The sequence below is a fragment of the Diadema antillarum genome, unplaced genomic scaffold, assembly GCF_040938485.1.
Source record: "Diadema antillarum isolate AM-2024a unplaced genomic scaffold, OU_Dant_1.0 seq00000445_RagTag, whole genome shotgun sequence".
In the NCBI taxonomy this organism is placed as follows: domain Eukaryota; kingdom Metazoa; phylum Echinodermata; class Echinoidea; order Diadematoida; family Diadematidae; genus Diadema; species Diadema antillarum.
In genome coordinates, this window is record NW_027271419.1 from 811,597 (window position 1) to 955,775 (window position 144,179).

At 38.8% G+C, this 144,179-nt stretch overlaps 4 protein-coding genes across 4 annotated transcripts; 3 read left to right on the forward strand and 1 right to left on the reverse strand.

Moving 5' to 3' along the window:
• Positions 1-53,922: 53,922 nt before the first annotated feature.
• LOC139732735 (uncharacterized) lies at positions 53,923-54,867 on the forward strand. Its single transcript, XM_071643585.1, has one exon. The coding sequence runs from the start codon at positions 53,923-53,925 to the stop codon at positions 54,865-54,867; it is 945 nt and encodes a 314-aa protein (XP_071499686.1).
• Positions 54,868-60,463: 5,596 nt separating this feature from the next.
• Positions 60,464-95,056, reverse strand: LOC139732710 (syndetin-like). Its single transcript, XM_071643564.1, has 30 exons — positions 94,973-95,056; positions 92,979-93,071; positions 92,273-92,314; positions 91,413-91,481; positions 90,832-90,909; positions 89,275-89,328; positions 88,371-88,441; positions 85,252-85,369; positions 84,949-84,984; positions 83,055-83,137; positions 81,828-81,870; positions 81,050-81,148; positions 80,500-80,640; positions 78,202-78,340; positions 76,760-76,851; positions 75,570-75,664; positions 73,372-73,470; positions 72,479-72,746; positions 71,662-71,768; positions 70,891-70,979; positions 70,082-70,200; positions 69,492-69,620; positions 68,605-68,702; positions 67,302-67,398; positions 65,383-65,541; positions 63,757-63,797; positions 62,853-62,933; positions 62,241-62,339; positions 61,206-61,296; positions 60,464-60,597 (listed from the first exon to the last, which is right to left on the reverse strand). The coding sequence occupies exons 1-30, from the start codon at positions 95,003-95,005 to the stop codon at positions 60,484-60,486; spliced, it is 2,877 nt and encodes a 958-aa protein (XP_071499665.1). The 5' UTR covers positions 95,006-95,056; the 3' UTR covers positions 60,464-60,483.
• Positions 95,057-101,084: 6,028 nt separating this feature from the next.
• On the forward strand, positions 101,085-110,914 carry LOC139732712 (vesicle-trafficking protein SEC22a-like). Its single transcript, XM_071643565.1, has 5 exons — positions 101,085-101,333; positions 102,687-102,850; positions 104,142-104,396; positions 109,409-109,530; positions 110,630-110,914. Exons 1-5 carry the CDS (start codon positions 101,149-101,151, stop codon positions 110,912-110,914), a joined length of 1,011 nt encoding a protein of 336 aa, XP_071499666.1. The 5' UTR covers positions 101,085-101,148.
• An 8,987-nt stretch (positions 110,915-119,901) lies between these two features.
• Positions 119,902-126,237, forward strand: LOC139732713 (actin, cytoplasmic 1). The gene is made up of 4 exons (XM_071643566.1): positions 119,902-120,030; positions 120,635-120,874; positions 122,836-123,082; positions 125,720-126,237. The coding sequence occupies exons 1-4, from the start codon at positions 119,905-119,907 to the stop codon at positions 126,235-126,237; spliced, it is 1,131 nt and encodes a 376-aa protein (XP_071499667.1). The 5' UTR covers positions 119,902-119,904.
• Positions 126,238-144,179: the final 17,942 nt, after the last annotated feature.

Consider the following 144,179-nt stretch of genomic DNA (forward strand, 5'->3'; position numbering starts at 1 on the left):
ACTCGCACACAATGCACATCTGAGTTGATTGGGGCCTTGTGCAGAATTAAGACAAACTAATGGGGATTGTCTTATCAGGACGTAGGAGTGTTCCACCTCCCTTGTCTTACTGAGCAAGTGTCTGCAACCCAACCATCTATATCAAACTCTAATAACTACTAAAATCTATCGGTGTAAGTTTGATTTTCTATTGATATTCTTTTTGCCTTCTTGAAATAAGACATTTTTGAAGATGTGTGCAGGTCAGGGAGAGTTGAGGGGATGGTGATATGGTCACCTGTTCTAATTTGGAAATTAGGCTGTGCATATTATCTTTTTTAGATTTTTTTGAAGGCAGGTGATATGTGCGAGGCTTTATTTTCTTTCTCATATCTGATCTCAATGAACAGATGAAGCTTAAACTCTTCTGTTTGCATAACTTTATTTTTTTCGATGAAAAAAAAAGGCGAAGTAATTTTTCGTTGTTTTCATTTCTGTCTGTTGAAAGAGGTGTATGAGAAGGCTGGTTAACGAGTGTTTACTTACAGGCGATACACAATGACTCTCATTTGCTAAGCGTTCATCGACTGATTCAGTCGACTCCTGTTTTAACGAAGTCGTCGGGACTGGGAGTTTCCTTTCGATACATCGAAATTTTGTTTTAACCGAAGGAGAAGAAATATGTATTATAATGTTTGAATCTGAATTTTTATTTGGCTGTAACCGGAATTTCATTATAACCGTGTTTGTTAAACGGAGTGCACTCTACTTATCTATTCGTATGATATTATCTGGCTGCGATAAAGGGTGATTTCAAATAGCATGTTTCTGCTAGTATGATTGGTTGGTCATCACTAGCAGCTGACTTGCACCAATTACAAAACAAAGCGAAAATAATAGTTCCGAACAGTCGGTGTTAACAGGTTGACCTCAATAGAATGACGTAGTTCCGGTAGCTAGTGTTGAGCCCAGTATAGAATGTCGTCAACTGAACAGAACTCCGCTATTCTTGAAAGCAAGAGATTATTTAGCAGACAGTTGGCAAAGGGATGAAGATTTAGGTATGAGTTTTCTTTATATGTACAGAGGACAAAATTGATATATACATATATATATAGATGGAGAGAGAGAGATGTATATGTACATATAAACATATATATATATATATATATATATATATATATATATATATATATATACCTCCACTGGCCCTGTTCTCTAGTTACATGCTTTTTACCCCGTTGGTTAACATAAGCTGTAGCCCATATAGGTATTATCAAGTTTTACCGTAATCATTTGTGTAATGTATGAGAGTTTAGATTATTGCAGGACTTTTTTAAGGCTTTCTTTGCATGTATGTATATTCTATGCGATTATGCAGCAGTAATAAGTGTGATCAAGCTGATCAAGGTGAAACTTTATCTTTGGAGTTTTATGTTACACAGTTGCAGAAGTTTGTAGAATCATTTTTTTATGAATCTGAATTCTTTTTCTTTTTCTGGCATGTACGAACTTTGGTGATCAAGCGGTATAAAAGTGAGGGGAATAGTAACCATTTTGTGTGTATTTGTTTCTTTGTGAATATGATTGATATACTCGAACGAAAGTTCGAATAAAAAATGCAAAAGAGTGTGTGTATGTGTGTGTGAGTGTGTGTGTGTGTGTGTGTGTGTGTGTGTGTGTGTGTGATGCTCTTTGACATGGTCATGCTCATGGTCAGCTGTTTGCGACTTTTCCAAAACTCTTTTCTTTTTCCTTTTTGGTCTCTATCATTTCATTTCATTTCATTTCATTTTATTTCATTCTCCTTTTTCCAACAAAACACAACACAGTATGAATTAGGTTATTATCACAATCGTATACACACAACTTACAAATGATATCAAATGATACAATAATAAAGTAACATTTTATGTATACGCAAAATAATACAAGTCTTTGTTTCAATACAAGTCTTTGTTTCAATACAAGTCTTTGTTTCAATAATACAAGTCTTTGTTTCAATATCAGCAAAAAAAAAAAGGATAAGGATGACAAAAATTAATGACGAGCATTGTAACTGTTGACCAGTCGAGAGTTACTGGTTGAAGTGATGCAATCATGTGTTCAAAGTGGGACGTTACAACTTATTGTTCCAAAATCTTTGGTTGCGACATCGGGCTATTTCTGATTTTTCCCCCTGAAATTCGAAATGAGTACTTTCGAATCTTTCCTTTCTTTTCTACCCTGTAATACATTTTTAGCAATTTGCCATATCGAGAGTTCATTTGCTAAAACCTCTTTGGTTTCAGTGTCACTTTGATATCGTCTCAGTGCCAGTTCGATGTTTAGCAACGATGTGGAAACGCGGCCAGAAATTTGTAACAAGTCAAACTTTTCTTGGGACTCTATACGTTATTGGAAATAGGTCAGATTTACACATGATTTAAGAGTCCGGACTAAGAATGTCCAATCTCTCCGAGTAATAATCCCAATGACATACCATATTACTACTACTACTACTACAGTGCGTATCAAAAAAAAAGGTAATCCAACTTTGGAGGGCTACTATCTTATAATTATCTGCTATGGAGAGTGCAATGTTAGTTGAGAGGAAAGGGGAACTCTTCCTCTTTCCATTGATACCTATTTATGTTGACAAATGTCATGCATGACTGAGCACATGAACTTTAAAGACAACAATGACAAATTGCACGTTTTCCAAGTTTGCATGTTATTGTGAAGGAACAATGCATATCTCACTGCATGGATGAGATCTGTCAATGGAGGTGGTCGAATCATCAGGCCAGCCTGCATGACTGCAGGTTCGTGTTAAGGGTTTCTTCTAACCATTTTTGGTTCATAGCCTTCAACATGGCCACGTTGTTGTAAACTTGGTCCTTCCCATAAAGGCTAAACCATCATCCATTTTTCTCTCTTCACATTTAACAAGACATGGTTTGTCGCTGCGAGATATGTGTTGAATATGAACAGAGAAAATGGATTGTGTGGGTTGAACTCTGTGGGAGTGACTTTAGTTATCCAACAGGTGGCCATCTTAAAGGTTATGAACCATAAAAGGTTAGGAAAAACCCTAAACACAAATCTGCATACGTACAGGCTGGCCTCTTTGGCCACTTTCATTGACAGATCTCATCCATGCAGTGAGCCATGCATTGTTCCTTCACAATAACACGCAAACTTGGAAAAAGTGCAATTTGTCATTGTTGTCTTTAAAGTTCATGTGCTCAGTCATGCATAACATTTATCAACATAAATAGGTATCAATGGAAAGAGGAAGAGTTCCCCTTTCCTCCCAACTAACAGTGTGCTCTCAATAGCTGATAATTATGAAATAGTAGCCCTCCAAAGTTGGATTACCTTAAAAGAAATCTAGTAATAAGGCTAACTTTCTTTGAAGATTTCAGTTGCTAAAAAAGAAAAATCGAAGGAAATGTGAGAAATACAAATTTGGCTAGCATCTTTCTCTACAATTCGGTTTACAGAGAGATTACTGACCAAGGACATAAAAAGGGCGATACGTGAGGACGTATAAATGACTCGTTTCTTTACACAGAGCACGGTACTGGCACTGGGCCGGGTTTTTGCTATGGTACTCCAACAGGAACCAGGTCTGGCTCTGTTAGAAAACGAATCAGTAATTCATTACAAAATCACCCAAAATGTTATTTTTATGTCAAAATTAAGAGCAACAAAATCAACAGTAGAAGATTAATTTTGTAACAAAATTGTTAGCGGGGAAGGGATATTGTAACAGCACCAGACATGGTTCCTTTTGGCGCGCCATAACAAAAACCCCGTTCCGTGACCCGTGCCGGATTTGGTTTAAACGCTGCTTTAACACTGTAAAAAATGCGACATGCGACATGTTTATGAACTAAACACAGTGTTAAAAATATAAACACTTTGTTTAACATCTAAACACCCGGTGTGTATAGCACGTTTAAAGTATTGAGAGTTAAAGTGTTTAGCTTGGAGTGTTTAGTTGGAGTGTTTATTCTGGTCACGCTATGTTAATCTCAATATGTCCATATATATATGTAAAAGTGTTGGAAATGGTGTGTAAATTGCAATTTCTAGTTTCCTTTTATCACGAGAAAGTGGAAACTGTTACGACATCAAGATGCACTATGAAATAATTCATGTTTTAGGCCTTTCATGGAAATGCCTAATCAATAAGGAAAAAGGATAACCTAAAAATATGTAACACAACTGTAATAAATTTATATTTTGGTTTCGCATGTACAGTCCTATATTTTAACTGCTAAAAAAAAAAATGGGAATTGCCTTTGATTTCGTTCATGGTTTAGGGCATTACCCAAATGTTTGTTGGTTAGGCCTAAACACTTCTACTGTCAGGGTACACAGACGCGTTTACATTTAGAACGCCTCGTAAACACGTTCTAAACACCGCACATGTTTAGCATAAACACTGTGATACTCGTACTCTACAAGTCAGCAGCGCATGGGACATGACGGCCGCGGCCACAACGCACGCAGTGGTGCTCTGTGCGTGCGCTTCTAGCACACACTCGTGCTATGCATATTATGACCATAATCAATGCACAATTGGCCGGAAAGAAGATGTGCGCGTACGTACCTGTACGGATGGATCTGTCTGATTGGCTGGCTGGTGCTGCCCTAGCACAGCGTAGTGCGTAGGCTTACAGTACGTGCGCATTCGTTGCTTGGCACACTCAAAGAGATTTTTCTCCTCCCCACCACTAGAGGGCGGACTCTACAATGGAGTCAGTGATTTCATGGGGGCCGCCATTGTTCCACTTAAAAATGGCGGACTTTGCGTACTAAGTATACATTTCTACAGCGCGTATTACGCGAACTTCTGAACTTTTACGCGAGTACGCACTTGATTTTCGCTGCTCCTCGGTTGCTCGTTTGCTAGCGTGTTAGCACGAGGGGTGAGCCTACCGCTTCGTTGCCATCCAGTGCTCCTTACGCTCACACAACAATAGTACAGCGCGTATGAAGACTCCGCACTCTAGCAGTCACTACGGAAAATCTCTTTGGGCACACTACACTTGTCCACTGTAGCTGTACTTACGACTCGATCGACTGCACTGACTGTTACTGCATAAAGCTAAAGGCCAAGGAGCGGATCTAGCTAAGATGGCGTCGAAGCAATAAAGTTCTAGCCTGGCCGGCCTGCATGAAAGCGGTAAGTCTGCTAAGTCTGCTAAGTCGGTGAATAACAAGATTTATTGCAAAATTGCCCTCGTTTAATGTAAAACTGTAGTAGGCGTAGAAATAGGCTACGCCCTTAAAGATTTTGCTCGTTTGTTTTAGTTTTCTATTTCTAAATCTAACGGTTAACGTTTATAGAACGGGGAACGCTCTAACTGTAACGTGTTAGTGTTGTTAACGTTACAATAGGCCTACACTCTACAGATTACCAGTACCGTAGTTATGGGTAAACTAGGCCTAGCGGGTAAACTCACTGTATCTTTTACGAAGTTATGAAGTATCTATCATGTGAATGACGATGGTTTAGTGACTATATTATGAGTGAAATTCAGTTGTATTCCCTGTAAATTCTTCATAACTCAACAGGTGGTGAAAATTGAATGTAAAGCCCGTAAGAATAGGATGTCTTGGAAAGGGATGCCGATGACACCAAAGTGGGTGACGATGATGTCCTGACGACTGTATAAATTCTGCAAGACATTACCTCTGCTGGCAGAGAACGAGGCATGCTGCAGTCAGCAGAGTAAATCAACTGGGGAGGTCTAGTACATCACTGTATACTACCCATGTGGAAAGTGGAAATCAAGTAAGTGGATTTCTACTCAGAATTGCAGAGCCAAATCAATGAATATTATGTACTTGAAGGGCATGTGAATGATTTTCTATATTTTTTTTTTTTTTGGGGGGGGGGGGGGGGGACCTACTCCCGACTCCATTCCATTACCTAAAATAAATATGGAAAATTGATTTATTGCAAATATTGTTGAAAGTGTAAATTACAGGTGTGAAAATCTTCACCCAAGAGACAAAGGATACAGTAATGGTCGTAACTCTGCTTGATAATGATGATGAATAAGAAAGAAGCAACAACAACAAAAAAGACTTGAACTATGTCCAGAAAATTCAGCAAAGTAAGTAAAAACTGACGCAAGACACTAAGTGCTAATGTGACGAAGGGATTCTGTCATTCCTTTAAATTTGAACTTGCTTATGGATTCAGTCAACTTCTTTGCTACCCATTCATTTTCAGAATCTATGGGAGCAGTTAAGTCCATTGTATTGCAAAGCCAACTGATTTGTTTTCCTTGTGTAATCATTTCTTTTTACCAGCACCAGTACGTCATGGAAGAATTGATCAGGGATCACGCCAAACCTGTCTGGATTAGAATGAAAGATGCATGCGCTTTACTATACACCCCGTCTAAAAGTGCAAACATCTGAGGATTACAAGGACATCGCAAGATATACTGATACATGTATACAGTATATCTATAGGCCTACATGCCATATGAAGGAAATGAACCATGGATAACAATTTTGAATATTAATAATCTTTTTCCCGCTAGCCATGTGATGTCTCACATCGTCATGATGGACTACAGACCTATTAGGAGGCATCCCACCTGTTAGAGCAACCTTTCTATTGTTTTTTTTTTCTTCACTGACAGTGTGCATGTAAACCTGTATACTAGCATAAAGTAAATCATATGGGGGATGATAGGGTTTTGTATGCGATAGGGCTTCAGTTCTCCGTGTGTGTGTATGCGTGTGTGTATTACATAATGACGAACCTCTAAAGAAATGTGAAGGTAGGGGGCCTATATAATTCGAAGAGGAATTCAATGCTTATTTGATGAAAATTGGTTTTGAAATGGCAGGGATATCCAAAACAAAGCATTTCTATTGTCCTCTGTGCTTACGATAATGGTCACCTGCATTCTCATTGCTCATAGATATGTGTAATTGTCTTTTTTTAACAGCTGGTACGTAAAATTGTAATTTTATCTAATATGTAAAGACACTTGCTCGAAATCGTTTTGCACTATATTAAGAAAAACAGTTTTATTCACTTCATTTTATTCATCAACCAATGTCCTTGTAATTCACTGTTAAGATATTACTCAAGAACTTTGTTCGATTGGCTTTCTGTTATATTCTTGTGCAAAAAGGAATATAGAAATCAAAACAAATCAAATCAAAATATCTGCCATTTCATTTTTTTTCCCCTCAGGTGCTTCCTAATACAATCAGCAGATATTGGACGCAAATAAGAGGCCAGTAGTTGTATTTGTTCGGAATTCTTTGCAATTTTCTTGTAGACCTGATAGGAAATGCAGTATTCGGTAGTTAATATTTTCTTTCTAAGATATTCTTGAAATCGGTCACATGGAGAGAGGTATTAGAAATGTAGTACAACATGTATGGAGAATAGGGAGGAGTCTTGCAACTGACTGACAAATTGACAAGGGAGGAGTCTTGCTGATCACATTGCGTGTTCATGACAGCCTTGCATACCCTCCCGCCTCCAGTTGCAATGCATTATTTTTTCTTTGTTCATATCCTCCTGTATTCTGCTGTGTCGAGATTGAAAGTAGCCCTCCATACCATGATTATGTGGAGTATGATGAGACTGATTAGACTCTAATAGACTATTCATGTATACCCATTGAGTTTGACTTCTTTCTCCAAGGTTCTAGCAAGGTACAGTTGTAGAATTTTTTTTCTCACTCACCCTTTGAAATCCACTATAAACATTCTAATATTTCTCTCAAAATAGCAAAAGTGAAAAATCCATACAGTACTGTTAGCCTACATGTACTTTCAGTGATCGTCGCAGTGAAAAGAACAATATCATGTATGTATTTAAGTTCCATTATTGGTACTGATCAGGGAGTGCAGATGTTCACCACAGGCTAAATACAGTGAAAACATTTTTTTTTTTTTTTTTTTTTTTTTTTTGGGGGGGGGGGGGGGGTCTCTTTATGATGGAGTGCATCATCTATACTCCCTGATCAGTACCAATACGACCATAGTGTTGTGCATGGTATAATTTGCCGTGAGCCTAATCTGGTTCGGGTACCCAAAGTACTTTGCCAATAATTGATGCAATCTTGAATTGTTCACAGACTGCAGTTATGTTCCTAGAGGTGTTACATATATGTCAAGCTTCCGAAGCGTTGAGTTGCAATTCACAATCAACAAGTTTATTAGTTTGTTTTACAATACTAAGAATTAGTGCTGAATACAGTAGAAAGACGGCAATTCTTGAAAGTAGGCCAAGAATTACATGTAACTGAAAAGTAATTGTTAAATGCAATATTGTTTTTTCTCCAAAATGAGTTGTGTGCCATTTCCTGCATATACAAACTTTACTGTCTGTATAGGAGAGAATTTCATTTACGTCTTCCTGTACAGGCCAGTGACTCCCAGGTATCTTGCATTTAACTCAGTATGGTGTCGTATAGCAAAACATGGCAATATCTAAAGGGGATATCCAGTGAAAATACAAGTTAGTCTGATAAGAAAGAGTAAAATATTAAGAGTTCATTGGTAAACTTTTGATCGAAATCGGATGTAAAATAAGGAAGTTATGACATTTTGAAGTTTCGCTAATTTTTGAGGAAACAGTTCTTGAATGGTGAATTATGAATATGCAAATGACAACGGGGGCATGTCATTCCCCACTTACTTAATTTAAAGTTTTTCATCCAAACGCAATTATTCCCGAGGCTCAAGTCCTGATATATCTAACTGATCACTTTCTGAAGTTATTCAACCAGCAATACCATAATCTTTCACATTTCATTAACATAAACATTGAATTTCATCATTTTTTTTTGTGCACGATCAATGGAAAATTGTGAGGTTATGACATGGTCAACTCACTCATTTGCATATTCATATCCACTTTTAACTGCTTTGCAGAAATTAGCAAAACTTCAAAATTTTATAACTTCCTTATTTTTCATCCGATTTCATTCAAATTTTTACTGTTAAACTTGTAAGATTTTACTCTTTTTTATCAGACTATCTTATTTATTGGACTCGATTTCCCCTTTAAAGGATTTTAACTTATTATTTATCAGATATTGCCCAAGCTTTGACTGATGTTTTGATAACTTACATTCAGAGAAGTGCCTTTGACTCTTGTAGCCAAAATGTTTGTGAAAGCTAACCCAGGTCTTCCCTGGTATTATGCGTTGTAAGTGTGCTGATGATTTGGTACATCACTGGGTAAATTCTATATAATGTTATGCGTTTATCTCATTCCATGCAAAAGTGGAAACAATCCACTTTACATTAATAATTACATGGGAATTAACATGCATGATGAGTAATGTCTCATTTAAACACGTAGAAATTAGCATGTATGAAAGTATGATGTGTAATCATGTCTCATATAAACACGTGGAAATTACCATGTATGATGTGTAAACATGTCTCATATAAACACTCAGCATGTATAAGGTGTAAACATGTCTCATATAAACACTGAGAAATTGCGATGTTTAATATGTAAACATGTCACATGTTTAGTGTATGCAATTTTGTGATCGATCTAAAAATCAGACATGTGTTCTGAGAATAAACACTCAAATGGCAAATAAACATGTCGCAGTGTTTTTAATCTGTCACAGCGAATAAACATGTCGCAGTGTTTACATCGTAAACAGTGCGTCATGTTTATTTTTTGGTTCAGTGTTTAGATCTTAAACATTGTGGGTGATTATGTGACTGTGCGGTGTTTAGTATTTAAACACTGTGAGTGATTATGGTGTAAACGTTTGGTGTTTAGGCTATAAACAGAGCAGGTGTTTAGTTTTTAAACATCAGAACCGTTTAAAACATAAACATGTGTGTGTGATAAACACTTAGGGTGTGCAGAAAATAAACACAGCATGTGTTTAGTTCCTAAACATGTTTAATATATAAACGCGTCGCAGTGTTTTTAAACTGTCACAGAAAAGTGTTTAGTTAGGTGTTTAGAAACTAAACAAATTTTTTACAGTGTACTATTCTGTTTGTGTGTCATGTAATTCAATAGTCTTTCTTTCAATGTCTTCTCTAACAAGGAGCGACATTCTGCTTTAATCAAAACTCAAAGTGTTTCATATCAGGTGTTCATGAATGTTTAATCTTGATGATGCGAATCATGATTTCTGTATCGACGTCTCCTTTTTTAGACAGATCGCAATATCACGAAAGAGATTCGCTAAAGACGCGATCCAGGCTATACATGCATGAACGAGTATACACTGAACCTACATGCACTGAGTATATAGACAAATGTAACCAAAGTATGTGAGGATTTTCTGGTTGTTTGCCTCATAGGGGACCTTGCTTCTGCATCGTTCGTACTCCAAGCAGATTCGATGGAACCTGTTATGTTCTTTCCCCATCGTTGAATCTTTTATGCATTTTACAATAGCTCTCCTCGAAGTTAACAGAAATAGATATTCAACAGGGCGCTACGTCTCCACCCCCTCTCCCGATCTCTCTCTCTCTCTCTCTCTCTGACTGCCTTGATTTTTTTAGATATATATTAATGTGTCTCAGTCCCTGAGTTAATTCGTAAACGAGCAAAGGTCCACGTAAAATGTCAATGACGGTAGCGGAGCATTAATAGGAGAGATTAGGGGCATAAAAGAGGAGATTCAAGAGGATGGTTCCTGTCAGACTGGCTTCACTTTGCCTGGTTGTTGGCGTAGTGGTCATTCGTGAATCTACAGCCACGGACCCTCAAGCAGGTGAGGTTAGAATTATGAACCAATCAAAAAACCAAAGAATGAAGGCGGCATAGTTAAAGCTGTAGATTCATGTTTCAACAGGAAAGAATGGTAGTAAAATTTCCTTCAGCAATACCGCTAAATTAAAAAAAGAATGAAACCCAAATCAAAATGTTAACTGATCAAGGCATAACATGTTGTTCGTTATCATTGAAAAAGTATATTCAAGCTTGACATATTGTTCTAATTCTTTCCGTAAGTACCGCAAACGCTTTAACGCCGACATTAACCTCAATGATATTAACTTGAAGATTACTTGACACCACAAGGGAATTTTCTTTTTCCTAGTGGAAATTTTTGACGTGGATTAACCTCTGTGTGACATTTACTGTTGTGATATAATATGTTTGTTACTTTTACCCTTTGGACATATTTTGACTTTTTAACATTTGAGCCCTAGCTGTCATGATGGTTCCTCCAAACATTTTCACTTTTCACTAGGAAAATGAGCTGAATTCTCTCCCAATCGATGTAGCAACATCTCCTATCTATTGCCTGAATTATTAATCCTTTGTTAACAAATTTGTGTTTCTTATTTTTGTTATGGTGATAAGATGTACACATATTTACAAATACACACATACATGAGGTAGAAGTGTTGTACTCATCATATTCCACACATTATCTAGTGTATCCGAACAGTTATAGTACCCAATGGACAACTACCGGTCTGGGGATAATTACCACACGGATGGTTACCCCCCCCCCCCCCGCAATTGCCCCGTTAGTTCAACTACCCCTCCCCCCCCCCCCATAACTACCCCACCTCCTCCAATAACTACCCCCAGATAACTATCCACTTTTACCTAATTACCCTGCAGGGTACCCACCCCCGTCGGAAAACTACTACCCAGAAAACTAGGCCCCGGATGTAGATTATCTAGGTTTGAAATAATAAATGAGAAGACAAAGTTCATGGACGTTTTAAGGCACCTTTCTCTTGCACTGTAATTGTTCACTATGTTTGCCCCGGGGGAATTCACTAATTGCTCTGCGGGAAAATTGTCCTGGGAGTAATTTCCCTCGTAGTAGCTATCCGGGAAGTGGTTGTCCGGGGATATTTGCGCTTGGGGTAAGTTATTCGGGGAGGGGGAGGGTACTTACCCTAAGGAGATTGTCCTGGAGGGTATTTGCCCAGATTGTAGAATCTAGGGGTAGATATGCGGGGTAATTATCAAAGATAGAGTTATCCGGATGGACGTTATCCGGGGGTAGTTGCCCTAGAAGGGTCGCTGTTGATGATTGCCGTAAGAGGGTAGTTATCCGGGGTTTGAATTAATATCCGGAGGTAGCTATGGGGAAGGGTAGTTATCCGTATCCGAGGGTAGATATCATACGGGTAGTTATCCGGGTGGAATTTATCCGGGTGGTAGTTGAAATGAATTGAATTTAATTGAAATTGAATAGGTTTCCGTGGTAGTTACCCGAATGGTGCCCTAGCAGTGTTTGCCTATCATAGGAGGGTATAATTCCTGGAGAAATTGGCCTGAAGGGTGATTGTCCTAGGAGGACAGTTGTCCGGGGGTTAATTGTTGCTCGGGAGGGGGGGGGGGGGGGTGTCCTGAGGGGTAATTATTCGGTTGTTAGTTATCCGGAGAGTGTTTTTCCAGGGGGTAGTTGTCCTAGAACCCATTTCATTACCCTAAATAGCTCCAAATCGAGGTGTGTTCTGCTTTTCTTCAATCTGTTAAGAACTTATTGTACCAATAATTAGGATTACTTTCAAATGTACAGCCTGTATGCCAGTGTTCGAAAAAAATGGAGATTGTATTGTATTTATATGCAGAAAATTCTGCATATCTTGAATTGAATTGGAAAAAAAAGGAAGAAATTAATCTTTTCACCACCTTTTCCACTCCCTGGCAACTGATGACGAGGGCAGATCAAACTAACTTGTTTCAAATAAACACATTTTGGCTAGCTTCTGCCGGAGTGCTTGCCATTTTTAGCCAGTTCAATGGTATTTGTAAACATATATCACCAACGCGTTAACAAGGATGCGCGTTTTAATTTGGTTGTTGGTAGCCCAGTATCATCCACGCACACTGTCCTCAGATTTTTGGGGACACTGCCTGGTGGGAGCGTCAAACTTTTACGTAATAATACAAAAATAATGAATATGCATGCCATATAATACATCTTCTTCGCCTTTCGTAGGAGGTCTGCTGCTACTTTAGAGTATAATACTAGACGGCTGTTACACTGCGAAGGCCACATTTCAAACAGGTCATGTTGCCTATTCGAAGTTGGGCGTAGCCATCCCCCGTCTGTTATCATGGTATACATCGTTGAGGGTAGTATTCAGCGGGTGCTCCTGCTCCATGCTGGAGCAGTATATTCTGCTGCACTATTAACGAGGGTTAACCTCAAGGGCCGCGCCTGTTCGAATGGCTCTGGTATGAGCTTCCCACTAAGAACCAGCAAGATGGAGTTGAAGCTAGATTGCTCCTTGATGTCACTTTGTCTCGCAGTGCTTCAACGTGCTGTTTGGAGGCGAGTCGTCTGTCCAATTTCACTCTAAGATAAGTTGGGGTGGTGATGCAAGGCAGCACTGAGCGGTCATGATTAGCTGTAAGTTGCCAATGAGTCTCCTTCCTTTTCAGTATGGAAGGCGTTGTTGTGGATTTTGTAGTACTCAGCTTAAGTCTCAATGCCCTAAGATACACAGCGGCAACATTCATGTCTGATATAGACCTTTCCTCTACCGTTGTCCAACTTCTGTCGGAATACGGGAGCGCGAGGTAGTCTGATATGCGTAGGTTAATTGGATGAGGAGTTAGTTGGGACATCGGTGAGATAGATGTTGAAAAGCGTTGTGGCCAATACTGAAGCTTGGGAAACTCCACGAGGTGATGGTCACAGATGGTTTTAAGTAGCTTTAGACTAAGGCCCTGGTGCCACACTGTTCATAGGCTGCGGTGAGTTTCACCGAGATCTTGAGACGCTTTTCAAAAGCCTCCTGTAAGTCATCAGTAAGGTAGACGATCTGATGGACGGTAATACTCCTTCCACGAAGGTAGCCAGCTGGTTCGTCAGGCAACTGAGGATCGATGACAGGTTTCAAACGGGCTGAGTGAGTCTTTCAAGAACGTTGAACGGTGCACAAGGGAGCGGGATGGGACGATACTTCTTATTTTGGGTCATCAGTTGGCTCGTTGGGTTTTGATATGGCGCCGACTGTTGGCTTGAGCCAGATTTTGGGTATAGTTAGGTTTGAAACAATTGGAGAAGAAACACCTGAGCCACTCTAGACATCGTTGGTCACTGTGGCAAGAAACTCCGAGGAATGTCATCTCATCCCTGGGCCTTTCCGCTCTTGAGTCGACGGATGGCTGGCATGATGGTTGCATTGGCTGACACGATGGGGGACATGGTCAGGAGAGAAAGCCATCAACACCAAGAGCCTGTCACATGCATGATACGAATTTATCATGTAATACATGCAATAAGTTATGGGTTGCATTCGACTGCAGTACGTAAAATCTATTCAGGGAGGTCTACTTATGCAAAGTATAATTTGTGAACCACGACATTTTCTTTGCTTTATATAGTGCTTGGCCCTGGGAGCTCTCTGCGTTGAAGGTTTTCAGTTCTTCCATGTGTCTGTCGTCGATGGCATCATGGTCAGTTATCTTGTAGTTTGTTGTATTGCAATATGAGACTGGATGCTGGATTTGATTTGGATTTGTGATAATGGTTCTTTTCCGCTTGTTGAATTATTGTCTAAAATTCTTTGCATCCCCGATGTAGAGAGCTTGGGGCATTATTGCTTGCATGTTATACTGTATATTTCATTCTTGTTATTGCAGTCCGCTGGCGTAGGACGTAAGATGTGACCCGATCCCAGTTTGACTTCCTGTGTCTGTTACTAGATGGTCGCATATTTGGCATGACATTTTGAGTCGCCAGTTGATCTGATTGATTTGAGGACTTGTGGTCGCGTTAGCAGGTGTTTAAGAGGGGGCGGTTGTCTTTAGGCATGAGGTGAATGTACAGCTTCTTCGGGAGCTGGTGAGAGTTCCTGTTCAGGACCATAGTGTTGACCATTCTTTCCCGATCTCTTCATATATCGCTGTGATGTTGAATGGTTAGAGACTCTAGGTTTGTGGCTTTTTTTATTCAATAATGATGAGCGTCTCTTTCCTAGCTCTCGGTTCCTTCCTGCCTGCACTGTGTCCAAGAGGTACCCCACTGCATAAAATTTATGTCCCAGCTTAACAGATGAAGCTATAGAAAATCCCTGTGTTTAGAAATAATGCGTCTGTTGCGGAACATTCGGCTATACACAATATACCTGTTTATGTGTTCTGGATGGTACTTCAAAGCACATACGAAATCTCTCTCTCTCTCTCTCTCTCTCTCTATATATATATATATATATATGTGTGTGTGTGTGTGTGTGTGTGTGTATTGTTTATATTCATACATGTAGAAATATGTTTATAGACATATGGTGTCTCTGTGTGTATAATATGATTGTCATTTTTCACAATTCTGTTCCGAAGTTAATATTACATTTAATTATTTTATCATTTTTTGTCACATGCTGCTGCATATACTATCACCTAGCATTTGTCACTATAGGCAAGAGAAGAGTAGTACACTTGTATAACCATGTCACGAATCAAACTTTTCGTACGTAACGTTTATCAAGTAACACCCTTTTTGTCACTGAACCTTAATCTTAAATCTCTTTCTTTGTTGTGCTTCAATTGTCAGTTGATGTGAGGATTGTGTCAGACAGTCGATACCCATACGCCGGGAGACCAGAAGTTATGATCGATAACGAGTGGATAACAATTTGCGCGAACGACTGGGATATGCAGGATGCAGCAGTAGTGTGCAAACAGCTAGGACTTGGCTTGCCGGACCAGGCATCCAGGAGCTCCAATTACGACTATTTTTCCGCACCTTGTGTCGCCCAGCTGTATTGCTCTGGAAACGAGGACAACCTTGGGAAATGCCAGGGGTTTGCAGTGGAGACAGATTACCGCGGCTACAATAGAACGATCACATTGCCTGCCTCCAATAGGTAAGGACTTTTCAATGTCCAAGTAATATGTGGAAAAACGACGTTAACTTTGAACAAAACTGAAAAAATAACCTAAATAACGTATGAATAGTACTGTCTTCTCGGGATGAATTAAGAGTCCCAACTCTGTTATTATATTGGTGGTGAAACAACCCTTTTAGTAGCTTCCTGTAGTTTCCTGTGATCTCCCAATTGTTAATGCGTCATCAAGATATCCCGTAACTATATACATGCCCTTCTGTCCGAAGTTGGGAAAATGCTGGCTTCAGTGATTTGGTATTAAAAACACTCTAGGAGCAGAGCTGAGATCATTAGATAGGGCCTTGTGTTGGTATAATTGCCTTGCCAGCGGAAACTAAAATATTATCTAGAGATGATGGGTTAATGGGAACTGAAAAGTATGCATCTTTCAAATCAATAGATGCGATGTATTAGTTTGGAGTGAGCAGTGACAAAACGGTATGTATACCATCCATTTTGAAATGCTGAAGGATACCTGCCCAGATAACATTCCTCCTTTGGGTCGAGGTCTGCAATGGTCGGCACTGTCGCGGTCGGCGAGATGACGTTAACTCAACATTGGACCATCGTCTTCATGGTCACCTCTCCTTGACGGTGGATATTTGTTTGTTTCTTTTTATTGTTCCATATTCCACATTTCAACAAATAAACCATAAACTTGACCAAAAAAAAAATGCATGGTGAATTGTCAAATACAGCATTAAAAACAATCAAACTGATTGTTTGGCTTATCCCACGTTTCATGGGCCAACGTTGGCGACGGTCGGCGGTCGCAGTTGCTTAAGTTCAAGGTCAAGTTGAAATTGGTTGCTTTACCACCAAATAAACAGGAAGAATTTTATACAATGAATAAACAGAACATGTTTGTAATAATTGCAAAAACGTAAATTAACAAAATACATGTGGTAATGAGCAACAAAATGAAGGAAACATAAATGCATTTTTTTAAATATGTACATGCATGTGCATAGTACGATTTACATTCCGACAGGAATGGAAATGGAGGGTAAAATTAAAGAGCAAAGCTTGTACGATATGGGACCCTCGGAAAATTCACTAGAGAACGAATGATACAAATTAATGGAACTACAAAACAGTTGTAAAACAAAAACAAGGGTAAGAAGATTATTGTGCGAAAAAATAATTTGAGTCATCCACAAAGAGAATAAAAGAAAGAAACTCTGATGATCTACAAAAATAATCAATAAAGCAATAAACAAAACCAGACCTAATAAACTTCCCTGTGAACCTCCACATTTGATATTTAGCATCTGAATCACAACCATTGTAAAGAGACATATTGCTTCATGTAGCTCCTGAACCAATTCAAGGCCTTCCCAGGCATTCCGAAATGATATAAGTTATTGAGTTAAAAGTCATGATTAAAGGTGTCGTCGGACTTGGAGAAGTCCAGGAACAAACCTATCAGGTGGGAAGATTTGTCAATAGCATCTGTTCTTTTCTTTAAAACGTCAATAATGCATGTGTAGAGCTATATTTTTCCCTAAATCTAATCTGAGAATTCGAAAACATATTATTGAATTTCAAAAAGTTAATAGTACTTTTATTTAAAAAAAAATGGACCATGACTGTAACAAAGAAATTGGTCTGTGATTATTGGCATCTAATTTGTCACCTTTTTAAAACAAAGGGATAACTTATCCTATTTTCATACTTTCGGGGATGATGCCGTTAAAAAAAGGGGGATTGATGAAGAAATATGTGAGCTAAAGGATTCGCAAATTGACGATATTACCCCGTTCAGAAAAAAAATACTGATGTCATCGTGACCAGCATTTTTCAAAAAAATAAAATAAAAAACATTGTTGATTATCTGTTTATTATACTCTATGTTGGACTAAGAAACATTGAGCTGGAATTTGGTGAACCTAGAAATTCGGAGAAATTGGTAAGATAGCTTTGGCACAACGGTTGGCCACTGTCTTACTTTTGTCAGAGATGCAAAATGGATATTGGTTCGCTATCCTTCATGGGGCCAGCGTTAGCGATGGTCGGCACGGTCACAGTCGGTAAGCTAACGTTGGCACGACGTTACTAATCCAACGTCATTTTGACCGTTGGGCCAGCATTGGCCCAACAGTGAAAGCTGATGTTGGACCGACATTGGTAAAATGTCAGACCAACGTTATGTCGACCTCTTCTCTAATTTGAATGTTACATTGGCCCAACATTGCTTCAACACCAAACATGTACTTTGGCAAAATGACAGAAACTTGAGATTGGCCCCACGTCATTATGGCAATCGGGCCAAATTGGCCCAACAGTGAATACCTTATGGACGACGTTGGTACAATGTCACCCAACGTTATATCAACCATTCTTAAGCTTTTAATGCTGCGTTGGTAAAACGTTGGTCAAACGTCATGCGTGTGTGTTGGCACAACGTCAGAAACACAACGTAATTTTGGCCGTCGAGCCAACATTGGCCAAGCAGACATAACCTGACGTTGGACCGACATTGGTACAATGTCAGACCAACATTTTACTAACCACTTTCCACTTTGAATGCTATTTTAGCCCAACGTTCGTCCAAAAGCATGCTTGTACGTCGGAACAACGTCATAAACATGACGTTTGCACAACGTCATTTAGGCTGTAGGGCAAACAGTGAAAGCCTGACGTTGACCGACGTTGGGACAATGTCAGGCCAACGTTATATCAACCATTTTTCCACAATGATGCTGCGTTCGTTCGACATTGGTCAAACATCATGCACAATGTCAGAAACATGAGGTTGGCCTGCCTTACTGTTGGGCCAACGTTAGTGAAAGCCTCACGATGGACCGACGTTGGTACAATTTCAGACCATCGTTATATCAACCATTTTTACCACTATGAATGTTGCGTTGACACACCGTTGGTCGAACATCAGACATGTACATTAGCACAACGTCAAAAACACGGCGTTGACCCAACTCTGGAAAGTCGGGCCAATTACTGGCCCGACAGTGAAAGCTTGACGTTAGACCAACTTTAAATCAACCATTTTTAGCCCTTGTTATGGAGGGAATGGAGGGAGAATTAAAGGCCCTAAAACATAGGATGGGGATCTATTCAGAAACTCACCCAGGACCGTCAGAAGTGGAGGATGTTAGTTGCTGTCCTACATGCCGATAGAGGCAAACCGGGCAGTAAGTAAGTAATGGAGTCATCCCAATGTTATACTAACTACTTTTTCACTGTTATATGACATGATCACAAAGAATCTTCCACTTTTCGACTTGTTAGTACGTTGTCACAACATTAGATCAATCACTTGTCAACTTGGTTATGACTGTACTATCTATATATGAACGTTGGACCAACCTTTTACCAACCACTTTTCCACCATACTATGACAATGTCCCAGCGTTAAACCTACCCCTTTTCAAGCGTATTATTGTGTTATCCCAAACCTTAGATCAAACTTTCTCCCACCTAGAATAATCCGTTGGCCCAATGTCAGAGACATGACGTATGCTGAACATCATATAACTTCTTATAACTGTATCCCAACGTTATACCTGCCACTTTCCAACTGTGACATGACTTTACCACAAAGTTAAACCAACCTCCTTTCGACTTTAGACCAACCATGTTTCAATGCATTCATTAGATACAATGAATATGACACTGGCCCAACGTCATTTTGGCTGGCGGGCCATCACTTGTCAACGGTGAAACTTGATGTTCTGCCAACCTTGATACTATTCCCTACCAATGTTATATAAACTATTTTCAACCTCTATGATCTGTTGGCCCAACGTTGGTCCAATGTCATGCATGTACTTTAGCCCAACATCATTTTGCCCGTCATTTCCGCTCTATGGAAAACGTGGCCATAGGGTGGCAATGGAGAGGGAAGATCTCGCTCTGTATCACAAAAGATGTCAAAGGTGGAGGTGGGTGGAAGGTACAAAGTCTCGAGCTTCAAGGGGGAGACAAAAGCATATTTTCTATTCTCCTCTTCGTGCCATCCAGATTTCTGACAAACATTTTGTAAAATAAATGGTTTTCATCAGTCGACCGTGCATTCGGTATTTGGCAGTCTGGTACATTGTGTCTAGTTTAACCTACATTGTCACTACCACATATTCTCGATATGGATGTCATAACATGTAAAGGGGTAGAATGTACTCGATCACCATCATGATCAATAATTATATCGCTTCATTCTTTGGTGCTACTTGGGCTTTGCTCAGTACAAGAAGATAGCAGAGGTCATTTTACGAATGTGATAAGGCCGAACTATACTTTCTATTTTTTTCACTTTTTATCTCAGAACGAAAAAATTCCAAATCCGTAACGTCAGGATAATTCTTAGCAACCCATAAAGTATGCTACACAAAAACGCAAAATGTAACACACAAATACACACACATAATGATACTCGTATGTGTGTGTAGAGTTATATATATAAATATATACCTCTACGACAATTGCTCCCATGAAATATAAATTCTACCCTCAAATATAAACCTTACTCTTATCCTTATCCTCATATCAAACTAAACTTAAAACTCTATAACAACTTCAACTCTAACCCAAAGTCCTTGTATACCAGAAAATAAGACAGGAGCAGCTGTCGCAGGACTTAATGTCGTGTCACCATAAGCATGGCTCGACACTAACTTTTTTGTTTGGTGGCCCGATGGGGCCACCAAAATCCTAAATTTCAAATTTTTGGTGGCCCGAGAGAAAAATGTGGTGTCCCGAAAAAAAAAAACCCAATAAAAAACATTAAAAGTCCTTTTTTTAATGAGTCAAATATTTAAGATTTATAATAGTAAGAATTAGAAGTTGGACATATCTACTCATAAATAAACTTCAACAAACTTGCAACACTCACTCTCAGGCATTCATTCAGTCCTTTTCATCCATCCTTTGAACCAATTTAACTGCTAATTTCCGGCGCAAAAAGTTACAAATTTATTGACATACTTTTCAAAAAATTTTGGTGGCCCGAGGTGGGCCACCAAATTTGCCCTTTTTTTTGAAATTTGGTGGCCCGACTTTCATTTTTGGTGGCCCCGGGCCACCGTTAGTGTCGAGCCCTGCCATAAGTATGCATTCATTTGATCGCGTATCATACTCATGGTGACACAACATTTGCTCCTGGGGGCATTTCATGAAGGAACTTGTCGGATAAAATGTCCGACAAGTCAATTATATCCGACAAGTTCAGAGAAATCAACCAATCAGACTAAAGAATTTCTCAAAACTTGTCGGATATAATTGACTTGTCAGATATTTTATCCGACAAGTTCCTTCATGAAACACCCCCCCCCCCCCGTGCACTTCACCAGACCGACACGCGAGTTATACTCCTCAATTGTCATACAGCCCATGATTTCCTCACTAAGCAAACAAGGCCAACGAAACCGGCACATTACGCCCCGTGTTGTCATGTCAAACTCGTGGGTTGTTTTTACCTGGTGTCGAACTCATGGGATGTATGTTTCGTAGGCTGTATGACTCATGGGTGTCGGTCACGTGGGATAACCCCGAACGGCTCACTTATTTCGGCACAGCAATATGAAGGAATGAGCCTTCTAGTGATCTCAATGTATATATAACATACATACATACATACACACACACACATGGTTAATGTCTACGCACAATTGCAATAAAGACATGCATTTCATACAGCGCAGCACTGATGATACAATGTGAATATACATTGTGCGCGTACTTGGTATACTCGTACTAGCGCTGTAGCTTTAATGCGATGTGATGGGAAATGCAAGCACAGCCCACCCAGGCCACCCAGGCCAGGCTACAGCCGCAAACTGCTGCTGCTATACGCTAGCTAGTCAGCTTTTGCTTTACTTGACTCTATCAAAAGTCCAACGATGATATCAGACAATGCCTGTTCATTGATAAAAGCTTCAATCTCAATTTCTACATTTTCTGAGGACTTATCAAGTTGAGTGTGTTGGAAAGAAGAAAGTATCTGAGAAGATCTATACTGGTTTATAAAAGAAATCGTGGTTTTTAGAGCAGCATGTGTCTAATTCAGTAATTGGTTTACAGAGGTTGCTGAGATGGCATATTCAGCGAGACTATTCCACAAATCGACAACTCCCTCGCTGAAAAAAAAAATCCTCACGTTAAGTCGGGAATACTGTTTGTCCAGTTTTCTTACTGTGGCCTCTATAGACTTCTTGTGAGTTATGTAATATGAAAAACAAAATTGTATTTAGTATTATACATTCCAGTAAAATGTTTAAAATCCGTAATTATACCACCCCACCTGCGCCTGTGAGCACGTGTTGGTGATTGTATTTGATCTAGGCGTTTGCGATGTCCAATTCCTAAATCCTGGAATCATTTTCAATGGCACGTCTCTTCACTCTCCAACTTCCTCTACTCACCACGCTGCCTGACGGTATTCTAAATCGGTCTAAAACCTTTAAATAGAAACAATACTCGTATCAAGATTCACAAAAGTCCTAACAAAAGTCCTAACAATTCCGGAAAATTCTACTAGCTTTCAAGGTTGCGTGGGAAACTTGATTGTAAAAACACAATTCTAAATCTATCAAAGTTCCAAATTCTTTCTCAGCATGAATCTCTTTGAAAGCTAAAATGCATAGTTCTCTCTTCGTATGATATTCAGTATGCATTCTGTGCTTTGTTTCCCAATCTTTACCATAGTGCAATTCTCAGGATGAAAACTACGCTGCCACTTTCAGCCCATTCCTCCAGTTTCAATAAATCTCCCTGAAGTCACACAACAAAATCTATCGTAATTGAACAAATTATTGTTTTGTGTCATCAACAAACAAAACGACAGTTGACTTACCTACATCTGTGAGCTCGTTGATAAAAATTTAAATACTCAGTTCACGGGATTATTGACACGTGACACGGGCAGTGTAATGACTGGTACTTTCATCTAAATGTAATGAATCATTGATTAGGTGGCAAACTAGCAAAAAAAACAACGTTAGATTTCTTGAAAAGAAATTGATAGGCGACTGAAATCTCGCAAAAGGGGCAGTCTACCGCCAAAAGCAGTAAAGTTGGTAAAACTACGGCGAGCCAACATTAACCCAATAGTATAAAGCTTGACGTTAAATCAACGTCATTGCAATATTAGCCCGACGTCAGAAACATGAAATTATCCCAACGTAATTTTGCCCGTTGGTCTAACATTGTCCCCACAATGAAAGCTTGACGTTGGATCTACAAGGGTACAATGTTAGACCAACTTCATATCAATCATTTTCCTCTTGAATGCTACGTTAGCCCAGCTTTCGTCAAACGTCAGAAACAAAAAGTTAGTCCAACGTCATTTTGGTCAGTACTGTCGTAATTGAAATATTTGGTGACCTAATGTTGGCTCAATGTTGGGCCAAATTCGTACTTTTGTCACTGAGGCACAGTGGATATAGTGGCTGGCTTAACTGCGTTGGGCCAACGGTAGCAAGTAGGAGTCGGTACGGTTGCAGTTTCTTACCAGATTGTATAATATGAAGGAAAAATTTTTATTCGTGTATGTATTGCTAATGTTTGAACAATATCCTTATGCTTAAATACATTTGAATGATTGAGACATATGCAATAAAACACTGTTGCTAAGATGCTAGCGCATCGGCAAAGAGTTGCTTTAGTGTTTGCCAATGTTGGGGAATGACAGCATGTGCAATGGACGACCGTGTTTATGTTGTCAAACTGCTGATGCAATGTGGCATAGAGTTGGGTTGGGTTGGTCCAACGGGGCCAACGTTCGCATGAACTTGAGTCTTGTTGGTGTATAATCTTTGGATGATACTATGACATGTTGGGTATATGAACGCTGGCCTATAGTTTGGATAATCATAGCATCATACATCGATCACGAGCCTTCATAAAAACGAGTGCGAGTACGAACGCTGAAGTGAGTTTCCAGGTTTTTGAAGTCGTAGAATTGGCCGAAATCGGTTCCATGGCTCACCAGAAACAAACCGAAATGATCGGGGAGGTAAAGAAACCTATGAAAACCCCAAATCTGTAAATGCGGCTTATCGATAAATGATGGCTAAAGAGCGAAATATCTCATTCAAAATGGACTGACTGCCAGATGTCCGGTATGCTGTAATTGCTCCGGTCTCATTTTCTCCAAGGTCTTAGGGTTAGGATTAGGGTTGTAATAGGCATTTAGGTTTACTTTGATGCGTGGATTAGGATTAAGGTTAGGATGTTTGGCTTAGCGTGTACACATATCATAGGAGCAATTTTTGTAGGAGCAAATGTCATGGAATCACGTGATGTAGTCATCTCAAGCACGCCCCCACTAGTCCTTTTTCCGCCAAATGGATCCTCACTTGCAGGTTCCAATGAGTTCTGGCATTTCTGGTCTTGCCTAAACAGTCTTCATATCTGAGCCTAGACGATACAGGCCCCTAATAGATAAGGACAGATATGAAGATTGCCAAACTGCCTGCGATTTCGGAGAGTAGCAGACGATTAGACACTTTTTGGCCTGATTAACCAAAAATGACCTGGATGCTCTAAACAACCAGGCCAGAACTTGCATGGAGTACTAGATGGGTGCAGTTAAGTGACCCGAGAAGGAAAAGACACCAGGTTCTTTGCCTGTTGCCCCCCCCCCCCCTCCATCGCTCATGCTGTTTGTATATCACTCCGTTCATATTTTTGCCCTTGCATTGTTCTTGTTTTGATATCGCTTCCTTGTTCGCCTTTATCTTTCACAGGTTGCCCTTTATGATCCGTTGGATCATCAATGAACCGACCTTTCACTTTTATGATTCCATGACATTTGCTCCTGCGACAATTGCTTCCATGAAATATCTGCATGCTACTTAAAGACTAAAGATACATTCTACCCATAAACACAACCCTAGCCACATTGCTAATCCTCACATCAAACTAAACCTAAAACCCTATCACAACCTCAACCCTAACCAGATGTCGTTGGAGAAAAAACAGACCGGAGCGACTGTCGCAGGAGCACTTGTAGTATTACCCTTTTTATGCTGAAGGTATTGTTAAATAAAAATCGTAATGGAGGGGGGGGGGGAGGCTACGGTCACAACTCAGAGCGGCGACCGACCGATTTGTAGCCTGCTCGGTCGCTGCTGAAAGTTTGGCACCGCTCAGCGGTTTTTGGAGATGTTGGGCAGGCTGTAAAACTCTAGCGATGACCGAGCAGTGCCCTGTAAATTTGGCAAAATATGGGGATCTACAACGAGTCCGAGCGGTCACTGAGCGATGCCCCATCGGCAACTGGACGATCTCCCACCGGCCACCGGCCGATTTTTACGAAATCGCTCAGCGACCGACGGGTGATCGATAGGTCATCTACCGGTGACCCGTAGGCGTACCAACGGCCACCCGCCGGTCTCTGCCGGAAATTTCTCACGAGCTTCCTGTGTTTATTAATTTACCTATGTGATTTGTGATGTGTTAATTAATTGATTAATCAATTAATTAAGATAAAACTCGAGGCAAAAGATCTAAGAGTTAAATTATCAACTAACAAACTTCGGCTAGGTGATACCACAGATAACTAGAAATTAGGAAATGAAACAAAAGGGAGGAACACCCAGGATGGAACAAAGATTAGAATAGATTAGAATTTTCCAAAATATCTTGTTTGCTTCTAATTTCATTTCATATTTTAATTTTCCCCATCTCTTGTCATTCATTTCTTCTTCAATCAATAGGCCTTTAATGAATGATAAGGTAACCAAACCATATTTTACTACGTCACCATATCGACACTAACTTTTAGCTTTCATCTCTTTTGCCCCAAAGTGGTTGCCTCTGACTTCCATGTCCCTCATGTTGGTTGCCGAGATGTTAAGATGCTGAGATGCTGGTGGGATTTCCTTCCCTCTTATCCTTCCCCCTTCTTCTTCTACATTGCGCTAGATTATCTTCTCCATCTATTCCCTGGTTTCCTTCAGTGCTTCTGTCATTTTTATCATAACATTTTAAGTTCCTAAATCGCTCGAAGGCGACCGCTCGATCTATTTTCTTTGTTTTTTCTGTGCTGTTGTCATTTTTGTCTCTATTATTAATGTTCACTAAATCGCTCGGCAGCGACCGCTCGATCAGGTCAGTGCCTGGGTGGTTCCCACTCGGACACCGAGCGTATTTTGGGCAGCGAGTGAAAACTGGTCGGTCGCCGCTGAAATTTTAACTCCGAGTTAAATCTTCAGCGGCGACCGACCGATGCCCTAAAAATCAGTGGCGCCTGGTCGGTCACTGGTCGGTCACCGGTCGTTGTGCGACCGGTTTTGGCTAAAAACTCGCCGACCGGTCGCCGAGCGGGCTGATTTTGGGGGTTGTGACCGTACTTTCCTGATTGCTCTACCAAGTTGTAGGTCTAGTTGTAATGGTGTTTGAGGTTTGGTTTGTTTGTTTGTTTGTTTGTTTTTTGGTTTTTATCGTATTTGGGTATCTGAGGTTGATTTGCAGAATACGTTAATTCGTAGTTCGTATTCGTGTGTGTGTGTGTGTGTGTGTGTGTGTGAGTTAATGATATTTTTTACCTATACATAATGTGAGCGAGGCCCTTAGTAGAACAGTATACCAGGGCTACCCTGCAGAATTGCTTTCTTTGTTATGTGTCCATAGCCCTCTTCAGACTGTGTTAATCGTGTGTATTCCGCATCGTGTTCACTTGCCCTGATTGTTTGTTATTTTGCCGGTGAAGAAGTTACAACTAAGATCGGAAGTTCAGGCACCTTTTGACTATATGAATAGAAAAAAAAATGAAAAGGAATGAAATGACTGAATTGAATTTAAAGAAACAGATTTTTGAATTAGATAAATGCTAATACTAGTTTAGTACCAAATCCCGAAGACGTAGGACAGCAATAGGGTCCACAGAGGCAGCTGTTGATAATTATGTATTACATATAATTCTCTTGTTCACGTGATTGTCAGGATACGGTATCCGACTTACCGATGGAACAGCCGAATAAACGTGGAGATGGAAGTTGAACCTGGGAACTGGGTCAGAATAAGTAATTACACCGATGAAGGGCTGGACAGCTTGTGTCGTCAACTTGGATTTGAGTCTGGAGAAGAAAGAGAGAGGGAAGGTGACGTCTTTCCACTTGTTGCTAATGTGCACCATTGCGACTTCGGAATCCACTACGTTCCATCGTGCGATATAGGCGAACCGCAACCGCAGAGTAGCTACTTAGAGGTTTTTTGCACAAAATCAGGTGAAATTATACTACAGTGCACTCCCGTTATAACGAAATGCTCGGGACCGGCAGTTTTCTTTCGTTATAACGAAATTTCGTTATAACCGAACAAATACAATATATAACGAAAACAAGGAAGCCAAGCATATATGACATTCTGTTTGTTGAATACTCGTCATACACTGGAAAGCTACGTGAACAATAAAACAAACAGTTAATCAATTTCAGATTATTGTATTACAATAACGCAAGTTCCCCTCGGAAACTGTGGGTGACACACCAAGCGAAGACACAGCGATGTGACGCGTTCGCCCATGCAGAGACGCTGTAAATGCCTTTTTCCGCTACGTATTTTCGAAAGCAATCCGCATTTCGTTATAACGGAGCACATTTCTTTTGTTTTTCTTTGTCAGTGGTGCTCGGAAAAAACTTCGTTATATCGAAAATTTCGCTATAACCGTGTTCGTTATAAGCGAATTTTGAACCATAGACTTTATTGACGATAATTTTGGGACCAGAAGTTTTACTTCGTTATAACGAAATTTCGTTATAACCGTGTTCTTTGTAACGGAAGTGCACTGTAGTATATCTTGGCTTGAGTTGCAAAGCGCCACATGTACAAGTGGTCATATTTTAACAATTTTTGCAGCTTTCATGCTACCTGGAGACAAGAGAATTTCTTCTGCAGCTAGAAAGTTTACCCAATGTCAACAGTAGGCCACTTTATCTCCTTTACCGCCTTGGACTACTTTACTTAGCATAACAATGTCGGAATTTCGGAGCTTGGGTATTTGTTCCATGTTCATCGTGTCACTGCCGGCAACCAGGGACAGCCTGGTGGTAGTGTTGCTGCCCGGAAAGCAGTAGATGACAGGTTCGAGTTTAATCGGTTCCTTTTTTCCGACATGTTTGTTGAATTACAGATCAGCAGTTGCGATCTTTAAAAAAATGATTTTTAGAGGGAGACAAACGAAGAAACTCACACCTGAACATTCGAAAATCATTAGTAAATTACTTTGATTAGTTGAGAGAAGCGACCATAAATGAATGAAAATCAATTCTTAATCTATCCACTAAGCATGTTTTAATCGAAGAGCCCCTGAAACAATAATAAAATGTGAATAGCAACACGGATTAATAAAAGTAGAATGACAATGCGATAAAAGTGATCATAATGATGACGTCAAATGTTCTTTTAAAGGAGACCTCCGGATGATTTTCAGATTTTTACATTTGAACAACTATAAATTAGTTGTTATACTGTGGACAGAGTTTCAAAATTCATGATAATTGGGGTGAAGAATAAGGATATTTTCAAAATTTATAACAAATTGCAATGAACAAGGATGATGACACGGCAGGGTCACCATAAGAATGCATGAGTTGGGGCTCAAGGAAGCAGCTGCTGCAGAACAAAAGAAGAAGGCATGCATAGATTATACACAGGTGAACTCGCAAGCAAACGGTATTGTAATGGAATTACACTGCTACATTTCTGAAATATGTGAGCCTGCTATGTCATCATCCTTGTTCAGTGTAATTTGCTTAAGGTTTTTCAAAGTACTGTTTTTTTTTGCTCAAGAATCACAATAAATTCCACAAATCTATACATGGAGCAGCTGTTGATTTATGTACTACAAGATGTGAACTTATGAAAATCGTCTGGAATTGCCCTTTAAGCTAGCTAATGTCAATACAGTCGCAATATTTTATCTGAAGATACTGGCATACGGCTAAGAGGAGGACCGGATAATGACCCTTTTGTTGGCAGAGTAGAAGTGAATCTCTACGGTACATGGGGTGTTATCAACGGCTACTATGGATGGAGCATACGGGAAGGCACTGTGGTGTGCCGCCAACTCGGCTTTGGTAGTGCGGTCACGGTCTACGACAGACCCGTCCCTTACAGTACGTATAGCACTCGCTCATCCCCCTATATTATGAGAAGTGTGCGCTGTTCCGGGCATGAGATGTCTCTCCAAGACTGTGAGCGCGATGTGACATTGTTGGTCAGAACTAGGAGTTTGGGATCCATCACGTCCGGATCTTCTAACGCTGGTGTCAGGTGCCTTCCAGGGGGTATGAAAACACATACTTGTCTAAGTGAATTTTGATGAACAAAAACAATGAAACAAAGTAAATACATTTATACAAGAGATTTAAAAAGATAAAGAAGTTGTACGATTTAGAGTTAAAACAGTATTTCGCTCACCTGAGCCAAGGGCCCAAGATTAAATTATTGCATTCGCTTTTCCAATCTTGTCCGTCGTGCGTCGGTTTTCGCGCGCCCTGTGTCGTTCGTCGTCGGTCCTCTTTCTATAATCTTGCCGCCTCTTTAAACACACACACACACACACACACACACACACCATGATCCGAATGTAAACTAACTTGCCAAGAATAATATGTCTTGTGGCTTGGGGATGTGAAGTCGTTAAAATGATTCAGGTGGCTCAAAGAGGGCTAAAGAGACAAGTCCCAGTAAGCCCACAAGTGAGCAAATTTAAAAACTATTTTTATCAAATCCAGGGACAGTACAATCAGTCATATTGCAATAATAAAATCTAAACGGCAAATAAAAGTATACGTTGCTCGACATTAGCAGTGGCCCGGGGCCACCGGAAATAGATATAGGACCAACTCTTTTTCAGAAATTGTGTATTGTAGAGACTCGATTGGGCCATCAAAATTTGTGCGTGTGTACATTGTGTTAACGGTTGTTTCTTTTTTTAGCAAGGATAGGGGAGACTAACTTACTACTCAGTGCTTTATAAACATTTGCATACATTTATGTTAGCTGCCGGCACCAGGCTTGACAGATCGCTGCTAGTCTTCATGGCAAAGCTCAGGTCTGAATCAGTTTGCTTCCAAATTCAGCTAAGCTATATGCGCTTTCTAACATGCAGCCAAATTTTGCCTAACCAATAAAAGAATTCGGTATACTGCTATGTTATTAAAGGGGAACTCTAAACAAGGTCAAATTTATGAAAGAAATAGTAACACAGCGAAAATTTGATGAAAATCTGATATAGGCTTAAAGGAAACTTATGAAATTGTGAAGTTTCGCTTTTTGTTTTTGTTCTTTGCAAAGCAGTTGTCGAACAGTTGCTAAGGATGTGCAAATAAATTAGCAAATGATGTCATCACCTTACAATGTTCCATTACTTATGTACGGAAAACTGACAAAAATTACAATTTTCGGCTATATAAAGTGTAAAATGTCATGTCATTCCTGGCTTAATAACTTAAATATAATCATCAGTCAGAAGAATCGTTATAAGGAGTGAGAACGTGGCATAATTGCGCTTGAACAAAAGACTGAAAATTGTAATATTTTGTGTACAAACCAAAGTGTATGATTAATTATGGCATATATTTTGAGGTGATAACAGCATCAGAGACTCAGTCACTTGCATATTCTTATTGACTGCTCAAAGTTCTTTAGAGTCTTTCAAGCCTCTATTGGCCAGCTAGATGCTAGGGATATGATGGGTGGGGCCAATATTAAGATATATACAGATTTTATACTGCAAATTTGATTTTGATGTTGGTATTGTATGATTATCATGTGTTTATTTGTATGTATGTGTTCATGCAGGGCCTCCAAGAACAACAGTGTTTAACCCACTGATGGAGCCACCCTGTGAAAATAAAAGATATAAATAAATAAAATAAATAAATAAATGTGATATCGTGTAGTTTTGCTACTTTCCTCGGTCTTGTCCAATGACACATCACAATTCCCGAGAGATAAATTTGACATTCATATCTTCTATGTCAAGATGCAGGATCAGATTTTCACTAAACTTGGCGTGAATTATTTTGGGATATAGGCATGTCATGTCTTTCAAATGGTTCAGGTGGCATGGAATGGTGTTTCCGTGTGGGATATGAGAGGGTAGAGGGTGGTAAAAGAATTGTGGCCCAAGTTTTGAATACTTAACAGGTAACAGTTAACTTTTGTCGGGAATTCTGTGTTATTGTATAAAAGTACTTGTTGTGGAAAAAAAAATCATTCTAGTTCCAGAGGAGGGCCCATATTAATTAGTTTAAAGGGGAAGGCTAGTAACTGATCAGTGGGAATCAGTGGAAATGCTGGGAGATGATTGTTCCAATCCTTATGGGATTCACTCCACTCAAGAGTTCATTGTATATCTATTGATGTGTGAAAATGATTTGCTTCAGAACGGTCTCATATTCAAGTAATGTGCAGATTAATGCTCCGTCACTGACCAGGGACGCTAACCTGGAAGCATTAAACTGCACATTACTTGAATATGAGACCATTTTGAAGCAAATCATTTTTACACAACAATAGATATACAATGAACTCTTGAATGAATCCCATAAGGATTGGAACAATCATCTCCCAGCATTTCCACTGATTCCCACTGATCAGTTACTAGCCTTCCCCTTTAATAAATTCCACGCTTTTTATCCTTCAAAGTGTACACGTACATACTGAACATATTTGGCAGTAATCATCTTTAGTGGCAGGGGATACAGAATTTTTAAAGAGGTACAAGTAGTCTAAACGCGCCATAGTTTGGCGGAGCTACCAGGCTAGTGAAGGCCAGAACACTGACTTTTAATCATCACCTCTCTATCCCGCTAGTAGAACAGGAAAATTTTATTTTGTGGAACAATATATGAAATAATACCTTGTAAATGCTTGCCCGAGTAGAAAGTAATAGTTCGGATGACAAACCATCACGGATCAGCCAAAGGAAAATTACAGCAAAGTTAACATTTATTTTTAGATCACAAGATGAAATTAGGCAAGTATCGAGCCCGCTGGGCTCTCTTTCTATTGATTTCCTTCAATGTGAGTATAGTGGTCACGGTTTTGGTAAAGATGAATAACATTCTAGAACTATAGATGTACATAGGTAATGTTATTTTCTTTTTTGCGTCATCTTTTTAATGATTTATTGTCAATGGATGCCGTTTTGGCTTGCTCAGCTTTGATAAGATACCCTTGAAGTCTTCATTATGAACACTAAAACTAATCCACGTAGATTATCTTTTCATAAAAAATACATTTTACGCCTTTATTTCTTTTTCTCAAAAACCATGATGTTGAATTTTTCGATTGATCTATACTTTATCGTGTATTTGCAGACAATGTTATTGGACAAGATGACGGGGTCTCGTGTAATCATAATTGTCTTCATTAAGTGATTTTGTTGAGATTCTGAAATACCGTGTTGTGTATTTCCATTGAAAAAAAGAAGGAAAAATAACATGGTATTGCTGGATGGATCCATGTGAAATGGATACACATTGTTCTTATCGTTCTTATACACATTGAGTGGATTTCAAATTCGCCTTGAAGAAGTAACGATGTGAGTCGCAATTATATTTGATGTAATATGAAAAAGAATAATCTACTATACTGCCGTTATCATAATAGAATCTACGTAGTGTAACGCCCTCGTTGTTCCACCGGAAGCATACGTTCCTAATTTGCGTCTGAAGTACTCATATGGCGACAGTGTGGCAGTGGTGTGTAAGAACGACTTGTCGTCTTTGACATGGTACTGCGGACCCCACGGTCTGTGCAGCGGACCGAATGTTAATTGTCCTACACTGGATCCGGTTTACAGAGGTGAGCAAATGGCAAACGACACAATCATACACCTATCAGAAGTGTCCTACTTGCACTGCCGGCGCCACGGTTTTAATAGTGGGGGCGGTTTATAGGTGCCACTTCCGGGTTTCATGAGCTAAAAAGCAAAAAACAAAACACAAGAAACAACTACAACACAACAAAACCCCTCTGGTACAACTTAAGTCGGTAAAAGCTTCTCACAGTGCATATAGACAATTATTTCACTTTCGTTACCTCAGCAATTATTGCAATGTATCGATACTGTTAGTTTTTTGCTATTATTGTTATTTTCTATGTACAAATTCACAGGCATTGTTTCTGTCACTCAAAGTGAAATTTATGTTTATATATGTTATTTTATTGTGGAAAAAACGAATAAAATTTGAACTTGAACTTTGAACTTGAAGCTTAATTACAATCATCAAACAAATAACCACACCTTTATCTTACATTTTCAATCTTTCACTGTCTTCTGGAATATGCCCAAACTCATTAAAAATTGCGAAAGTAGTTCCAATTTTCAAAAGAAAAGACGACCCTTCTCTTTTAACAAATTATAGACCAATATCGTTATTACCTAGTATTTCTAAAATTCTGGAAAAAAATATTCATAAACGCCTGTACATTTTTCTTCATGTAAATGACCTACTTATACCTAATCAGTTTGGATTTAGAAAGGGCCATTCCACAGATTTAGCTGTAATTCAATTGTTAGATAAGATTACTGAATCTTTTGCAAATAAAAAACATTTTATAGGAATTTTCATGGATTTATCAAAGGCTTTTGATACCATAGATCATGATATATTAATTTACAAATTAAAAAGATATGGTATTCGTGGTTTAGCACTTTCTTGGATTATTGATTATTTATCCAACAGAAAGCAATATGTACTATTTAAGTCATCTAAATCTCCGAATTCTAATATTGTATGTGGTGTTCCCCAGGGATCAATTCTTGGCCCCCTACTGTTCCTTGTATATATTAATGATATAATAAATACATCAAAAATTCTTAAATTCATACTTTTTGCGGATGATACTAATATTGTTTACTCCCATGAGAACCTCGAAACACTGTTTAATACTCTGAACACGGAAATAGACAAAGTCTCCCAATGGTTTATATGTAATAAATTATCCCTTAATGTCTCTAAAACAAATTTTATACGTTTAAAACCTACTGCTTCACAGAACATTAACAGCAGTTATAATATTAATATTGATGGATTATCCTTAACTGAAGTAAGATCTATTAATTTTTTAGGAATCACAATTGACTCGAGTTTAACTTGGAACGATCACATTCATAATATCCACACGTCTGTCTCAAGAACTGTAGGAATTTTATATCGACTGAAAAACTTCATTTCTCAAAATTCCCTGACTATTCTATACAATGCATTGATCTTACCACATATCACATACTGCAATATCGTTTGGGGAAACTGTGGCTCAACTAAAATTAATCAAATTTTTACTCTCCAAAAACGTGCTGTACGTTTGATTACCAATTCCCGTTACTTATCCCCATCCAATCCCCTATTTCGTCAACTAAAAACATTGAAAATTGAGGATCTTCACACCTTTCAAACTGCTGTTTTTATGTATAAATATACATTTAATTGTCTTCCAAAAATTTTTGGTGGCTTTTCACTCCAAATTCCACCGTTCATTCATATCCAACACGTCAGTCATCCGATTACCATCTCGAAAACCCCAGAATCATTTTAGCTCAAAAATCATTAAAACACAATGGACCAGATATTTGGAATTCTTTACCCCCTAATTTAAAACAATGTACGTCGTTGAACATTTTCAAACGAGAACTAAAAAACACCCTCATAATCCAGTATACTTCTGACACATAAATATTCATACCACCTGGTCAACAAACACCCTAAACAATGAGTTCACGGCCATAACTGAAGTAACATTCACCTCATCACACTGATACACAAAATAACACTCAACGTACAAACCAAGATTCATCCCAACACAATGCACACCGCACTGCACCGCACTTCCTTCGCACAAATACTTCCCTCTCAGTGAGTGGCAAGATTTTCTTTATGTATCTCTTCGTTGTGCCCTTTGCACAATTACCCCCCACTCAGTGAGTGGCAAGATTTTCTTTATGTATCTCTTTACCTGGGGCCATCTTCCTCGTCAAGCTTAGCTTATGATGATGGTCCCCTGCATTTCATTTTTATCATTTCCTATTGCTTCCTTTCATATATCATATTCGTTCTTGAAAAAAAGAAAATGTATGTAAGATCCAAACGTTACGAATATTAGCTGTGTAAATGACTATGTAAGTATTTTGTTGATTTGTTGATTTGTATTGATTTTGAAATGCAGAAATAAAAACTGAACTGAACTGAACTGAACAATCTAATTTTGTCTGGTGCCACTTCTTGGGTTAAAAACAAAGTAAACTATGGGGGGGGGGGGCTAAGCGGTTACACAATATGTATTCCTATGTATTGTGCAAAAAATAAAGTGTGGGTTGCGCCGACCCTGATGTGTATGTGCAGGCTGTGCATCACATACTGTGAAACTTTTATCTGAATAGCATGATGTCGTGTCAATAATACAACAATGATAAGTCTGTGTGCATATTTTCGCATGAATTCCACGACCAGAACGAGCGAAATAGAGACCATTGTTGTTTTCTTGAGCTGCATTAGGCCCTCCTGCATTGACAGACATAGATTACATGGCTTTATCCTCTCCATCAAATCTAGCCACGGTGATGAAAAGTTTTTGTTCGTATAGGTTACTGCAACATTGTGAAACTAGGTAACTCGACACGATTTCATGACAAACGTGATATAGATAAGCGTGTGCATTTTTGCATTAATGTTCTTATAGATTGCAACGCTCCCAGTACCGCACCTCAAGCATCCATTCAGAATCTCCGACTTAGATATGAATACGGTGATGAGGTGAACGTATCTTGTAACGCCGGCTCTGACTGGTTCATTTGGCGTTGCGACACTGACGGGCTGTGGAGCGGAACCCAAGTTGATTGCCCACCAGCTAACGAAGCGGAAGGTGTGTTTTGTATGTTTGACTGGATTACCTGCAATATTTAACGACACTGCTCTTTTCCATGAGCGGCTGCCTGCAGGTGCCCGAAGAAACTGTTCGGATATTAAACAGACAGTGGCTTCCACAGTGTACCGATGTATAACATCATAACCATTCATTGCCATAGAAACTGGTTGAAAAAAAAAATTAAGTAGCCCGAATATGATCAACGCTGACACTGTTCGTACCCGGTTCCAAGCCACTGCCGGAAGCCCTGTGCAAGAATATTTCGTTTGGAATCATAACAAGCTCTAAGGAAAAGTTGTGATGTCATCACTTTGATAATTTATGCATGCTTCATTTAAACCACCATACATCTTTCCCTTTCAACCGTGAAATGCCCCCCCCCCAAAAAAAGAGAAATATATATATATATATATATATTATATATATATATATATATATATAAAATATTAAAAAAAATAAAAATAAATAAATAAATAAATGAATGGATGTCAGGAGCATCATGTCATTTCCGAGGTAGTCTGTATTTATCACTTCATGTAACTTTCATACACTCAGCATAAAACAGGAAGATAAACAGTTTTCGAGTTCATAATTTTATAAAAGATTTTGATGAAAATCAATGTATAGAGCTCATACCATATTAAAGGTAATTTAATGGCTATCAACCTAGTAGGTCAATTTATCAGGAAACTTTACGCATGAGTGAACGCATTTGTTTTTTGTCCTCCAAGGCACAAAAGTAGATATTACAAAAATTGACATATTGTCTTTCATTTGCGAATGCCGTTTAAGATAACAATGATAACAAAAGACCAATTTACACAATGAGAGACATGCATGAAATAGCAGAGATAACTTTTCGTTCTCTTTATCTCTTTATAACCTGAAACAAAATCAAAATGGGAACTAAAGTGGGAAAATAAGAGCTGTCTGTCAACTCAAATTTCAAGTGACATAGGGAGTAAGGGCAAAAAAAAAAATAAATGAACGGAATATTTTTTTTTATTTCATTCATTCATTAAATAATTTCAGAATTCATGAGACAAATTTAAAAACCAAATGTTATTTATAATTTTCCTAATTTGAGAAATCAATTAAAACTCAATTATTTTTGTTAATATTGCTTCTTCTCTCATTTCATTTCGGTTTGGATTTGACAGAAAATTCTTCATTTTCCTCCGTTATTTTTAGTCTTTATTGATCTTTTGAGCTTCAGAGATATTGTGGAGATCAAGTTTATCTTTTTTTTTGCAACTGAGGTCATGTTTTTATTATGTTAAATTTGTCTTTTGTTCTTATTGTTACATGGAAGAGCATTTACGCATGAATGATAACTTGTTCATTTTTGCAATTTTGACTTCTGTGCCTTTGGGAGAAAAAAAAAGTGTTCACTCATGCGTAAAATTTCCCTTTTTTGTTGACTTACCAAGTTGATAACCAATTAAATTACCTTCCATGTGGTATATAATACATTAACCTTTTGCCAAAAAGTCTTTGAGAAATATAAACTTGAAAAAGTGTACACTTTCTTTTTTCTTTTTTTTTTCTTTTTTGCTGAGTGTACTTTGATTTGATACATCGATTACATCATCAACCTGGCGTCACTGGTCATGCAAAAGACTCTGAAAGTCTTTTTCGTATTCATAATCAGATAACACGCTGGAGATTTTTGAAGTACATGTGTTGCGATCAGAAATACAACGTATGATAAAAGAACGTGTATTTGGATTTGATGCACGTGGCCCTGATAAAGCACTGTATACGGGACAGGCGGCTGTTGGAAGGAAAAAACAACGAGGATACGACCGCTGCTATCAGCGCAGTCATGCGAGGTCCGTAATAACAGGGAGGTGCCATCTCACCTCCCTGGTTATAATGATCGCGGGGCCCGCGATTTTGTGCACTGGGCCAACCATGGCCATATGAAACATTGATCACAATTATGCAGATAAGATGACGTAATGATGTCATGATTTCACATCGAAAGCACCTCTCGTCTTGATCACTCCTATCTTCCATTTCAGAAGCAAGAGGTCAAGGTTCATCTCCAGCCACTTCCGGTGTTCTGGCGGTCGGGGTGATTCTGATGGTCTTCGGTGTGATATTGGTTTCTGTGGCAGTGTTCCTCATTAGAAGGTAATCACTGAAGTTGTTGTCTGTTTTTTTTTTTTTTACTTTGCTTTTTTTCTATTCTATCACTGATTCCGTCAGAGGTGGATGCGATGCCTTTTCAGGGCACAAAACTCGTCACATTGTGTCCTTGTCATCATTTTGCAATATACCATATCGTTTTTATTACTCGTGAAGTGACCGTCGCAAGTGTATGATAAACGGGATGAATGTTTCTTTAAGGTGATTATAAACGATACACAAATTCATATTCTTGAGAAGTATTGAAGAAGACATGATTTCTAGTGCGTTTTCTTTGAAATCACTGAAAGAAGAAAAGAAAGACCTTTTTTATTTTGATAGACTATCAAATGGATGGAAAGTTAGTGTACCATAATGCCCCAAACATAAAATGATTAATATGCAAGTATAGGGCTAGTGCGATTGATTTATCAGGTGGTAGTACTATCAATGTTGCAGAGTGACAGCATTTCGAAACATCCAAGTAGATTACACAAAATCTTAGGTACGTGACTGATGGATGGGTCATGAGGTGGTGTTTATGTGTAAATTCAAGCACTGAACATTACTATTTTTAAATTCCTATCAGTGTGTCTAAATAGTTACCATGTTGATGATGGCTCTCAGTCACAGACACTCGCTTTTATTGTACATAATAGAGACATGCACAGCCTTGTCACTTTGGTACCTCCATTGGCACACGACACAATTTGCATAGCCCGGTATATATATAGCCTCATTGTAGCTGCGATTGGAAGTCATACGTAACAAATCCAGCTGATTGTTGTTTGAGTATTTGTGTTCAAAGCTTGTAACTCGGCAACATACTACTCAGCCTATGCAAGCGAAAGCAAACGACAGACGCAAAATCAAATTCGTCCTAAAAACATAAATGAATTTGCATATTATGTAGTTTTGGTCGTTGTTTCATAAGGACACTACTACTCACGTATCGCAGACTCGTATGTTGCTGTTGGGGGAAGGGGGGGGGGGCAACAGATTAGAAGACCTGCATTCGCCTAACTTCTATGTTATATCTATCATCTACAAAGATACAAATATATTTTATTCTAACACACAACATCGTTAGAGAGTTCATTGTAAATCTATGTGTGACATTCGATCACAAATATCAATGAATTGCGAAACGAATTGAACAAAAAAAAGGTAGATACTTATAATTATTTGCATTACTAATATCCTCAATGCGCGTTTCGCCAAAGCTGTCTAAATTCTCTTGTTGATTTGAATGTTGCTTTGTTAGATTGATTATTTGTATTTTTCCTTTATTAAAGTTCAACGATGTATAACAGTATCCAATGAATATCCGGTACTGACTTCCGGTCTCCATTTCGTAGAAACACCCTACCATCTTTGGCAAAGTAATGGATTACATGGGGCTAGGGCACCACTTACAAGCAACTTTTGGTTTGCTGTCCCGCAGATCGACAAACAAGAGCCAGACGACCAGGCTTGAGGGCGCTCTAACCAAGACTGGCGCGCCGCCCGCTGCAGAAAAAGGCGACGAGAAATCTCGCTCTCCAAGGGCTCTGCCCGCCATACCGAATGATAACCACGCCTATGAAGTATATCACCGAGACGAGACGACGAACCAATCTGCCTATATACAACCCTTTTAGATAAACCAAGGAGTTTGAAAACTCCTCGGCAAAACGCGGTTCGATCGGAGGGAAGGGGGGGGGGAGGGTTATGAAATACCAGTAATGTGATGTGCCCAGGAGAGCCGAATTTAAAAGGTTCAGAAGTTATGAAAGACAACAGTGGAAACAGCTTATTAATCAGGGGGACAAATTATGATAAATATTGATCAAAACAATTGTTTTTTGTGTTAAGTTAGCAGGGGCGTCACCAGCTTTTTTTCAAGGGGGGTGCGTTTTGACACTAAATGTTTACGAGATTTTTTTGACAGACATTTGGAATATAGGAAGCTCTCAATCCCTAGACTTTTACTGTTTTTTGAGGGAAACCAAGCGGGGAAAGGGCACCGGCGCGCCGGTAGCTAGGATTTCATCTTAGGGGGGGGGGGGGGAGGGGTTAGTATGCGAGGGAGCGAGCAAGGGTGGGGGGAGGGTGTGGAAGTGCCGGAGAGGGTTGTACCCCTTATAAATGGATTATGGAATGACGGTGTGAAACGACAAATTACTGGCAGCGATATCAGGAGAATGGCATCACGACTACATGCGAGCGAGCGGAGCGAGCGAGCTTGAAAAATTTGACATTAAACAGTTCCAAAACTGCCGTTTGTACCCATATTTTTTGCTTTGTAAATTAAGGGGGGCGCACCGGGCGCAACTGCTGGCAATGACTGGCAGCAACATCAGGTGAATGGCATAATAATTAAATGCGAGCGAGCAAAGAGAGCGAGCTTGGAAATTTTGACATTTTACAGTCCAAAAACTGCCATTTGGAGCCATATTTTTTCGCTTTGGAAATAAAGGAGGGGTGGGGGCGCAACGGGCGCAACTGCCGGTAATTATTGGCAGCAACATCAGGAGAATTGCATAACAATTAAATGCGAGCGAGCTTGAAAATTTTGACATTTTACAGTCCCAAAACTGCCGTTTGTAGCCATATTTTTTTTTTGCTTTGTAAATTAAGGGGGGGGGGGGCGCAACGGGCGCAACTGCTGGCAATTACTGGCAGCAACATCAGGTGAATGGCATAATAATTAGATGCGAGCGAGCAAAGAGAGCGAGCTTGGAAATTTTGACATTTTACAGTCCAAAAACTGCCATTTGGAGCCATCTTTTTTCGCTTTGGAAATAAAATAGGGGTGGGGGCGCAACGTGCGCAACTGACGGTAATTACTGGCAGCAACATCAGGAGAATTGCATAACAATTAAATGCGAGCGAGCGAGCGAGCTTGAAAATTTTGACATTTGACAGTCCAAAAACTGCCGTTTGTAGCCATATTTTTTTTGCTTTGGAAATTAAGGGGGTGGGGGTCGCACCGGGCGAAACTGCTGGCAATTACTGGCAGCAACATCAGGGGAATGGCATAACAATTAAATGCGAGCGAGCGAAGAGAGCGAGCTTGGAAATTTTGACATTTTACAGTCCAAAAACTGCCATTTGGAGCCATATTTTTTCGCTTCGGAGATAAAGGAAGGGTGGGGGCGCAACGTGCGCAACTGCCGGTAATTATAGTGGCAGCAACATCGGGAGAATTGCATAACAATTAAATGCGAGCGAGTGAGCGAGCGAGCTTGAAAATTTTGACATTTTACAGTCCCAAAACTGCATTTTGTAGCCGTATCTTTTTTTTTTTTTGCTTTGGAAATTAAGGGGGGGGGGCGCACCGGGCGCATCTTACTGCTGGCAATTACTGGCAGCAACATCAGATGAATGGCATAACAATTAAATGCGAGCGAGCGAAGAGAGCGAGCTTGAAAATTTTACATTTTACAGTCCCAAAACTGCCGTTCTTAGCCATATTTTTTCATTTTGGAAGTTGGGGGGGGGGGGGCGCACCGGACGCACCTGCAAGCAATTACTGGCAGCAACATCAGAAGAATGGCATAAAGATTAAATGCGAGCGAACGGAGCGAGCGATCTTGAAAATTTTGACATTTTACAGTCCCCAAATTGCCGTTTGTAGCTATATTTTTTTGCTTTGGAAATTAAGGGGAGGGGGGGGGGGGGCGCACCAGGCGCAACTGCCGGCAATTACTGGCAGCAACTTCAGGAGAATGGCATTACGACTAATGCGAGCGAGAGGAACGAGCGAGCTTGAAAATTTTGACATTTTACTGTCCAAAAACTGCCGTTTGAAGCTATATTATTTTTTTTTTTCGCTTTGAAAATTAAAGGGGGGGGGGGGACGCCCGCTGAGCCCGGTGCGCCCCTCTCCCTGGATCCGCCACTGGTAGTCAAGGGTGTGGGTTTATGTTCATGACTGGGGGAGGTATGACCAGCGAGGTGGCGTCGAAGTGACCAAGCGGGGAAAGGATGTCCAAAATCTGCACTTTAGAGCATCCCATAAACTAATTGTGCGTGTTTGTTTGTGTGTGTGTCTTATATGTACAAGGAAAAGTTAGGAATTAGCCCAGGGCAAGTCTTTTTATTTGCAATGCAAGACATTTTTACATAGACTAGTATGTATAAAGCAACACTGCAAAATCAATGATCTAGCTTTGATATAACGAAGAGTAAGGTACGAAAGTATACATTCTACATCACATTGCGCAACATTGTAGCGACTCTTCGTTCGGATGTACTGAGTACACTGCGCACATCCTGCTTATGATTATGCAGAATGCCAACCAGGAATCACGCTGAATCACAATCTTTTGTCGGGTCCGGGCTTTTTGAACAATGTTTCACACTATATACCTATCTAATTATGGTTAAAAGGAATCATAGAAAAATATCTTATTTCTTGATCACCCTTTCATTCAAAAGCAGTTTACTAACACTTGAATCACTATTTCGGTAAGTCTTTTTTTTTTTGCCAGCGGATTGGGAGGGGGGCGCACCCCCCTCCGTAGTTACGCCACTGCTTTTGGGTGAACTAATTGGACAGATTTCTTGAATTCTAACAAAAAAGCAAGAAAATCTTTTCATTGCGGGAATTATGATTATGTGGGATGGGGCAAACGTGTATAAGTGCTCCGTATCGTACGGATGTACAGTACGGTCGATAAATAGTAAACACTGTAGAATACTAATAGAAATGTACAAAATCAGTGCTGCCAGGTGACCAGGGGTGCGAATTATTATTATTATTTGTGTGTGTGTGTGTGTGTGTGTGTGTGTGTGTGTGTGTGTGTGTCCCTGGTGCAAAATATAAAAACAAATTAGAAAAGAGTAATTATTTAGCGTCCGGCGTTGAGGTCGCTCGCAGACTGATTTTTTTTTTTTTTTTTTTTAATAGATCTGAAGGGGGGGGGGGTGCGTTCGCACCCAACGCACCCCCCCCCCCCCCCCCCCCCCTGGTGACGCCCATGGTTAGTATGATGGCACATTAATTAAAAAGTGCATGATGGCGGGAGTCCTACTGTTCCTTTTGCAGTCATTGATGAGATCCAGGTGTGTATATAAAAGGCATGGTATAAATGCAGACTTGGTATGCATTTAATATTCTTGTTTATATCTCTTTAAGATCTATAATGTTTGTTTTATGTTATAAGTGCTGTCTGGGGCAAATTATTTGTATAGGGCCCCATTTCTCTCTCTCTCTTCTTTCGTTCTTTAAAACAACAACAACATGGTATAAAGTTGCCTAAGTATATGTAGACGTTTTATGTATCTGTATCCATTCATGTAGTCATATTTGTAAACCTGAAATAGTCAGAAATGGTCAATTGTGGTTATTTAGAACAGCACAATAAACTTAGTGGAGTATGTGTATGAGCATTTTGTACACTTAGTATACAAGTCAAACTTAGATCGTATTACCTCCTTATTTAACCACTTCTTAAAATATTAATGCTTAAAATGATATAAGGCGCTTTGTCCATTTAGTTCTCATGCACATTCATGTCCGATTCCACTCCATGTCAAATTTGGTTTTGATACCTAGATTTGAGTCAAACTAGAAAAAAAATGAATGAAAGAGTCATAAAATCGGACACGAATAACGAAGTCATATGATGTATAACTTTAATTGTTTTCATATGGCATTGATACCACTCACTATTATGCGAAGCAAAGGAGTCGATGATGGCAACGCTTGCAATTATCTACTGTTGTTACAAAATATCTATAGCTTTCTCATCAATTTAGTGTCTGCAACCCTTTAATAACTCTTACAACTACTTAATCAATTGGTGCAAGTTGATATTCCTATTGATATTCCCTATTTGCGGCTCATTTAAATAAACATCTTTTTGAAGATATCATCAGTGTGCAGGTCACCGGGAGAGTTGAGGGGGTGGTGACATCATTATCTCTGATTTGAATATAATCTTGTGACTGGTATCTTTTCAGATAATTTTTTTTTTAAATCATGGGGTAATGTGTATACATTTAAGTCCATTATTTTCTTTCTTTATCCAATCTCAATGAAGCTTTTACCATTCTGTTTGGTTGACTTTGATTTTGTCTACGAAAATAAAGACGAAGTGAATTTCTCTTCTTTTTTTCGGGGGGGGGGGGGGGGAGGGTGAGGGGGTGTCTGTTGAACCAGGTTTATGATAAGACTGCATGGTTAACGAGCGTTTCCCTACAGGCGATACACCATGACTGTCATTTTCATCTACATAATGATATCATCTGACTGCGGTAATGGGTGATTTCAAGTATGGTGTTTATGCTGATATGAATACAATGTCAACACTAGCAGCTGACTAACACCAATTGTATAACAACAAAAACATAAAAAAATAATGCCGATCAGTCGGTGTTAGCAGGTTGACCTCAAAAGTATGACGTAGTTCCGGTAGCTGGTGTTGAGCCCGGTGTAGAATGTAGTCTGCTGAGCCGTACTCCGCTATTCTTGAAAACAAGAGATTATTAAGCAGAGGCGTTAAGATTGACGTGTGACTTTTCTTCATTTGTACAGAGGGTGACAAAATTGAAGAAAATTCATACCTCCGCTGTTCTCTTCTTCTCAATTCACGTGCTCCCCCCCCCCTTTGGTTAAAGGGATAGTATAGCATTGGTTAAGTGAGGGTTCAGCTTGTAACCTTTCGCGAGATAAGCTTCATGATATGTTAAACAGCATACAATTCTAAGAGGAATTCAGCATTTATTTGATGAAAATTGATTTTGAAATTTCTAAGATATCCCCAAACCAAGTAAAACAAAGTGATTCTAATTAACGGTGGGTACCACCTTTTATTAGGCAATTAGGATCGCTTTGCTTTGGATGTTTCAGCCATTTCAAAACAAAAAAAAAAAACTTTGAGCTCCTCATAAATAAAAGGCTCTTTCATATTTCATAAGAGGGGTCTCAGTATCTCAAAAACTCATCATCAAAAAACGTTGAAACCCTGAATCCCTATCTTAACCGAAAGTGTACCAACCCTTTAACACCAGCTAGCCCCTAAAGGGGTCATCAAATTTGTCATTAACGTTTGGCGTTGGTAGCGTTGCTATATGATCATAATAATGTGTAATGTATAGATGAGAGTTTGGTTTATTGCAGGCATTTGTAAAAGGCTTCCTTTGCATGTGTGAGTCTGATCAAGGTGAATACTTTATTCTTAGAATTTTGCGTAAACATGTACACGGTTGCAGACGTTTGTACAACCATTTTTTTTATGAATTTGAATTCTTTTTTCTTAGCATGTAAAAATTTATGTAATAAAGCAACATAAAAGTGAGTGGAATAGTAGCCATTTTTGTATGCATTTGTTTCTTTGTTCACTTAGTGTCGAACTCGTAAGGCTTTATGACTAGTGGGCTGTATGACTCGTGAGCTGTATGACTTGTGGGCTGTATAACTCGTAGGATGTAAATTTGCAAGGTATGATTCGTGGGTGTCGGTCTCGTGACGTGCACCCGTTCATCGTGGGTAGGTGGAATATTCTCATTTCCCCCTCCGTATTCTAGTCCTCGCTCCATTAATCAATGAATTTATAAGCTTTAAGACATCGTTCTCATGGCGTCTGGTTAGACTAGACTACACATACACATTTCCCGTCGCGTCAAACTACGTACTTCCTCCAAGTTTTGTTACGTTCTATTGCGCGCTGTCACGTTCTGCTCCGTTCAACGTTTTACTACGGCCTACTAGGTTTCTCATCAGCACCGTGACTGCCGTGGCATTTTTCCTAAGTTCTTACACAGAAAGTTGTATTTCAGTAGTACAATATTTTTTAAACTTCTTCCAATCCCATGCTCAAACTTTCTTCTTCATGAAATATGGTGGAAAGGGTTATGTAATGTCAATAAACCGAACGCTTTCATACAAAAATGTTGTATAGACAAAGACGTGGGGATGACAAATTACACGCATGCTCCCTATAAATTTCTTTATTGAAAGGGCCTCATACCAGCTGTACACTGCAAAACATCGGTGTTAGATTTAACACCACGGGTGTTAAATCTAACACCGCTCAAACTTCGATAGAGGACCACACCCACAGGTGTTAAAAATGCACTGTGATGGTGTTGAAAAGTGTTCACCTGACACTTCGTGGTGTTAATTTGACACTGTACCTGGTGTTATTTTGACACTGTACTGGTGTTAATTCAAAAATGACACCACATAATGTTGATTTGATATTTGTTGGTGTTAATATCAATGGTTTAACACCCGTCCAGCTTCAATAAGAGACCACACCAGCTGGTGTTACTTTGGTGTAAATTTGTTTTCACAATTTTTCAAAAATCTAGTATTTTAATGTAAAATTCTTGATCGTCTTGTTTAAATTAAAAATCAACAAGAAGTGCAGTTACTAAGAAACTCTTCAAAAAAAAGTTTTAAATTTGGAAATGACACCCGTAGGTGTTAATTTAACACCATAAATGAGCACCGAAAATTTAACACCAGCTCGGTGTTCACTATCTAACACCGGACTTTTTGCAGTGTAACAGCACCACAAAGTATGCATGAAAAAAAAAGTCATTTCAAAATTTCAGTCAGGATGTATTCAAAAAGAGGGTAAAACACAGATGTAAAATTGCCACGAGACCTAGTAAACCAATTGATATGGATTCGAATGTGCAATATACTAATCACCTGAAAGCTCGAAGACGCATACCAAAATTGCTTGTGTACCAGCAATTGTAACCTTTTGTTTTTTGTGCCAATAAGTGCACAAATTTCAAACACATGCCTATGACACAGGTAATAATGCGGCACGCGAATGGTAAAATACTGACGAGTGTTCCATAGTATGAAAAATGTAAATGTAATTTTTTTCCACAAGAAAGAAATTACAGAGTGATGGTTTTCAATGTATAGAAAATGTAGGAAAAAAATAATAAAAGCATTGTATGAAATATAGATATTTTTCTTTCTTTGTTGAAATTCTTGCGTATTTTTGGAATATTAAGATATGTGGTGCTTTTTTACAATTCTAATCCTGACTTTGTGTGATATCACCATTTCGCGTGCTGACCGCTGTTTACGCCAGTATAGTCGCATGTTGCGACCATACCATGATTATCAGTAACACCATCTTGTTCTCCTCGGATTATTAATACCCCTTTTCAGACTTCGTCCTACTCAAGATGTCCTTGCAAGGTACCATTTCAACCAGATTTAAAGGGCATTTCGACACCATCACCATATTCAGGTTCCCTTTAACAAACAGAGTTAAAAACTGATGAACAAACTGGAAGGTGCCGAGAAAATGTTACCCTTAATGGGTGATTTCCACAAACATAAGATTGTTAAAAGATTGGTGGAATACAACGTGAATGTTTGAGGAACATAGGCATCCGTTCAGAAATTATTAAGGTTTACCAAAATGTTTTTTTTTTTTTTTTTTTGTGAGCCATCCTCCCAATACTGGAATTGTAAACCAGTCCGTGATGTCACAATGTCTTCACAACAGAACAATGCTTAAAAAGTAGTGATTTCACCCCCCCCCCTTCGAGAAAAAAGAAAAAATATCGTTTTCAAAGATATTGTAGAAGCATATTATGACCTTCTTTAGTGTATGGAGAACGACAAACTTGCTTTAACTTGATACCTCATCATTAGCTCGAGAGAAATTAAGATCTGTATGAGACAGTGTGGCCATAATCTTGCAACAAAAGGAAACTCTTGACGCAGAGGATACAAGAAAGAATGAAATATAAAATAGTGACAATTTGCGTGAAGACTGATGGAAGATTTTTGAGACCATCTATGACATTATCAGGTTGTCGCATACGTTGCATCCGCAGAAGTAGGTATACAAGTTCTGTGGTTGAATCCTGCAAAATCTTTGCTTCTGATTTCGCATTCAATCCTGATATTGATGGTCATAAACGCAATAAGCGACATTTAACAGATTTGATAAATGTATACGTTTTGACTTTATACGGGGTCGCCACTGAAATCTGTTCATCTCTGAAACTGAGGTGAGCTGACTGTCTGGACACAATCTTGGTGGGTCTGCTGCGCTCCGCCGCGGATGGATGGTGCGTCCTTTGTTAGGCCTTGCGGGTATAAACAGCAGCTTCCAGCGCTGCACAATGGCTTCAAAGGAAGCCGCCTACCTGTAAGACGGCCCACTGATCACGAAGCATGCGACTCGCCCAAAGAGTTAGGCCAAGAAGAGTCGGTGAGATGGACTCAAAGCCATGTCTTGGATTAATTCGCCATGAAAGCTTGGCTGGACATGAAACCTCACCGTTCAAACGATCAGGACGCATCTATTGTCCCTATAACTCTGACTGCGATGCTCATAGCATTGTCTAGCCAGTAGGAACACCCCGTAAGATTCGTGGGAACGTGAGAACATCTTCGTAGTTCCTATTGAACATGGGTCTCTACCGTGAGGCTTGCTTTTCAGTCATTAATCAGAACCGATGAGTCAGATCTATAAGTGTTGTACATGCACGTCCTTAATACCCAAACCTAAACTATTATATCTGACTGTGCTGCATTTTAATGTGACTGTGTCATTGTCTTGTACGAGACGTACATTATGTATGATGATAACGATGATGAATCAGATTATATATGATGATGTATATATCTATATATATATATATATATATATATATATATATATATATATGTATATATATATATATAGGTATATATATATATATGTATATTTATATATATGTAGATATATATATATATATATATATATATATATTATATATATATACTTATTTATTTATTTATATATTCCATAAAAATATTCAGTCTCTCGTTCCTCGTACTTTTTTCTTCTCTAATGCAAACAAACAAACAAAACAAACAACACCCATCGTGACGTGATGTAGGACTGAGGTGTCCCTTTCGTCACATGTGGGCATATTAAATCATATCAAATAATGCAGTGCATTCGTGCATAGTAAAAATGAGCCAACTTGCTATTATAGTAATACCCAAAATATCTATTTTGCTATATTAAGGAGTACCAGATAACAGATAACAGCTCACGTAGGTGTTTGAGTCGCTACGTTAGGTTATCGACGACTATAGACATTTAATTGCAAGACAAAACTGCAAACACAAAGAGAAATCCGAAGCCCTAGCAAAGACACACACACACACACACACACACACACACACACGCACACACATACAATACAACACATTCATACATATATGCTTACATACATGCATACATACATACATACATACATACATACATACATACAAGATACATGAAATATATTAGCATTACCATGATTACACTAATATGCGAATCCGGCATAAGCGGGGTTTTAGCAACATCAACAGTACTACTTTTGAATTAGCTTTGCACAAGTACCCCCCCCCCCCCCAAATCCCCAGAGCAATTTAACTTTCCTTTTGCAATGAGAAATATGAGAGAAACAAAACCAAGACTAACATTTTGACCAGAACCATTTCTGATATTCATCATACATTTAATTCCGAACTTATGTACTGATATGCCACTGAAATTGCTCCGAAAAGTATTCAGCGTGTCCGCGCGTATGACGATCATGGCGGCAGAAGGGGTGATCCGTTCGCTCATATTGACACATTTGGTTGCCATGTCAACGTGCCATGTATCTTCTTGCTAAAAACATGGAGGAAGGATACCTGCAAAGACACGTATCTCCCGCATACAATTCCCCTAAAATTAGACCCATAATGGACAACAGTTAATTGTTCCATGGTCTCTTTATAAAGGGACAATGCAAAATTTGCAGAACTTCCTCATTCAGTGAGCTCTGATTTCTAAATATCAAGTTTTGCTCTCCATACACAGCCTTGCCAAACGCATGAAACATACGAATATGCAGTTATTTAATAAATATACGCATACCATCCTGCAAGAGGTATCCGTCAATAAGCCCTGAATATTGTTGCGACGGTTTAATACGGTACTATTCTTATAATGTCTTTAAATTTTCTCGTTCCTCACACCCATGGTACAGCCTTTCCTGGTGAGTCATAGTGATACTTAAGTACACACACGATGATTATAATATGACACGTAAAATGCGTGCATGTTTGCATGTGCTGTGTGTACATATTTATATGTGTATGTATTCAAGTGCAGTGTATCTATGTGTGTGTGGCAATACCTCTAAAATGAAAGCATACAGTATGGCTTTAGACAGGAGTGTGAATGATTAGAATCGTCTCGCTCCATGCTTTTCATATCCACAATAATAAATGAATGGGGTATTTTGTTACCAAAAGACATTACTCACAATGTTACAAATGGTCATACTGTTACATTAACAAAAGTAAATCTATCCCACCAATGAATACCATTGACAAGGCATAATTATGTCAGCATTGAAAAATAAGACGCCATCATCTGTCTTTGGAAAATCGGCTGCACAGTGCAAAATGTTAATAGTTACACACTTTGCCCCGCGGAAGCGCAGGTCACATTCGATTATATTCGTCTTATCTTGTCTGAATTGTCTGAACAAATTCATTTCTTAAAAGTGGTGTTGTGAGGACGTACACACAACACGTAACCACCAGATAGCGCAAAAATATCGCTCCATCTGACACTGACCATAAACGATGAAGTTTGTGACCGCCTTCTGAGAAGGGCGGTCATTTCATCGAAGCTTGTTTTGTTCTGCTTGTAAACAATAGATTCACCTCCGAGGCGGTAAACTTTGAAGATCACGGTCAATTAAAACTTCCCCCACACACCAGATTTCCAGAGTCCTGGTGGAAAGGGAAAACAAAGGGGCAACTTTCGCGCAACGATCCCCCAATGAACAGCGTGGTAGTATGCAAATACGCTCTTCCTGTCTTTTGTTCTATGCGCAGATGGATGGGGTGCTATGTTTCTATCAATTAAATGCCCTCGCTCTTGATTCGAGGATTCATGCTCCTACTCTAGTTATGGTGAGAAAAGAAATGGCGGCATTGGGGACCTATTCTATAGCAACGAATAAAGATGGGTTGGTATGAAAATACACGTATGTGTACGGAAGTGATAAGGGCTGCTGAAGGAGAGAGTGTATTCGTGGGTATCTGGCCTGCTAGTGATATATGGACGTTGAGTGTACAAGCTCATTATCATGTCTCTATTGCAGCAACGAATATAATTTGACTAATTTTTTTTCCAAGCTTTACGTCATGTACACAAACATAAATCTAATACATAAACATTGTATTCAAGTCCTGCCAAGCTGTTGAATATTTTGCGGTTCGCGTTTCAAATTTAAGTGCTGAAAGCACAGTACATCTCAATTGTTCATACTTAAATGTTAAACTTCGGATTTTACTCTTATATGGCCCAAGGCGACAACCAGTGGATTCAAATAAATGCATACCAGTAAGCTGCATTTTATAACTTTCTAGAGCAAGTCGATACAAGTCGTTACGTCTCTCCTTTCTCTCATAGTCGTATTTATCAGCGTGTGTTTCTTCTCTTACATAATGTTTAGAAACTTGTTTACTTGCATTGAGTCTGCTTCTCAAGTGCGACTCTGCTCTCAAGTCAAAACAAAATGAAATTACACTGTTATAAGGAATGAAGCAAAACAAACGAACAATCTCATGCAATACTTAAGTACATTCACTGCAAAACATTAATGGTTGCATCACTGTAAATCGTATAAAAGGCAGTACAGAATCTGAAATCTGGATGACTATTGATTCTTGTCTTCCAGTATAGAACGCCATCACAATAGAGGAAGAACTTCGAAAAGTTATCTTGCATAATGGCGATATACTCTCGTATTCAACGATACACGAACTTTGGGTCTGGAGGTTAGGTCGAAGATGGTGAAATATCCGAACAAAGAACAACTGTAACGATGCATGGTCCGAATATCCGACAATTTGTAACGATGCATAATTTATGTGCTGTAATCATCTTCTTGTTCCTGGATAGGATTTAGAAAACGTTTAGACTTGAAAAATGCAGTGATCGATTGCATAAAGTGATAAAAACATATAGACTTGATTGATGACTGCACCAAGGGGATGGGTTGGAGTTGTGCAGATAATGCAGTTTTCTTTTTCTTTTCTTTTCTTTTTCTTTTTTCGTCTCGTGTCTAGTACCAGGATGCCTTTGGAGTGATTCATTGTAACATATTGCTTTTGAATGGGTCTACTGCATTTCCCACAGATGTGTTCTGCACATACATATCTAATAAGTATATCTACTGCACCTCCTATAGTCAAGCGTTGAACAGCCTATCTAGACAATCCACACACACACACACACACACACACACACACACACACACACACACACACACACAAATAAAAGTACTGTATTATATATTCCGTTGACAAGATATTTATTGTATTTGTGTATAATGTATGTTTATGCATTTCGTGAATGAATGATATCAAATCAAATCAATATCATGACTTTGCCACACCAAATCAGGAATTGCATAAAATTTTGTTGATGTCATTAAAGTGGTGTCTTCGGTAAAATGGTATTTTAACGACAATTGTCCCTTTTTTATATTTTGTATGAGCAAATAAAAAGAGAAAACATGGTGCAATGAATGGACTTTGATTTCGCTGACGAATTACTACCTTCACGGAATGAAAAAAAAAATCCCTTGGTTTAAAAGATGCTCCTTCCGCGAAAATGCATCTATAACGCCAGTCATAAGAGGGGAAAGAATGATCTACTCCTCGGTTATTGCCCCTGAGACAAGTTAGCAAGTGATAGATCGAGAATCTATGATGAAAAGAAAACTTTGCTTGCCGACAGGGGCATCTCTTTTTGATTTCAATTACGCGAGAGAGGAGTTTCAAAATTAAGCAAGAGAAGAGTGTCATTGATATAGCTTGCTGATGAATCTCGTAAAATACCATTGAAAATTAGCATTTCATCTCCAAACTACTAAAACTGGGTTGCTTGAAGTACTGTCAACTGTCTTGGGGTGCTAACTTTATCTGTTCCTGCTAAGAGAACCCATAAAGGAGTGCATAAAATCTCAGTTCGTTCTTATACTTGGTCAAAGATTTGCCGACTTTCCCACGATATGTGAAGAAGGGACAGGCAAGGAATACAAAGAGATGAGTAATACAGGTTGATCAGGGCGAGAACCACCCCATTAATCTGGGTTTCAGTGTCTCTAACTTCGCCATGAACTAAACGTTTCTTTTCAAGATTTCGAGGGGGGTATTCTTGTCCAGTAGATTCTATAGCGGGGGTCACTCACTTCCCTATTCAGGACCAGCAACTACACCACGCGTCGCTTTCTTTGAAGCCATTGTCTGACTTCGCGGCGCATCTGCAACGCACTCAATTAACAATAGACTGCCTTGGTACTGCACGAAGCTTGCCTTCATTGACGCAACGCTCGGCACGGCAGTTCAATGACCTGTGATCATGCCGCGACGAAGCAACTCTTGACCAATCAGAGCCGAGTACCCGCTCACACCTCCGACTCCCTCAATGGAAGGATGGCTTAGCTAACCTTGGCGTTTGACGGGGGACCATGCCGATTTCTAAGGAACATACTGACGATGGAAGACAAACGGTAGCGGTCTGGCCTAAAGACAATGAACTTCAGATTCAAGCATAAATTAGAGCCCTGTGCCAGGAAACGCTCATTCTGATCTCAACTTCACTGCTAGCAAGACATCTTTGAATCTGCTCTTCCTACAAGATCACGCCATCTTATCCAACACCGTACTAGCTTGGTACTGGAAGATTGACTTCACATCTGCAAATCGGAGAGAAATCATCCACAATGTCGTAAGTAATACGTCCATTGGTTTCAAAATTATGTCATCCGAGTTGAGAACGTATGGTGTAGTGTTCTTGAACAGAATTGGCCCCACAATCTCATTTCGATACTTGACTGATCTGATGTTCCTTCGTAACTTCAACTTGTTGGTTTGTTAATCGAGGACGTATCGGCTATAGTTGGCTACATATACTGACATATGGTTACTTGGCGATTGTCGAAATGTTCCTTAGCTGCCTATGTTAAAAGGCAAGTTTGAAGAGAGCTTGGAAGCAGCGTTTAGGAATGTCAGTTGGTGGATATTGTGTTTCTTATATTTCGTTGGTGTGTGTGCATACTTCATGTTCGTAGCTGATGATCGTTGATGCAAATGCTAATGTTGTCTCTTATGTTCATATTTTCTTCATATACAGGATGCGGAATGAGGCCGACGTCGAGCGTTTCCAGGTGGCGTCATCGCTGCTGACGTTGGGCATGGATAACCTGCTGATGCCGATTTCTATCCACACCAACGAGCCTGACTTCAACAGGGCCATCGCCTCCGTGATCTGGTCTCGTCATCATCAGCAGACAACCTGTCAGATCTTCAACTGCCACGTCCCCAACTGCCCGCTCTGCCCCGGTTCGCCTCGACTGTCCGCTCCGACGTCGGATGTGAGACCCGCGATCCAGCAGCTGACTGATATTCCGAAGCCATCTGCGCGTCGATCTGAGGTAGTCAACTGGCTGGTATCCCCCTCGGCTTCGACGAAAGCACCGCTTCGGGATCGCATTAGGCACCAGACTTTCTTCATGCGCAAGCAGCACGTCTACCAAGCCCCGTCTTCCCTCTCCAGTGCGACATCGCCTGACTCTTCCGGGAGTGCTCGATCCTCTCCGAACGCCTCCGACTCCTGTACGAGTATCTCGCCGGATTACCTCATCGGGTATCGCCGAAATAGCAGCGCCACCATCGCTTCGCCGCCATCCTCATCGGGACAGCCCGGGGAGCTGCCCTTCGCCTGCCGACACTGCCCGAAGCGATTCGCCCAGGCATCGAACCGCTCGTCGCATATGCGCACTCACACCGGAGACCGCCCCTTTCGCTGCCCGTCGTGCCCGAAGTCGTTCGCCCAGAGGACGTCGCTCCGCACTCATCTCCGCACCCACACCGGCGATCGGCCCTACCGCTGTCTCGACTGCGACCAGCGCTTCGGTGACCTGTCCACACTGACCAAGCATCGTCGCACTCACACCGGGGAGAAGCCATACAGGTGTCACTACGAGGGATGTAGCCGAGCCTTCGCCCAGTCCGGGAACCTGAAACGCCACTACAGGACGCACGTCTTGGATCGGAAACTGGAGCGAATCTCAGCTTGAACGGTGGACATGTCTAGCTGAATCGAACTCAGAACTGTGCCAGACAATCAAAGTCATTTCAACTCAGGAACTGTTCTCACTTTGGTGACATAATCCAACATACTATTATGTGCGGTTTAAGCCATTTATGCCTGTGTGACACGATTGTATATATCATTATTTTCATTATTTGCGAGTTGGTACAAGATTAAAGTAACCGTGTTCTATTACACTGAAAGCATTTCTGTGTTTTTCGTCAGTCCTTGATTTTTGCACAAGTTCCTATCGTTAGAAATGATTGTGTATGCGCATGAGTTGAAGAGGATGTAATATTTCTACTTCTTTGTGCATGTCTGTGTGTGTGTATGGGTGCGTGCAGGTGTAGTTGCTGATAAATATACATTTATGGTGCATTAAGCCTTATTTACTGTGCATATGCATATTTGTATATATATATATATACATAATGCATATTTGTATATATATACATACATACATATACATATATATATATGTATATATATGTAACATTTACATTTACATGTATTTAACAGTATATATATAAATATATATACAGTGTGTGTGTGCATATTATACATACATATACATATATATATATATATATATATATATATATATATATATATATATAATCCATACACACACATGTATACACACATTTATAATTACACATATACTTGTTTAACTTTCCAATTTGGTAATATTCAGGTAGCAATCCAGTTTAACAAAGTATGATATAGCACTATTAAACCCCTCCCCCAAATTCCCCAGATACATTTGTACTGCTTAACTTTAGAAAAAAACAAAACAAATGCTATGATACAGAAATAACATTTGACATTTACATGTACACACATACACACACACAAACATCAGCAAAGTAATCTCATGTAGGTTCCAAAGGAACAATGTACCACAGAGTTGATATGTGTATCATAATTTATACTTCTGCAATAACCATTCTCTATATGACACAATAATGTAACACATAACATAACGTGTAATGCCGTGCAGTGTTTCTGTAAAAACTTACACATATTGTACTACTAATAACATGTTCATGATTTGTGACCATCAGTACATTGTAAAAGTATTTTCATACCTGAAGCTATAATTCATATGCATACAGTTTGACACATTGCTCAATGCTTGGGAGGGGGAAAAGATTTATAAGAGTTAATTGCCTAAAAGGGTCTCATGAAGTAATGATTTTGTTATACTCTTTGAACACATTTACTTGATCTAGCCATCCAAATAGATCAAGAGTTTCAGGTGATTTTGATCAAATGTAAGTGAAACATCAGACATAATATCAATATCTGCCTCAGATTGGTTCTACAATGCACCAAAATCTAATTTATGCTCTACTGCCCTCACTACTATGCACAGTTGTCATGAACACTTCTCGATTTGATGATTACTCTCTGAAATTCACAGATGACTGTAATACTTTGGGGTAAAGTTCTAGTACACTGTTTGCAGGATGGGCAGTGTTCACTCACACATAAAGATAATTGGATGGTGCATTTCTTCTTAACCCGTTGAGGACGAGTCCCGAGTAATGGGCAGGTGTCTATGGGAGATGCGTGTTGTAGCAAAATCAGTCCGTCCTCAACAGGTTAAGCATTACAGGGGTTCAAAATACATAGTCAGAAAAAGAATGTCCCATCATTTTGAAGTCGTCTTGTTCCATGTGTGAACATTTAATCAAAACCCACGATTAAATGTTCATACTTTGAGCAAGGCAACTTCAAAAAGATGAGACATTTTGTTTTTTCCAACTGACTCTGTAGCAATCAACTGATAACCACTTCAATAAACATCACTGTCATACAGAGAGATCAAATGCTGTAAGGTATTTTTTTTTCCACACACCTGTGATAACTACAAGTTATATGCTTTAATGGGGCAAGTCTGCAGTCATACAACTCATATGACACAATTCAAACATGTCTATAGCCAGGGCTCAACACTAATTTTTTTTTTGTCTGGCCACTACAATCTTTCAATCTGAAATTCTGGTGGCCAGAAAATGATATGTAGTGGCCCAAAATAAAACCAAGAGTAACAATCCATTTTGAATCTTAGTTGCCCGATCAAGCCAACAAATGATAAAATTTGGTGGTCTGGCACCATTTCTTTAGTGGCCCTGGGCCACCACTAATGTTGAACCCTGATATAGCAGAGATCTCATTTATGAGTCTGCTATAATCTACCCTAATAAGAGATTACATGTGAAAGACCATGCACACAGCAGCCAACTGTGAAAAGCAACCAACATTAAACTTAAGTCTTCTCCAAGGGTTGTTGTCATATATTTGAAAGGGGCACAAGGATTATTGATGAACTACAGGATTAGGTAAGGGAAAGAAGCAGAATTTACCAAGTTGGATAAATCAATCTCATTTGTAAATGTTCATAATGTAGGTGTGTTACATTTAATTGGACTTATTTCCACAACATTTTGAAAGAAACACAGAATCAAATTTTACTGGCTATTTCACAATAAAAAACGATGTTCACCCTTACTTAGGAAAAAAAAACTACCTATGGAAGATAATTGTGACATTCAGCATGAATAGAGAGCAAATGCTTTTGACAAAACAAAAAAAAAAATCCACATGTCAATTACTTCTACAACCACCAAATTCATCCTACAAGGAAAAGAAACTATGAACTGACTTTAATATATCATTCAGATTTGGAAAAACAAAACAAAATCACAAAACTTAATCCATCTAATGTGACCATATCTATTTGAATAAATAGGAGTTATACTGTAGCTTATCTTCACCTTCTTCTAATTTCTTACAATCATGAGGTTTCTAATTTACCATTTGTAGCATGAATCTAAACCAGATAGTTTACAAGCTATTATTTTCGCCTAGAGATATTTTTGCGAATGAGGAGGTCTCGGACATTTTTGCGAGATGTTGTTTTCGCAAATTTAAACCAAGGCTATCTTCAATGCACTATTAACCTAGCACATAGCAACATATTCACGTGTTGTTAAATTCGCGGTGCAACAGTGATTCACGAATTCATGAAAATAACAGCTTATATAGTAATATCTCAGGAAGAATGGCACATTAAAGTTTATGGTCCAATGTAAAAGTTCCAACAAAACTTATGTTTTCCACAATCAGAGCACAATACAGTGCACTCCTGTTATAGCAAAGTCCTTGGGACTGGCAGTTTTCTTTTGTTACAGTGAAATTTTGTAACAGCTGAACAGCTAAGCACATAAAGATATACAGTTGATAATTACAGTGATAGATTTTTACTTCATTGTCACAAGAATTTTGTTATAACCATGTTCACTAAAACAGGAGTGCACTGTACGCAGTTAAAAGACTGTACTAAGCAACAGAAAAATGAATATGCCAGGAAAGGACATCAACTTAGAAGTAAATACTTTCTTGGTCACAATGCAAGTAATCTTTGTTTGCTTGCAAGATACTGTACTATGGTAAATACAGCATGTTGAAATTCACAAGGACCATTCTATACTCTAACATTACTGTCATGTGTGCAATTGAATTTCAGTCTACCAGTCACACACTGGAATTTGGGATGTGTAATCATTATGAACAGGCAGCTACCAAGATAGATGGAACGAGTTAAGTACAGGATCAAGACAATGATGCATATTAAAAATGGCATCTCATCCAGAAAGTCTCTGAGAGAGCTATGAACAAAATATACAGACACCAGAATTTACAAATGAAAGAGTTGGTAGCTTTTGCTTCTCTATACAAAAAAACAACAACAACATATTTGTGTGAATATCATTATAGTGACGTTGAACATCATGCATGGCTGGTGATTCTGTATTATCTTTTCTTGAAAACAAGCGTGTGTATTAATACAGTCTTTGTGCATGGCTGACTAAATTTCTGTCACTTTGTCCAAGACAATGACATAATCATACTGTGATGACAAATCACATTCTAAACATCAAGGAATGCATTTGAGTTATACTTTCGAAGTGATCATACAAGGTAAAATAGGTAAATATGCAGTTCATCACCATACCTATAGCATGATGACCCAAAGGTGGACAGAACTATGCAGCGAGTATTAAATTTAGCTACATGCTATACAGAGTACTGAATTGCAAACAGTTATTAGGAAGGTACATTGTGCAGGAAACAAGAACCACACATGCCAGTTGGAGTAAAGTTGACTGTCTCTAAATCACACAAAATATCAAAATTGTCACCGTGTAAACAGCAAATATCTGGACATTATTGCAAACAGAGAAAACCTGTACTTGCATGAAGCCATTGCATAACAATAATAATAACATGCAACAACTATAAATGTAACCCATCACCTAATAACCTTCAGACTAGTCAGGAAAGTACAACTTACGAGATGTGAAATGCCCTTTCTTCCAGCATTCTCTTCACTAACTAAATTATCATCCAGTAAAGCAAAATCTGTTCGGACAGTCTACCATGACACACTCTCAGATTAGTGCTACACTAGTAATACATTTATAGTATACTCTTATTTATTTGTGGGTTAGCATGAAAATTGTGTAACTGGTAACTTGGAGTGGAATACATACCTGATTCTTTAAATGAATATATGCAAGATTTAAATGACTTTAACATGATGTAATAACATTGTATTAGCTCAGCCAATTGTTGATATTTTTGTTGATTACTGGTAAGCATCAGAGACTTTTAAGTTGCACAATATTGTTGCAGTCCATTTGAGTATCCTGGAAAATGGCAGTTTTAGTCAGATATGGTACTTAGTATACTAGGAGACTTGACAGAAACTTTGAACAGTTTTCACATCTCAATTCAAAATTAAGACAAAGCATAATCTTAAAATTTTCCATTCCTTTGATAAGTCATGTGGAGACAAAAATGGGACTTAGTACATTTTTTTTTTTTAAACCACAGCTACTCACTTTGAATATACCCAACTAGGGAGCAATTAATAATTGCCTTAACATCACTAATCCTCTGCTTTGACACTTAAAATCTGGGGGATGGTACTGCATGTGATAGCACAAATGACTCCAAGGGACCCTCCTCCCTTGGCTACCACACGATGATGATGATGTTGAGGAGAGGAGGAGGAGGAGAAGAAGTGAGGGTAATGAGAATGAGCCATACCCTTCTATCATCTCTGTAGTAAGACCTTTTCATTGGAGTGTGTGAGAACCACTTTCACTCATGAAGCCATAAGTACACTGAGATGGTTGATACATCCACAGCGTACAAGTTGACGGACTCTCGAAAGGCTTGTCGATACCAGTTGAAACAGTCAGGAAGCTGAGCGAGTGTGACCAAGAGGTCGGTACGATGTCACAAATGAGAATTTACCATGCCAGATTTAGGACAATGGCAAACTTGGGGTGAATGCATACTCACTTTGGGCAGAAAACGCGGGAGACAATGTCGCGTACATGCATAAACTCAAACATATGTCATATGTAGCTGTCCACAGTGTTAGCGGGCAAGTGGTAAAGTCCCCAGTAGCTGTCCACAGTGTCACCGGGCAAGTGGTTAAAGTCCCCAGTGCGTAACTTGACAACACTGGGGGAAAGTCACGGGCGAATTCCCGCGAGATCCTTCCTCCTCTCGCCAGCATGCTGTGCTACCTGGGCCTGCTCTTCTCGAAGTCCTCGATGGCATTCAGAATCCTCTGGCGAGACTTCTTGGAGCTGACGGCACAGGACACCAGACTGCTGAGCTGCTTCGCCGAGTACTCCTGTCCACCATAGAAATGACAATATCAGGATGAGGAAAAAGAATGGGGGGGGGGGGGGGGGGTGTCAGAGACATAGAATCATGGTGGCTTGTTGGGGACTTGGGTTGCTTTCCCCTTCCACTGGAAGAAGAGGAGTGCAAAACTGACTGAGAATAGCTCTGAGCTAGGGTGAAGGACTGTGGGATAACGGAAGGACTTCCATGGAAGAGACATAAATAATTGAGAAGACAGACACATATTTCCCATTTCATGAGGAGTGGTAACTGACAGGGTTCACTGCCTGTAATATTGCTATCTATAATCTATGGTTAGAATTCCCCTTTATCCACAATATGATCATGCTCACTGCACTAACTTTCACATTACTTGAATGAAAGATCTTCTTATTCAGAGGCACTGGTACCTGGTCACATTTGTATTGCTATTTTTGTTTCCCGAGAGGAAAAATAGACATTCAGGCTCTTGGCTCTGTAAGGTTATTTCAAACCAGTTTCCATTGCAACAAATGGCTATGACATCACATTTTATTACTCTATCAAAGGTAGCATGATGGCTCCATTGGCTTCATTTCACCCATGCTATAGAGTTAACATTGATTGATAACAAACCTTGTGTTCCTTCACCCAGAGTTCTATGTCTGTCTCAGACAGGTAGTAGGCCTTCACGTAGGCTTCCACAAAGTCACGGTCTGGAACGGGTCTGAGTGCAAATGAGCCAAAAGAACAGAAAGACAGGAATCCAACACTGTGTGACGGTCAACTGAAGTCATTACTTAGGCAGGTCTCGAAGAATATCTTTGGTGACTATTTTTTAAATGAAACATGCAGCTTATTGCTCTACAGATCTCTGTGTAAAACAAAAGACATCTTTACTTTTTTCAAATGTCCCACAGCAGCAGGTCTTGATAATAAATATCAGTTCTTCTTATGAGAGTTAAGCTTTGATTTATTATGTTGTATTTTGTTTGCTTAGTTTTCTTTTGGGGAGAGGAGATGCCAATATATATAGCTTATAGTAAATTTTGTCTAAGTGTATGTGAGCAAATTCAGGGGTAATCAGTTTTGAGTTTTGGGGTGATACAAGATTTTAAATAAGCAAAAAGTCTCACACGAACACAGCTATCTTCCCAGCTTGTGCTGTAGCAAAACATGATATTATCACCACATCTAATTTGCATACATATGAAATCGCAACCAAGTCTGCTGTTTCACATAAAACAAAGAAATGCAGAACTTTCATTTCCTGTCTGACTAAATCAAAACTCCTGCTGTTGCATAGGTCACATTCTTACTCTATAAGAAAGTTCAAAAGTAACATTCTGTACATGAGGTAATTTAAAAAAAAAAAAAAAAAAAAAAAAAAAAAAAAAACATTAGACACAGAGTTCTAATAGGTAATGTCATGGACAGCATCTGAATGGTTTTGTTACATTGGAGTAAAAGAATATTCCAAACATTCAAGGGGTGCTTGATAACAAAAAAGCAAGTTGGATTACATACAAGAAGGTAACATCGCGCTCTTAATTTGGGGTCATTTGAACCATCCCCAAGTACAAAAATGATGATGAATTCATCACAGCCCATTTGAGCCTGGTGATGCTCTTCAATTCATCAGAGGCCAGAGAAAGAGAGTCATCGACTCACTTGACTTGAGCGATGCCTTCAATCTTGATGAGGAACTGCTGGAAGTCGAGCTGCATCAGGGCCCTTCCCTCATTACTGCACTTCTTGGCACTGGCAAAGCTGGCGGGATTGAAGACAAAGAGGGCACTAGTGACACTTACTGGAAAAGCGGACTCTTTGGCGAAATTCATTTCTTGTGCTAGGCCCATTTCAGAGAACTTTGTTCATTTGCAAGCACTCTGGTGAGAATATTTCCTTTCTCACTGCATATCTTGGTACAAATAGTGTGAAAATTGTGACAGCAACCACTATTCAGATATGGAAATAAGGAATATAAAAAGATTTAGGTTGTTTTCCAGAGTGTGCAATAAGTCAATACTGATAATAAGGATATTATTAGTTTAGTTGTTGTTATGATCATGACTATAATTATTACCATTACTTTAACAGTAATGATGATGATGATCCTCCAACATCATCATCAAAAGAAGTACATTGCAGAAGTCATTATTACAAAAGTTGCTCCATCAGTAGGGCTATTGGGAGTTTATATACCAACTAGAGCAGTATTATCATCATCACTATCATTATTTGGTAAATAAATAGTGTATCTTAATGGTAAAAAGCACTCACCCCTCAACTAAGATCCTATTTGCCAGGCGAATGACATGCTCCCACAGCACACGGTGAGCTTCCATAGGGATTGGTACTCTCCTAGTGGGGAAAAAAGGGGGGAATAGCAACATCAACTGTCAACTTCCAACAAGATCAAATCCAAGAAAACATTCAAAATTAACTCAATACTAACAAAAGTTTCAAATGTGTTTGCCTATTTACGTATTGTTATAACAACCAAGTGCACAACTTTGCAGTTGTGGTGATGTCATCACCACAAACGTCTACTATTGACCTGTCTTGTAATTGACTGCAGATAATAGCTATCACCATCAGGAGAGGGGCTGTAGCTGATGAATTATTTTCCAAAAACAAAATTTTGTATTTTAGTGTACATAGGATTTGTAGTGTAGTGAGGTGATAACATCACTGTCTGTTCAACTTTGCATAACTTCTCATGACCACTTTCAATATCACGGTGAAATAAACATGTAAAACTTTGAAATTGCAGAACTTTCTTATCTTATGTCAGAATTTTGATGAAATTTCGACAATTCTATTTCCCAGAGTTTACCCTTTTAACTGGTGATGGCATTTACATGGTATGGAATTGTACTAAGTGATCATGCAATACATGCAGATTCAGCTAATACTTTGCATTCTTCTATAAAAATAGAACTTCAGCTCTCCATGCATTTGCATTATCAGCATTATCATAAGGCAAGATTAGGGAGACAGGTGTACAATAGAAACTACCATCGAAACAATGCCCCCATATCCTACATGGAAGTTTGCGTTTAAGTTCATATGCAAAATCTCACAAAACTTTTAATTTAATTGTGAAAACCTTGACAGAATCTGGTATATAGAGGGCGCTCTAAACTTCCTCTTTGAGAAGAAGCAATGCTATTAATGATCTTACTTGTTCATGAGGTCCAGCCTGCTACTAAATCCACTCATGTCCTGGGAATAGGAATTAAAGAATATGAGGAGCAAAAATGATTAAAATTCCATGTTTTCAATCTATCATTTAAAATTTCCTACAAATTTCAAGCAATTCTGATTTCTTCATCCACTGAATTAAAGAGATACAATGAAAAAACAACTTACAAACAAGACCATATCATTTCCCTCAACTAAATGCTTCTCACTTATGTCATTCATTCGATCAATGATGGAAAACTGGATGAGTTGATACTTACAACTACTACAATATGTATTTCTCTTTCAAACATTAAGTATTTTCCACTGTGAATTTTACAATTTGCAGAATCAGAGAAGATCCCGATTTGCAAAATGATATCCTCTCGAAATATAATGCATATCAATGCATATATAAATACATATACACAAAATATATTTGTAATTTAAGGAGTATTCCAGACCAGTTAAATGTACATCTGAAAGGAAAGAGCAAAATCTTAGAAACATAACATTGTAAATTTGATTCAAAATTGGATAAAAATTAATTAAGTTATAGAATTGTGAGGTTTTACTAATTTTTGCCCAACAGTTCTCAACGCTTAATATTAATATGCAAATGAGTAAAATGTCATGTACACAAGACTGACGAATATACAATTTTTCTGCTGCTAAAGTGTACAAAACACCAAACAGTAAGGTTAATCCTGGCTTTAAGGTAATGATCAGTCAGCTGTACTGTATTAGGATTCGAGAATGGGGCATATTTGATTTTAAAAACACAATAAAAAATAGCAATCTTATGATTTTGTTACAAATGCTGTTGGCATGCTGTGAGGTGATGACATAATCAAGTCACTCATTTGCATATTCATAGTCACTGTGCAATAATTGTTTTCTGAAAATTAGCAAAACTTTACAATTTCATAACTTCTCAAATCTTCATCCACTTTTGATCAAATTTTTGCCTTTGTGCTCATTAAACTTCACTCATTCTATTCAGACTTAAGTTTTACAGGTCCAAAATTAAATAAATAAATTAATGATAAGTATTATTTAAAATTACTAAGAGTTTGTGTTTTAAGCCAAATTTGTACAGAATTTTAAGTTCTTACTCATGCCTTGGTGATCTTTCCAGATAACTGAATGTAGACATTGTCTTGTTTTTGTTTCTCTCCATTTCTTTGTCATGCCTATCTTTAGTTTTATTTCCTGTCTGTTCCGTCCCTGCTTTCGTTTTTTGTCCTTGTCATAGTCCTTTTTTTATTTTCTGATTATTTCGCCCGACGTCAGGATATTAAAATTTTCATACATAAAGTCCTTGACGGATCATGAGATGCCCTCACCTTCTAGAGTAATTCACAAATTTTACAAGCAACGCTTTTCTTGTGAATTCCTCTTTTCCATGTAGAGTTACAAATTAAGATCGCTTACTTGTTTATTTATCTAAAAACCAAAGTTGATATCATTATAATATTGTATTCATGCTTTGTTGAAACTTACGTGATTCAAAGTTTCTTAAAATATTACGTACTCATGTAAGCATTTTGTATATTACCTTATATGGAAATAAAGTCATTTTGAATTGAATTGAATTGAATTGAATTGAATTGGCCTTTTAGCTGACCTGTAGCAGAGCATCCACATAGTGGCTGTGCTGAGACATGATGTCCCTGATGTCCCACTTGACCGTCATCATCAGCTGCAGGATGCGGTCATAGTCCATGCAGCGGGAGGCCACGCCCCGGTAGATGGGCTTCCGCAGGTCGCTGGCCACGCTGACCGTCTGTTGGATGACCAGAAGGAAAACTAGTCATGCTCATCAAAAGGAACCACAAGAGGAAACACTGGTCTGCCTGAATAACAGTGGGTCTCTCTGCAGTGTCACAACTTTCCGGGCAAGCCTTGTATGCGACTTGCGAAGAACAATTTTTACTACCCAGAGGTCCCCGCAGATGACCCGCACATGACAGTACCTAGCACGTACTGTATCTCACCCGTAGTCGCGCGGAGGTGCACACGCAAATCTGTTTACCTGCAACCATGCTTAGGCCCTGTCACACCTTTCCGGGCAAGCTACACAAGCTTGTTGCGTGTAGGGATTTTCCAGCATACCGGACAATTTCTGAGGGCGGACAAGGATTTGGGCGAGTCAGTGCATGTGTCTTACTTGCTGGACGCGTTCTACTTAAATTCTACTTGCGGGCATGCTGTGTGGCCTGTGTACCAGTCGCGTGGGGGCTGACAACTTAGTGAAGGAATTCCTCTGAAGGTATGGCAGAAGTCCCACAGAATGTCATTATCTTGGCTGCATACCAGGACTGCTAAGTATACCTGCGTGGGAGTTGCCTGCGAGGTGCTGCCGCCAAGGGCCTCCTACTGGCGCTCTGCGTGGACCTCTCCGGGCATCCCCGCCACTCACCTAGAATAAGTTTTGGTCATGCTCAAAACTTGGCTCCGGTTAAATTGGACTTGCGTGCGCACCTCCAGGTGACTACAGGCGAGATACGCGCTAGGTACCGTCAGGTGCGGACCAACTGCGGAGAGATCCGGGTAGCAAATTTGTTCCCCCGCAAGTCAAGCCGCAAAACTTCCCCAGATACGGTATGACAAGGCCTTGAGCATGCTCAAAACTTGTTCCAAGTGAGTCGTGGGGGTTCGCTCGCAGAGGTACACGCAGAACACCAGTAGGAGACTCTTACCAGCAGCATCTCGCAGGCAACTCCAACGCAGGTACTTCTCAGTACCCGTAAGTCATTCATAACAGAAAACGGATCGGTTTCAAAGCTCTCACGCAGGTCACACAGAATACACAAAAGTAGAAGGTAAGTAGCATGCACCCGCGGAAAATTCTCCTGCGTGCTGGAAAATCCCTCCTCGCAACAAGCCTGCGTAGCTTGCCCGGAAAGGTGTGCCATGGCCTTTAATAGACGCCCCAAGTTCTGTTTTGGGCTAAATGAGGTACTGCCCTCATAGAACAAAAAACAATGACTAAAATTTTAGTCAACTTTGGGCTTTTGGCACCCATTTGCATGCAGAGGTTAAGTCATGTGAGTATGGACAAGTGTGATTTGGTGTAAAACCATGTAATAAGGTCATTTGGCTGAGAAAGAAGGAATTTCATAATCATGATAATATATAAAAGTTTATCATCTTCACTATCTCCTATCCAAACCTGAAAAAGGCCAATACTTAGAAATTCTGAACTTTTTGAATTTAACTACAAGCATGTTGATATGGCATTCTGAATAGACCTATTGACTTAAATTCCAAAAACTTTGTTTGAATAAAATCAATGGAATATTTTCATTTGGAAGCCTTTATATTTTGTTGTGGGTTGGGATTTTGTTTTGTTTTTTTGTTTTTAAAAATATTAATGTTCCAACATCAGAACAACTAGGTTGGGCAAGTTCTTCTTTAATAGCCCGTTGAGGAGTCGTCTTGAGTATACTCGGGCAGGTGTCTATGGGAAATGCGTGTTGTAGCAAAATCAGTCCATCCTCAATGGGTTAAAACCCTCCTGGTTACAGGTGAAAAATGGTTTACCTGAGAATAAAACTGCTGAAGGAATGCTTTCTTGCTCGCTGGAATGACAGCTTCAAGGTGGGGCTGAAGCAACTCAAACTGGCTGGCAAGGAAGATTCTGTCGGTAACAAAAAATAAAAATAAAAAGGTATTCCCTGTCAGATGGTGCAATACAAGTTGAAATGAACACACTCACAAGAAAAAAAAAATGCTCGAACACATTTGATTCCAGCAATAACAGTACAGAACTGATATTATGAGCATACTGCTTGCTTGCACAGTACCTCTATACAAAGAAAACACTTATCTGGAAATTCCTTTACATTGTACAATGCATGTAGCTGCCAATCTGCAATCAAATCTCTGAGGGCAAATTTATGGTATGTTTTGTCTTTCAGTTTGATAATGATATAAGGAATCATTTCCCAATTTCCTAGTCAAGCATGAAAAAGGAAAATATTGGCATGGTAAATAAAGGAGAACGTTGGGACCAAATGTACGACAACGAAATACCTGTACACAAATTTACGATTAATCTGAGTAAGCATCTCAAGAATCCTCTATTCTTTTCACTGTTCCATCAACAGTCTGTGAACAACACCTTCAAATGCTGAAAATAAAATGACAAAGCAGTTCCAGGATTTTAGATGAAGGCAATGAAAGTAATGAAACAGTGCTGTGAAAAATTCACACAAATATCCATATATTGGAATGACAAGATATGACTACAGTGTACCTACTGGACTATCAATACGTGATCTGAAAAGGGGAGAGGGAGGGTGTCCAAAACCATCCCTTCAAACATGGCCATCCTGGTCAACTTAGTCTGGCTAACCAATTGCTATGCCATTTTATATTGCATGTATAACATAATTGAATGCATGATAAACTGCAACAAAATATTTGATATAAGACACCATAAACTGAAGAAAATGTTTGATGACAAATAAGCTAGGTAAAATAAATATTAGGGAAACCTGACATAACTTTCAAAAAATGGAAGCTAGTCGAATCTTGATAAAAATATGATGAGATAGATCATCACAATGATCTTGTAATATGACAGTCACATGACCAAAACTGATTGATTTCAAGGACTAACAGGTCATTTTGTATTAGATATCACTGATATCTAAAGAAGTGTTAACTGTGATGGTTCTAAGAGGTACTGTTCGGGGTATTAATCCTACGAGAATTTACTGCTATCTGCAGTGACAAGTGTTTGGTATTTCACAGACAATGACAATTTTTTTTTTTTTTATTTCACGCTCCTGCACACTCATCTGGGAACGTTCATGGTTTAAAGCCCTGAGTGTCCACTTACAGTGCCTCGGTTCCTACCACCCTCTCTGCAAGGCCATAGAGTCCTTCATTACTGTTTAGATCCACGATGGGAGACACGTGAGGGAAGCCAACCTTCATCTGCACAACACAGTGGGTAAGCAGAAAATGTGAAGGAAAAAAATAAATAAAATAAAATTGCAAAAAAGCAAAGTGACCTGCGAGGATGCCACACACAAAAAAAAATCTCTCTCTTCTGAAATTTTTTAGCATCATTTACAGTATTTATCAAGGTGGCTGCAGCTCATATTGACCTGCCATCAAAAATAAGAGTTTGCAGACAAAACCAAAATATTATGTCAAAATTTTGCACTCTCTGTATGCTGCTAGCAAACAGATATGATAATTTACCGAACAATGCACAGAATGGCGATCTTTACGAAAGGGCTTCCATGATTATTGACATATATGGAATTAATTATTCAAATTCATATCAACACGAACTACAGAGCACTTTTGTGAGGGCTGCCTGCTATATCTGATCACCTATTTCATTGACTTGCTTGATATAAACACCTCAGATATAGAAATAATGCTTTGCTGAAGGATATCAACAGTGGTCAACATAATTTTTCAGAGGTAAAAAGGCCAGAATTCATACAGGTGGCTTAAATAAAGTCCATGGATTTATGCAGATTCTGACTGCATAAATGTTAGTGGGAGGTCATTGAGGAATAAACATTTTTTTTTTTCAGTTGTTTTAGAAGAGTGTCGAACTATAGCATGAAGAGCTGAAGTCGACCAGTTTACTCCTGTACAGTGGGGAAACATGGCACAACATATCAATTTGGAATTAAGAATCACAACTTCATTTATCAAGACCACAAGAGCAAGGGCACTGTCTGACAAGCAAAGGATGAACACACTGACCTTGCCATCCAGGTGGCTGTGGGGCTGCTGCATCATCCCGGCGTTGGGGTCATGGTCAATCAGGTTGTCGCTGATGCGCTTGAGTGTCGTCCACAGCTTGCTCCCCAGAGAGGCCCCACTCATCGTACTCTGCACAGTGAGACAATTAGCAGCATCAGGGGGTGAGTTTTATCTCACATGATCAGACTCATGGTATCACATGATCAGGCTGAGTGCATCACATGATCATGTTGAGAGTGTCATGTGAACAGACCTAGTCTGTCACATGATCAGACTGAATGCGTATGCCATGTTATCTACGGAATGTTAATGTCCAAAAAAAGACCAGTCTCGAGTCTTACACTGATAACTCTTGGTAAAATGCCTCGCCCCTTCGGAGGGAACTTGAAACCACCAGTCCGGTATTACCTTACTCATTAGCATTAGAGCGCTTTCTTCCTCACCAGGTAAAATAATATCTTAACACTAATACGAACAAGCTGATCACATGGAGCAGGCTGGAAATACACAAACAGTGGAGTTTGAGCTTCTCTTTCTTGATTAGATGTTTGATTTATGCAAACACTGAACTGGAATCCTACAACACATACCACATCAGTAGCAAAGAAGGTGTAGACAGCAAAGATGTAATAGTCGAAGAGCTGAGACATGCAGAGAACCACGTCAAATGCTATCGGCTTCAGCACAGACATCATGTTCATGTACTTGCCTGTATGGGAAGAATGAGGAGCATACAGAAACCATCAATATAACATAACATAACATAGCTTCAGGCCATTTCCTTTTATACTAGTTTACTTTGCTTTGCTTTGCTTTACTTTATGTCACTTTACACTACCCTTCCTTCACTTTGATTGGCATTGATATCGCTAAATGCCTACTATTCTCTATAGAGACATATCAATCGCAGATAAACTCAAATACACAAGGGTGAGAGGGCATTAGAAAATGTGTAAAGCACTGTGCTGCTACAATTTTACTTCAGAAACATCATACTGGGCATTACAATATAGACATTTCTTCTGTATGCCATAATAGTCATTTGAGCAAGGATCGTATACAGGCAAGTGCCCATAGCCCCAGAAGCGTGTTAAGTTGTCATACACAAGCATGCTATTTGACAACTGGTTTTTAGCACCTTGCAATGTATACAGTAGCTTCAGTAAAACAAGTGCTCATAATGTGCCTTGTAACATCTCCTTCTTCTCTGTGTCTGGCGTACATGTCTTTCAGGCACTGTTTATTTTCAACACGCACTGTTTGGAAGCACAAAGTACTGCAGATTCTGAATATTTTACATATGGTCACCAATGGTAACAAATTTGCAAATTATCATGCCTGCGAAATATTCTGCATCTATAGTAATGGTTACCAGTGGAGGGGGCATTGATTATCTTACCACAAAGCCTGAGTACTGTAAGAGTTGTGTTGGTGAGAATGGGGCCCTTGGCATACTCCCTGTTTGCTTTCTTCTTCTTCAGCGAGTTCCTATTTGGAAAGAAATATGTTGGTGAGGGAGAAGCATATTACAGTGAGGACAGCCTTCATTCATGTCATTACTGAATCTCAGTTACAACATATCACAAAAGTGCCACATTATGCCCAGAGGAAACTAGAAGTATGCCAACTTTCAATGAGAACTATTACAGCAGGACTTCACTTGATTCAATTACTTTCTTTGATTTCACCACTTTGAATATACATCCTCTGTGAGAAGTTTTGTTAAGATTTGAGAATAAAAAACAACAATGGCCTTGAAGGCTTTAATTATTCTCTTTCTCTTCATGTGAAATAAATACTTAATAAGCTGTCTCCAGGGTTAGCAAAATTGAAAATCACAGGCTGCAATGAAAACAGTAAAGAGGCATCAATGCAAACAGTATCATTTTATGCTATGGTCACATGAAAAGCATGCATTTTTTTTTGTATAATGTATGTATATACAGTGTATGTATGTATGTATGTATAAATGTAAAAATGTATGTATGTATGTGTGTATGTATGTATACATGTATACATGTATATGTATCTGCGTGTACATACAAATGTAAGCATAGATCTATACTTGTATGGAAGCCCAGATGGATGTATGGATGTGTCCACCTGTATGTGTGCATGTACACATTGTATGTATCCATATATGATTACCGTCACCTGTCGCTGGACTCACCTTTTGACTGGTTGTTCCCCAGTTCTCTCATCGACGTAGTCCTGCTTCAACTCATCTGGGACATCGCTGTCATCAGAGTCCTCGTACCCTAAGAATTTTTCATTACCCTGACGATATGTCAAGCGGAGAAAGAAAAAAAAATGAAACATTGGATCTCGGGTATACAAGAGTATTGTATTCAATGTTCACACTTCAATATTTACCCTGATTACTGATATTTTCTTCCATTTTTTGTTGGAATGATAGAAATGAATGCCAACTGAACTGATGAACTGAACTCTGTTTTCAGTGAGATTTCAGAAGTGAGTTGCCAACATTTTCAATCAAGCTAACAGGAAGATTTCTGCACATCTGAGCACAGTGCACACACAGTCTAAGGGTCTGTAGCATACACCAGACCCTTGAGAGTGTTTGAAGGTTAATTACTTTCAGTTCTACAGGCAGGTATATCTGTGTGTGTGTGTGGGGGGGGGGGGGGGGGGCGTGGAGGAGGGGGTAGAGGGGGATGGGGCAATTTTCTTGTACATCTTGATTTTAGATTCTTAAGCTACCATACATTGATAAACAGAATAAGAACGAAGTGAATTTAATAGTTAAAGTTCCTTCTTTTTCAATTGGTGTTCATATCAATACATATCGAGAATACGATCCTACTCACAAAAGAGCAACAGCAAAACGGAAAAACTCAAACAGATTGTTCTGTATTAAAGCTAGGGATTCTGTGAGTGTACATGACATTATACTATCTGACAGGCCAACTCTTTGGAATTTTATGGCTAAAACTAAAACCCAAAATGTTTCATTTTGAAGTCTTCACCCCATTTGCTGTTCCCTCTTCCTCATCTTCATCCGTGGCAAACTGTTTGTCGAATGGACTCCCCTGGTCGGCATACTTGACGAAGTAGCCCTGGTCCTGGTCAGTTGGAGAGAGGGGAACGTTACGTCCCTCGCCCCGCCCCGGGGAGCCGAGGTAGTCCCTCATGAAGCGGAACTCGTGGAGGCTCTGGTAGGAAAAGTTGCTCTTCACGGGGCACGGCTCCCAGCCCTCATTTTCCAGGAAGATGCGCAGCTCATCAATGCGAGCTCTGAAAAGAACACAGAAAAGGATGTTGAAGGTGATGAAATGTACAACGGTAATAATGCTAACAATGGCAACAATGATGATGACATTATTGTTATTAACATCAAAGAGACAAATATTTTGCTGATGATACATTTTTGTTGCACTACATGCTGCGTTGTGATACACATTACTGTCAAACATGTTGTCATGATCAATCAAACATAAAAAAGTATCTCAAATTATACAGATTGAGCTATTTAATGCTACATATAGAGTAACGAAAGATGATTTAAGTCTTTTGCTTCCTTAATGACTTTAGGCTTATGATACAGAAACCATGCTATTCTACAGCATAAACAGCAGCACTTTTTATACTGTAAAACATGCATTCTCCTTTAACAATGGCAGAAAATATGGTGATCACACACGGCTAAATCCCATTAATTATACATTTCTCACATTATGTGGTCGATTTTTCATATGTACCACGCATCCCTCGTATGGTGGCTAGGGAATATGTATGCATATGTATTTCAGTATGTCCCTGGAAATCATAAATTCCCCAAGACGGTAGACCTGTATCTGTATAGCGTTGAGAAGATACCCTGATTCCCTCCCTCTACCCCCCCCCCCCCCAACTCTCCTACCTGTGGTAGCTCTTGAAGTAGTTGAGACTCTGCTGTCGAATAGAATCGTGCAGTCCCTCAGACTTGCTACCACAAAACTCCTCTCCAACTGATATCAATCTGCAGCACCAAGGGGGCAAAAACAATATATCTTACAAAATAAGAGACCCGCGGGTCTAGCGCTCACCTGAGTATCGCAAGTTCACCTTTCATACAGTCACTAATCTAAATTATTCACAGCTCTACCAAAATTTGACCAGGCACTCTCAAGTAGAAGATGAAAATGTACAATAAGGTCCCATTTTTTTAAAGATTCCTTAATTTGGGGGGATTGGGGCCCCCTGGGGCCCTCTGGGTGGGGCATGGTGCTCATTTTGATAAATTGTGATCCTGATCCCCTAGGGATGCTACTTGCCAAGTTTGACGAAAATCCATCATGAGGTTTTCAGGAAGAAGATGGAAATGTACAATTTAGGCCCCCATTTGGACCTTCCCAACCACCCCCCCCCCCCTCCCCGAGGGGCACCCCTGGATCTCCTATGAACGAACTTGAAACTACAGTCATTAATGTACTCACTCATAGTATTATCTTAGCTCTATAACTTCTGATACTAGAGAAGATTTTAAAAGATTCCTTCATTTTGGGGGTGTGGGCCCCCCGGGGGCCCCCTGGGTGGGGCATGGTGCCCATTTTAACAAATTGAGATCCTAACCCCTTAGGGATGCTACCTGCCAAGTTTGGTGAAAATGGGTCATGGGGTTCTCAAGAAGATAAAAATGTACAATTTAGGCCCCATTAGGATCCCTCCTCACCCCCCTCCCCTGGGTCCCAAGGGGGGCACCCCTGATTCTGCCATGAACAAACTTGAAACTACAGTCATTAATGTACAAACTCATAGTATTAACTTAGCTCTATCACTTATGGTTCTAGAGAAGAAGATTTTTACAGATTCCTTAATTTTGGGGGGTTTGGGCCCCCTGGGGCCCCCTGGGTGGGGCATGGTGCCCATTTTAACAAATTGGGTTCCTAACCCCCTAGGGATGCTAGCTGCCAAGTTTGGTGAAAATGGGTCATGGGATTCTTAAGAAGAAGATGAAAATGTACAATTTAGGCCCCATTAGAACCCCTCCCCACCCCCCTCCCCTGGGTCCCAAGGGGGGCACCCCTGATTCTGCCATGAACAAACTTGAAACTACAGTCATCAATGTACTAACTCATAGTATTAACTTAGCTCTATCACTTCTGGTTCTAGAGAAGAAGATTTTTACAGATTCCTTAATTTTGGGGGGTTTGGGCCCCCTGGGGGCCCCCCTGGGTGGGGCATGGTGCCCATTTTAACAAATTGAGTTCCTAACCCCCTAGGGATGCTACCTGCCAAGTTTGATGAAAATCGGTCTTGGGGTTTTCAAGAAGAAGATGAAAATGTAAAAAGTTTACGCACGACGCACGACGCACGACGCACGACGGACGACGGACGACGGACGACGCACGACGGACGCGGGACGAAGGGCGATCGCAATAGCTCACTTGAGCCTTTGGCTCAGGTGAGCTAAAAAGAAACACATGGGGGCACAGGAGACAGACAGGTGAAAAGGCAGATGGACAGACCACAGATTATCAAACATATATTCATTTTTTAATTATAATGGGGAACAAAACCAAATACATTGTATATACATACTCTTGTTCGACACAAAACTAAAGCATTGACACTTTGTTCATAACTAGACTGACTTTCAAGGCCAAATACAAACTGGAAGTTTCAAGTATGGGAAAACAATGTTATTTTATTGTCTGTTAATTCTTACTTTTCGCTGCTTCTCTTTATCTCTGTCATGTTCTTTAATTTCCCCTCTATATCTCCTCATCTACTACAGCTAGTGGAAGAAGAGGAGGGGGAGGAGGAGATAAAATGTATCATCACATCCTCTTACCATTTGCAACACTTATCAAATCTACAAATGATTCCAAAAGAAAGCCATAAATAAAAAATTAATAGGAAGGTATTCCAATGATTACTAAAACATTTTTTTCTTTCTTCACGTCAGATTCTGTAAAGTTAGGAATGCTACTAAATGTCCAGCTCACCTGTTGACTAGATCCAGTACATAGATGAAGTCATCATACTTGAAGTTGGAAAGAAGTTGGAAAAAACATTTTTCTCCTTCTTCACTTCAGATTCTGTAAAGTTAGGAATGCTACTAAATGTCCAGCTCACCTGTTGACTAGATCCAGTACATAGATGAAGTCATCATACTTGAAGTTGGAAAGATCTGTGCCCTGAAGATACGTTTTGACCTTCTGCTGCACATCCTGGTATGTCAAATAAATGAAACAAAAATAAAGACAGTCTAAGGTAGGAGAAGAAGAAATACCATACATTTGTATCATCCAAACTCTAACACCTTTTAGAAATGTTATAATCCTGACTAGAAAAAGACGGAGAAAAAACTATATCACATATTATAAAATGGGTTCAAGAATGTAGCCAATTGGAAGCGCTGAAATGAGTCACGTGTGCGTGCATTAATTTCTCACTAACATGCACGGCCTGACGTCACAATGTTTACACTAGCAGTGCACACTCAGTCAATTGTTACAAGTGCGTCGTGCGCTACTATACGCGCTGTAAATCCTGTAAACAACTTCTAGTTCGGGCTGCCGGCCGGCCTTTCTTGTGCATAACATGTGTGGTGTACTCTTATACGTACAGTACTTATATGTGCGGGATTTCCGAGTGCGACGTGCGTAAATGTTTGGGACGAACATCTTCGGACATCTTGATTCTTGAGCGAGTGCTACATGTAGCTGACTGGTATTGACCCACGAAGGTACGTGAAAAATGCTGTTAGTTTTCGACCCATTTTATAAAACAAATGATGCACAGGATTATTTCCTCTATCCTGTGCATCATTTGTATAACAAAGTAATACGACTGGAAAACACTGTTACTTTGTTTTACTTTGTGCGTGTGGACTTCGTTTTTGTTTCTCTATTAATAATTGGTCTGCTGTTTTCATTTCTATATCTATATAACCATACTGTAAAATTTGCTCACATCAGTGAAAGAACGTTTACACTAACATCAAAAGATCCTGCTGATGTGCTCACAGAAATGGTTACCTTGCTTGCAATACTGGAACAAATTTCAAGTTGAACTGCACACAAAATGGGGGCTATTAGTAATTCATTGGAGATGTTGTAGCTTGGCAGAAGAAAGAAACTAGAAACTAACACATAACAACAAGACAGAGAAAACCATGTTGATACTATAATTCAGTTATTTCTGATGATTGATTTGCAGTATAAATGAAAATGGGGAAAATGCCTAAACTACCACTACTGGTGACCCATTTGTATGCAAGGTACAGCGCATTTTGAGATGGCGTTTGTGAGGAGGCTACTCACCTGCCATATCCTAGCCAGCCCATGCTCCAGCTTGGTCCTGATGTATTTCCTGCTGAAAGCCTCCTCAACATCACTGGCTTGAGTTATCTCCTCTGCGAAGATGAGAGGGAGACGACACCATTATTGAGGATATTAAACACAGGTACTGAGGATGACACCACTGTATTAGGATGACACCAGTACTAACAATAGCACCAGTACTGAAAATGACACCAGTGTTCAGGATGATACAGGTATTACGGATAACACAAGCATCAAGAATGACACTGGTATTTCTGATGACACCAGTACTGAGGATGGCATCAGTATCGAGGCTGACACCAGTATAACTGAATAACTAGCACCAGCATTAAGAACGACACATGTACTGTAAAACGAGGAATTTTCGCGTGCATTTTAATTTTGCGAATTTCGCGAGCGCCAAGATTCGCGAAATTAAAATGCACGCTAAAGTTCTTGTCTACACTATATGCACTGAATGCCAGTGGCAGTTCGCGAAAATTTCATGCCGCAAAAAAGGCCGTCGGCTCCAATGCGCGAAAAATTCATGCCGCGAATATATCATGTTTTACAGTATTTAGGATGACATCAGTATTGTTGAGGGCGATACAGGTATCACAGATAACACCAGCATTAAGAATAATGCTGATACTATTGATGACTTTGGTATTTAGGATGTCACCAGTATTGTAACCAGTGCTATAGATGCATCAGTATTATTGAAGGTGACATCGATATGTACCATTCTAAGATTATCTCTCCAACAATAAAAAGAAATCTTCACATTCTTGTGCATAACATTATTGTTCCATTACTCATCATATGACATCACTCTTCTAGATCACTACAAAGATACATTAAGTTTGTGGATTTGTAGATTTTTTCCATTGCATTTGGGGGCTAATTTGTGATCTATAGCTCATAAAATCCAAAGGAATACAACTGACTTAGAACAATCAGCATTTTCGCAAATCTACACCATTTCAAAGTCGCCAAAAGACCTCTCCTCATGTCGTAAGGCTGAAGACTGAATAGTCCCACACACTAGTCACTGTGCAGGTCAGCCTGAGGGTCATTCCATAAGTCACTCAGATATACATATTCGGAAAACTTCTTTTTTATTGGTCCATGATAACCATTACACTTATTTTTCATTGGCTTTACCATATGAAATCATCTCATAATCCATTTCAAATGATGAAAATAAGCATACACACAAAAAGATGTCCCTTTGATGATAAACAAGAGGAATAATTTTATGAAGGATGGGATGCATAGCAATGTATAGCAACTGCCTATTTGCGCACAATTATATATGAGAAACAACAAAAGATATCCTCATGATTGGTACTTTTATGGAAAAACCCACGGGCCAACCCCATAGACAAATGTCACAGACCGACCCCACTGACCAACCCTGCTGACCAATGCCAATGACCAACCTGATTCAGGGGTCACGGCCTGGTCGCCACTGTCCTGTTTGTTGTGCCACTCTAGCGTCTTGTAGTAGCTCTTCATTACTTCCCACAATGCTTTGCACAGGTCTACCAGGCAAGGAATGTAGGTCTCCATGTGGATTTGCTATAAGACAAAAAGACACATCATGAGTTAACGAATCAACTCAACAGAAAGTACTCAACAGAAATGTCGCTACAGCGACTGGTTATACCCCCGCCAAACAACATTTCATAAGCTTTGGTCAAAACAACATTTGATCAGCTTTAGTCAAAAAACTGAGGAAGTAGTTAAATCCGCAAGATCTTTCCTTGATCTTCTGCCATTAATATGCCGTTACCATGGCAACGTACTTTCGGGTACTGTCGAAAAATGCGTCTTGCACATCTACAACCAAAGGCACACATCTGTACCAAGTTTCATGGAAATTGGGCAAAAACTGAGGAAGTAGTTTGCAACACAAAATTTTCCATCATTTTGGCTGATAATATGTGAGCTGTTACCATGGCAACATACTTTTTGTCACTGTCAAGAAATGTGTCATGCTGACCTATATCCTAAGACAAACATTCAATATGAATTCCATGAGAATTGGAAGAACACTGATGAAGCAGTTTTGCCATGAAGCATTTTGCCCTATATTTTACCAATAACATGCCGTTACCATGGCAATGCACTTTTTGCCAATGCGGAAATATGTGTCTTGCACATTAACATATTCAGATGAACATCTGTACCTAATTTCATAAAAATTGATCAAAAACTGTGGGAGGAGTTCGCGACGCAAGATTTGTACCCATTTTTGCCCATAATATGCCGTTACCATGGCAACATACTTTTGGGTACTGTCAAAAAATACGTCTTGCACATCTACAACCCAAGGCACACATCTGTGCCAAGTTTTATGGGAATCGGTTGAAAACTGAGGAAGTAGTTCGCGACGCAAGATTTGTACCCATTTTTGCCCATAATATGCCGTTACCATGGCAACGTACTTTTGGGTACTGTCAAAAAATACGTCTTGCACATCTACAACCCAAGGTACACATCTGTGCCAAGTTTTATGGGAATCGGTTGAAAACTGAGGAAGTAGTTCGCGACGCAAGATTTGCAACGGACCGACCGCCCGACCGCCCGACCGACCGTCCGCTGATTCCTATATACCCCCTTCAAACTTCGTTTGGCGGGGGTATAAATAGTAGTATTCAGGGTCTCCTTTGTACTGTAACAGTTTGCAAAATTGCAATATGTGATCATTGCAGTTTCTTTAGTTGCAACTTGGTACTGTACGAGCTGAAATTTTCGCATACAGATATTTTCGCGAATTACTACTAGGAGGACATTTCGCACGTTGTTATTTTCGTGGTTCAAAGGTGATTCGCGAAATTCGCGAAAATAAAACCATCACGAAAATTTCAGTTCGTACAGTACAAGCCAATCAGCTATCAGCATTTCAGTTGTGGCTAAGGTATCTGCGATTATTGTAACTTTAAAAGTGAGAATCTCTTTGATGAAATAAAAGCCTAGATATAAAGTGGGCATCCCTGATCTCTGCCAATTACAAGCACGTGCTGATGATGTAACTCTATCACAGGCACACCCACTTGCTCACCCATGAAGGGTAAGTCAGAAGCAAAGAGGAGACCCCTATTAGCAACACTCAGCTGGTACACATTGCACAAACATACAAGTAGCAAGGATAAGCTTTATTCTTTTTGCTACAGGCTTTTGTGCCACGAATATAAACAAATATGGGGGGGAAAATGACTTGGCACTTAATGACACAGTGGCCTTATCTTGCATGCAGCCCGAAATATTATGAAAGGAGGATTGAACGCCTTACATGTATGTTTGCTGCTGAACACATAAACATACAGACATTCATGACAGCATAAAGATACACATAATATCTATTTATAGACTGGTCTACAAACCTATTCAAATCTATGGATGTTTTTCCCACCCTGAAGTAGTAACAAGCTACTCTATTAACCCGTTCCTCAAAGACTCTTTCCAATACTTGGAATCCAGTTAGCATACATTGGTTGCTGCTACGATTGTATGTTGGGTAAACCCCTGGCATGCTTTCAGGTTGTCAAGAAGAACCATCATCAAGCAAGATTTGTAACGGACCGCCCGACCGCCCGACCGCCCGACCACTCACCGATTCCTACAACCCCCTTGTACACTTTGTGTATGCGGGGGTATAAAAAGCATGTAATACAATTTGAATATGTTCGTAAACTGGTTTATTATTAAAAAGAAGTTTGTTGGGGTCAACCTACTGAGCATAGGTCGCGGTAGGGCATCTTCTGGAAGCGGGAGTCAGTGGGTCCACTGACCAGCTGGACATAGCCCAGGACAATCTGGAAGGCTGTGTTGTGGATAGCGCTGGTGAAGTGCATGTGCAGCTGGTCCATGGCTATCTGCATGGGACAATAAGGAGGGGATGGCAGAAAAAGGAAAACCAATTTTAAACATATACATGTATTGCAAATTTATGATGTTTTGATTCATGATAAAATTATAATTTCCTCTTCTTTATCCCGTTATATTCCATTCCAAATAGCAACAGAATACGATTTGCAAACATATTTCAGACAACCCATCACTCCAGGTTTTGATCAAATTTGCTCATTCCAATTTTAAAACCAACAAAAACAAACATTTGACTGCAATGTGGATGAGACAACCAAGTCAAGTATCATTACATCATTGCTTGAAATTCAACATATTATGACAGAGAAGTTGAATCATGAAGTAATAGCAAAAAACAAAGACTTAACACTGACAATTTGTGAGGACAGAATGGACTTGAAGAAGGAATCATCTTACATGTGTCTTGCCAAGGAGACGGTAAGCAGCCTGTAACTTCTCATAGTGCCTGATGTCAAAGCTGTTACAAGTCTTGGCCAGTGCGTGATCGAGTTGTTCCTGTTTTGAGAGACAAGTATATCAAGCAATCATCAAATAAATAGACATTCATACGAATGTACATGTACTCAATGACAAGGTGAAGAGCTTTGTCTCCATGAATGGAAACCAAAACTGCACTCACAGAAGAATGAATGCCAAATAGGAATTTAATCATACAGCTACACTTATTTTCTCAATAAGCGGACATAACAGTACCTTTACATTAGCTGGTGTAAATTTACCTTACATTAGAAAGTGTAACAGTACCTTTATATTAGCTAGTGTAACAGCTAATAGATTGTCAGACTGAATTATGATTTACTTTATGCAGCTGATAGTAAAGCAAGCAACTTCATGATTGACATCTTAGAGTCCCATGCACAGGACACGACGACGATGATAGTATTAATAATGTATCTTGCCTACAGGATGCAACTGCTGCTGCCTGCAATATCCATCCAGGGACCTTAGACCGGATGGTCAGCAAGTGTATCTACTGAGTCATAACAACCCCCACCCCCTCCCCCCCCCCCCCCAAAAAAAAAAAAAAAAAAAAATCATGGTCAATCTTGGTTAAACCGAAATAGAATGAAGAGGGATTTCAAATGACACACACATTTCTTGTTCATTGTGCATTATTCTCAAACAGGATATGAATGTAATACACAGAAACAAAAATAAAAACAGTTCGTCTTACCTCTATAGTTTCTAATGTGTCCTGGAGTTTTGAGCTGAGTTCACTGTAGCAAGACAAAATTCCAAGAAAAGTGTTAGCCACATGAGATTATATGGAAAGTCCTGGTCAAACTGTATGAAGGGCACATCTAATCATGGCATAAACAACTAGAAAAGCACTCTGAGAGCGCAGACCTCCACCAAGCATGCAGCCCATTTCCACCACTGATCTTGTTCTTCTATAGATCGAGATATCAGTGATTTCCACCCATACGTACTTATATAGCATTGTGTGCAGAGTCGCCCGATTTCCCAATATAGAAGCCTTTGTTTACGTCATAAACCCTCATCTGCATGGCGCGCCTCGCCCTAGCAGAAACTAGAGCACGCACTTTAGTGCGCGCATGCAAACCTCAAATATGCGCAGCCTAAACTCGCAAGTTCATTGACCCGACCTGCCAAAATATCAAAAATCCTTCATAAATTCCCCCAAAATTCTCGGATCACTACCAAAAGTTAATCGTTTGGTACTTGTGTCATTCTCAACCTTTCCTGCAAGTTTCATCCCAATCCATACTTTTTGAGTTATTTTGCGCACAGACAAACGAACGAACGAACAAACCAACGGTAACGAAAACATAACCTCCCCCCTTGGCGGAGGTAATCAACCACTCAAGAACATCTTGAGTCACATTCTCTTGTCACTTTATCATGTTATAGAACAATCATTTCATTTCTTGTTCATACACACTATATTATCAAAAGTTTGTTTCTGTGTTTTTTTACTGAATGTCACATAATCGTATGTAAAGTCACATAATCAACTCTTGCCTAGGTTAACAGTACTCTTTATTCTCCATGATAGTGCTATTGTGAGGTCACAATTTCCATTAAATCCTGATTGAAGATTTGATGTTTCAGGCATTAAACTTGGGAGTAATGAGAGGACTATTGTAATTCCCCCCCACAAAAAGAATCTCCTACAAGAACCCTCGCTTGGGGAGTTGTGGGATTTTTTTTGTGTGTGTGATTATTTTATGTCCATCTGGGAATAATCATTGCAACTGCAACTTATCCTTAACAATCCAAAAATTACACATGTCATATCATCACACATTTTGTCTTTGAGTGGATTTGTAATGTAAAACATAAGTATGTCATCTTTCAAAATCACTTTGGACTTGGAGAAAACTTCCCATCAATCCAAGAAGTTTCATCCCATCACAAAAAGATATCCAGGGAAACTCACCTGATACAGGTGTAATGACGAAATGTGCTCGCTGCTCGTTGGCATTCCTGACAGAGTTGTATGGCCCCTGGGTAGTCCTCCTCCTACAAACATAATTTATTATAGCATGAATGAACAGCTTGAAACTGGACATGGTAGCATCAACAAGTCTGAAAATATACTGAAAATCAAATGAATGTGATCTCAACTGGAATTCAACAGTATAATCTCTTTCTTTTAGCACAAAAAGTATATCAATACTATACAACTACTTGCTATCAAATACTGACAAACTCCCACAAAATAGACTACATATATCATCGCAAAACCGAAATCCCCCAAAAGACCTATCTACTGTCTAATGCACACACAAATATGCATGCACGGGACTGTGTACACCATGCACATTGGACACTTACACTGATTGAGGAAAGTGAAATAAATCTTACCCTTGGAGACAGACTATTCTTCTGTGCTCATTCCAACTGATATTTTGCTACATGAGCAACAATATTTGCAATCAGGCCCTTTATTGTGTGAATTGTACTGCCTACAAGTCAAATAATCTACAGCAATGAGGACACCAGGATATCATCAGCATCAACTCTCGCTATCGCCAATGACGTAAAAAGTACCCGGATGTGGCTTTTTCGTCAAGATTTAGTGCACTTGGTAGCAAGGGCACTTCCGGCGCGGGGCATAATTTGCACAACGCTAGCGTGCGCGTACGTGTACCTTACCTATAGCGCAGCGCCGACCAAGGATACAAGTACAGTAGGCCGCTGTACCGCCCGAGCCAGCGAGTGGCCAAGCCTGTCATACTCGTACACTGTAGTCCCCGCCGCCGCCGGCGGCCGGCCTTGCATTTATAAGCATGCACCACTGCTGCACGCAGCGCATAAGCTAACACATACCGGTACATGAGATCGATGTGCACATCACAGATCAGTCATCTCTGCATACGCTGAAAATATGCTGGAAAATATTCACCCACCTGGATATACAGTATATCGTCATGGAATGCCCATCTTCTTTTTTTATTTGTTCTCTGTCGAAATGTCGCGAACACAATCGGGAACGAACAGTGATCTCGAACTTATCCTGTCTCCGACCGAAGCGACTTCTTCCAAGTAAGTACGTACAATGTACGTAGGCACTAGGCCTACCTAGGTACCTAGTGCTACTACCATGTACCACTACTAGTAAGTCGCGCATGCACGTACTGCGCTGTGGAGTCACCCGTAAACTTCACCCACGCGGCCACGTCACGTCTCGCATGCCAGTAAGGGTCCAATTTCTGCAGATTTTTTTCATTTATTGTCGTGCGAACAACACATGGCAGCTTCGCAGCAACAACCAATAGTCGTATTAACAGCAATTTCTTAAGAATGGAGAAATTTCAAATCATATTAAAGCTGTAATTCAAGTCGAGAAAACCGGAAGTACACGTAGAATACAGTCGGTTGTGTGTGTAAATAGCATTTGATAGTCACGTATCACGCGCGTACGAACGGAAGTGACTTTGCTACCGGACTATCCCATAATGCACCGTAAATGACGCTTAAATCAACATCCGGGTACTTTTTACGTCATTGGCGATAGCGAGAATTATTAAGTTTGCATGTTTGATTTCTTTCATGCTTTTGACAAGATTGCAGCTTTTGTCTACACATGTCCTAGTGCAAGAAGATTAGAAACTCAGTCATAGGAAGGCTCCTGCCTGTAATACTGTAAAACCTGAAACATTCGTGGTATGAAACTTTTGCGAATTGGTTGCTGGCAATCAATGTATTATGTTGACAAAACTTTTGTGCGCATGCTATTTTGGTGAATCCTGGCTCCAAGCGAAATTCGTGAAAAATGTCTGATTTCACAGTAATTGTTTTAGAGACTTTGATACTACAACTAGCCTTACCTCCATCAGCTCACGCAGTCGTATATCTGTTCTTTGCTGGAATGGAATGACGAAAGAAAGAATATATATTGGATAGATGCTATTACAGATGAAAAGCATACTACTGCAAAATGTTATATGATACGAACATGAGTTAAATAAACATTTCGAAATTAACGACAACAGAACAGAGATTTTGCAATTTTCACACATTGCTTTATTAATGAGGCATAATAAGCACACTGAAGTGATACATATTTCATCGCAAGAAATTGTGACGCGGAATTAGTCTGCGATTCACAGCAAAGATTTCTTCGCACATACCAATGTCTTGATGGTATGGAGTGACTTGAGCAGTGCTAGAAGTTGCTGCTTCTTTCTGTGATTCTTGAGAATCCTCAGGCTGGCCACGGTGAATCCCTGCTTTGTCATCGACAGCTGCCTACAAGTCATAGAGTGAAGCAAATAACACAACGTCATCCAATATCATTATCTTTATCAAGCAGCTATTAGCTTTGAAGGTTGTATCTCCCTTTTGCAAATGTCACTAAATTTGCATGTTTGAAGAATAGTGTCTCCCAACTTCATGTGTGAAATTTTATGGTAATACACCTCAAGAGTTTACAAAGAAATGAAAAACAAAACCCCATATCACTCAAAAATATGTTCCTGTACTTTTGCACCGAGAATAACAGTGCTAACAAAAGTATTGTTTCCCTCTTCATCATAAAGAAGTTTCCAGTTTTACTTTCATGAGGGAAGGTCTGCATTACCTATCTCTACAATGTATTAGCATATAAAAGGAATTGTAACTTTCAAGGTTGCAAAGGGAAACATGAACTTTAAGAAAGCATTACTTCCTTGACTTGTAAACATTTTACCCGCATATATATATGTGACCGGCGACAACGGTTTCAGGCAAAAGTCGGGAATTTTGAAAATTCATTTTTTCATTGAATCACTTTGCCCAGTTCCTAAGCTTTACATTGATATAAAACACTTGTATTCTCCGGTACTGTAAGTGGTCATATAAAGCGAAATATAATGCACTTTTTGATTTGTTAGCCTGACAAAATTGGGAGAAAACGGGCTTTGAAGATTCCCCTCATGCTCAAAGACAATGCCCAGCGGCGATGCGAGGTGAGAATCACCCATCCGTACAATGGTGCTAATCGAGATTAAGCTCCGCCTCTAGCAACCATAGCGGCTTCTGATTGGCTCACTGAGAGAGTCAAGTTTCCTGGGCACCTTCCTCGGAGAACTCAGTGTATGGAGCCGAATGCACAATGCGTTTCGCTCGGGTTTGTTTACCAGTACGTCTTTCAAGATGGCGGATACGATAATTACAAGCTGCTGGTTGCATGTGCATGGTGCATGTATACTCAATGGCATCCACACGCTATGCCTGTGTGTATACGTCATGGGAGTGGGTGGCACTTTCCACATCTTTGCAAATCACGTTTTCAGGATAGCGGTTGATTTGTTTCGTAAATTTCCTCATTGGGACCCTTTCGAAGGCAGAAACATGAAAAGGGTCACGCTTCCTGTTGTTGTTTTTTTTTCAAGCCGTGAATGTGTTGCATTGTGCAGTAGACAAGCAAGCAAATGAACGAACAAACAAACAAACACGACTTTACTTATTTTGGTGCAATTTTGACGTTTACTACAGTGTATTATTTGAATACTGGTCATTTATGACCACTCCTTTTCTCTCTTCTGCTGTCTTTTTGAGTCAACCTGCTGTCATATTTACTACAATCACAATTAAAAAGTCAAGTTTCCAATCGTATGTTGCATGATTTGTGTGGCGATTTGTCACTCGATCTGATACGCTTAAACCATGTTCCCTATTGTATCTATTTTCACGTTAAAGTTAGTGCTGCCTAGTGTTGCTGTTCATTTTTTGTTTCACTTCCATTGTCGAACATTGCGGTAGAAAAGCTCGCATAGAAAGCCAAATGAAGAGCATACACTAAAGACCGAGCGTACTGATATCTAATGTAGCAACAACAATGGAGCATGCATGTGTGGACAAAACATTTCCGACACGCTGCAAGGCGTATCGCCGAAAGCCGAACTATGTAAATGTGTGCGACGCACTATCCAATCACACGTGAGATGCCTCGCCGTAGCAACACTGGGCATAGTGGTGCGGCGTTCGAAAGAAGATCGAAACTGACGAGTGCGATCCAACATTGGGCGTTTAAAATTCCATTTTTGGTAGGAAAAACTTAGTATTATGCTGTGAAATTTAGTGTAGATACGATGTACAAAACATAGTATAGATAGATAGATAGAGATAGAGATATAGATATAGCCATAGGGGAAAATGCGGAATAAATGATAGTTGGGGGAATTTTGATAAAAAGCATAATAATATTCAGAAAAAAATGCAAATATTGCCTTTTTTGAGAAAAAGCAGATATACCTACATTCCCCCTATGACCCATCTTCTTTGCACATCCAATATACACACCCATTTTTTTTTTTTTTTTTTGCATCGCTGACGATCTCCCCTAAATTGTATAGATGGTACAGTCCTCATTCTACACAGTCTACTCAGTGTTGATACTGAGAGAACAATTGTTCTCTCAGTATCAACACTTGAGAAAGAGCAAATCACTCGAAAATTTGTGTGCTGATATAAGCCGTTGGTGAATACAGCATGAACTTTGTTTCAGTTTTGTTTTTGATGATATTATCACGCAAACACGTTGACAACTTACTCAATATTGTTATATATAGCAATAATAAAGTCACAACAGAGGAATGCAGGGAATGCATTAATAGCCAATCTTGATTTTAATGAATAATCCGAATTTTCGAGGATCCTTCCTCTTCATCAGGGATGACAGTGCGCATTTTCACAATGATTATTAAGAGTGAAAATTCAGATTATTCATTAAAATCAAGATTGGCTATTAATGCATTCCCTGCATTCGTCTGTTGTGACTTTATTATTGCTATTTCTGGTACTGCCAATACGCGGAACAAGTACAATATATAATTATATAATATATATACAATATACAATATACAATATACAATATACAATATACAATATACAATATACAATATATGGTAATATTTTTTAAGGGCCAATATTTGAGTATATATGCACTTGCACAAAAGTGATCAACTTGTCCGGACAGTGGCTTCGCAACTGTCACCCTGCAACAGCATAATACGTATACCAGAAAATTTAAGACCCAGGCTTTGCTGCTTCTGTGTGTGGATTGTAGGCCTCGCACACATTAAAACACATACAGTATGAACAGATATACATAATCATTTGATTGAATGCCTCCTGAAGTTCACACAATTCATCGTAAGACTACTGTTCGTGTGAATGTCTAAGCACATAATCAACAAGCAAACACGAAATCATACATCACACTTAAAAACATCTCTGACAAATCAAAATAGTTTCGCAACAATCCTACCTCCGTCCATTCTTGCAGATGACATTTGCTTTCTGCAGGGAAGACTGCAGCTCCATTACTCTCTGTAACTCCTGTGACAAATGCCAATAAAAAGACAGTTTCAGAACTGTGTAATCTGTTTGTTTGACTTCAGATTCAAGCCAGCAAAGCTATGCTGATGGGAATTTGTTGCAAGGGTCGTTGACTAAATTTTTGCTTTCTACCAAATGTTTGATAATCAGTGTTTGAAGGCAGTCAGTTTAGGAATAATCACAGTCTAAATAATCAGAGTATCAACATAAACAAAATTAGAAATCATGTATATGAATGGGTAACAATGTGTTGCGTTGAAATTGGCGACACTGGTATTATTGACGAGTTGAAATACTTGTTAATGTTGCCTTTTTTCATAGTTTCTGACATTTTTAAAGTTTGTTGTATTTTCAATTTAAAAAGTATCTGCATACACAAACCATAACTGAATACTCATTTTTCGTGTACATAGTTTATGACAATTATATCTTTCAAAATCTAGAGTTGTATATTCAGTAACTTGAATCATCGTTGATTAATTCCTTTCATGCCATTTGTGTAATTTTGTGAATGAATGCCTATAGATACAAAACCATGGCTGTAATTCACAATAGGTAGTTTAAATTTAGTACATGGATTATACAAATATTGATTGCACACCAGACATCTAATACTGAATGCAAGCTGACTAACATTTGTGTCTATTTTGTGCTTGTTTCCGTACATGGACTAAATCAATCAAAGGATTTAATTTAGCTATCTTTGTGAATTTGGGCCTATATGCTTATATTATTTTGCATCTTGAACTTTATAGCAACTGCTTAACAACTCAGACCTATCTTTTGTTTATGTAATAAAGAAATGAAAAATAACTTAATATGTGCTAACTTACCTTGGTATAGGCAGACTGATTTTCCAACACGACATCAGACACCTTCTTGGATACCTTGAAATGTATTAAATAGATTCAGTGAAAGGAGAAAATTACTTTCTGAAAGGCGCAATACAAGCATAATGACAGCAAGGAAAAGGCTCTTACTCAATAGCTTTTTGTCCTATTGTGGAAAAACATGTGGTCTTGTACCTGTATATCAAAATAAATATGTTGGACTGTGTCTCAACAAAAACAAAAAAGCATGATCAGGACAATATAACTTCAGATGATGAGACCTATGATTGATATTAAATTCACATATCAAAGCCTTCACGATGGAGTATATTTTCTTACACTGTCAATACCATGCTTTGTTTCAGACATCTTGAAGTTGCATTAACAGTGGATATACACAGAGTCATTGCATGTTAATGTTGACTTCAATGAGCAGAATACAACTACACAGCAGTGGTACAGCAGCCAAAATTTCATTAAAATTTGCCATCAAATGAGGAAGTTATGGATGTTCAAAATCTCCTACATTTTACCAGAGTGATTTTATTCAGTCAATAGACAATCATGTATGCAAATTTGATAATGGCATGGCCTCTATATCATACTATTTACTTAAGTACAAACATTTCCGTGAAATTTCCTTTTCTTCACATGCATTCAGGACGAAAAAATATATCTTTCATATTCCACTGTTTTAGAGCTGTAATAAGTTAGAAATTATGATTAGTAAATGGGAGCATATCAACTGAATTCTCAACAAAAAGAATGATGTTTAAATCTAAATACCAATGGAAGAGTGTCAAGGTAATGACATTTGTCTACTGAGTAAATGCTCATCACCACCATGACCACTTTCATTGCAACTGATCGACAAATTGCCCTACATCGACGTCAATGTAAGGCAATTTGTCAATCAGTTGCAATGAAAAACATCTCGACGGAAGAATTCCATGAATTTGAATGACTATTTTCTTTCTCTGTAACTACACTGTACCTTATCTATTTCTGATTAACAAAATTGTTACTGTTCCATCAATGAAACTACCTTCTTAATGAAGCTGATTTGAACATGACGTTCCCTTTACAAGAAAATATGTCCATGCTTGAGGGTATTTCAATTTTTCCAGCCTTACAGCGGGTGATGTGGATCAGTCAATGGCATGTCCGCCTAGACTCCCATTGAGTCTAGCTGAGCAATATTGCGTGTAATCACGGCATTCCCTCTAGTGAGAGGCAAAACACTCTGTCCCTCTCACAGGTTCCATGTGTGAGAAAGTCACAACCCACGCATGTTTAAAGATCCTGCTTCATTCATCGTAAAGAGAAGGGTGCTAACCTGGTGAAATGATCACATACCCACACCAGAAAACAGGCAAATAATGATGCAGATCCCTTGTGGTTTGCCCAAGGGGACTAGCCATAGTCAGCAAACGGTATCAACCAGGCACATTGTGCCATACGAAGAAGAAAAAGTTTTCCACCCCTCATTTTATCTCCCACAAGAGCTCCCTGAGCTGAACTCACTAAAACCACAGTTACACATATTCACTTGCCACTTACCGCTTGCAGCTGACGCCTGAGCTTGTTTCTATCTTCATCAATCTGAGACAGGTCCAACTGATCTGAACTGGCGAGTTTCTGGAGATAAAAGTATGCAACCAAAGAATTACTTGATGTCTATAAGCTGAGACTGTTCTGGCATACGATCTCCTTATACACAGGGAAGGCAGTCTTCAATATCAGATTTTAACAAAAATGATTCTATCAATAATTGATTTCATATACAACACCTTTCTATTTTGTGTTATTAAAAGCATTTTAAAAAATCTTATCTTGGGTCATTAAACATTCTTTTTACATTGTACTAAATGCATTATCATTCATGTAGAATCAAAAAATGAAATGAAGTATTTATCCCTGCAATATAGTATTCTTGACTCAAAATATCTTGCTTCATTTGGCTTTTGATGTATGAAATGGGAAGCCAAAAAAGAAAAAACTGGAAAGTTTTTAAATCTTAAGAAATATTACACATTAAACTTGATCTTTCAATGTCTCCAAAAATAAAAATAAAAATAATAGGGCAATAAGCAGAGGACATCTTCCAGGGTTCAATTTGAAAGGTCAAAGGTCAAATTTACCTGCAATTCATAGTCGCTACTGTCAAAGGACTCCCCAGTGAAGTACTCTTCCTCAATACTGGCTATCACCTGTGTTTCAAACAAAAAGAAAATGCTGCTACAACAAGCTATAAACAGAGTCAAAATAAAGAAGAGCAACGAGGTGGATTTTGCATCATATGTACATTCCTGCAAATGTGCAAAATTTCAGTTGGCATTGATGATATTGATTCAATCTCTATCTTTCTTAGAATCAGAAATGAGTCTTCATGTGCAAGTCGTAGGGTTCAGACGTGTTTTGGGGAGGGCTGCCATCACTCATTTTCTCCCACCATTTTTCCCTTGTCGTCATCGGTGCTAATAGCATGCGGAATACCTCTTATTTCTCAAGCCATGTCAGAAATACCAAAAACGTATATAAAAGTTACAAACTCCCAAATATCTGACAAAACTGTCAAAATCAAGTAAAAAATACCAGGGAACAGCAATGCAGAGGGATTTTTTACAAACAAGCAGAAGAAAAATGATGCTCCCACCTCAACCAGTGCTACAACCAGTACCCTCAACACTACCAGTATCAAGAAATATGAAAACCTTGACAAAAAAAAGAAATCAAAAAAAGCATCGCTGGAACTGCACAAAAGAAAGCAAAATTTTATCTGAGATCAGATTTCTGAAAAAGAACAACATCATTACCACTGACAGTACCATTACTACTGTCATTATCATGAATGCTTTAAGTAGCTAAAACTGAACTGCTGGACTTCTGTGCAATATTAAGAATACAGTCTATATCATGCCATTTCACATGTGAAATACCACATCACAAATATGGTACCACTGAAATTGAATTGTTCAATGTTCCAGTGACAAGGACATACCTCAGCTTCTTCCACTGGGTCATTAGAAAATTCTCTGTCCTCCTGAAGAAGACAAGAAAGGAAGAGGCAAAATGGTTTGTTTTTTTAAATGGAAAACTCCAACATTACTAGTCTTCTTCTCAACAATGCATGCTAGAAAACAATATACCTGACACATATTGATGAAAATTACTATTTACACACAGATAAATCTACAAGTAGCCACAAAAAAAACACAAAAAACCTGATAATTCAAGAAATTATTACTGTACATCATTCTCCTTGATCATATTTTGTATGTTTAGTTTCTCTTCTTTGAACAACCACACATGTTCCAGTTCATTTATAATTCTGCATCATCATCATCATCATCATCATCATCATCATTATTATCATCACTTTTACTATTACTATTATTATTATTAACATTTTCTCTCTTTTTTTCAAGTCCCAATCCCATATTTTTCTTTAAATTTCCTTTGATCCTCATGAAGTATTCAAGGCATCATGTATCAAATGTGTGCATAATTTGCTGTACACATGTACACACACACACACACAAGCAAAACATTGTATCGTGTTGATAGCCACACTAAATGTATCTTGATAGGACTTTGTATATACAATGTCACCACAAACAAAATGCCCCCCCCCCTCCAAAAAAAAAGAAAGGAAAGAAAATAAGTATAATGCCAATTGCCATAGGATGAAACTTTTAAAGCCAGACCTTAGTGTAGACTTTCTGTACAGGAGGAGCTGGAGGCGGGGGTTCATCTTCTGTAGGGCTCGTCTCCTCAAAACTAGCACTACTACCACTGGCCTGAGAGCAAGAGAAAGAGAGAGGTATGAAATAGGCACAAAAGCATATTTCTGATAAATATCATTGTAAATTGTAAGAGTACAAGGATAAATACTTCTTTCTCCTCATCAATCCTCCTTTCTCCTCCTTTTCTTCTCTGCATCCTCCTCAGAGACATGTGACAGTGGTTTGTGACAAATGATCTGACAGACAGATCTTAACATGCAAATGGAATTTGTTGTAAAGATTTAAATCTCAACTCTACACCTTGGACTTTAATTGCAACTAGAATGGTCACGGAACCAGAGAGTCTACATAAAGACTGAACATGCTTACAACGCTGTGGGTGCTGTGAAATACAAATGTAGCTATTGGGATGGACAACATTTCCAATCATAACATCATGCCCTGCCAAACTTGTGGCGTTCTGTCAATCTGTGTTGGCATTTTATAATTTATGCATTTGTACCGCCTCCCCTAAGTCCTCCCCATTGTTTTGTTTTGTTTTGATCTGTTTTTGTTTTGTTCCATTTTTTTTCTCCAACTGTGGTGTGTGGATAAACTTCCATGCTTTTAGAAGAGGAAATACACAATGCATCTTCACTGAGTATATACCCAGGGTCAACAAATACAAGTATCTGGGAGTCACCATATCTAAGGACCTCTGATGAAACATACACTGTCAATACATACAAGGCAAGGCTAGCAAAACCCTTAGGCTGTTTTAAAAGGAGAACCCTGTCATCGTGTTCCAAAGTTGTAAAATCCAAAGCATACATAAGCCTTGTTCGACTTCAGCTCAAGTATGGTTCTGAAGCCTGGAATCCCTACACATGCTTCCAGTACTGCTGAAGGCTTAGAAAGAGTGCAGAAAGCAGCTGCTCGCTTTTTCACCAGCGACTACGAAAGATCCACATCAGCTTCAGGGCTTATCTCCAGTCTGGGATGGATTGAACTGCACATATGTCGTCTCCATGAACAGAGCACCATGTTCTATAAAATACATCATCAGCTAGTCAACATCCATCTTCCACACACTTCATAACCCAAGCTCCATACATCAGCAGAAGAGATTATATGCTCAAGCTCACCGTCCCCGAAGCATCAATTGATTCTTATAAATTCTCCTTTTATCCTCGAACATCTGGCATCTGGAACCAGTTGCCAACCATGGCAGTTAGTTACTGCAAAAACAGTCGCCGTCTTCCACGAGGCTGCCCTTGCTGTCATCAGAGCAGAGCATGAGGGCTATAAAACCTCCTGTGGGTTCCATGTTGCTGTAAAGCTTACAGAATTTTTCGTGCGCACATGACTATTTATATTGTTGTAAATATGCTATGACACCCTGAGTGACTGCAAGCCCCAACGCGTAGCTCCCACAGTATAACTGTGTACAAGGAGCGCCCCAGAGTTCCATCATGCATCACCTACTGACTACTGTACTGTCACAGACACAGCACATCCCATCCCAGTTTGGTTTGGAAAGAGCGGCTTCATCTTATCAGGGATTATCTCATCAAGGTTCAAGTGTAAGTCACTGCCTACCACCCTGTCTGTCAGCTGTCGTGACTGTACTGCAGTCTGTCGTGACTGTATTGCAGTACGTCATCTCAAATAAACGAGTCATAGGCTACCATGTGGCTACATACAGTCACCACTGACTGGTCACTGGAGCTGGAGACTCCAGTCACTACACTCTACAGTAGTTTCTCGTGGGGTAACACACCCGCAGTGCTGGGCTGTGTTGTCCCCTCGGCCCCCGCGCCAGCCACAGTGCGGTGCACGGTGTACTGTACTGTAAATTCGTCACTGTGACTGTGTACATCTCAATACATTAAGTAGTTTATCCATCTTAAACACTAGACTTTCATGGGAATAAGACGCTCAACATTATGACGAAATACAGAATACAATGTGCTTACCTGTCTGCTGATAAGCGTTTTTATCCTCTTCATTTTGAGAAATCAATCCTAGTTCCCTGCACCTCATACACTGGCAATCCGATCCTCCCATCAAAAATTGGGTGAATAAATTACCCACAGCGCCCTCTACTGTTCAATCAATGATATTGCTACCACCTGTCTCTCCCACAGAACTCTTACTGTGGTCTCTCCTGTCACAACCACTAGAGATCGACCAATAGAATCTAATCACGACTCGACAATTTAACCCTATTAAGCCCAAGCTATTTTGACCCCTCGCAGGCCCAAGGGGGGGCACATTGTGCCCCCCCCCCTATATAACTTTTTTATTATTTGATGTATCATCGTTATATTTGGCACATGGGTAGAGTAACTCACACTCTACATGACCGTACATTTGAATTTTCTCAAGGTCACCCATGGAGGGCGCTATTTTCCAAAATATAAAGAAATACATAAGAAATATGCCAAAAACATGATTTTTCTGTATAATTTCTTTATCCCCATTATATATGTCTTATTATAGACCAATCATTTTCATATTTGTCACAAATGATAAGCAAGTGAAATCTTATTATTTGTTACGGTTGAAATTTCTCAAGGTCACCACATGGGGGCGCTATTCATGTCAACATAATAATACATTATGAGACCTGAGATGAAATGTTTCGGATGGGTACATATATAATTATGACACTTCATATTTGCATAATAGTGGAATTTCAAGATTGCAAATTGATAATGTGATAAACTAATGATATTAGAGGCATAACTTGGGTAAGGGAATCAAAATAACACAAAATAGAAGGGCAATCTTTAGAAAATATTATTTTTTTTTCAATTATCTCTATTATATCTATTGTTTTATGCCTTTGTCTCATAAAAACAAAGGAAATAATAAGAAAAACTTTCAAGGACCATAATTACTTCAAGTTTTGCTCCTTCAACAAATTTCAGCCAAGAAATACCCATTTCATCCACTGTAATGCTCTTAGATAAAATGGGAACAGAAAAAAGATGCAAAATCTGACTGACATGGTTGTCAGTTTATGGTTACCATGGCAACCAGCAACATCAAATATACTGAAATTATATATCAAAATGTTCGCAATAAGATTTTAGGAAAAGTCACCAAATTTGGTTGAAATCGGATAAAGGGCGAAGGAGTGGCAAATGAAAATCTGGTAGGGGGGCACAATGTGCCCCCCCTTGGGCTTTATAGGGTTAATACTAGTACATAGCAGTGTATTCCACTTATTGGTGGTGCACTATGTGGCTGTGTGGAATTAAATAAAGAAGGAGAATTCAAATGGGATGTTGCTGGGTTTTTTTATGGGGAAAAAGGGGGCCCTATCGAAACTTTCAATATTACCCATACCCCAGATAGTAGGCCTACTGATAGAAAATCAACGAGAGAGCTCATTTACAAGAAGAAAAAAAAAAGTATCCATATGGGAGCTCATAAGATTATATCACATCACCCTTAAAGAGGAAATCCGGTCTAAATATAAGTCAGTCTGATAAAAAAAAAGAGTAACAAAGTTTAATAGTAAAAATTTGACTGAAATCGGATAAAAAAGGAGGAAGTTAATATGACATTTTGAAGTTTTGCTGATTTCTGCAAAACAGTTCTTGTACAGTGAATATGAATATGCAGAGTGAGCTACCATATATCATACCCTCACAATTTTCCATTGATCGTGCATTAAAAAAAATGACGAAAATTCAATGTTTCTGTCATTACAGTCTGAAACATGATGTTATTCCTGGTTGAATAACTTCAGAATAGTGATCAGTTAGATATACGAGGATTTGAGCCTGCATGGGGCATAATTGCATTTGAATGAAAAACTGGATATTTCAAAATCTTATGTACAAACTATATGGCAAGTTGTGAGGGAATGACATGCTCACTTTGCATTTGAATAATTTTATTCATGTTGACTGTTCAAGAACGGTTTCCCCCAAAAATAGCGAAACTTCTAAATATCATAACTTCCTTACTTTTTATCCAATTTTGATCAAATTTATACCGTTGAACTCGTAATATTTTACTCTTTCTTATCAGACTAACTTATATTTAGACTGGATTTCCCCTTTAAATCTACGCCCATGTCCACATCACAACACAATGTCATGCACGTACACACACTCACACCCACCAGGTCTGGCCCAACGGGGGGGGGGGGGGGGGGGGTGCGCATACACAGACTCACACACACGGGTGAACCAAGGAGTTATGTGATGTCTGAGAACTAGCTCCTTGTGTGAACTAACACGCTATAATTATGTACAGACCGATAATGCATGCACATGCCCAGTGGCGGATCCAGAGGGGGCGCACCAGGCGCCCCCCCCCCCTTTATTTTTTTTTTGTTAACAAAGAAATAAAAAGAAAAAATGAATTAATGAAACCCAGAACTGGCACCAGAAATATTAGTTGCGCCCCCCCCCCTTTTTTTTAAACAAAGAAATAAAAAGAAAAAATGAAATGAAACCCAGAACTGGCACCAGAAATATCAGTTGTGCCCCCCCCCCCCTTTTTTTTTTTTTGAACAGAATTCCTGGATCCGCCTCTGCATGCCTACGGGGATTGTGTGTGTACACATAATGATAGTTTGTTTTTCACTGATATTAGTGGGAAAATCAATTACGGGCCATGGCACTGTCAAAATTGAAGTCAACTGTGACTCAGGTAGAGCAGGGCCGGCGGAGCGTTTTCAAAAGTGTGAGGGGGGGCACTTCCGGGTTTCAGTTTCATGAGCTAACAAAAAAAAAAAAAAAAAAAAAAATGGGGTCTTCAACGCAAAAACGTTACGTACGGCGCTCACATTTCAAGATCTCTACTGATTTCTTTTTAGTGCCACTTACGTACTTCCGGGTTAGAAAAAGTAGGGGGCCAAAAATAATAATTGATGACATCTTAATGTATTCCTCTGTTGCACCCCCCCCCCCCCCGGTTCCGCCGGTCATGCAGAGGTTATTGGATAATGAAGTACATGTATATCTTACACAAGTTGTACAGTTTATAGAATATTCAAATATGAACTTGACTTTGAGAATAATTTGACTTAGTTATCTTAAAGTCCTATCTGCCGGCAGAATATTTTTCTGTAGCTTTAGGTGTTTGAGTAACAAGTTACCTGTGGTAACGGGACGGTACTCGAACATCCCGCGAACAGTGTAAAGAATATGTGAGAATTCTTCTTTAAGCCAAATTGGTGATGAATCTCATTATTTGCTTCAATGTCCACTTTTTCAAAATTTTCGTAAAGCGAACGCTTGTACATATTCTGGAAATACCCAAACGTACTTAAAATGGATTCACTTTTTGATGCACTACCTGGTACTAAAAAGAGAGTGGTGTAGAATACAAATATCTATTTTATTTTTTTTTTTTGGGGGGGGGGGTAATGATTATGATCAATCGCATAATTATAGAGATGATTCAGGAAACTTTAGTTAATATTTTAGTGCTCGCGGGTGGTGCCTGTAACCTTTCCATATAATATGTTTGTGGTATGTCTCATAGCTTGTATACCGTGTATTATTGATTTTGAATTCACATACCCCAAATAGGGGCGATCCAGATAAACTTTCAACACATTTAGGTTGCCTTTGCGTGTTTGTGTGAACTTGGATTATTCCATACCACTCTTAGCCAATGACTATCGTTATTAGCATCATCATTGTTAACATTTTTGAATGATAATATCAAGCTAGCATTTAGATAGTATGGTAGCTCTAGGTATCCATGAGGGCAATACTTCCATATGTACCCCCGCTATGCGTTATGTAAGTCACATGAATAAGTTTAGGTGACTTTGGGATTAGGATTAGAGTCAAACTCAGTTTATGATGAGGGTTAGGGTTAGAGTTAGGGTACCTGGTAACATTGATCTCGGTGTCCTAGGGAAATGCAGACTTCAGAGAAAGCTCATACAATGTAGGTGTATAATAGTGGGGAGGGGGTACGTATGGAAGCCTTTCCTCAATGACTAGAAAGATAATATAATTATGGTTTTACTTTAGACTACTTTTAATTTTGTCGTTGTGGTTGTTAGCGTTGTGATTGATATCTTTATATCCAGTCTAGTCGACCAACAAGAGATGGCGCGCAACAGCGACACGATCCGAAGTACACGTACACGTAAGTACCCGATGATACATAGAAATCGTACAGGCGCATAGGCAAGAAAGAAAGCTCGTTCCGGATTTCGTCTCTGAAAAGTTAATGACAATCGGAAACACTTGATTTGATTTGCAGACCAGATCTTTGCACAACAGGTACGTCAACCCTCTGACATATTTGTCCTGATGTTGATTTCAGTGTTTGGTGCAGCATGCCATGAATGAGGTCCGTTTCACAGATTTTGCACATACATGTCTGTCAGGTTGTCTTCTGCTTGGGAATAGAAATGTTGAAGCTGTAGTCCCATACCCTTATATTTCTGTGGTGTACAGAGCTCGGGGGCGAAATCACCCTTGCGGGCTTGGCCTTTATGTTATGGTGCTAAGCCAGGCTTGGTGGAATTACAGAACCTACTTGATACTTGGCAGTGTTCCTCTTAAAGACCCCAAGTGGAGTTTGAACTGGAGGTGGCGGCAGAGGATGGACCCAGTTGGGGAAGACAGCACTGCACTGCTCAGCAGTCTTTAATGTAAACTGATGTGGTAGTGATTGATAAAAGTGGCTGACTTAGCCTAGACCTAGGGAGATTAGAGTCTACACTTTTTTGAGGAAGGTTGTTCCATACGATATCATGCATATCCTTATGGTTCAAAGAAAGAAAGAGTTCATGTAAATTTATGTATCTGTGTCTCTAATTGGTACCTCAGGCTCAAACTGGTTTGAATGTTCCCTTCTCTTTCCAGTTTGGGACAAAAGTGTACAAATGTATATCTGTGAGACTGTGTAAAAAATCCCAAGATTGCATCTTGTGAAATGTCAAAATAGTGCACTTCCTGTCTTTTTTTGAGTGAGTTCCATTTGAACAAACCAAAAGGAACTGAATGACACTTGCTTTCGTGTTGTATGTGATTGTAACAAAGCAAGTTGCTTTCTGTCTTTGAACTTGTTCAATAGAGGAAATATTCATGTTGGTATCCAGGTCGGTCCCAAGCAGCACTAACGTAGTCAAGATGAGGATAAACAGAAAGATATAACTTCTCCTTCACAGAGTTTGAGTAAATTCATGGGGAAATTACGTCTGAGGAAATTTAGGGCACCTGATGCTTTCATTGTTGCTTGGTGAGTCTGGCTGCTCCACTGCGGGCTGTTCTGAATATTAACACCAAGGTACTAGCTTAATCTGCTTCTACTCTTCAAGGGTAATGCCAAGGATGTTGTATGATATACATGTACTGCCTGGGACTCTTTTTCCTGGGGACAATTTCATTCTTGTCACTTGATTTCCTTTGGTGGTACAACAGACAATTATCACCAAATAACCTTGTTGTGCTAAAATGACATTGTCATGAATGTCATTGACAAAAAACAAAAAACAAAAAAAGGACTTTAGTCTTAATCCTGGAGGTGGCTCTTTCCCTATTTCATATCTGAGCTGAATGTTTATGGAGTCGTTTATCTGAGCATAAACCTTATATTTTTTTTTAACCACACATTTACCTTTCCCGGCTCTTAATGCATTATATTCCATAGGAAAATTTAAGTTTTCACCATGGTCACTGGTCATGCTGTTTGTTGTTGTAGATTAATTCAATTTTATGTCTGTGCTTAGTTAATGTTTGGTACTTTAGTGACAGTACTACTTAATAGATCCTACTGTACTACATACTGGCTACAGCTACAGCTGAATATATAGTACATAGTGGAGTACGTCTTCTACAGTCCTAACCTAGCAGTTTCTAGTACTAGGTAGTACTCTAGAACATTACAGCTAACTGTTGATAATGGGCTCTATTTCAGTTGATGAATGCTTGTGTTAACCAGCATTAATCATACTCGACCATGTACAGCTCCTCTTAGAACGATTATTTTCAATCTCATATAGTTGCAGACAAAAATTTTGAATTTTCTATGTCTGATATATTTATCTCAAATCATTACTTTCGTTCATTTTCTTTCATTGAATTTGTGGCAGTGTGCTGTATCATCCACAGAAGGGAAATTCCACTGCCATCTATAGTGTCACATCCTCTATGTATCCAACGTCATGAGTGGCAACGTACTGTTTGCCATGATAGCCCGTCTGAAGGACGGGCTGCCGTTGTCGGCCGCCACGGACCACGATCCCAACAGGAGGGTGCTGGAGAGCAAGAAGTACGCCAAGATACTGTCCAGAAAGGCCGCCCACTTCCCTGACAGATGTTCCATGTTCACTGGTAGCCACTGGCTCTAGTAAGGATAACATGTAGTCTATTATTATTGGTATTGTTTATATATCCTTTGTATTTCATTCTTGTTTAGCAGCAGCAGCAGCAGTAATAGTAGCAGTAGTCCTGGTTGTAGTATTTTATTTGGCAAACTTGCAGACATACAGTAGTGTATATTTGACCCGCTACAACAAAAAGGTCCTAAAGTCGCGCACGGTCGAAGCTGTGAAAATCAAGTTTGAAGTCAGAGCATTAGAATTGGTCAAAACTTACGATTTTCTGATTTTGATACTTTATTGGAGTCGAACATGTCTTCTATCATCTGTCGAAGTTTTGAAGCAAAATGATCAAAGGAAAGATTAAAAAACAGCGTTTTTCCGAGCCATGTTTTTTGGCGTTTCAACAAAGCAGAAACTGGTTCGAAAATTTGGATTGAGCGCCACAGATTCCGCCCCTAACAACGACCAGAGTGATCTCATTGGTCAGTTTGCTGCTTGCTGCTAACCGAAGCGTGAAGGTCGCACACTGCCCAGTCGACTGGTGCGTGCGGGCGGGGTGCGCTATGCTCAGCCGCTTCTCACATCCTGGTCACTGATTGGTTGGTGAGGAGACCGCCGATGCTGATGTGCTTGAATGAACTCTTCGGGGGTTGCTAGGGCTTACCTTCTATTGTCCAGAGATGAAAACTGACTTGCGTGTCCCTTGATCGCGATTGCGTCGAAAGGAAGACTTTTAGGGCGCTTTTCTCGAAACAGTGATTTTCCAGACGTCTCGACATGCTCTCTTTTAAACATCGATATCTCCGCAGCCGATTATTTTTATAAAATGTGTTATATATCAATTTAAAGCAGAAAGATTAGGGGATTACATCATGCAATTTTCAAATAATCGACCTCGCCCGACTTTAGGATCATTTTGTTGTAGCGGGTCACGTATGCTTTATAAAGTGTCAAGAGCAAAATTTGATAGAGTGTGGAGTTTGATAACCAAAGAATGTTTCCCTTTTAGAATCCCAGTAAAGAGATGTTAAATTGCATAATCAACACACATCATTTCCCACCAACATTCAGGAAAGACAGCATTCCATGACTGCATTGACTTGCAGTGTTCAGAAGCAATCAGAATGCAAAATGTCAGCATTTCATAACATATGTTTAAACATAAATTCAAAAGCTGATCAAACGTATGTACTTCAAGGTTGACTAGAAGCATCTTATAAATGCTTCCATTTTTCTCCTCCAAAGCAGAACAAAATTTGTTCAATAATTTGTAACATCAGTATGATGCCCTCTACTTGCTTGCATGATCGTTTATCAGATACGCAAACATGATTCTGTTCATCTGTGTTGTGCATTTATTGCTATATCATTTTTGATAGCGTCATCTCATCTTTGGGTGTGTGTTTTATCACGATGTGCGAGGAGAGCTACCCCAGCGTGCTGGCCTTCTGCTTTTTGGACGAGCTCCAACGAGAGTTCATCTCCAGCTATGACAACAGGAAAGTGGACAGTGTGGTGCGGCCTTACGCCCTCATAGACTTCGGTGAGAGAGGGTGCTCAGTTCCTGAACAGTTGACCAGATTACTAACGGCTATTCAAATCTTAGCACACCATCATAATAGAAGCTGTACCTATAGAAAACTTGACTGAATCAAGCCCAACATAATCTCAACAACTAGAAATGCATGCAAGTTGGATTCCAAGAATTGAATTGTATCAAATGAACCAGTTCATCATTGTATCGCTGGTTTTGTACATATTGTTATAGCAAACTTTAAAGGGATCGTATAGTTTTGGTTGAGACCTAATTTCAGGTTTCTAACATTTTTTGGTGAGATAATGAGAAACCTCTTATGAAATATGAAGGAGCATGTAATTCCATGAGGAATTCAACGTTTATTTGATAAAAATTGGTTTGGAAATGGCTGGGATATCCAAAACAGAGCGATTCTAAGAAAGTGTGGGACCCACACTTTTGTCACGATCGCTTTGTTTTACTTTGTTTTTGGATGTTTCAGCCATGCCAAACCCGATTTTCATCAAATAAACTTTGAATTCCTCTTAAAATGGTATGCTCTGTACTATTTCACAAGTGTTTTCTTGGTATCTCGCAAAAAGTTGAAAGCCCAATTCTCATCTCCACCAATACTGTACTATCCCTTTAAAGGTTCTTGACAGCCAAAAATCTAGGCTGGGACTTGCAAAGCAAGATACAATGAATTCCAGGGTTAAAGTGTATACAATGGGAACTGGTTGATTGAAGAGCTTGTTGCTGCAGTCTCAGAAAACAAAAATATTAATGTGCTCAAAGTTGAGAGAGTTATCAAACCAGATCATTTGTGGTGCACCAATCATCTTGTAACTAGGAGAAGATGTGTTTTTTCCTCCAGTCAACACAGTAATTGTGTCAACATTGTTCGATTTACAACCATACTGTTGAAGTGGTGTGCTGGCTGTTGTAATGATTGTTTTTGACTCTTGTACTTTGGAATTGATTGTATTTTGTTAGATATTATAGAGAATTATTGTCAGAAGGAATGTATGATTACTTTTTCCTTTTATTCATAAAGAAAATATTTGCATTAATATGTCTGACAACATTATCTAATCTCCAGCAAACAGTCCCACCTGTACATGCCCATGTATGCATTTTGTTTTAAGGTCAGAGAATAGAGGGCAGTAATATATTAAACACAAATTTACATGGACTAGGAATGACGGAGTATATTCAGTTGACTTCAAAGAAAGTCCGTCCTCGTTGCAATGCCATAGCAGTTTAGATCACCACAACTAAAAAAAAATGTTTTTCTTTTGAACACTGTATTGTCAATCAGATCGAGTAATACAAAAGACAAAACAGAGATACAACAACACACTGACCCTCAGCAACAGGAAGAAGTTCTCCGACATGACCCTGGAGGTAAAGCTCCGCCCTCCGTACCGGATCAGCATTGAGGATCTCCAGTCGTCATCAAATGCCAACGGTCACACCCCTTTCCACCAGGTCCAAACACATCAGCAAAGCCACCACAGAAATACAGCATTCCATACAGTGAACATTGTGGATGCAGACCCCCATGAACCGAAAAGTAAGCTCCTCTTCTTCTCTTAAAGGGACATAGTCCTGGTAGTATAGAGGGCGCTGTTGATGATACTGTTAGCATTGATACGAAGATTACCGAAGCTGAGCTGTCATCAAGAGTAAAGTGCGTAGGTGTTGCTGAGTAACGTTGCCTTCGTTGTCTTCTCTGCGCATCGCGCATTCTGTAGTAATGCCGGGCTGCGTGCATATGTGCTTCTTATCATGACATCACAAAAGAAGTTTGCTAAAGCTGTCATCCCCCTCAGCCGAATCATGAGCCGAACTGTGATCGGACCACTGACTACAGTGGATCGGACTTCTACGGACTCGTGGAAGTGGGCCAAAGCATAAGCGCTAAAGAGGAGTCGATAGCGTAGGTCTCTATAGGAAACTTGCGTCGTGCGCCCGCGTACGCATTTGACTAAAACACTGGGACCATGCACCTTTAACCAACCAAACATCATAGATCCTCTGTAACCCTTGCTTTGCTGTATTTTACAGGTCGGCATGCACACTGGAGTGCTTTATACACCAATTAGCACAGATGTTTGGAAACTTACTGTCAATGAGTAGAGTTTAGTAGTAGAAGGCTTCCCGGTACACCACATATTTTTTTCTTGGGCATGTGTGTGGGCCACATATACATTGTACCTTCTACTACTAAACATTCTACTACCACGGAAACCTTCAAAAATGTCATCAATGAGTAGAGATTACCTAATCCCCTTAATCTGTATTGTGTCACCGTGGCTTTCTTGTTGGACTGAGGCACATTGCTACACCTGAGAGAGGGCTCGCTAGTCTACAATTAGGGGCAGTTTAGATGGATTCCTGAATGCTGATGCCTAGCAAGTGCCTTAGCACATGGAGGGTTAATCAACATCCATGTATTGCTGATGGAAATGGAGTCTTTCTAGAGCAGATGGGATTCCCTGCATTTGGCATCACATACTAATCAAATTTTTGCATTGCAGTATTATTGCACACAAGAAAACTGACCCCTTGCTATCATTATAAGACTAAAATGTGTATTACTTGGGGGAAAAAAGGGGGGATTCAGTGGAGGGGTGACATTTTATATCTTAATGCAAAGGCTGAAGTCAGTATGAACCTAAATCAAGTACCTACCGACTGTCAAATTGAACCTGAAATGGGATTTTACTTTAAAGCATCTTTTCTCTTCCTCCCGAGGCAGTGATAAAAGGAATAAAGATATTGACGGGTTTTTGTTTTTTAAATCGCTTCTGATACACAAAGAAATAATGTTGTTTTTTGGCGTTTTGTTGTTGTTGTTGTTTTGCTTTTCTTTTCTTTTCTTTTTTCTTTTTCTTTTTTTTTTGCTATGACTCTATTTCACCCACCTGTGATATGTCCAGTTACTGGGTTAATATCATTTGAAGTGTTATTCACGTAAAGCCATGGCTGGCTAATGCTATTAGTAAATCTTAAAATGTACTTGCCTGTCCCTAGCAAGACGTTGATAGGATAGCCAGGATGCCTGTAACATTATTCTTTCAATTACAGTCATATATTTAAAAAAAAAATACTGCCTGAGAAAAATATTTGTGTGAAAGCAGTGAACCAGAGTCAGATAAATGATGACCCAAGAATATAGCAATACGAGGAGTGACAGTGGATCAAGTTTATCCAGTCTTTCATATCAGCAAGCAGTCATTTTTATGTGTGTGTGTGTGTGTCTTAGTGTGTGATGCACTGTGATGCTTTCATCTGTATGTTGAGTTTGAAAAATTTAGTTTTCAACTGTGACTTAACTGTGATATGCCTTTACAGTTATGCTCACCAGATGGCGCTATACAAGAACATTATCAAGAAGGCCAAGTTATACCATTTGTTAGAATTTCATGAACAAAAAATGCAAATATCCAGTCACAGAACAAGTCGAAAGTGATAGAAAATTCATGCCAAAGGTTAAAATGTCAAAGGTTATGTTAAAGGTTAAGTCAAAGGTTATGTCAAAGGTCATGTCAAAGGAGATGTCAAGGTTGATTGGAGGAGTGTCTTTATGCCTTCATACTGAAAACCTTGGGAAGTAATCATTGTTTATTTGTACAATTAGGTTCTTTCCGATATTGGTATTTTTTTTTTCATTTCATTATTTTGTTCATACTCTGTCTACAAAGCTAAACCATGACGGCAGACAGGGGGCAGCACATCACTTTAATACTGTAATTGATTTGAGGAAGGCTTATTCAGAGAGCTGCAATTCATACAAAGGGCATAGGAAGTTTCAGTTTAGCTGAAAGCTGTTTGAATGTTTGTTTTGAATCCATGGTTGATTCTGCTGTAAGTGAATTATCATGATTGATTGGTTTTTGAAGCACTACAAATAAGGAAAATGTATTCTACAAAATACCTATTAAAACTATGGTCCTTACAACCACCAGTCCCACAAATGCACCATTGTTAATAGTAAGCAGCCGTCTTTCTTTTTTTCTTCAAAGTTGAATAAATTTGTGCTTGTCCAAACAAACCACTGAACATGGATATGGACACAACCAATCAATTAGTGCAAAACACTGCTTCAGTACTATTCCATAGGCTATACCACAGTGTACACACATCATAATGAGTTGAAATAAACCATCATTACATTTTGATGTTTTTGATGGTTTTTTTTTTTTTGTGTGTAGGTAGGTAGTTAAAAAAAACAACAACACTTGGATGTCATTCTAAACCCGTTGAGGATGAGTTCTGTGTGTAGGTAGGTAGTTCAAAAAAAAAGAAAAAAAAAAAACACTTGGATGTCATTCTTAACCCGTTGAGGATGAGTTCTGAGTATACTTGGGCAAGTGTCTATGGGAAATGCTTGTTGTAGCAAAATCTGCCCGTCCTCAATGGGTTAATGAGTATGCAGGGTATGTATTATATCAACAATTTCAGGTTAAAGTCTGTAAATTCCTTAGTGATGTACATGGGGGAAGGGGGGGGGGAATGGAGTATTGTGTGTGCAGCTGTGTGCAATGGACAAACAGTGGACAGAGAAGAAGAGAGAGATATTGTATAAATATTTGCAGTCTTTTCATTCTGAAAACCTGGAAGTAGTGATACATTTGAGGAAGGGTGAAAAAGAAAGAGAAAAGAGACTGTCATTTTTTGTTTTTGATTTGCGGCTATGCTGCAAATAGTAACATAAGCAGGCATATTTAAATGTATTTTGTATTTGAGTATACATTGTACATTAATTTTGTGTAAGCACATGAACATTCAACTTCTGCTGTTTTTCTCTATCTATCTGTCCATGTATGTGTAATGTAATATATGTCTGCGTGTTGGGAGGTATATATACAGTATGTTTTGATTGGATGAAGTGAAATTAATAAATTGAAAATATATTGTACATGAAGAAGATGATCCTCAAATTGGCAGTACATTGTTGTAGATTAGGAAATAGAAAGATGGTTGAGAATGCTTAAAACAATGTACAATTCATACATTATGTGAAGATATCTATCAAGAAAATAACAATAGCAAGAGGAAATCAATATCAGTAGTTGCTATTCATTATAGTAGCTTGTGATTCCTCTACTATTTTTTTTTTTGATCCATTCATATCTGATCAGTGCCTACATTTGTTTGCCGGTTTCCAATTAATTTGATACCGGTATTTGCCCAGCTGTGAGGGATCAGCGTTACAGACATTGATGGTTTACTTTGAGCTGTAACTTTGTATCATTATCTACACACACACACACACACACACACACACACACACATACACAAACCTGTGTAGCAAGAAATGTCAAGGATGCAGTTCACACAGGCATAATTTGTGATATGTGAAAGTGATGAAGGAGATCTGTGCAACGTGTCCAGTGTGTCTCATTTCTGTACCTCTGAAGGGACAGAGATAGGAATATATTCAGTTTCCAATATATTTCATGCACCTAAACAGGTGGAATTAGCCTGCATCATTGCACATTTGGTAAGAGTAAATTTGAATTAGTTTCTGCAATTGCTAATCATCCTAAATGTATTGTTAAAAATTTACTTTTTTATGCTGAGAGCATTTTGCCTGTAGTCGTATTGTTTGTGGATGTTCACTTTTCTCTCTATTTATAGTTTTAAACTCAAGAGGGTGATTTTATGATAGTGCCATGTGTTTCAGTTGTTCTAAGAGCATTCTATATACAATTGTAGTTGTGTAATTTCCTGTTTTCAATGTCTTGATTTTGTTTAACTGGATAATATAGGGTTATTATATTACTTCTTGGTTGAAGCTGCCAGATTGTGGGTATGTGTAGTAAATTTAGTCCACAAGTTTTGACCAGACACTATTAGTTTGTTCTTAATGCACTGTGAATTAAAATGTATGATTTTGAAATGTGGCAACTGCTGTTGGAGGAATTTGTGTACAGGTTTCTGAAATATTCAAAACTCTGGTCTCAGTAGTAGGCTGTTGATGTTCACATGAGCTAAAATTTCCATCTCGCTCTCTGTGAGAACATTCATACAATGGGAGAAATACATTTACTTAGAGGAAGGCTGAATTATTGTTATGTTGGGCATTTCATACAATGTATATCATTAATGTTCATGTTTTCTCCCTTTTGCTCTGTTTAGTTTTGTTGTTGAAGATGAGGGATGAGGCTTTGAGAGCATGTGATTTCGCATGCTACAATGTGTCAGATTGCTGTCATGCTGATTGCTATGCTGATTGCTATGCAAATTATCATTTTTTTTTAATGTAGTTCTTCAAATGCATTTATTTTTGTTAGAAGTGAAGGTGGATCTTTCACATGAATAGTTTTGTCAAGTATGGCAGTAGTGTCAACAACAATCCTGTCAAAACCTTTCCCTTCTCTCTTATGTGGCGATGTGAATCGGTCCCCGGTTTTTTTGTTTTGTTTTTTATTTCTTTTACTGCCATACAGCTTCTGTCGGTTATTGCACATGTCTAACAAATTCTGCATGTTTTTATAAATGTAACATCAATACTTCCGGAAAAGAACAGTATCTTTATAGTCTATATTCTCTGTTCTTTCCCACTACTGTTCACAGATTTTACGAGACCATTCAACACACTAGACTGGATGGCGAAGCTACTACTTGTTTTGTCAATACTTTGTGGCACGTTAAATCTGTCACGAATTATTCTAGTATTGACATTTGGTGCCAAAGCGGTGAGTATATAACTCAAAGACTTGTGTTCCTTGTAGGAAGAGTTACCACAAAGTAGTATTTTTTATCTACAGGGTACATTGTACAAAAGAGGACAAGCAAAATATATATCAATTCCATTTCACCTTTTTTTTTTTTGTAGTCTCAAAGAAAATACATGAATACAATGCTTGATAGGGACACTTTTTTCCTGTTCCTCCTATACATCTGCATGTAGATTCTTAATAGTGTTAATATTCCTCTTTTCCATGTAACACTGGTTTAACCCTTAATGTGCCAACTCATCTTTTAGTCAATGCCAATGTGCTGATCCTTCAGAACCAGCTCTCTGGGGAGAATCGAGATGAATGAGATTAATTGTCCAGTGGAAAAAAAAAAATCTGGCAGGCAGACAAATGTAACTTGGATGCTTTCTGTTTCCCACAACAATGGAATCAGTCATGCAGGCAATAGATCATCAATAGTCATAAAATCATACTTTTGAAGCAGGTTTAAAGTTATGCCAAACTTACGAAACGTACCAAACTGTGACTGGATGTTGATTACAAGAAAGACACATCTCACTCTGTCATTTGTGTGTATTAAAACATGAATGTGGCATCACAACTGATTGACAGATTGTCTTTTATTAACATAAATAAACACTGATTAGTCAATGCTTTAATAGTAGCCATGATAGAAATCATGGCCATACATACTCATTTTGAACTCCAGCCAACTGTCAGGTTTCATATCCACCAGACTACCGAGCTTCCACCCACAGCCAGTTATGGTTTCGATCTCTTATAGCAGCGGTTACTTTATATTTATTAAAATCAGTGATTCTTTCTTGAAGTTTTTATTTACGTCAGTGAAGGGAAATGTATCAATCAGTTAGAATAGAAATAACTCGACAAAAGAATCATTCATTTGAATAAATGTGGCATGTAAAGTGTCAAGAATAACTCCATGCTGCATTGCATGTTCTTGTGATGATTGATAGAAAGTGTACATTTTGAAAAATTATCGCAAGCCATACATAACATGGTGAAAGGTGTTGATGAATATTTGTGCATGAAAATTATTGCCAAGTAATTTGTTCTTTTTTGCCTTTTTTTCCAGTACGAGCCAGAGGAGCAGGTCATTGTCATCAAGGCCATGCTGACGCTCCTCGTGTCATCGCTGCTCTGCTACCGCCAGGCCTTCACTCTCTGGGAGACGGTGGCCAAACGTTCCCCCCGCGAGGTGGCCGTCTGCGCCCTCATCATCCTCTGCAACCTCTACCTCTACCACCTCTACTGGCGATTCCTCTTCACCGTCGCCTTCCACTCGCTCATCGCTGTTGCCGTCACGATAAAGTTGAGGGCGGGCTCCTTCGAGTGGAAACTTCCGCACTACACAGTATGAGAGGGAGAGAGAGAGAGGCCATAGACAACATGTATGGAGAGATACAAACATATTTTTACCAAGAATTCCAATTTATATTTTATGCAGTTGGTAGAGTTTCAAGTGTAGAAAAGAGCAAGACTCTTTATGTAGGAGCATGTACACCTAGTCTAGGTTTCAGCCTGTAATGCGTTGCATTCTGTGATGGCCTTCCAACAATTATTTTTTTCTTTTCACAGGAAATTGTTTCAGAGCAAAATCATTTCATCTGTATATGACCATGATAAAGCAAGATGCCATTTTTTAAAATTGTTGAGGTGTTGCAAAGCACAGGCACATCTCCCATATTTTGTCTATACTGCAATAAGTATGGTAAGAAATTGGGACAGAATGTATTATAGTTGACTTGTATATGAAAGGCATGGTTAGCCCTATGTGTGCTTAGACTCTTAGTTTCACTTGCCAAGCTTTTTTTTTTTTTCATCAGCATTAAGTAATCCATCCAAACTTGGCCTAGTTGTAGATTTGCAAGCCCACTCAGATGTAGCAATGTGCCTCAGTCCATCAGGAAGGCCATGGTGCCACAATAGGGATCAGGGAGATTATCTTTGCTCATTGACAGTCAGTTTAGTCAGCAAATTAATTGGGATTAGAAATTATCTGAGATTGGTTAGATAATAATCATAATGAGGAGGACGTGGAATCCCTGTGATTATTTTTTTTTTCTGGATTCAGTCATCACTGTAAGACATTAATGAGGGACAGTGAAAGAGTTTGAGCCAAAAATATGTTGGGATTTTTCAAAAGGGATTGTGGTTCTGATAGTGGTGAATGTAGCCTGTAAAGATTTTGTTACCCTGAATTTCTTTACACTATAATACGCAGGGACACTGCTAGCGTGGTTTCTGATTATTGTGTGCACACTGTAATGGGTGCAGGATGCTACGAGCAGACCTCTTCAACCATTCTGAATTTGGAGAAAAGAATCTGAATTGTCACCATTCCCAGCTCTTGTTTCAGTAGGAATTCCCTGTTTTCTGGATAAATTTACAACACAGTCCCTATGTGAACTGCTCTTTCTTTTCCTATTTTTGAGTCAGTTCATCCCTATTTTTCATTCGGAAAGGTTGGGAGGTCTGTACATGCGTCATACAGCAGGGCCCTGTTGCATAAAAGTTTGGATCAAACACAAGTCAGAAAATGAAACATAAGTCTCTGAATACTAAGTTCTGATTGGCTGATACCTGACTTATGTTTGATTTTCTGACTTATGTTTGATCGCATCTTTTTGTGCAACAGTTCCCAGGTCTTCCAGTTAGTCATCTCTCTTGATTTGGGGCCTATCAGAGTGTACTTCTGAAAATTATTGTCTGTTGGCCTTGGGGAAAGTGTTAGATATCGACTACCTATGCTAAAACTTTATCTTGCCCTCAATTTAGTCTAAAACATTCTTCCAAAAGATTTCCTGCAGTTAAAAACTTGCAATTTTAAAAACACAGGTGCACCAGACACAAAAATATAACACTCTAAGGATATTCATTCAGTTAACTATTGAAATATGTGTCTTGTGTAATACCATAGTATCTGTCCTGTTGAATGAAACACCCATTGTAATGGTGATGACAAAATGGAAGCAAGCAGACCCCTCTTGTCTGGGAATCAAATATGTTTTGCAATCAACATTCAAGACCATGTTTTTAAAGTACCATTGCATCCACAAAGTTCACTTCATTTAAAGCAATTGCTGTATATATTTATTTTCACAGCTCATTGCGAGAGATAAAGATAACTTTCGTCTCATTTTACTTCATTAACTATAGGAGGATTTCTGTGTTTGAAAGTAGTAAAATTTTCTTGGTTCTGTTGTATATGGAAGTAAAAAGGTTTTACAACAACAAGGTCCACTACTGCTACCACTTGATATTTCCCACATTTCTATATGAAAGTTTTATTAGGTGAAGAAGCCACTATTGTTCTCTTTTTAAAAAGCATAGTTGCCTGTTTTGAATGCTGTAGCCTTGAATGAGGGGGATGTTAATTGGATATGAAAATTTTGATTAAGAATCTAGCAATTACATGAAAATTGTGGTCTTTCTAATTACAGGGGCAGATCCAGGAATTCCATAAAGGGGAGGCGCCTTTACAAAATTATGGGGGGCGCACGCGCCCCCCCCCCCATTTTATCTTTTTATTTCTTTTGCTTTAACAAAAATTAAAGAGGGGACGCGCACCCTCTTGATCCGCCACTGTAATTAAGCCTTGATTTACATGTAATTTTTTATGAGCGTAGGCTGAGTGACTTAAAGCAAAATTTCTCTACCTACATGATATCTCTGATTTTATTGTAAAATCAGAGCATATGGCATATACATAAAGAAATAGTTTTGTCACAGTGTGTGAGATCATCAATCAAGCCTCATGATATTTGGCCTAGTAATTGCTTCCTTCATCTTCATTGCCCATGGGAAAACAAACTAAAAATGTTGAAAACTGAAAATCTGTTTGTGTAAATGTAAGCTTGATTTTTACATTGTACAGTGCACTTCTGTTATAATTATTAAACATGGTTATGACAAAATTTCAGATACAACAAAGTAAAATTCAGGACCCAAATTTATCATCTATACATGTTTATGCACTTTATTTGTTTGGTTATAATGAAATGTCAATATTATGAAAGAAAACTGTCCGTCCCAAGGACTACATTATAATGGGAGTTGCTTTTAAAACAGATTCAAAATTTTACTGCAACTATGGCTGAAAGTGAGACAACTCAATGATCAGATGTTTTTTTTTTCTTTGGTGCCTTGAAAATGTATTTTGATGCTTTGTTTTACTTTTTTGCTAAGGAAGAGCAATCATGATAATCTTTGAAGAAACATTGTGTACATGTCCATGAAAACACTGACTGCAGCCAGTAACATTGTCTGCATCAGTAGCATGTTGTTTCAAGACTAAAACATTACTTTAAATATTTCAGTATGAAAAGCTAGAACTGGAAGAATGTTATAGATATTCCTTTAGTCACATAAGGCGTTTTCACATCAGCCCGAAAAAATCCAAGCTCGAGATATTTTTTAACTTCCCAAGTCAGAAAATAGCGCGCTATTTCGAAACATCGGGCTGATGTGAAAACGCCTATAGATGTATGTATAAATTTTCACAGTCTTATGTGAAAAACAAAGAACATGAAACCAAAGACAGTAATTCCTTCCTTGTGATAACATGCATGTTTGAATTGTTATGTTCTCAGTTGCTTTGCAGAAAACTAGTGAGTTTTGTATAACAAAGTTGTATGCATTTGATAGCCTATATAGGTGATTTAAAAGATGAGGTTGTCTATTATATTATCTCAAATTAATGTTTTTGAAACCTCATGATGATGATCTTGCTGCTGGCTAATACAGTATTGACTGTTATAGAGATATTGTTTGAAAAAAAAAAGAACAATAACAAACACACTGATTTGTATCCAACCTGTAGTATGTAATGCCTAAGCCTTTCTCGCTCTGGTTTGTGATCTTTGAGGATGTGTTAAAAAACAATTAATGAACAAATTTACTCACTTTTGTTGACATTGGTGCTTTCCAGCTGCAAGCAATTGTAATACATGTACAATGTACCACTCGTTTAAAATTATACATGTATGTGAACAGAAGATAGTTGTAATATATGCTGTTTTGAAAGACAGCTGTTGAAATACAAGTTAGAAATAAAAATGTATGGACCCATTTCATTCATTCAAGGTTGTACTTTAGTAATGTTTTTACATTATTTTTTTTTCCTATGAAAGATTTTGGGTTTTTCGTATTTGATCTTCTCATGTTTCCCTTCTCATTTCCTCCGCTATCTCTTTCCACACATATTCTTGGTCGTGAGCTCTCATTGTGTTTGATGCTGTAACTTTGATCGAATGGAATTGATGTTGACTACTTTAGTACAATGTATACTGCTAACTACTGCTGTTACTACTTCTACTACTACTACTCCTCCTACTACTACTACTACTACTACTACTTCTACTACTACTACTACTACTACTACTACTACTATGACTACTACTTCTACTTCTACTACTACTACTAGTACTGTATCTTCTACACACCTACTACTATTACTAATACTACTACCACTACTACTACTACTATACTACTTCTACTGTTACTACATGTACTATATTACAACAGCTGCTACTACTACTGTCAGTGTGTTATCAGACAAGCTTTACATGAATTATGCATTTAAATGTATGTGTGATTGTATTTAGGTGCCTGTCTTGTATCTGTGTTTGTTTGTGTGTGTGTGTGTGTGTGTGTGTGTTGGTGCCTGCATAAGCGCGTACGTGATAGGAGGGATGGGGAGAATGAGAGACCAAAATTTGTGTGTGTGTTTGTGTGTGTGTGTATGTGTGTGTGTGTTTGTGTGTATGTGAGAGAGAGGAGAAAAGGAGAGAGGAAGAGAGAAAGAACTGGTGGAGTAGGGATATAAGCATACAGGAGTCATGACACCAAATATCTGTCGCAGAGACACGACTAGGCATCCTTCCCTGAGACGCTGGGTACAGCAATACCAATTTGTACACATCTGCGCCCCAAAACGAGATAATCCCACAACTTGTCAAAAATGTCAAAATTCCTAATCGACTGGTTTATCAGCCCTAGGCTGGGAATTCAGACCCGTTGCAATCTTTCCAGAAAAAAGAAAAAGTTTTTACGTGTATTCAAGGTTAATCGATCAGTGATGGTATACATGAAACTATGGTTGTATTTTTTTTAAATCATGATCATGGTTACAGGCCTACTGACAAATGTTGGAGAATACAGCCCACATTTTCGAGCGTGGTTAAGAAACAAACTTTTTCTTTAACGCATGAGGTTTTCCTTTCGTTTGACAAATTTCAAATACATTGTACAGTGGTTAACATATCCTGCAAGTGACACAATAGACTAAAAAGAAAAGTTAAAAAGAAACACAATATTGCAAGATGCTGTCAAATGCATGTTATATTCAGCATCATATAACTTTTTATCGAGAAAAAAAATCATAGAGATAATTTCAAGTATAGATAATGAATTCTGTATAGGCCTATGGTCATCGGCTACATTACATTGTCTGTGTGTTTCAGTCCATTGCTTGACGCAAAGCGCTCACAGGAGTTTAGAGCCCGAATCAAAATCCACGTACAAATGTGTTGACAATGGAGAGCTCGTTCACCAGTTCAACCCGATTTGGTTGTACTAAACATAATTATGCATCATATACTTCTTGTTTTGCGTTGCTTTTACTCCTGTAGGACCCCATGGAAGATCCGAACAAAATCATTATAATAATGAATCTGAAATGGGCAATCTATTCGTTTTGTAATTTTTGATTACTCTATTATGCTTTAAGTTTTCTTTGTATTTTTTAATGTGAAATGGAAAATAGACAAACAAACAAATAAACAAACAAGCTCCTGCAGTCCGAAATTGTGGCATGCATATGAAGTACGTATGTATATGCAATGGGACTATTAACAGTAACCTCCTCATAGGAGCTAACACTTTCAATTCTTATTCGTTTTATTGGTTCCAGAGAGAGGTTGCTTTCTTCATAAGGTTTATTCGATGAAAATATGGCGGATAGGCCTAAATTTGACATGTACGATGTTATTCTGAATGTCTGAAAAAATGTTAAAGTAGGACAGATGGCACTGCTCCACGTCGGTTTAGATAAACATAAAGGACTATACCCTTCCTACGTTAAATTCTCTTCAGTTCCTGCAATTTTCCCGCAACTGCAGAGTTTTGTTTTACTGTGCTACGTACTAGTTTGGTCAACATTTTGAACCTTGATAATAATCAAAGATCTGTACACTGAGACTACTACAATGACCGCTGTCACATCATTCATACCTTCCAACCAGCTCGTTGACTTACCGCTAGTCTTGCTAAAAGACGTGAAAATCGCTCATCAGAATGTATCAGAACTGCAGGATGGGACAGAAGCATCAATACCGATGGTCTAGATTACTGAGTTTGCCTCAAACTTGTCCCCACAAAGGTCATAGACTCTTATCCATCAACGGGTGTAAACGTACACCTTTACAGATATTATCTTGTCAAAATAGTCTTATATTGCCTAATTTATAATGTATCCTATCACCATATGGGTGATTACCATGAGCTCATCCAAGATTTTGTCCGTTAACCATTCTATTGTCTTGACTCTACACATAGTGAACTTTGTGGTAATGCATTTTAATTGATTGTTATATACAGACGTTTCATGACCTGATCATTTTGTATTGTTCATTTCTCTGGATATGGCTACCGTACAGCTGTTTTTCGTGTTATGTTAATATTTCGTTTGCATTGCATATTCACTTCTGAATATAGGTGAGTACAAGCAACAAAATAAAATGTCAAACCAGCCTTACATGAAGACTAGAAATGAACGAGGGAATTGACCGTTTCTCCCGCGCTTTCTTTCATCAAATTTTACCTCGCAAGTGGCGCCTTCGTCACCTCCCCAACGTGGAAGCTGAAGTGAAGGCGTTGTTTGGCTGTACCAGCTGGAGAAATGGTCCTCCAGCCCATTGTGTGTCCCCCTATTCCCCCTTGATGGCCCAGGATTATGGAGTGTGCGTCGTGTTTATAGTCTATGGATGTGTATCTATAAAGCGTCCTCGTATTGTGTATGATATATTTGCTCTTCAATACATTCTCACTCCACCTTCCCCCCCCCCCCAAAAAAAAAAAATGAATAAATAAATAAATAAGTGACATAAAATGAAATAAAATAAAAAAATGATATTCCACAATCAATTTGACTACCAATTGGCATGCATGCCTTGAATTTCTGTCGTTTAAGTTCACTGCGCTGAAACGTAATAGGCCAACAATGAGAAATGTTCCCACAGGCTCACATTACAAGGCTATTTGTTTAAGATATGTCGTTGTGCCTTTGCTTCCCAAACATACCTGTAGAATGAAATCCAGTAGTAGCATTTCTATTCATTATTACATGCCCTCTTCAAATACAAAATAGATAATAATAAGCAACTCTGTGTAAATCAAGTCAATTTATTTCTACTTGTGAACACTCGTTCACACACACAGTTTGAAAACCGTTTGAAGAGAATGATATGAAGAGTTTGTTCGCAAAAACCGATAAGTCTATATTTGCCAAATGGAGATATTTGCGATTAAAGGTCAAGAAAAATAAAGAGAATAATAAGAAAATTTTTGCTTCTTTTGACCATAACTTCAAAAATATACCTTTATATGTCGTGACCAATATATCATTTCAAAGGTATTATTTTGTACTTTATGACAGAGACCGTACTTTAAGATTTTCAAAAATGGACTTATCGGTTTTGCGAACAAACTCTTCATATGCTTTTACAAAAAACACAATAGGAAACGTAAAATATAACCATTAAAGAACATGAGTTCAATTTATTCTCATCCTTTTTGACCTGAAAACAAAATTTGGTTGTATCTTTTTCACTCATCATTTATTCGTTTCCGTCTTTTTATCTCTCTCTCTCTCTCTCTCTCTCTCTCTCTTTCTCACTCTTTCATTACAAATAAGTTTTGTTTCTTTATCTTCGGATCAGTTTTGTCAATGCGATTCCTTTAGTCATATTGCTGTAAATCACCAGGGGGAAATCTGTAGTTTTTAAACAAATACAAACAAAATCATATTCGAGCAGATAGCCTTTAACATCACACGCCTTTTAATTCATGCTACTGTGATGAATGAACGTGTGTGTGTGTGGGTCACGTGTGTAGGGAGGGGGGGGGGGGACACGATCCCTATTTTGGGGACAAGATTTTCGAGAACATCTTCGCTGGTATATAAGAACAAGCATCCCATAAAGTCACACCCCTGTGCATCAACGGCGTTAGTTTGGGAAGAAAGTGGGCTTTACGACATGGATTTGAGCTGAGGATCCGTCTCTACGGACAAAGATTCCACGCCGAACAATCATCTTTCGGGAAACAGTTTTGGAATAGGTATTGTCTGCAAGCGGTGAGTGGTATACAGTACATTCATATCTACCACTGCTTTCTAAATGCAATGTTATTAGGTCTTGTTCCTGTTTTGATAGTTTATGATGTATTCAGGTCATCCAGTATCGCACGTCGTTAATGATTTTGTTGTTGTTGTTGTTGTTGTTTGTACGGTTGTACTTAGAAATAATTTGTTTCGTCATTCATAATGTTGTCCTGTAAGAACTGTTGGATAGAAAATACCGAAAATACTTCTGTGCGAGTATATGTAATGCTACCTTTTGTGATAGCTGCTAAGTGGTGACATTTATCGTCATTTGTTCTGTGTAAGTTATAAATTCGACGTTAGATTATGCTTATATACATGTATTTTTTCGTACAAATGAACGTGCTGCAGCAAAATGCAAAATGTGTCACGGTTGTTCTAGATGTGTGAGACTCTTAATGTGACTTCATTGTTTTACTGACTGTTTGACTGCAGTGTAATTTACTATCCTTTTCACAGTAAGATAACGATTGCTTCAAGGCCATGAAAACGAATCGAAATATGCTATACATGTATGTATGTGAGTATGTGACGATAGTATGTGAATAGTAACAAGCAAAGGCGGTTATGCCATCATTTCGTTACGATGATAACAAGTCCGCATTAAGGATAAGTCTGCCCACCAAAATCATGATAACACGTATCATAACGTGTTTCCCTCAATATGTTTAACATTAACAATCACTTCTGCGCCAGTGACGTCGGACAGTGTGTGCAGCGCTATGAATGTTTTTTTCCGCTAATCGGCGCTCAAAGCATGACAAAAGGGTTTCAGAAAATTTTGGGGGTCATGCATAAGGCCTTCTATGGATTTTGATAATCATTATAAACTTATCACTATTTACGTGCTTTGTTTTCATTGGCATTTATTTTATAATGAAATCAAGCTACACAATGTTCAACCTTATTCTTTTTTTGTCCTTGTAACATGCAGTTCGCTCTTCACGGGTTAATACCCTTCATTCGATATGGTGGACGAAGAGGCATCAGCTGTGGTCGTCGACAACGGCTCAGGAATGTGTAAAAGTGGGTTCGCAGGGGACGATGCACCACGGGCTGTTTTTCCGTCCATCGTCGGGAGGCCACGGCACAAGGTCAGATGAGATTTGTTTTATCTTTTTTGGTCAGATGATTTTTTTTAATTAATCAGTTCTGTTGGTTAGTTTGTTTGTTTTTTTCAGAGTAATTTCCTTTCACATAATTGTAGTTCTTTTCTACTCTAAACCCTATCATGGCTACCAGAAAGACTGTCATTTTGTAACAAAGGTTTTGGAAGTGTTAATTCACCACTGCCAGTTGCTTACTATAACTTGTGGCAGAAAAGTTTAGTTGTCTTGAATAACACCTCGATCCTAATTTCCATAGGAACCGTTTACGACTGTAATTTCACTTATATGTCTGGAAACAAATAGAGGTTATGATGTTAATGATATCAGAGAATATGTGTGTGTTCGATGCATATATTTTGCAGAACATGGGGCAAAAATCTCTTGAAACGTTTTATACTGCCAGGGTGATGACAATGTGATGATAGGCATGCGTAAGAAAAATGAATATTCAATTAATATTGATGATATATAAAGTTACTCGTGCATGATGTGATCCCACATAACATGATTCCACTATCATGACTATGAAGCACCTGCTTTATATTTTGAGGCATCTTTACGACCAATCCTGTCTCCATGGTAACGGCAGGGCGTGATGGTGGGCATGGGTCAGAAGGACTACTACGTCGGAGACGAAGCCCAGCACAAGCGCGGCATCCTCAGCCTGCGGTATCCGATCGAGCACGGCATCGTCACCAACTGGGACGACATGGAGAAGATTTGGCACCACACATTCTACAACGAACTCCGCATCGCGCCCGAGGAGCACCCCTTGCTCCTGACCGAGGCCCCTCTGAACCCCAAGGCTAACCGGGAGAAGATGACGCAGGTTGGTAGCACGTTCGTGTTTGTTCAGTTCCCTAGTATACTTCTTATCTTTCATATTATATCTGTCATAAACTTCAGTCTTATCTCAGGTACTTCTAAAGATGCTGCTCCCTTCATCACGATCTCTTTTTCCGGCTGCCCCTGGCATTTCCCATGCATGTATAATAATGTGATAGCTAGATTGATGGTTCAGTTGACCCCTGAACAATTACCCCAGACTCTTCCCCTAACCCTAAGCCAAATCCTAATCCTGAACCTAATCCTAACCCTAACCCAAATTCTAACCCTAAACCTAACTCTAATCTTTACCTATATTTACGCTTACCCTATCAGTAACCGGTATCTAGCAGCTGGTGATTGTCCTGATATGAGATAGATAGATAGATAGATAGATAGATAGATAGACAGATAGATAGATAGATAGATAGATAGATAGATAGATAGATAGATGGATAGATAGAAACATAACCTTGTATTTTTTACAACATGCATGCATATAGTGATGTAATTCCTGATTTATTCTGTGTTGTGTTCTGTTGGGAAAAAAAGAAGAATAAAAAAAATGAATGAATTGAATTGAATAGATAGATAGATAGATTGATTGATGTGCATACGTATGTATTATACATAATGTGCCTATGTATTCCATGTGTATGCGTGTGTGTGTGTGTGTGTGTGTGTGTGCGTGTGTGTGTGTGTGTGTGTGTGTGTGTTTAATGATTTAATTTTTTTTTTTTTTTTGGGGGGGGGGGGTTGCATTTCCATGCGTTTCCTGCTCGTCTGTATCTCTTTTTGTGTACCTCTTCATGTTTTCTCATTCCCATTAGTGCAGGAGATGGGTAAGAAGTAGATCATTCGTATACCTTTTCTTGCATCTTGAACTTTCCACAACCTCTAACCTTTTCAAGACGAAAACATTTAAACAAGACGAAAATAAGACCTAAAAGCCTCACCCTACATCTTTTGGTTTCCCTGAATAATAATTATGGGGTGTTCCCTCTTGAAATACATTAGAACTTGACTCTTTGCGGGTTTTTTTTTTTCATGTGCTGTTTACCGCTCAAGGCAACATTACAGTAGCATCATCGCGCCGTAATGCACGAGGCTTGTCAACAGTAATTCACCCGTTGAATTTTCACTTTGATTTGCGCTATCTGTCTGTCACCTAGCCTAAAAAGTCAAGCGCTGATGGAGAAATTCTCGCTCAATCTATTCAATTTGTTGAAATGTGGTACTTTCTGAGTTCACCCATTTGGTAATGGAAGCTCTAAATGGATCGATTTTCTTTTTTTTTTTTTTGTTCAGTTCACAGCTGATTGCCCTCCAACAATTCAAGCAAGATGAAATAGAGAGGATGAAAGGAAAAACAAAACAGAGTGATTCAAGGAGAGAAAAATAGGAGGAGAAAGAAATGCAGGGAGAGATCGGGAGTTATACAGAGAGGGAGGGAAGGAATAAAGGATGATGGGGAAGAGAGAAAGATTTAAAGAATTGAGAGAAACAACGATGATAAGAGGAGTGTTACGATGTTATTATGTCTCATGCTTTGGATTATTTTATATATCTACCGGAAATTAAACGCTTTTGACATTCAGTATGATAGCTAGCAAAGACAGCTACTTAGCAACACTCATTACACTTTAAAGATATTGGGGTTAATCCTTACACGTATTAAGCTACACGTTGTCATCTGCTAGATCACTGAAATCATACAGGGCCCCGTTTTATCAAAAGATAAAATCAATTTTAAATTTCCTTACCACACAGGCTGCCATAGACTCACCATAGAAATCAACTTTATGATCAATTTTAACTCTTCATAAAACAGGGCCATGGTCTGTTATCACCTGGTTATATCATACCATACAATACGTGCTGTATGTTTCCGAAAATGTTTACATTACTTTTTCTTTCCAAATGTTCCAACCCCCCCCCCCCCCCCCCCTCCTCCTCCCCCATAAGATCATGTTCGAGACGTTTACATGCCCGGCGTTCTACGTGGCGATCCAGGCCGTTCTCTCGCTCTACGCCTCGGGCCGAACCACGGGCATGGTGATGGACTCGGGTGACGGGGTGACTCACACCGTACCCATCTACGAGGGCTACGCCCTACCCCACGCCATCACCCGGCTGGACCTAGCGGGGCGTGACCTCACCGATTACCTCATTAAACTATTGACGGAGAGAGGCTACTCGTTTACAACCACTGGTAAGTTGGGCTTTTGGCCGAAATGTACTGTAAGAGCCTATGCAATCCTAATATAACATATCGTCACCCGTTGCAGATATTTCACAGTACTGGCATGATCTGCAATTCTTTATACTCTTCGCTTACACGACTGATTTCCCGCACATATTTGAATTGCTTTTGTTGTTGTTGTTGTTGTTGTTGTAGTTGCTTTTCTTCAGCGGGGATTTAGCGGAAGCGTCAATGTACAAGACCTCATTCCAAACACATTCTTCTATTTTCTCACAAGCATAATGCATTCATTCAGCAACTCCCTTTCGCTTTTATACACAGGTTCTATACGACTGCATGACTGATTGTATGCCACGTGCCATAATTACTTTTTACGCGGGTACATCTGCGCCTGTGAAGTAAAGGTGTCTATACGGAGGGTGGAGAGCAGTATACTATCATCCCCTTCCCTCCCCCCTCCTTGTCCCCCCCCCCCATTTCCCTTCCCTCTCTCCCTCTACCCCTACCCTCTCTTTCTTTCTGTCTGTCTGTTTGTCTGTCTGTCTTTCTGTCTCCTCTCTCTCCCTTCTTTACCTATCTTTCCGTCTGATTGTATGTCCGTGTATCTATCCAACCTTCTGTCTATTTATCTACCTATCTACATGTTTGATCAAGTATATGTATTTGTCTCTCTATCTTCCGTATGATTATCAACCTTGACATTCGTCCATTAGTCGCATCCGTTTCTCTTTCCTCTGCAATGTCCTTTACAATTTTTCCCCTATATCTTCCCCCATTTGTCCTTAACTCTTTAAGTGTCTTTCACCATCACCATTTTGTAATCATGTTTGTGTTCATGTTTTTGCCTCAAGCATTTTCATATTCATATGTTCTGGTTGAGGTGAGGATTAAGCTTTTAACGTTTTGAGAGATATTCAGAAACCACTCTATGAGAATTGATGTCAAAGAGCATGCAATTCTAAGGGGAATCAAATGTTTTTATTTGATGAAAATCGGTTTTGAAATGGCTGAGATATCCAAAAAACAAAGTGAAACAAAGAGATCCTAATAAAAGACGTGGCCTGTCGCATTTTATTATTATCACTTTTTGGGATATCTCAGCCATTTGAAAACCAATTTTCATCAAATAAACGTTGAATCCTTCTTAAAATTACATGCTCTTTCATATTTCATAAGAGGTTTCTCATTATCTCACTCAGGAATTTAAACCTTAATCCTCACCTCAACCAGTACTGTACAGTTCCTTTAACTTTTTACTCTCAGCGATAAGGAAAATAGGTGCAAATGGAGAATATCAATATTATAATACATATGATTATATTTTCCATTCTCACGTATATTCCTGATCGCTAAGAGAGAGAGAGAGAGAGAGTATAATAATTGGTTGTGGCATGATTTAACTGCGCAATGTAAGAAAATAAGAGAGCGTACCACAAAAACACCGAACATCAAACTCATACACAAGAGAAACGGACAATATCCTATGTATTACATGAATTGTGAACATGATAGTACAAAATGTGACAGAACAAAGATAAGAAAGTTAGTTTCATAAAAACTAGTGATCTAATGCTAAATGATAAGAAATAGAATAGCTACTAGGATGTGGTGTTCGTCTTTAAAACCAAACTGGTTCCAAAACAAATGCTAGATTTGCAACAATTCAAATCAATGTGTGGTGTCAATTATCTTGGAGTAGAGGACATGAAGCTTGCGAGATCGAGCGATTTCTGAAATGATACACCTTGTACCTTCGTCACCCTTCCGGTTCGATAGAGCGGAGTGATCATTTCCTCAACATTTCTCGTTAGGAATTATCAAAGTTGTGAGTCCCTTTACTTTCATGTTTGAACATTCACGTTTGACAAAATAAGACAAAAGCGGACTTGACTAAAATAATGCCGTCATCGCTTTCTGAATAATTCATTGATCACTTCCTGTTGTGGTTTTTATCCGTTCGAGCGAAGTGATATTTAACCATAATTCCTCTCGATGTATCATTTATTAATTCTTGCATTGAAACATCAGTTACTGTGTAAGAGACTTTGTTTTGTAATTGAATAAATGTAATAAACGCAAACAGAAGAAAACTGACCAGAAATGAATATGATTTATTAGTGGAAAAATGAGCAAAGAAGTAAATAATAATATTTGTGACTATAATCATATCATGAATGTAATAAATTTTATTCATTTCTGATCAGTTTTCTTCTGTTTGCGCTTAATACAGACTGAAAAAGCTGCATCACTTTGGTGATCCCTCGCATTTATCCCCAAGTTGAATTATCCTTTGGGTTTATGCCAGGTTCAAGTGTGTGCGTGTGTGTCACACACAAACACACTGCTACATAGCTTCTGACCATTCGAGCATTGAGAATTAAGGGTTTCTGGGACGAACACTGAACTAGGGCTTTCTATAGCTCAGTCGTAGAGCTACGGGCTAGCAATCCGGAGGTCTCGGGTTCGAATCCCGATGGAATCCCATTTTCTTTTCTACTAATACAATTTAAGTGATATTTCAACTTCCTGACGTGCACGGAAATTTATGTTCACGAAAAGTCTATAAAAACAATCAATGTCAGGAAAAAAAAAAAACTTAATTGTGTCTTTTTCTCTTCCCCCCTCCCCAATAATCTTTATGTATAGCTGAAAGAGAAATCGTGCGGGACATCAAGGAGAAGCTGTGCTACGTTGCACTCGACTTCGAACAGGAGCTCGGCCTCGGGAGCGAGTCGTCTTCGCTGGACAAAACCTACGAGCTCCCAGACGGTCAGGTGATTACCATCGGAAGCGAGCGTTTCCGGTGTCCAGAGTCACTCTTCCGCCCCTCCAGCCTCGGGCTGGAAACACCTGGCGTTCAGGACACCACGTACCACGGGATACTCCAATGCGACGTCGACATCAGGCGCGACCTCTATTCCAACGTCGTGCTCTCCGGTGGCACCACGATGTTTCCGGGCATCGCGGATCGCATGCAGCGCGAATTGATCAGCCTAGCGCCACCTACGATGAAGATCAAAGTCGTGGCACCTCCAGAGCGGCGATACTCGGTCTGGATCGGTGGATCGATCTTATCGTCCTTGTCCACTTTCCAGCATATGTGGATCAGCCGGGCGGAATATAACGAGAGCGGACCCGCGATAGTGCATCGCAAATGCTTTTAAAGTTTCAATATTGGCAATTATTATCATTCCACTACATTCATTGTATTCACATTATAGCTGCCTAATAACGAAGACGTATGATCTTAATGTTTCCCTTTTATATGGTGACGATGTATATCTATCAAAATCCAAAGCAGGGCGATATTTATTGACATGTGAATACGAGGGCAACATGTACATGGCAGGCGCTCTTTTATTCAACAAAAAAGGCCATTGACTCTGCTAGATTAATTTCTAGTATGGTAGGCCTACAGTACACTGTTTGTAAGAACGACGATGAGACGTCCTTTACACCCAGTGTTTTGTCATTGCCTGAATTTAACTTTCCGATTGTGTAAACCACAGTGGAACTATCAATGGCTCTTTAAAATTTAGTTGTCATTGCACAAATTCCGACAATTCTTCAGGGAAAATAACAAAGTTGTTCTGTGGGTAATGACTCATTAAGCCGATGCAATTCAATACCACGTTAAAGAAGAATGCTTGAATTAAAACTACAATTGTCTTTGCCAACTTGTTTTCCAAGCTGCTGTTACATTTCCAAGAAGTTTAAAGGACAGGGTGTTTTTTCCATTGCAACTACACAGTACATGTACTGCATTTCCGTGGTTTGAGTGTGGAGAGTTGAAAGAGAGCTTGTTTCTAATATGGAAATGATACTCACAAACGTTGCAATACAGGGGCATTTATAGTGCAGTGGAATATTATTGATCATGTAAGTTAGCTAAGTGACATAGCATAGAATATGGTAAGCAGAGGCCAGTTGAGCATTGCATTTTACATTTCTATAGTAAGACAAGATAATAAAGACGAAAATGCAGACAGTTAGATCTGCTGTAATGAAGTCAGTGCTAGTTGAACTATTACAATATACACACAAAATCAATCTAGTCTTAATACTTTTCTTCTTTCGTATAATCATCTTCTCGTATTGAAGAATACCAATTCCATTTTTCACAGTCTGATAAAGTTGCCCGAACACACAACTCTTCTACAACGTCAAGTGTCTGCATCGATGTATAAACTCATCAATTATGAATTACTTAATCATGGTTTGCAGCATTGCAAATTATCATTCGGTTAGTTGCTCCTTCCTCCGTGAAAGAAAGCAATTAAGCATTGGTTTCTTAAGTTTACAGCTGTTTCTGTCATTGTAGTTGTTCCTATTCACCTTTACTCCATGTCAGTTAACAATACGAAATGACATGAACTCAAAGGTCAGTAACAATTCTGGCGAAATTGGGCTAAACGATGACAAGATAGTGTGCTACCATGTCTATGTCTGCAACTCATCCACTGACCAGGAGCATGGCTTCTCGATAGCCGCTGAACAAGGAAAAATAATCCTTCCGGTCAGGAGACTAGCTGTAACATCGTAGAAAGAAAGATTGATAGATAGATAGATAGATAGATAGATAGATAGATAGAAAGATAGAAAGATAGATAGATAGATATATAGAGCGACGGATTGACATTATTGTCCGATTGTTTGACAGATAGATAGATATCTTGATTAATTGATTGATTGATTGATTGATTGATTGATTGATTGATTGATTGATTGATTGATTGATAAGTCATTAATTAATTGATTGATTGGTTGCTTGATCGGAAGATAGATAGACTGATAGATAGATTGATTGATTAACTAACTGATTGATAAGTTGCTTGATATAAGATAGATAGATAGACAGATATTGACCGATTGATTGATTGATTGATTGATTGATTGATTGATTGATTGATTGATTGGAAGATAGATAAATAGACTGATAGATAGATAGATTGATTAACTGATTGATTGGTTGCTTGATATAAGATAGACAGATATTGATCGATTGATTAATTGATTTGTTGATAGGCTGATTGATTGATTGATTGATTGACCAGTGACTAATTGATGTAGTTTATTTAATTTTTTCTTCCCTGTTTCTTACATGGTGACACAACGTCGTAGGAATAAATATATCAAATAGGAAAAGTGCAGGAATGGACTAATTTACACGATTTCTAGGAAAAAGAGAAGCTTAGAAAGTGGCAGAAGTGGTCATGCCTAGATAAGAAGATAAGATATGATAGAATAAGATAAGAAGATAAGAGACATAGTTTGTGCAGCACACGTTCTTGGTACGCAGGAATAATGGCATTGCTATGACTTTCTCTTTTTGACTGCATGTGAGGCAAAAATTAAGTGTTCACTTGATGTCTTTCGACAAAATCGTGAGAAGCATTATAATTTTTGAGAAGTGCCGAATCATGAAATGTAAATGAGGAAAAGCAGACAGGAGACAACAATACGTGACGTAGAATAATGTTGGAGCATTTCGTATCACCCAGTTTTCCGAATATATATAGTTTGTTTCCCTGCTCATCATCGCCATGTGGGGGCATAGAAATAGTCTGGTTTACGCGAACAGAAAAAAAGTCCATGGCGTAACGATACTTTGCAATTAAAACGTGCAATAAGCAATGTCACTTCTTTGCCCCAGGGACAATGGGTGACACGGTAGAAGGCGAAACAGTCATGTTGTTTCCTTAGGTCGAGGTTTCTCTTCTTAAAGCGGCTGTCCTGATGTACTAGTAATCTCCATCCTGTTTCTCTTCTTCTTCTTCTCTTTCTCTCTCTTGTTTCTTCAACTTCCTCCTTCTCCTCCTCCACCTTCACGTTCTTCTTTTCGTATCATCATCATCCTCCTCCTCCTCCTCCTTTAATTTCATCATCATCTTCTTCTTCTCCTTCTTCTCCTGTTCCAACTTCTAGTTCTATAATAGCTACTACTATGCGGTGCATTTTCTTCGGTAAGATGTTTAACGGACTACACATAATATATGATTTTGAGGAGTTTCTTGAGACTTATGATGCATTTGCATGAAATGGCTTTATTTAGAGACGATGCAAGGATTTATTTTGTGTTCCGTTTTGTTTTTGTTCGTGTTTTGTTTTGGGGGGTGGGGAGCAGAAAGTAATCGACCACCAACATGCAGATTTGTGTGTGTGAGTGACCTGAATTGCATTTCGCAGAGCAAAGCTCTCTTTGCTTTATGCAAAAGTGCTATGATGGCTGTGTGTAATTTGAATATCATACCAATAGCAGTATATCTGTAAACATTTACATGTAATTTGAGGCAAACGCCAAGGCTCATTGACAGTTGGATTCCATTGTCTTTGTGATTAAAATGTTATTGTCATGCAGTTGCACCTTACGTGTTATCTTACTTATTATGGATGATACTTTTCATGAAGATTTCTTCATCTTGAACAACATGTTGTCATAATTTTTATACTTGAAGATGACTTGGACTTGATATCATTTTCATGTTGAGGAATTACCCGTAGGAAAGATTCGGCCTCAGTTACATCAATATAATATGATAAAACTACGAAACAAAACAGAATAAAGTAGGACAATATCGCTGATCCATGCAGGAAGTCGCAGTGAATGTATTACGTGATCAAATGACGAGCACACTTGGCGGAAATTACTGACGAAAGATTTTAATCTTGCGTGCGCTATACATTTCTGATATGAAATCCCCTGTTGTAGCAAATAACCCTGCGGGCGGTCCAGCAGACAGTGCAATTGCTTGCACGAATCATCCGATTGTTCTAGTTTCCACCTGCTTAGTCTTTTAAATTAATAAAGGTAAAACACAGCGGGGAAAACGAGAGCGGTATAATCGTGAGATATATATAGTGATAATACACAGGAGGCAAGGCAAGGAGACAGAAAGACAAACAGACAGACGGAAGGACAACTGCTATAAGATATTCAAAAAAGAAAGACAAATAATAATAAAGAACTCACACAGAGAAAAAAACAATAAATATTGTACTATTGTATACCTTGACAAACTCGTGAACGAAATGAGAGAGAGAAAGAAGATAAAGAGAGAGTGAGGGTGGAGCAAATCTCTTTGGGGTGGAGAAAGACTGTCTGTGTGTGTGTGTGTGTGTGTGTGTGTGTGTGTGTGTGTGTATGTATGTGTGTGTGTGTGTGTGTGTGTGTGTGCGTGTGTGCGTGTGTGTGTGTGTGTGTGTGTGTGTGCGTGTGTGCGTGTGTGTGTGTGTGTGTGTGTGTGTGTGCGTGTGTGCGTGTGTGTGTGTGTGTGTGTGTGTGTGTGTGTGTGTGTATGTGTGTGTGTGTGTGTGTGTGCGTGTGTGCGTGTGTGTGTGTGTGTGTGTGCGTGTGTGGCGTGCGTGTGTGCCTGTCTGTCTGAAAAAAAGGTGAGAAAGTATAGCATATACAACTGTAGATGAAGATGAATAGGTATAGGCATAAAAAAGATGTTCTACCAGTAGAATAACGTATACGTATGCCACGCATTGTACATCCACAAACACATACGTACACAGTTGTGTCACCGTCAAGGAGTAGCTCTATGGTTATGTGCATGCACTGATAAACAGTCGTACGCATATAGCAATATACACCATCCAAGCAAAAGACATACATTCAAATGCTTTAAAGAAAAAAGAGGCTAAGCTGCCAATATAACAATCTAGAATAAAGGGAACAGACACCACCCCCCCCCCAAAAAAAGCGACATATCAGAAAGATGGAAATATAATCTTGTCTGCTTGGCTGTACTAGTAATCCTATTATAGGATTAAAATGTACTTTCTTTTGTTGTTGCTTTGTTTTTCCTTCTGGCAAAAAAAGTACACTTTTTCGTATAATGCCTTCGAGGAGTATTAATCACACGTACATTATATCTCTCCTCATTTTGGGAACAATCACCCAAAGTAATTCAATAAATCTTCTTCCTCTAACTCTTTTTTAAGGCCATTGCACAAAATCTAATGCCGGAATTGCACTAAGAAACAAGAATTAAACATTTGCCTCCGATTTATTCTATACCTAAAACTAAGAGCTGCAATGTTTCTGCTTATTTGGAGTGTGAATATTACGAAGTAAACTTGTAATATCTACTAAACATTAATCAGACAGGGGTTAGGAATAGAACGCACGGTTTCCCCGCAATTATTTGATAGTCTGTGGCCTTCTGATTCCCTTTAAATCATAAATTGTTAATTAAGTAAGCTAGTTTGTTATCACGAGCGGGGAAAAAACTGCAAAGTAATACCCATTGGCGGATACAGCCATTATCTCGTTATACATGATGTATTGCTAGTCCATTATTTAAATGAAAATCATACGTAGGCCCTATACATGGGGAAATAACATTTTGCTCATGGATTTCAGTGTAGTCTCATATTTCGTCAAGCTACTAAAATCATCAAGTTTTAACTTGTGCGACTTCACCGAATGTTCAGATTTCAAGAGAAATGAAAATACTCTAAAAGGATATCATTATATATATACTTACAAAAACTCTCTATTTTATATATGTATATATATATATATATATATATATATATATATATATATATATATATATGGGTCATTCCATGGGGTTGGGTCTTCTCTAGGTTTTCATGTTGTGTAGGGAATAAAAGTCATATTCTGAAAAATTTATCAAATAAATGTCTGTGGTTTGCAGTTATTCTTGGAGAGAAATGTGTGAAGAATTATTTGATGAAAAAAAAACAAGCCTGTGTACAAATGTATTTTGTTTATGACTGTTTCACTAATGATGTCCCATGGTTTTTTTGTGGTTTATGTTGTGACATAAATATATGCCATTTTCATGGCAATGTAAAACAGGAATATACAACCTTTCAGCATTATGCCTATCATAATTAAGAGAGGCAAGGTGACTTCTACAAAGACTATAAGGCACATAAACATTTGTAACAAAATAAGAACACCAGAGCATCTTCAAGCAACCTCATACCTATGTTACAAACGATGTCCATGGCAATTTTTGTTGTAACATAGGTAGAGCATGGTTTTACATACACTTCCAATCATAATATGATTAGAAACTTTATTTCTATAATGAGATTTATATTTCAGGAGTATTCTTATCCAAAAATTAGCATCAAAATCCTCCAAATAAACGAGAAAATACGGAACATATCACTGTACTTCAGTGCGATGTCCGGCCTCTTCGTGTAACGTAGGTAAGGAAAGACGCGTCTCGCGATAAAAAGAAGAGCTACTAACTTCAGCAATCGTATTCATGTCACTGGCAGTCCTCCCCCAATGGCAGAAAAACTACTCACAGCCAATATACACCTACCTGGACAGCGCAAGATCTGTTTTTCTGCCGTTGTCCATGTAACGTAGGTACAGGAGTTTTAATGTTTCTGATGTCAATTGGTAAGCTTTTACGCTATTTTACGAAAATAATAACATTTGTCATATTCTGTAACTCTATTAGAGGAAAAAAAAACGACATCTAAACCTCTGAACTGGCCAAAAATACGGTGGACGATGATACTGTAGTCCCACATACTGAGATATTTGTTACAGGTTCATGTTCATAATTTTGATTGCCAAATTTTCTGTCCATGCCGGTCTCTGCAAAAGGAGCATATATTCCTCTCTTAGAAAACCATACAAAAGTATATCAGTGTATCTTCACTGCAATATAAAATTGTTTTACCTCCCGATTACTGTGAATTTTTGGACCCTTTTGTCATTAGGTATCTACCAAGGTAGACGTGCTAGAGTTAGTATTAATCACTATATACTAGTTGGAAAACGTAGATGTCCAGACTGCATCTGAACTAGAGAAATAGAGTTTGCCTTATTTTGCTGGTGATATTGAGGGAACTAGGAGCTGTGAAATTCTTTCTCTTTAACAGATTTACTTCGAAAATGTCAATGTTTTCCTTCCAAGATTTCACTGACCTGTTAGATGCTCTGATGAAGTTGTTAACATTTCACAAGGATTCACCATTTCCATTCCATGTTCACCCACTGTGAAGTCTCAAAGCTAAAATGCCAGTGTCCTTTTCAGTTTGGGTGGGTAGTGGGTAGGAAAGGCTTCAATAAAATTATGAACCCCAATCAAAATTGGACTATTATTGCTCTACACTATCATTCAAAAAGAGGGCGACAATTTCGATGGGGGATGAATATAAAATAGGGCCTAGTATTATTTTGGGAGTCTATTAAGGACCATAACCGTAAGCGTAACCCTGACCCTAGCCCTAACCTTAGCTAGGACACTGGGGGCAGCGACCTGCCCTTCCTAGCTTACATCTGAAAACAAGCTTTTAGCATAGAGTATGAAAATGATATTTTCCTATGTTTTACATGCTATATTATTATTATTGATATTTACATCATTTTAAGCATAACCCATTTTTTTTTCAATTTTGGTGGGAGGTACACATGGAACTCTAGCTAATGGGTATGCCAAGAGGTAGAAATGTAAGCAAAATTGTTAAAATTATTTAATTCCATTCATAAACACACAGATACATCCACAGGAATATATAGTCAACCCCGACAAAAATTTTCTTTTAATTTTTTTATTCTATTTCTCTTTACACCTTTTGTTAAGTTTGTTGATGAATCTGCCATGGCTCCTCCTCTGCCACCGCTACGTGTTAAACTACATGAAAGAGTGAAAAGGACACATCCACAGCACTCCCCAAACAGAGAGGAAGCCGACAAAGCAACACCCAAGAAGAGCATATGTAACAAACTAGACGAAAAGAAAACTGCACAGAGGGAAAATGGACAGAAGAAAAACAAAAATCGAGGGCTAAATGGACATTGGACAAAAGAGCAGAAATTAATTTCAAACAAAGAACATGGAGAAGACAAGAAGACTTGTCTGATTTCTCTTTATTAGTTTTCTTAATTAGTTGACAACTAGTTGATGATGTTGTTAGTGTATACAGGGGAAACTCGGTATAACGAACACTGCTATAACGAGATATCGGTTATAACGAGGAAATTTTCTCGGTCCCAAATTTCCTTCCACACAAGTCTATGTAAAATGCTACTCTTATAGCGAGATCGGCTATAACGAAATAACTGCTATAACGAGATAAATTTTGTGACTTCCAAACAAAGAAAAACATAGTAAATCAAACCTGCTATAGCGAGGTAAAGCAAAATGCCTTCGGTAAAGCTTTACTTCGCCTGTGCTATCATCTTCCGAGATTGTAAAGCTTGATGCGCCAAAAACTGTCTTGTACACACATAATCATTTTCTTCAATGCACTCCAGCTAGCACTGCATGTTGTACGTGTGAAGTGTGTGTGTGCACGCACACTAACACACACTGATACATGCAGAAAATGTGGTGGGACGGCCATATGTATACATGACATCGATCATGACGTTTAGCAGGTGTGAGGCAATCTGATGCTGTGATTGGCCTTCTACTTAGGGAATTCCCCGTCTTCACACACACGCAGTCATAATGTACAAACAGAATGTGTCACATACACACACAGCATTGTGCAGACCATATTCAAGCTTTCCACACAACACACACCCATACGATAACCATGCACATACCAATCCACAGACGATCTTGATACAATCGCAAGCTATATAAATTTACAAATTCAAACATCTACAATAAGAAACACATTCTTGATATTGGATTTCCTTGGCAAAAACATCTTACCCATAAAGGTGAGTAATTCCCTCACACACAATATCAAGTTTTCAGTATTGATTGAAATATGATGGGTAGTCCCACATGTGCAAATTAATGTCATTATTTTATGCCTTCTTTTATGCCTACTGATATAACGAGATATCGGCTATAACGAGGAAAATGACTCGGTCCCGTCCATCTCGTTATATCGAGTTTCCACTGTATTAGGTCAAATTGTGTAAAGCTTCACTTTCTTCTTCTTCTTCTGATTAAGTCTGCCTTCTTTCATACCAGAGTTACAAAGAATTGAAGTCTGTGTAACATAGGTATTGTTCCACAGGTGTGCAGTAGATATAATTCCAAAGAACTGTTACAATAGTGTTATTTGTGGGAACATACAGTAAGTCTATATGTGTAGGTTTTAACATCTCACACCACAATAAAGGAAATCAGTTGATATGTCGTAGTGTACCTATGTTACAAAGACATACTGTCTGTGTAACATCTAGGTAGTACACTTGAATTTTCAACTTGTATGTCACAATTTCAGTCCCAACCCCATGGAATTACCCATATATATATATAATCATATAATATTACAACGCTTCTTCGAACCGCGAAGATTTCTGTTCTAACGTGGTCTCCAAAAGGACCCACTCATTCGAGGTTTCGAGTAGAATATAAATTGATCCTGAAGAAGATCCTTTCATTGTGCAAACCTTCAGAAATCGTCTGTATATATAGCCTGTATATTTATTTATGTTACGAAATTCGAGTTCAAGTCATGTGTAAATAGACATAGATGTACACAGTGTGAGGAAGGAAATAACATCCACAGGCGTAGAACGAATGCAAACAATATCCACCTACCTGTCTACTCCTGCTCCACGCCGTTGTTCTACAGACGCAATAAGTGAGTGCAAAATGCTAACAAATTCATGCCGGGGGTACCTCATCTGTACATGTTGTATTCATCTATTGCAAAATCAAGAAGATCTCTTCAAATGAACTGTCTAAGGGGAAAAAATATCTATTGGAGCGATTCGCTGTTTGCTATGAAACGAGAAATAATTCTCACTTTGCTTCGAGGCAGTTTTTTTAGACTTCGTTGAGGAGCGGAGTACACAGAAGGAATGAAAACTACCCAATAGAAATTGTTGTGGATTAACTCTAGTTGGTCTACTAGACTTACATCCCTCTGGGTACAGAAACAATTACTTGGGATCTCTCCCCTTTTTTGTCCCATTATTCATTTATCTATTTGTTTATCTTTATATCTGCCTATCTCTATCTCTCTCTATGTATCCATCTATTCATCTATTCATTTGACTATCTATCTGTCTATTCATTTATCTGTCTATCTCTGTTTGTTTGTCAGTCTGTTTATCAATCGTTTTTGTTTTCATTTCCCTTTTTTCATTCTGTGCCTGTCTTTATTAGGCTGTGGCATTACCGGAGAAGTCTTACACGATAAGATTACATAATTCAGATTATATCATGATTTATATGTTTTGTATTTTATATTTTTTGGTAGGGTGTATCTCAACGAATTTGTGATTTTTAAATACAATTTGAATTGAATTGAATTAAATGAAATGAAATGAAATTAAACTGAATTGAATTGAATTGAATTGACTTGAATTGAATTGAATTGAATTGAACTGAACTGAATTGAACTAAATTGAGAAAAAAAAATAGATTTGCTTATTTGTAACCATTTCGGCTGAGTGATGTGGCCACACATAATGTAGGTCCCTACTTGTTGCACACAACTAAAGTGGGTCATTGCAGTCAGTACACTTCAGCTATGAAGTGAAAGACAATGCAATGTAATTTCTGCAATGCCCTGCAGTCCGTCAGAAAAGTTACATGGGTTGTTATAAGGAATTCGAGCTTGAATTAGATTTTATTGATCCTCTTATTAAATCGATTCTTATATTATCTTCTCCCTCACTTCCTCTCTTTCCATCACGCTCGCTCTTTCTTTTACTCCCAGACTTTATTAACCAACTGTCATCTATACTATGTCAGGCATTGGCTCCAAGAGAATCTTGGCTTCCTTCTTATATTCGACTCCCTTATCCGATCTTACTTGCTTTCCTATCGATCTTTTTATCGATACTGACTCTCTTCCCACAGTATCATATTAGAATCCCATATTTCGTGGATTCTTTTATTCTTCTATCTCATTGCCCTTCCCTCAAGTCGCCCTACATTCTTGACTTTCAATTTTATTCTTTTGTAAATCTGTATTTCATTCTTTTCTTCCATAGAACATTATTATAGAAAAAAATCGCAAATGGTCATACATGAGTACTTACGAGTTGACTGTACCATGACAAATAGAGATATTTATGAATTATAAGCATTATTATACATTATTACAAATCAACATTGCTATATATTGTATTACCCATGCTATGGGGAAAGATAAAGAAATAGAGAGGTCCATCAAAAAGCAGAGCTTGGACATTGTGGACAACTCATAAAATCGAAAAAAGAACTCAACTCAACACCTTCTAACGGAAAAAAATATATATAAAGTAATAATTATTTCTGAACAAAACAGACATAACAGGAAAAAGAGGATTTTCCAACAGGTAGGCCCTATATGAGATCACGGCCCAACCTTCCGTTTGATGTGTCCTATTATGAAAATTGCTGCTTACTTCAGTGCCAGGGAGTGTGATTTCTGCTGTATCTATTTTTTCTTTATTGTATTCATATTCCTCATTTACATAAAACAGGAGTGGCGAACTCAAATCGCCGTTTTAGGTAGCAAATACTGTTTATGAACAAAACAAGACATGTGCGATATAAAGATGCGCAATGATCTACAATCATATGATTCACATACTCACAGGAAATAAGTGAACAACTTTCATGTTTCGGCGTGCTGAATGACAGGAAACCACGTGACCACAAATGTCCAAAATTAACAGCGCCCCCATTCCCCCCCCCCCCCATACACACACACTTTTTTTTTTGATAGGAAGCAGGATATCTATTTTTGTCTTCCGTATAATGGCATCAACTCGGTGAAAGGTAAAGAAAACCGATAGAAGAAAGAACAAGGTACATTGTAACCATTGCAAAATGGTAGAAACGCCAGAGGCAATAATGTTTTAAGTAAAATTGCAAATGATGAATATGTTTTAAGTACACGGATAAGGGGAATGGGGGGGGGGGGGGGGGCGGAGGGGAGTCCATTTCTTTTTCACGCCGAGCGTATTCACCTGACATTTAAATCCTCTCGGATAGGACATAAAGTGGAGGTCCCGTGTATGAGAGAGTCACAATTCATGCACGTAAAAGATCCCGCTTCATTCATCCATCGCAAAGAGCAGGGTGTTTAACCTGGTGAAGTGGTCCCACCTCACATCCAGCTGGACCCCATGGAAGACCAGCTTAACGTAGCTGAATATGGGCTATCCAGCCATCTGCTTAGATGGAAATGAACAAACAAGGATCCTCTGACATTTTTCTCTGATTTAACTTTGGTTTTGTTTTTCCTGGCATTTAACACTAAACCATTATGTCGTCGGCGACCATCCGAACCGTCGTATCTGTCAGCGGCGTGCGAGAACACGTTTTCGAGAAAAACGCGTTTGAAGTTTGGTGGTCCTTTGAAGTCTAGTGTAAAGAAATTTCTTGCTTTTATTCCCGATCTTTTTATATGAAAAGAAAGGCAAATTCCAGACGATTCGTATAATATATGTATTTAAAATCATGTATGAATAAAACTAATGCTACGTTCACAAAAAGAAAGGCCTCCGCACAGGAAGAGTCGAAAAACAGGTATACGACGGTTCGGAGATCGCACTCTCAGTACGCGCGGTCATCCGAACTGACGTATCGGGGTGATACGTCAGTTTGCTGAACGCGCGTACCGAAAGTGCGATCTCCGAACCGACGTATCCTATTCTTATAACACGCGCGTCTATGCGATATGCATGGTTACGTGGTATTTATCTGTAAAACGAGTGATTTCGTGCATATTTTTGTGTGAATGCAACTATTCTGTGTCATAATTTCATAAGATGTAGTACAAATATGTCCAAGGTCTAGTTTTGGCATGCATGATGAAACACTGGTAGGGGAGGGGGAGATTCCTCTGCAGATTTTTTGTTTGTTTGTTTTGTTTTGTTTTTTTTTGACATGAATTACGCTTCAGGCATCAGACGAGAGTTCCTTTGATGTAAAAAACAAACAAACAAACAGACAAACAAACAATCAAAAAACCCACTCCATGTTTAGGACACATTATCTTTGATCAGTTTGTATCTAATTTGTATCACGCAAAAAGTGGTTATACATGTATTGTGAAAGACGTGGGGCCTATGAAATTATTGCTTTTCCATTGCAGCCTGCCTCTTCTTTTTCCTCTCATTTCATCTTCTCACTGCTCTCCTCCACCTCTTCTCTTTCCCTTGCAACGCTTTAACCCTCTCTCCCACTCTCCAATACTGTAAACAAAAACCAAAATCACACATCCAAGCCTTGCTATTCTTTGTGATAATCCATGCCGCAATCATGACTGCAATGACCTAACTTTCATTCTTTCTAAGCTGCCATGATGAATACTGTACATTTTAACCCATGAATAAAGATTTTCTTTTATAGCTTACATGCATGGCAGACATAATTCATGATCATTCAGTTGGGTAAAACTCAATTATCAGCTTGCTCATCAGAAATAACATGCAAAAAATTTACTTAGCCACACGTCTGTCTCACATTATTGTTTTTTTATATAATTATACATGTATATACGTTCAGGACTCTGAAACAGATGCAAATTAATTTTCTACGCAGAAACATCCACACACACAAACATGGATTGTACTTGTTCACACAAATAATAAAAGGTGTATTGTCCTACAGACTTAAATGATATTCAAGTAGTACTATGAATATCATTTCACTTCCAATTATATATGCTGACATTTTAGTGTGCATAATATTATGATTTCCTCACGATATGAGCTCACAGTACATAGAAGAGAAAAACAAAACAAAACAAAGAAAGTGAGTCTTGAGAAAAGGCTGCATTAAAATGCAGCAATATTTATTTCAAAATCAATCCATATATCCCATCCAAAAAGAAAAGAAAAGGAATGAACATGTCCTTAAATACAATGGTAAAATTTCATTAAAAATGTTTGAATTTACAGAATGATCAAGATGTCTGTGGTAAAATAGATATTGATTTAAATTCATTGATAATGAACATGTCCTTTAATACAATGGTTACATTTCCTCGAACATTTTTAAATGTACAAATCAAAATGTCTTTGGTTAAATAGATATTGATCTAAATCAATTGTTAAACCGATTTTAACATGAGAAAATTGTACACAATACAGTTTATATTGAAAAACATTCTGAAACATTCATCAGATGGAAATGGCTTAAAGCAGAAGGCCAACTTCCTCCTAATATTAGTGAATCTCTAATAACTCAGGTCTTAGGGCTAAAAAAAAGTACATTGTATGATTTGAGTTGTTATTACAAAATGTGCATGTTTGTGATTGTACTTTCATTTCGATATAACGGTAATATCTACGCAACGGTCCTACAGAAATCAAATCACATTTGGAAGGAGGAATAAAGCTGTTACATGTACATCTTTCACAGGAAAAAATATGACAATTATTGTTAAAGAAATATCAAAGCTTATTATGATATCATAGAATATTTAATAGCTATAGAATAGACAAATCATAACATGGCAAATTGTGGTGGGGAGATAGTGCGGAGTGATAAATTATCAAAACTTTGAATACATAGACTAAATTGCTTTTGCATGCACAAACAACTGTAGGCACCATAGGCAAGCAATAATTAGTGAGAAGTTGGTCAGAGCTGACATTTTGCTGGGATGGATCTGATGGTGCTCCATTGTTCAATTCTGGTACAAAGTGTGTATTGGTATCTCTTGAATGCAGTCCATGTCCTTGGTGATGCCAACTGGAAATGAAGAAAACAAAAAGGAAAACAAGATACATATGGTGCATAAATATTACATTTGTTTTATCATATTTATCAAAAGACTGAATTTATCATTTCTTTGAAAGGACAAGATGTCATCCAGCTTACAACTCATGGTGGATCCATGCGAGGACATATGGGGTGTAAGATGCCCTTATTGTTTTTGTTTTTTTGAACAAAATATCAACAGAGACTGGACCCACCACTGACAACTAAAAAAATAATGGTACATATTAGCCAGGATGCTACATTCTATGCTTGTGTATAGTTGATGTCATTCTTTTTATTTGTTATTATATGACAGCAATAGCATCATTTATTCCGGATTACTAATGGTTATTCCAACAAGATTGAGTCAGCAATATCTGGTTGGGTTTCCCGATTAGATTAAGTGCTTTACAAACACTCACCAGTGAGAAGTTGCAGGTCAGAGATGACATTCTGCAGGATGGATCTGACGGTGCTTCATTGTTCAATACTAGCATTGGTATCTCTTGAATGCAGTCCATGTCCTTGGTGATGCCAACTGGAAATGAAGAAACAAAAAGAAAAACAAATGCATATGGTGCACAAACATTTTATTTGTTTCCATCATATTTATTGAAAGATTGACTTTATAATTTCTTTTACTAAGATTAACCTTTTAATAGCACAATTTTCAGGTAGCCCTTTGTAAATGTCCACAAACAAGAATTTTTTTTTTGCCCAGCAGAGATCGGACAGATTGGTGATCTGCATCAATGCAAAAGCAGTCAAACGGTACATGCATCCTCATTTGAAAATTGCTCATAGATTATCACTCAGCTTGGAAGGTCCAGGTACAAATGGCAGACAAGCTACATTCTCCAGTTGTGTGTTAGCCATTTGCTACAATATGACAAGAAGGATAATATGTCATCCAGATTGCAACCAGTGGTTAATTCATGTGGGGCACATCAGGTGTAAGATGCCCTTTATTTTTGTCTTTTTTTTTACAAAAGAAATGAACAGAAAAACTGGAGGACGTGCGTGTGGTTCCCCCCCCCCCCCCAACTTTCACAGAATTCCTGGACCCACCCCTGACAACACAAACACTGGTACATGGTAGCCAGGATGCTACATTCTTTGCTTGTGTGTAGTTTATGTCATCCTTTTTAATTGCTATTAAAGTGTATAAGACAGCAATAGCATCATTTAATCTTAATTACTGATGGATATTCCAACAAGATTAATGCAGCAATATCTGGATGGGTTTCCCAACAAGATTAAGGCTTTACAAATACTCACCAGTGAGAAGTTGGTCAGAGCTGACATTGCTTCGTTGTTCAATTCTGGTATTGGTATCTCGTGAATGCAGTCCATGTCCTTGGTGATGCCAACTGGAAATGGAGAAAACAAAAAGAAAAAGAAAATACACATGGTGCAAAACTATTACATTTTTTTTAAATCATATTTATTGAAAGATTGACTTTATCATTTCTTTCAAAGGACAAAATGTCATCCAGATTACAACCCATGGTGGATCCATGCGGGGACACATAGGGTTTAAGATGCCCCCCCTTTTTTTAACAAAAAAATTAACAGAGAAAAACTGAAGGACATGCGTGTGGTCCCCCCCCCCCCCCCCCCAATTTGCAGAATTCCTGGACCCACCCCTGAAAACTGCAAAAAATACTGGTACATGGGAGCCAGGATGCTACATTCTATGCTTGTGTATAGTTGATGTCATTCTTTTTATTTGCTATTATATGGCAACAATAGCGTCATTTAATCTGGATTACTAAGGGATATTCCAACAGGATTGATTCCGCAATATCTGGTTGGGTTTCCCAACAAGGTTGAGGCTGTACTAACACTCACCATTGAGAAGTTGGTCAGAGCTGACATTCTGCTGGGGTGAATCTGACGGTGCTCCTTCATTGTTCAATACTAGCATTGGTATCTCAGGAAGGCAGCTGATGTCTTTTTTTATGCCAACTGTAAATGAGGAAAACAAAATATACATAGCCTATGTTTATTTTATTGTTTCTATCAGGTTTTTTTTAAGATTGAATTTATCTTTTTTATATTAAGATTAACCTTTTAATACCACAATTTTCAGAAAGCCCTATTTAAATGTCCACAAACAAGAGGGGTTTTTTTGCCCATCAGCGGAGATCGGACAGACTGCTGATCGGCATTAACGCAAAAGTAGTCAAACGGTACATGCATCCCATTTGAGAATTGCTCATAGATTAATTATCACTCTGCTTGGAAGGTCCAGGTACAATTTGCAGACAAGCTACATTCTCCAGTTGTGTGTTAGCCATTTGCTACAATATGACAAGAAGGATAACATGTCATCCAGATTGCAACCAGTGGTTGATTCATGTGGGGCACATCAGGTGTAAGATACCCTTTATTTTTGTCTTTGTAGATTAATTATCACTCTGCTTGGAAGGTCCAGGTACAATTTGCAGACAAGCTACATTCTCCAGTTGTGTGTTAGCCATTTGCTACAATATGACAAGAAGGATAACATGTCATCCAGATTGCAACCAGTGGTTGATTCATGTGGGGCACATCAGGTGTAAGATACCCTTTATTTTTGTCTTTGTTTTAAACAAAAGAAATGAACAGAAAAACTGGAGGACATGCGTGTGGTCCCCCCCCCCCCCCCCCCCCAACTTCACAGAATTCCTGGACCCACCCCTGACAACTGCAAAAGACACTGGTACATCGTAGCCAGGATACTACATTCTTTGCTTGTGTGTAGTTTATGTCATCCTTTTTAATTGCTATTAAAGTGTATAAGACAGCAATAGCGTCATTTAATCTTAATCACTATTATGGATATTCCAACAAGATTAATGCAGCAATATCTGGTTGGGTTTCCCAACAAGATTAAGGCTTTACAAACACTCACCAGTGAGAAGTTGGTCATAGCTGACATTTTGCTGGGATGGATCTCCTGGTGCTTCGTTGTTCAATTCTGGTATTGGTATCTCGTGAATGCAGTCCATGTCCTTGGTGATGCCAACTGGAAATGAGGAAAACAAAATATACATAGTGCATACATTTTACACTGTTACTATCCTATTTTTTTTTTAAGATGATTTTTTTTTAAAATTAAGATTAACCTTTTAATACCACATTTTCAGATAGCCCTATGTAAATGTCCACAAACAAGAGTTTTAATTTTGCCCATCAGCAGAGATCTGACAGACTGGTGATCTGCATTAAATGCAAAAGCAGTCAAGCGGTACATGCATCTTCTTTCCACAGTCAATTGCATGTGCTTATGAAGAATACAAAAACATTGGAAGTGAGGCACAAAAATAGCATTTGCTGATAGGCTTACAAACTCTTTTGTTACGTATAGGGCACCCGAATGGGGTCAGTAAGCCAAAATTCTTTAAACTCAGCCTTGCTGGCTACACACATAGATTTTCAGTTTTGCAGCAAAACAAGGCATTATGAAATTGGAAAAAGTAACCAACACAAAATACAAGCAGATGTGACAC

Bases quoted from the DNA above. Each gene is read 5' to 3' on its own strand.
- LOC139732735 (XM_071643585.1), top strand. From the start codon at position 53,923: ATGCGGAATGAGGCCGACGTCGAGCGTTTCCAGGTGGCGTCATCGCTG.
- LOC139732712 (XM_071643565.1), top strand. From the start codon at position 101,149: ATGAGTGGCAACGTACTGTTTGCCATGATAGCCCGTCTGAAGGACGGG. The intron at 101,334-102,686 runs GTAAGGATAACA...CATTTTTGATAG, and splicing joins ACTGGTAGCCACTGGCTCTA to CGTCATCTCATCTTTGGGTG. The intron at 102,851-104,141 runs GTGAGAGAGGGT...ATTGTCAATCAG, and splicing joins TTACGCCCTCATAGACTTCG to ATCGAGTAATACAAAAGACA.
- LOC139732710 (XM_071643564.1), bottom strand. From the start codon at position 95,005: ATGAAGAGGATAAAAACGCTTATCAGCAGACAG. The intron at 92,315-92,978 runs GTCTGGCTTTAA...TGTCTTCTTCAG, and splicing joins TACAGAAAGTCTACACTAAG to GAGGACAGAGAATTTTCTAA. The intron at 62,934-63,756 runs GTAAGATCATTA...TTTCCCCACTAG, and splicing joins AGGCTGGACCTCATGAACAA to GAGAGTACCAATCCCTATGG.
- LOC139732713 (XM_071643566.1), top strand. From the start codon at position 119,905: ATGGTGGACGAAGAGGCATCAGCTGTGGTCGTCGACAACGGCTCAGGA. The intron at 120,875-122,835 runs GTTGGTAGCACG...CTCCCCCATAAG, and splicing joins ACCGGGAGAAGATGACGCAG to ATCATGTTCGAGACGTTTAC. The intron at 123,083-125,719 runs GTAAGTTGGGCT...CTTTATGTATAG, and splicing joins CTACTCGTTTACAACCACTG to CTGAAAGAGAAATCGTGCGG.